Below are 144,179 nucleotides of genomic sequence, written 5' to 3'. Positions count from 1 at the left end.
CGAGAACTAGCTACACTGCTCATTCCAGAAAAATCCACAGCGGAGGAAACGGCAGTTAAAACAGTGGTAAATGCGGAAGATAGCAGGTCAGAAAACTTTGAGAGCGAGGCATCTCAGATAAGTCAACTTGAAAGTGAGCTTGATGAGACGCGGAATGAGGACGTTCTTGAGAGTAACCTCTTGCCGCCAGTGTCTAGTAATCTCACGAGACTTTTAAGTGGAACCCGAGAGGACTTAGCTATAGAGCAAGCCAATGATCCCAATATACAGGAGATAAGGGAGCGCCACCGCGCCACTAAGACAGCAAACAATATTTCTTTCGAGATGAGAAAGGGAGTGCTGTATCGCTTATTCAAGGATAAGCGCGGAGTAGAGCGGGACCAATTAGTCGTTCCCCAAAAGTACCGCGGAGACTTACTGCGACTTTCCCATGGCAGCTCGTGGTCATGTCACCTTGGAATAAAGAAAACAAAGCAGAGGCTGTTGCAAGAATACTATTGGCCTGGATGTTTTAAGGACACGGAAAATTTTGTACGGTCATGCGACACGTGCCAGCGGGTTGGAAAGGCGCAAGATAAGTGGAAAGCTCCGATGGTGTTAGTACCAATCATTACCGAGCCGTTTCACCGGTTAGTAATAGATATAGTTGGGCCACTTCCTGTGACCGAGTCAGGGTACCGTTATATCCTCACTATGTTATGCCCAGCCACAAAGTTTCCAGAGGCTGTTCCGCTGCGCGAGGTGACGTCCGAGAGTGTAGTGGATTCGCTGCTGTCAGTGTTTGCACGAGTTGGATTCCCTTCCGAGGTACAAAGTGATCAGGGTAGCGTTTTCACGAGTGTCCTCACCACCTCATTTCTCGAGCGATGCGGCATTAAGGTAGTGCATAGCTCGATCCATCATCCGCAGAGCAACAGCGTAGAAAGATGGCACTCTGTTCTCAAACGAGTCCTGAGGGGACTGTGCTATGAAAACAAGCGCGAATGGGATACCTGCCTGCCTGCAGCGCTTTTCGCTTTGCGGTCAGTGCCGCACGAATCCACTGGATTTAGCCCAGCCGAGTTGGTGTACGGAAGGTCACTGCGCTCACCTTTGCGAATGGTGCGCGAAGCCTGGGAGGGGCGCGGAGAAGACCCAACAGTAGTAGAATTCATTCTGAACCTCTTGAATCGCTTACATAACACTAAGGAACTCGTTGAGGCCAGCATGAAGTCAGCCCAGGCTCGTTCCAAGGTGTACTATGATAAGTCAGCCCGTCAAAGGACGTTTTGTATCGGGGACCAGGTGATGTTGCTGAGAAGTTCAAGGCAGAATAAGCTCGAAGTACAGTGGGAAGGACCGGCTGAAGTCGTTGCAAAGCTTTCTAACACTAACTACGCAGTGAAAATTCCCGGTAGGCGTAAAGAAGTGCGCATTTATCATTGCAATCTTATGAAGCCTTATGTGCAGAGGGAAGCCGTGGTAAATCTAACGTTAAACCTTCCCGAGGAGATGGGGGACAACTTGATTTGCCTCAGCGGAAAAGGAAGCAACGCTCAGGAGCTTCTCAAAAAGACGGAGCAGAGAGGAGAACTAAAGAAATCCCAGCTGTCCGATCTGGGCGAGATAATAACAGAGTTTGAGGCCTGCTTCGTGGACAGGCCAGGCAGAACTGATTTGACTGAGCACGATATTGAGCTGACTTCAGACGTGCCAGTGCGATCAAGGTGCTACCGATTTTCTCCAAGGCAAAGAGAAATTCTGGATAGGGAAGTAACTCGCATGCTGGAATTGGGAGTAATAAAACCCTCGGAAAGCGATTATGCTTCGCCTATGATCTTAGTAGAAGCTCCAGGTAAAGACCCTAGGCCTGTGGTAGACTACCGAAAGCTAAATTCTCTCACCAGGGATCAAGTGTATCCTATTCCGAATATTGAGGAGAGAGTAGAACAGGTCAGTAGAGCGGCATATGTGACTACGCTGGACCTTACTCGAGGATACTGGCAAGTACCGCTCACTGAACGCGCCAGCAGATACGCGGCTTTCGTCACTCCGACGGGCAGCTACCAGCCAACAATGATGAGTTTCGGGCTCAAAAATGCTCCATTTTGTTTTTCCCGACTCATGGATAGGGTTTTAAAGGGGTGTGAAACATTCGCGGTGCCTTATTTAGACGACATTGCGGTTTTTTCCGACTCATGGGCGGACCATATGGTACATCTAAGAGCTGTACTGAGCCTTTTGCGTCAAGCTGGACTAACCGTAAAGGCCGAGAAATGTTGCCTGGCAAGGGCGACCGTGGACTACTTGGGTCACAATGTAGGTCAAGGTTTCAGGAAACCCAGCGAGATTAAGATTTCTGCGGTAGCAGACTACCCGCGGCCGAGCACGAAGACGGAAATTCGAGCATTCCTGGGTCTGACTGGGTACTACAATCACTACATCCCTAACTATTCAGCTTTGGCTAGCCCTCTGACCGACGCTCTCCGCAAGACAGAACCGACAAATGTAGTCTGGGACGAACAAAAGGAAGCCTCCTTCGTAAACCTGAAGGCTGTGCTGATTAGCCGTCCGGTATTGCGAGCTCCAGACTATGGCCGAGAATTCACGGTCCAGTGTGATGCCAGTGATCGAGGGTTAGGTGCTGTTCTCTGCCAGAGAGATGACGACGGTAATGAGCACCCCGTGCTCTACTTGAGCAGAAAACTGAGTTCTAGAGAGAGGGCTTATTGCGCGTCAGAGAAGGAATGCGCTTGCATTGTATGGGCCATTCAAAAATTGCAGTGCTATCTTGGAGGGGCCAAATTCACCGTAGAGACGGACCATTGTCCCCTGGCTTGGCTGCAAACTGCGACATCGAAGAACAGTCGCCTTCTTAGGTGGAGCTTGATTTTACAGCAGTACAATTTTGAAATAAGATACAAAAAGGGGAAGTTAAATGGGAATGCGGACGCGCTTGGCCGCTCTTTCTAAGCGGTCCGAGATGTTCCTCACCATGTATCCAAATTGATAATCAGGTTTTTTTTTTTTTTTCGTGCGCTTGTATATGTGTGGCTATGTAAAGCAGCACGTTTGGTTTTCTAGGAATACGTGGGTCCTGAACGTCTTGAGAGTGGGCTTTTCTCGAACAACAATGGCAGTTTTCTTTTAACCTGGTCTCTTCAGACGGGAGCCGAGTGCTTGCTTCGACATGTGGTTGAGTTTCAGACAGCTCGATTTGGCCTACAACAATCAAGACAACGCGACAAGCAACAGCGAGCTTCAAGCGTTCACGTGCAGGCCATTAAGTCGTCTCTTCATGCAGCAGCTGGGACTGCTGCCCTCCGAGTCTCTTCTGGCGGGGGAGGAGGCTGTTACGACCAAGCATCCGCAATTGCGCGCTCTATTGTTCGCCTGTGGGCATGGATAAGTTTTGTGAATATGTGGTGATGGTCCAATGGCTCTAAGTGAGCCTGTTTCCAGGAATCCTGTTTTGTAAGCATGTTTTGCTTTGTGGACAACCTACAAATGCCAAATTGACCCTGTCAAGAGAACGTCTGGAAAAACACAAAGAAACGTCCCCCTGCGGGAAATAGCAGGAAGTGCTTTCTTTCTTTTGTTCACCCTTCCAGTCGAGAAGTGCTATCCTCCAGTGATGAATGCCTCCTACCCAAAGGAGACGACAGAGTGACATGTCCGCTGACGTGCAGGACAAGAAAGGAGCATGACTCATACGGCCATTAAGTGATTTCCCGGGAATGCAGGAAAGATTTGCAATTGTCGAAAAGGGACCATGTTGGGAGCCCTATGCGGCGCCACGTGCACTCGGGTTTCTGAGAAGTAAAACCCCTTGTCAGAACCAGCCTGTGGTTTCTTTGCTGAAGAATAGAAATGTACCTCCTCTCCTCGCCGTTCCCAAGCTTTTCCCGCCAACAAGTGATCACGCCCAACGAATGAATGCCGGACCAGTCAGTGCTTCAGACCATCAGTGCAGTGATGTGTTCGATTGGATGCCGATACCTGAGGGGCGTGCCCTGGATTTGGTTGGTCAACATCTTCAGAGAGGGGCTGGACATGGGGGGGTTTTTAAGGACGCTGCAGAGCACGAAATGTCGCTCTGAGCCCTGGGTAAACGGCTCATCCAGTCGCTTCTCGCTATGAACTCTTAACGCTTGCCATTTTGCTGATGTACCCTTCTTTTTCGTGTAAATATTGTAAATAAGTTTTCTCAAAGTGCCATTAAACCTGCTTGTATATATTTTACCAACCTCGAAGATTCAGTCCTTCTTCAACCCCGAGTCTCTGCACGCTACCAAGTGAAGGCCGGGTCGACATAGCCCCAGCGTCACGACACTATCCACAGTTTCTAACCGCGTAACCAATCTTGTCCTTCTGCAGGCGGCGTGCGGGTACCGCGCAAGGCAACGGCCGCTGCATGCATGCGCCTCGGGCAGTGCGAAGAACCTTCGAGGATTCCGACGGACCACGCCGTGAGCTAGAAGGACAAGTGCGACGACGCTGCTTCTGCTGCTAAAAGAGGAGAGAGGCACAACTCGGCGGCCGTTTGCCTTGGAGGCTGCGTGAATTGCTGCTCCCTTGGCCCTCTCTTCGCACCAGCTAGCCGCAAACAAAGCGGGACCCCCCGTTGCATCACGAGGCAGCCGGCGAACGCCGCTCGCGACCCTGACCATGTCGTAGTCCGATGCGCATGCCCCCCAGCGCCCCGGGAGCGGCCGGCCGGCCTCCAAGCGCAATATAACGCCCGCTGCTGCACCTCACACCGGCCGCGCCGCTCCCTGCGGTGAGAGCCTCCTCGGCCAACTTGTGGTGGCAAAATCCCACACACAAGATATATATACCACCGGTGGGCCATGCCCGATGGACACCGGGGGCAACGTTCTGGCCGGACGAATAGGGAGATCCCCGGAAATAAGCGCGCCAATGATTCACCTGCCAAGGATTGCAATCTCAAGCGCGCGAAGTTGCTCAATGACCGGAGGTTTAAATAAATTGGTTCATTTTAAAACCTTCGTATTTACGGGGGGAACATATGAAACTTTCCTGTTGCCCGGTGTGACCTCGATGACATTACAAGATTGTCCAAAGGCATCTGGAAGCACAACAGGAGGAGCATTGAAATACAGTGTTCATCCTGAAGAGGGAGAGGAATACAACTTCGATAGAATACGAAACATTATCTAAGGGCACAACAACTGTACTCATCGCCTGGTCATGGCCAATACCCCCTGTGGATGTGCGCCATTTTTTTATGAGGGAAACAACAGCAACAACAACATGAATAAGCTGACTGAGATTTGATTCTGAACACACGTCGCTTTTCTTGCATCGCACGCTCGTATCCTTAGTTGCTTTTGCGCCATAAAACTTAATATCCGTACAAAGATGCTCAGAATGCTCCCTTGAGCGTTAATGTCCAGCTTACAGTTTCCCTTACAGGTGAAGCCATATAAGTCCTACAGACAGCTCGATGAAAACGCGTCAATGGGAACCAGGAATAGAATCCACTAACTAGAGCACAAACGCGAAAAATGCCGCACATTCGTGGATCCACCGCGGCAAAACACCAAGGCTCACAGAGAGGCCTCGGCTCGCTTAACACGGGCGGAAGCCGCGATTCAAACCGATTCAGTGTCACATACAGTACCACACCCAAGGCCGAAGTCAATGTGAGCTCATTCACAGCCCACGGCGGGCGCCTTGGCGAAAAAAGTCCATTGTGTGGGGCAAGGACAGAGTGGAAGTAACGCTGTGACGAGATTTCTGCCCGTCTTGCTCAGTTCGCTTGCTCAGCTGACTGACACTGCTCTACCGGCTAGAACCGCTAGTCGCTTCGGGCGAATGAAGAAGTCAGCACTGCCGAAAGGCGGCGGCAGCAGCAGCAAAGCGATCTGTTAAGAAAACTAAAGTTCTTTATTACTATTATTAATCACGACTACCAACAGACTACTTTTTGTCCGCAAAGGCCGCGAGCGGTTATCCTCCAGACCCGTAAGCGTATTGCCAAACCATATCCCGTAGGCGCACTGGAGCAGACGACGCTTTCAGCGAGTTAAACGGCGATTGTTGCTGAAAGATCTCTCTGAACGCAACCTAAAGAATAACATACATTCACTGTGAACGGTGATTGTTGCTGAAAGATGTCTCTGAACGCAACCTAAAGGTAACATACACTCACTGAGGCAAGAAATGATTGTGGGGAAGGTAATTGCTTAGTGTAACTGTTGTCATACCGATTCTTACTAAAAGGTGTCTGTAAACGCAACCTAAAGGTAACATACACTCACTGAAGGCAGGATATAATTACAGTGAAGGCAATTGCAAAAACAAATATTCAGAAAAAAGTAGAACACGAGAGTCGAACGCATGTTTAAGTGGCATCCGTGAAGAGATGCGTGGTGAATTAATCCTTTGCGCCACCAAAAGGACGGTAGTAGTGGGCTTTAAATGTGTTCTTATTCGTTTAGACAATATATCCACTATTGGTCGCCTAGTGGCACTGCTCAGAGGAATCGCGCGCCAAAGCGTCGTCTGCTCGAGCGCTCCTACGGGATATGGTTTGCTAATGCGCGACCCGTAAGACGGGCACCGTGGAGAAAAGCGCGCACTCACCGAAGCCATCGTAACACGAATTTTGCGAGCGTCTCCCGCTCAGGAAAAATAAGAAAAAAAAAAAAAAAAAGCGCCGGGGATTGTGCGGGACGTACGCTTAAGTGGCCGTCAAGAAATAAGACCGGGGCTAGATTATAGGGCGGTTGCGCGATTCACTCACAGTATCTCCTCCATGCTACGAGCAGGCGGATTCTCTATCTCTCTGCCTGCTATCTAGAGTTGTAAAGACTCCTTCTCATGACGATGATGAAAGCTCTATCGCTGATAGTCACGCCAGCTATACAGGTCACTTTCTCTGGCGGCCCGTTTTGATAGCACCTTCTACTTTTTAATCAGTTATCTTCATGATTACATTAGTATTTCACATTAATGAACAGAAAAGAAAATCCCTAAGCTTTGTTTGGTGCAAGTGGCTGCTGACTCCGTTCGTATATACGCCCAAGGTAACAGAGAATTACATAATAAAAACGGCCAGATCAGCACGCATATTCTGCACACGAGCTGCAGAATAAGGCCACTCGGACGTAGGTGTACTAAATATGAAACTCTCTACAGATGCCTACATTTAAGTCATAGACGCGATGAACCGCAATAATACAGGCTGATAGAGGGCAGCACAGCCGCATTGCTGCCTCTTCTGCTACCGTCCTGTGTCGCTGTTCTTCAAACTTGCCATTAAATAACGGAAAATAGAGAACACAAGCCAGACATACGAACGTCATTGTTTTGTACTGAACTCTTCACTTACGCAGCTGCCGACCCAGCGCAGACGAAGTGTCACCGTTTGACCGCGGTTTTTCCTACGGCGCGTTCCGCTCAGCTGCGGCAGCGAATGAAATTACGCTGTAAATTACGCAGACGTGGTCCGCCCGTTCACGCGGAATCCCGTCAGCCCGCGACCGTGAACGAGTATTCCTCGTTTCCGCGCGGCGGTTTCCCCAAGGTACGCGGTATACCCGTCTTGTACCAGGTACTCCGACAAGGCTCTTCTGCGAAGACATGCGGTTCTTCCGGACACGCAATCTTGAACAGACAGGGCTCTCTCTTGGAGCCATCTCGGATCCATCGCTGGAACACAGCCACGCATATCAGATATGCGCGAAATTTCGTCTCGTCTCGCATGAGCCGTCATGATACGGGCTTTTCCCTCGACCTTGATCGCTTTTTGGGAGAAAGAACTGCTAGCTGCCACAAGTCGAGCGAGTGAGATCCCTTGCCTGAGATACCGGAGCACTCGGCCATCGTAATGCTCGTGCCTACCACAGTTGGAATACCTGATCTCTGCGGCATAACCACTGGTCTTGACAGATGTACCGGCACAATGCACTAGAAGCTGAGGAGCGTCTCCGTTTGGAAAATAAGATAGTTAGATCTATAATTCCCCTCACAAGATGTTTGCAGCACTGCGAAAGGCAGAGGCAACCCGGTCCAATCATGACCCCATGCTCTACAATAGGCAATTGTGCTCATACGTGTCTCTCGACCCCCAAATTTGAGGGGGCGACAGTAAGAGCACAATTCTCTATTAAGATAGGCAGGGGCGAGAGGCACTAGGAGCACAATTGCAAGGGCTCTTCTGCCTTTCGCAGTGCTGCAGATACCTTGTGAGACGAAATATAGAAAATCGGGACCTTGAGCTCGCGACTAACACTACGCAAAGATAAAAAAGAAGTCCGGTGAGCGTTCTGAGATCACGTTCTGAGATCAACAACCGCGTTCTTGGGCGGAGCCAGCGATTTGGGCATGGCCCGTCAGTTGGGCGGCGCGGATATTCGAAGAAAGAGCACATCCCATAGAGAGTGGAGGATACATACTATATGCGTCCCCGGTTGATGAAACCACCAGGTTTTAGTCACACAAGCGTCCTGTTGCTCGCAGGTTAACGATATGCTCGCTTCCTGTCCAGAACACGGCATCCCTTTTCCTTTTTACCCATTCACTCGTCTCAGCCTCCGCCTTCTGCTAGACGAGAGACAGACAGACAGACGCTAGACTAGACTCCCTAGCTAGACTCCCGTAGCTGGACTCCCTGGGAATTCCTCGGCTTCCTCGAATGGTATACAAACAGCCGCCCACAAACTGGTCCGCGTTTTCGAAGGTTCTTATGCTAGGAAACGATGCTGGCGGTCTCTCTAAAGAAACCGCGGGTTCAAACGAGGACTGCAATCTTGAGTACGGAGGTGCGTACAGGGACTTGATACAGGAGTGAGCTGGCTAATCTAAAACGCTCTGCGTATCAAAAAAGATGCGGAATTCCAGGGGCGGTGCTAGTTTTCGCAGAGAACAGCGGGCCGAACAGTTACTTTTTGCGAAAGTTTGCTTTATTTGTCTCTCATCAAACAGCTTCGGTGCTCTCTCACATACGTCCGACGCTGCAGCGTGGCACGGTGCAATTTGCTGCATACGCGTACACCAACACGCCAGCAATATGAAACGGGACACACTATACTTGCGTCTAACTCAGCTTGACCTTCATTTGAACGCATGGGATTCGCTAACAAAAAAAAAAAAAAGAAACCAAGGCATCCTCCGCGGGCAAACTGGTCATAAAAGGAATGTGCGTCTCACTCACGCTTGAAGAGTAGTCAATGAATTCGTCTTTCTTAACTGTTCCCTTTCGTACTGTTTATAAGCGCGCGTTATTATTATTATTATTATTATTATTATTATTATTATTATTATTATTATTATTATTATTATTATTATTATTATTATTATTATTACGGACATCACGTTAGCAACCTACACAGTTCAAGTTAAATTTTGTTAAAGCGTAACTTATGACAGCAGCTTGATATTGCGATAGAGTAAGTTGTCGATATATTCCAATTTACGCGACACTTCCAAGTCTATCCTCAACAAGGCTTTGCATATGCACAAACCATTTGAATGTATGCTTGAAACTATTACCAAACGCAGGCCATAGACAGCGTTCTATCACATGCGCGAGATATCCTACACTATACAACATATGCATTCGCACAAGAGCGTGCTAATGGTGAGAACCTTTACGCGCAACTCCGGCCGGAAGGGTAACAAGCCAGCCAACGGCACGGAAAGTAAGGTATCGAGAGTTTAAAAAATGTTGAAAGGTCATCGCATACATTGATGTTTTACTCGAGAAACTCTTTTTCGGAAAACATGAGAACAAAAAGTTTTCAAAAGAACAAAAATGGAGTTTCGGGGAATGTTAAGAACAAGAATTGTCTCACTTATTTCCATTTAACGTACCGCCACGAAATACGTATAATTTCCAAGCGCATATGAACGACCAGGGACGCAAGTAATCGTTGTGTCTGTCTTTACGTCCCTACATGGCATTAGAAACAACGCGTTTCGAGTCTGGAAAGGCAGGGCCCACCGCCTTTAAAAAAAAAAAAAAAAAAAAAAAAAAAAAAAAAAAAAAGGACAAGGAAAACAGATCGACAATGTCCGTGATACATAAGGTGAGGAAAGTCGCAACGGACCGCAGACAAGCAAGTAACAACAAGAAATGATGTATATGCGTGTGGGAAGGGAAGAGGGGCAAGGGAAGGAACAAACAGCGTAAAGCTTTTGCAGCACAGGAAATGCAGTGGGATTGCCTCCGATATCGAGTGGACGGATAGAACTACGGAAAAGCATCGGGAAATGTAGAGAGACTCCCGGTCCCGGCAAGAGAAGAGATCAGACGGGCCACAATTCATTTAACAGCCAACTCTGAAAGGAACTCAGTGACGGACAGCGTTTGTGTCTACTTTGCAAATAAAGCTGCGGCCGTTATACCGTCGGCACGTATACGTGCCAGCACATCACCGTTTTTCCCGACGGCATTCAGTTCGGTTTTCCTCAACCTCCGAGCTACAGGGACTAACAGGGAACGACTGGACGAGAAATTCGCCGGCTGTATCGGCGCCATTTCATAGAGTTCCTTACACTAACTAGAGGGAAAGCTGAGGACGCTGCACTTCAGTCACCATGGGCGCGCTAAGAATCATGGGCCGGTGTGCTACTTGCTGCGGGACAGTCGGTTTTTCTCAGGTACGTGGAGTGGCGTTACTGCGATGTTTCTTTTTCGTCATCATCATCATTTGAAGGTGCGTACATAGACCACGAAAGCCATAGTAGCGAAGGCGCAAAAGCAGACGTGGCCAATGCTTTTTATTTCCCGAGATGTCACTAAAAACTTCCTTAAGTGATTGCACAACCATAAATATTTTCATAACGTTTTTTTTTATTTCAAAGTTTGCCTATTAAAAGCGAAATATTGGTATTTGTGCTGCTCAAAACTAAGCCAATAGGAGAAAGAGCCATCGCTTATATTGGATAAATATCACACTGACATGCTGTTTCTCTCTCTTTTTGCAATTTATAGTCACAATATTCAATGTTAGGACATTATTTACGGTAGAACAACGTTTATCTTTGCATTAGTTTTGGCCAAAAGTTGTAGTTCTGCACTCGGTATCTCTCCGGCCCATGATACTTTGAGCGCCCATGGTGGCTGAACTGGTCGTCAGGAAACTCCATGTAAACTCCCATAGATAGCAGCACAGCTTTCCCTCTAGGTAAGAGTAAGAAACTCTATGGCGCCATTTAGTAGACCTTCGTTTGAAGTGTCATCTGAAGGGCTCTGTCGGAAGCTCTCTGGGTGGTGCAGTGGTTAGAGCGCTCGACTACTGTGCCCAAGTGATGCGGGATCGAATCCCGACCTCGGCGGCAGCTTTTCGATGGACGCGAAAATCAAGGCGCACGTGTGCTGTGCGATGTCAGTGCACGTTAAAGAACCCCAGGTGGTCGAAATTTCTGGAGTCCTCCACTACGGCGTCTCTCATAGCCTGAGTCGCTTTGGGACGCTAAACCCCACAAACCAGACCAACCAAGTGCAAGTGATGTGTATCGTTTCTTCGGCTGACACACTGAGTGCAGCTGCGAATTCGCCCTCGGAAAATAATTGGCGCTTACGTTTCTGCAAAGATAACGGGTCAGAACGCGAATAGCAGCGCAAATTACTCCTGTCAAAACACTTTAAAAACCTAAAAGAAATAACAAAGGCAAGCGTGCACCCGTAGCTCTCGCTACTTTGACAAGTTTTCAAAGTCAGCCGCGTCACCTTCAAAACACCTCAGAGTTGACGCACAGCTGCACGTGGTTCGATTTCGCAAGTCTCCTGTTACCTTTTTTTTTTTTTGTTCATATGGAAACAGGTAAGCGCAAATACAAGACAAACAACGGTGAAGCGACGATCAAATCTTCTGAGCTTTCACCTGATTCCGTAAAAATTGTGCAGCAACAATGTGGCACTGTTTGCTCCTTACCTATCGCTTGTACCCTCAAAGGAATAGAGAAATAGAATATTCTCATTCAAACACGATTTCAGCTTGAAAATGAATTTGCCCATTAAGTAATTCACTGTACAAGAACTGATTCCAATGGCCTTCTTCACTTACCGATCGCAAACTCAACCATCAAGGTCAGTATTCAACCTTGCGATATTGCGAAAACATTTCGTGGGCTAACTTTGCCCAATGACCACTGCAGTAATGCTGGAGCAGGCAAGACAGACACTGACTCAGGGATAGCATCAGCGGTCATGTAGGTATAGTGAAATAAAGAAAAAGCTCGCACAAATGTACCACGAAATACAGATGATTCTTCAAGGTCTACTCAATGGAAAGCGTCAGGCAAGAAGGCAGAACTTCTATGTTGACTCCATGTCTATGTAGAGGTATTCACAGCCCTAGATTGGGGAAGTAGCGATGCGAACCCAACAACCTCCGATTTGCTGACTTCACTGTCCCGTTAAGGAGACTTGCACTAAACGACTGCTGTTGTGAGCGAGTCAAAGTGCAATGGTTAACTTCAAAATCAAACAGCAGAAGAGGAGGAAAATTTCGAATGACCAGCAGCCCTTAGCAGCAGAGAAGCAGCCCTTATGCTACGAGGCAAGGCACTGGAATTACATTACCCCACCTATTTGAGCCAAAGGAAAAGGTAATGATAAAACTGGACGAAAGAGAAATTACAATACTAATGGTAACTTCGAGAACATTTGGAATACACATGTGATGAATAGCAGATAAATTGTATCAATGCATTCTGCCAGTAACAACCTATATGAGGGCGAAGGGGCCAACAAAAACGACTGAGTTTGGGTTTGTGGGGTTTAACGTTCCCAAGCGACTTAGGCTATGACAGACGCCGTAGTGGACAGCTCCTGAAATTTCGACCACCTAGGGTTCTTTACTATGCACTGACAAGGCACAGCAGATGGGCGCCTTGCTTTTCGCCTCCATTGAAAAGCAGCTGCCGCGGCCGGCATTCGATCCCACATCCTTGGGCATAGCAGTCAAGCGACCTAACCACTGCACCATCGCGGCGAGGCAGAATAGAAAAAAAAAAAAAAAAAAAAAAGGACTGATATGACTTAAGGACTTCAAGGCTATTTGATGAATATACCAAGTCAATGGGGGAAAAAAAATGAGGTGTAACTATACACAAGAATGTAACTTCATGATGGCCTAGATGAAATGAAGAAAAGAAGAAGCAGACCTGGCAGTACATAATACCTGTATATTTGAAGAGATGACCTGCCTCCTATTAGATGACAGTTACGAAAACATAGTTTGAGGTAGCAGACAAGAATTAAGGTGGAACAGGGAAATAGAACATTGGCAAGGCCAGGTGCACAGTGGCTACAGATTGCGCCAATTCGCAGGCAGGCTCCTTTGTAATTCAGTGGATTTGGGAGTGATGGTATTCTAGAGATAGCGTTAAACAGGCATATTCTAAACCATAAATCAGTAATAAATTTCTCCGCCAACCCTGGCGTGCGCGATAGAGCTGGTTCTCTAAGTGCAGCGCCCTAGGTACACATCACTAGCAGATATATGACCGAAAGGTCACAGACCACTACTACTGCAGGACACTACATACTGCTGGCACTCCATATCCGTGGATAGTGAAGATAGGATCAGACGGGGCTCCCTTCTGCCTGTTAAAACTGGTCTCTAGATTTTGCCAGAAAGAACTGAACCACCGTCAGCTATTATCACTGAGTTCATCATCATCAACGTCAGCTATTATCACTGCCACTATCAAGTGAGGCAGAGCCATCTCGTTTTGCAATGTTTTCCCTTGGACACCAAAGAAACGATTTGCTGCATATTTTACACAGCGTGAAATGTCAAAAGTCCATTCAACTGTTCACACAAAAAAGCACGTGGGCTGAACATTTTCATGCTTTTGGAGTTATGCAGTCTGGCGAGTCGAACTAGCTACCTTCTAATTATTTCCCTTAGATGTATGTACACATTTATTTGGAGAGGGATGAATGACCTTGATTCGGTACTGAATTCATTCCCCAGCCTGATTTCTTTCCAGTCTGAGGTTTCTCGTCACAGCTTCTGCCATTTATTCCTTTCTTAAGCATCGCAACCAAAAAAAAACTTCGGTCACGCTCTCTCCGTAAATTGCTACTATGAATGTTACTTTTTCCTGACTGTACTAACCACAAACAAGAAAAATGGTTTTCACAAATGTATCTCATTCATAAGGTTTTGGGGTAAAACAAAATGGCATACAAAAGGACTCGCTGGTATGCATACATGTTGTTTGCCGTTTTTTTTTTTCTTTTTTTTTTTTTTTGCAACTCGAAGCATAGAACCAGAGTCCTCCCAAAACGCATGCTAAAGTCTGAAACCCCAACCACAGGCCTCGGCCACCAATTAACATGACCCCTGTGATGCACTGATGTTTGGGCAAATGTGGATACACAATTCCTTGCATACATATATGGTCAAATGGATCATTAAACAAGTCTCTTGTCACAATAGGAACAGGAATACCTTCACATAAAGCCTACCTGTTAATTTCTGCCTTCTAGTTTTTTATTGTGGAAATGAAGTGTGTATTTCCTTATCTATTGATGCAATTTCTTTCCTAATTTGCAAAAAACTAAAACACTTTCACTGAGTTTGACTATATCCATCAAGACACTAGCTCAACTGAAAGTGTTTTACAATTCATAGTTATCAAAGTTCCACATAAGAGTCACCAATATTGATGCAACAGTTAACGTACAAAATATCTTTGTGCAAGAGGATGCAAGAGAGGACCTAGCTTTTTTGCCTTGACTTATGTCAGAGATATCACATGCAAAATGACTACAAAACATATTCTGTAAAGTAATATTGCTAATATGCATGTCCAGCAAGTTAACACAAATTCTTAAACATTTGTTTTATTTCTTTAATCTCAGAAATCACTGCTACCACTTCCAAAGTACAAGAATCCAAAATAGTTTCAACACTACTGATGTTCCTCAAAACCTGTGTTGTAGCTATTTCAGCACTACCCGCAACGTCAACCTGGTGCCCTTTTATGGTATAGCATTAGCAACTCCAAATTCCTCCGAAATCATTCTAATGGTGAATTGTCTTTCACAGTTAAGTACAAGTTACACACTAAAGTAACACACAATGGCATGAGTAGTGAATGTTGATGTTGAACTGAAGGTTAACTTAATCTCACACTTGGACCAAGAATTTAATTGCAGCAGCTCTGTAATGAATGCCTCTATCACAGGTGGTACCAAACACAACTCAAGCATGTCCAAACATTAGGCTTGGCGCCTCACTGCACTGGCTTCACGGCATGTACTTTCAAACAAGATCCCCTGAAGGCCCAATTTACTCCCTTTACTCTGGAGACATACCATTTATCACTGAGCTTAACAGCTTTGGATTTAGGCAATTAGAAGCATTGTCTGAGCAAGCTCAAGGTCTTGTAACTGGCCGCCAAAGCACCAATTTGAGCCTCATTTGGCTTCAGGTACTGCTCACAGAAACATGTCGCAGTGACTTGCTACAAGATTTCGTAACAAAGAAACAGGCATGACAAAAACTGCAAAGAAAGAAAAAATCATGTTCACTGTTCATAGAAAGTAGCAAAGAGGGAAGAGAAGCTCATTATGTGGCCCCTAACACCATCCCTCTCAACTTTCCTGATAACCTATCTCTTAATGGTGAAAGCCAACAGCTCCCTCCAAATGATATTTGCCACTTCAGCATAAAGATAAGAGCCTTTTACATAATATACTACAAGGCTTTGGTTCAAGGTATGGTAAGAAAAGTCACGTGTGAAGCTCTGTTCATGAGCTTGCTTGTCTTCAAATTCATATCCAGGCATTACAGTAGAGATTTGCATGCTAGAACTAAAATACAGAAGAAGCCGGAGTATTTATGCAGTCATTTAATTTACCGTTAGATACCACTCAAGAACATAACAGCGAATACACCTCAAAAGAAGGCCCCTGAACCATCCATTCCCCTGCGATTTCATGCCAAGAGACTAATCAAGACATCACGAGCTCTGGTAGATTCCCTAGAATGGAGGGTCTCCTTTGAGGGGCATTCACCACTATGGTCCTGAGTTGCGTGTGACTAACTATACTTGTTATGTGGACCATCAATGTGACTACCAGGCTGCAAATGGACACAACAGGTCAAGACAGATAATGACTGTTTCCTGAACCTAATGATCTTTTCTGTCCTACATTTTATTTTATTGCTTAAACAGTGGTGCTGAAACATCACTTGTTTTGTTTAGTAGGTGATCAGATGTATTTGAAAACACTTGCTCGTAAAGTATTTCAGACATTTTCCAAAAAAATGAGCACCACATTTTCATATGACACATTTTACAGCAGTTAGCAAAATAAAAATTAAAAACAAGCCACCTATTAACACTAAAAGTGATAGAACCGTCAGGGGCTCTGCAACTATATTTGAGTTTGAGGAATGGGGCGGGGGTCAAGACTAAATTTTTTTATTTAGGTAATTATAAAAACTTATTTTTGTTTGTACTTGGCTCATCCTGAACTGTTCAGAGGTGTATATGTTAATGAATATAAGACCTCAATTTAAAGACGAACACCTGAGTGAAGAGCGTTAGCAAATACTATAATCACACTCATGAACAGAGGTCAGTCAACATAACTCAGCTGGAATACAATTGGTTTAGGTAACCCAAAAGATGTGCTTTACAAATGAAGAAGGATAAACAATTGGGCAAGTTGGTATTTGTTCATATTGGAAAGGTACATCGCAAAAAGACAAAAGACGAAAAGAAGACTGTGCATGTCTATCCGTCTTTTTCTTTTCGTCTTGTCTTTTTGTGCTATACCTTTCCAATATGGTTTACAACTGGCTGCACGACCAACTAGCTCAGCCCCACTGTTCTTTGCATCAATAATGTCCTAGAATTCAAGCATACATAACAAAACTCAGTGCAAGCATATGGAGGCTGGAGACAGTGGGAAACGTCTCTTCCCCATGTTCTGGAGTCTCTGTCATCAAACTGCATAGTTTAAATGTATAAAATATGCTTAGACTGATCGGTCAATGGGTCTGACGCTCAGATATTATAAATATAACTGGAACCATTATGAATTATGGAGAATTTCTGTGACAATATTCACAAATCAAGAATGCTAAGAGTAAAAAGTGAACTCTAGTGGTAGGGCATTAATCTACCTTTGGATATGAATCACAGAAAATAACTCTGTCCATCTGGCAGAAAAGAAACTACTTGCCAGGAGATTCGTGTGAATGGGTTCAATAACCTAGCACAGCTGCTTCGAAGACACGAGGATTCGCACGCCGCAAATTCTCCGGGACCTCCAGCACAGCTTGAGTAGCTGCCACGTTACAAGCACGTCCAGACGCCTCGCGTGTCATGGTACTCCCCTGATGGGGCTGGGACAGGTAGGTCACCGCCGCTTGCGGCGGGGGCTAGCCTGCCACAGAATTTTGATGTTGTAGGCCGTCATTGCACCCGCCACCGTTTCTGTGGTGGACGACGGCTGCTGTTGCGGCGCGCGTCTTTCTCTCACTCTTCCTTTTCTTTCTTCTCTATTTTCTCTTCTGTCTGCACGAGGCAGCGGAGGTGGCTCAGCTACAGAGCCAGTAGCAGGCCAGTGCATTTTCTTTTCCTTCTTTCTACAGTCACAACAACAACAGACGCCTCGTTGGCACTTGCAAGAACGGTACGCTGACCAAAGTGTCAAACGACCGCAGAAAAGCAAAGTGCAATAAGGTACTAGTACTACTCCAGGCAGATTTTGACACTGCGTGTATTTCTGCCCGTGATAAGAACGCAGGAAAGGAAAAAGATATTTCTACCGTCTCGTATCCTAGGGTGAGCGGTTATCTCCAACTTGAGCACTTCACACTACACTGCCGCCAATCGCTCGAGCGGCGGTGGAGTGAAGCCGCGATGTGGTCAAATAAAATATCAAATGAATGGGGCGCTGGCAAAATGACCATGCTGTGTTTAACAACAGGACAGTTTATTAGGTTCCGCGGACGTTCGCTAGGACACTAGATAACCATGTCTCGTGTAAAACCTCGCAACGACCAGGGCTGCAAAAAAGCTTACGCAATTCTGTTATCTGTGCCACTTCGTACATCCATCCTCGTCAAAGTAACCGCTCTTTGAATTCCCGCGGAGAGCGCAGAGTGCGGACCACAGGTCGTAAGATGACCGTTCCGAGACGAGTCCGCGCGAGGGGGTATTGCGCAGTCCCGGAGGATCCAGACAGGCAGGAAACTAGAGCAGTCTCGAATTGCGAACGTCCTTGGGGAAAGCTCGGCACTATACACGGCAGGCCGACGACCGCACCACGGCGGTGTAGGATCGCGATTTGCCTACCCATGCGGCGGACGCCAACGTCCTACCAACGATAAAGCAGTCTACGAAGAAGGCAGTCACTTGAATCCGGCCCACGGAAGTCAATCACCCGCCGACACCGAGCGCGCGCGGTGGCTCGCCTTGAGCGCATGACGACAGCCGATCGTCAGGCCCCTAGATTATGTCACACGCGGTGCGCAAATGCACGGTCGAGACTCTCCATCCGTGCTAATAGACGGCGCGCAGACGCTCCACAACAGCTGGTCGGAACAGTCAGAGGTATGGTTATCCAGGAAGTGGCAGCCATCCGACACCAGAGCCTGGGACGTCAAAGCGCCGCTGGCGTCGGCGGCTAGCGCCGTCGTGTCCCGAAAAACCTCGCCACGGAATGCGAGCAACTAGCAGCCACGATTAGGCCTAGTTAGAAGCTCGAGAGCCTTACCGTCGCTCCTTGGGAGCACTTGCCGCTTTGGCAGCACCCATCCCGCTGGCTGGTCGTTTCAGCTGGGCTCGCCGATCGCCGAAGAAGAGGCACGCAGTCTCAGGACACTGCTGAGGATTGCATGCAGACTCCGGGATCTCCACGACTCGGCAAATGTTGGCGACTGACGAGGCACGCCGAGAAATCAAAATGGGTACACGGTGTCGGTCAACGCAACCGGCACCGAATTCACATGTAAAACAACGCGATCACCACTTGACCACGCAGGTATTCGCTGTTGGTTTCGCAGACGACACGACACACGGACATCCCTCGGGGAACACTCGGCCAGAAAATAATCCCTCCTTTTCCTCGAGGGCGCGCCACCTGTAAGAAGATTCCAGTCCAGACAGTGGCGGCGCATGGCGGCTGCCACAAGAAGCAGCGGGAACGTGAACAGGTTTTGAAATAGTATCGCGCGCGCGGCGAGCCGGTTCGTGGCCGATAAAAAAGGGGCGAAGAGTGTACGCCTGTTGCGAGAAAACAGTGCGTCAGCGAGACAGCCGTTTGCGTGGCGCTTGTTTCAACGGCACCGGCTCGCATGGCTTCAAGCTTTCGCACAGTCAATAAATTTATAGACGTTCGTGCGATTCCGATCTCGCCGGCAGCCTGAATTAAATGACCAACCAGTCGAGCGTTACCAAGCTGTGGAAAGCATTGCTAAGCCGCGTCATTCGGCGCCCTGCGGTATACAATGGAATTATCGTCACAACGCCAGCAAAGACCGACAACTCGACGCCTCCACCAGCATTACTAGAACAAACTTTTGGCCTCCACCGCCAGCATTTTGTTGCTTTCATTGTCAAAGCAATAAATATTGATCAGTCTTCTTTGTACATAAACTATATAAAAATGTGTATAACGCATAACATTAAGCCTGTGTAAATATTATGAAAAAAAAAATATTTGCAGGAACGGCAGAAATATACTTCACATAGGGAGTGATCGAAAGAACACCAATCAGATAGGGCGACAAACAGGCGTCGACAACGGTATTACATTTCTCAGCTGTTATTTATGCCGAAAAAAAAAATACTGGATGTAAAAACAAAACGGTCTGATGGCATAAACAGACAAGGAGGGGCAAGCATATTTAGGGACGACCAAATGTGTTGGAGATATTTTTTTTTTTTCGCTCGCCAATATATTCCAGTGATTATATTCCAACACTGAATATATCATTATTCACTTATATCCGTAATCAGTTCATTTATTTATTGTTACTGAGTAATTCTTAGTCTGGTCTATCTCTCCTATTCCTACAAGTGAAGAAGGGATTTTGCTCTCCTCCCCTTCCGCCTGTCACCTGCCATGGTTAACGATTGGCAATGAGTCGCACGCACGCACGCACGCACGCACGCACACGCACGCACGCACACACGCACACACACACACACACACACACACACACACACACACACACACACACACACACACACACACACACACACACACACACACACACACACACACACACACACACACACACACACACACACACACACACACACACACACACACACACACACACACACACACACACACACACACACACACACACACACACACACACACACTCGCCGGACTACAGCTCCAATGTATGTGAGCATGCCTCCTGGTCCCTTCCCGCCGGTTCTTTCGTCGCTTAAATATGAACCAACTCGCCCAGCAATTCAGGTTTCTGAACGAGTATAAGAAGTGCGCAGTAATTTACGAGTGGCGAGATGTAGGAATTGTATTAGAAGAGTGTGCATAGGCCAAGGATCGTACATCTGGGATATCGAAATAAGTCCCACGAGAATAATGACAGGCTCGAGCGCACCTAGCAGGCATTCTCCAGTTATGAGCACAACTGTTTAGTTGCATCATGCCAGTAGTCGCCGATGAAAGCGAAATGAAGACCGGCCAAAAACCTTGAAAATAAATTGAGGCCAACGCAGCGGGATATAGAAAGAAAAATGATAGGGACGTACCCTTGAGAGAAGAAAAGAGCAACTTGAATGGAAGAATTCCAGCTAATGGAATCTATAGAGGAAATAATCCACTTGGATGACACGTGTAACGCGGAAAGCGGGAAGGGGCAAACGCAGACATGGGTATGGGAGCGAAGATCTGAAATGTGGAGCAATGTTTAGTTTGGATGAAACCTTCATTTAGCCGATATATATAAATTCTCTGATCTGCTGGTCACCAGACCGTAATGGGAAAGGGAAACGGGGCATGGACTGGTGCCAATGGGGCGTCTGGTGTGGAGGTGTCCGGGCTCTCGCAGTGGTGGAGGATTACAGGACCAGGTATCAGAAGTGCTTCCGCAATTGTGTCGGATGTTTTGGCAGGATCCAGGCGTCATACGATTCAGGACGATCGGCTGTGATGAGGGTGCCAATAACGTGCTTCATTTTGTAGACAATGTTAAAACGGACACTCCCGATAAGGCGCGCGCAGTCGTATACCTAGAGTTCTACATGTTTGGCACGTAGATAGCCGACACCTTTGCCGCGGGGAATAAGAGGTTAACTTTGTGTACGCGTTCAGGTCACTGTTGATTAGGAGAGAATGGAAAAGGATCGGTTAAGATTTCAGATAAGCGTGAGACGAAGCAGTCGATGTCACGTCGAACTTGCATGGCCTTGTGACAGCCCTCCTTGCAGTGGTATGAGCCGCGGCATTCTTCAATGGAGAAATATATTTCAGCCGCAGCATTCAACGGAGTAAAGGAAGTAGATGAAGGTGTATGCAAAGGAGAACTGAACAATGGACTGCATGCGTGCCGTCAGTTGTGCCCGTTCATTTCCTGCGATGCCTGCATGATTCTGGAACCAGACGACTCAGTGTAACATTGTTGGCAAGCTGTTAGTGGGAGCGACCTGCGCATTGTTGTGAAGGGAGATGAGAAGATGTGTAGTCAAAGTATGTGGAAGCACAGATGAAGAAAACTTGCTGAAAACCCGTGCAGACGCGAATATGGCTAATCTAAGGGTGTCGAATAGATAAATCCAAAAAGGCGTAAGTAGAAGCACGGAGGATGACACTAAGCCCTGACTCCGCAGTTGAGAGATTAAATATGAGGAGCGTTGTGTTGCAGTGGTGGAGACGCCGCTCTTGGCATTAATCTGCACTTGGTCCTGACAGGGTTTCTTATTTTACTCTACCGAACCCAGGCCCGGGGTGGTCGAACTGAGCTGCCCAATTATTTCAATGGCATATGGGTGTCCAGTACTGTTACAGAACACTGGAAGACCAGCCGCCTGGTTGCTCTTTTGGAGCCTGGAAAGCTTCCTACGAGCTAGCAAGCTAGAAATATTTGCTAGCGAAACTTAAATGGTTTCTGGAAACGAATTATCTTTATCCGGACATGACGATTAGCTTTCCCCGGAGATTCATTCATTGACAGTGTCATCCACCTTCTGACAGTGGAACACGAAAAACGTCGCCGCCGAATAATATAGCTGCTGTCGTTTTGGATATAAAGGGGACCTACGACACGCCCTCCATAAAGCCATTCCTGATGTAATCGACGGTTTGCGTTTTGGTGGCCGGCTGTACCTGTCAATTGCAAGTTATCTCAGCGGCCACTCTACATGATCGTCATCAGGTCCCACGAGGTTCCACAGGAAGGAGTCCTCAGCCCAGCTTTATTTAACGTTGTACTAATTGGTCTGGTCAGTCAACTATCATCTAATATCCACATCAGTTGAGTATGCTAACGACATTTGCATGTGCTTCCGCTTCAACGCACCCGCAACTGTTTGGGAGATTGCAACGAGCTGTGTCATTGACATCAATTAACCTACGGCGTCAAAATTGCTCTGAGCGGCAGGAAAGTATACAGTGATCGCATCTACGGGCAAATAGGCCAGCCGCTATCCGATAACTCTACATAGAGCGGCGATGCTGTATGTCTCGAATCACAGATTTTCGGGAATTATTATCGACCGCCGACTGTCATGGTCGAACCATACAAACATGCTGAAGAAAAGGTGTGTCAATTTTTGTCATGTTCGTCGCTTTACAAAAGCAAGCATCAAATGGGGCCCAACTGAAAACCCCCTGCTACAACTTTATGACACTTTGTTTGTAGGCTATATCCGGTTCAACCTCCCGGTACTCTCTGGTATATATAAGCCTTTCCTGCTTGCTGACTTTAGAAAGCGTACAAACGCAGGCGCTCAGGACATGTCTTGGCTTACCCCAATGAACCTCTAACAAAGGCACGATTGAAGAGGCACGTGACCGCCCAATATCGATATAGTTGTCACACGAACCACTTCGTGTGTAGAAGTCTACAGTACCAATTAGTGGGCTGAAGCAACTTACTCTGGCGCACATATATGCGCAAAGTATCAGAACTACACTCACATCTATACTGACGGATATCAAATGCAGCCGTGGCGATACCCACTCAGAAGGCGCACTTTGGTTCCTTTTAGAACATGACATCAACCACAGCTGAGCTTGCGGCTCTTCTGGAATCAGTTTGCTACATTTGTGGAGAACCAACCGGGTTAAGTGGAGAAATATGGGAGAGGCCTTCGGCCTGCAGTGGGTATAATCAGGCTAATGATGATGATGATGATGATGATGATGATGATGATGATGATGATGATGATGATGATGATGAACTCAGAATTGGTGTGTATTTACGGGCTCAAAGCCTGCATTGCAAATATATTTCGGAGAGTTCCCTATACACCACCCTGCCTACCATGCATCTGGCACTAAGCATCACGAAACTCCTTACATCTGCCCATGTCCAAGGTCACAGAATAATATTTCTGTGGATCCCTGCACGCTGCGGACTCGATGGAAATGAGCAAGAAGATGCTGAAGCAAAGAACGACCTCAGCAGGGGCCTCCAAACAGTTGTGTCTTTTTCAAGCCCCGTGTTTTCTTTCGAACTGTATGAGGAATGCGACGGTGGCTTACTGTGGGCTCATCCAAACGCCTGAAGCATCCGTCTTGGAAGACTATAGATCGGACACAGTCATTTTCTGTTCGGCGTGGAATTCCGCGCCAGCATGCTTGATCCATAGACTGCGTTTAAAAGTTGTTTTCACGAGCAAATACTTGCATTTAATTGAACGGATGAACTCGCCGGATTGTTCTACTTGTGGCATTACGGAGCCTTTGCATGGAGCATATATTAATGGTGTACCCAGTGTATGCACGCGAAACGATTATGCTAGCCGCTTCCTTGAAGCGTTTGGACATCAGGCCAAGCTCGCTCAGAGGATTTACTTCTAGGTGCTTGGCTAGATAAATGGAAAGCTCTGCAAGCAATGCGAACTTTTTGCTGTTTCTTTAGCGACAAGGGACTGTGCTTGCGCTTGTAAGCCGAGTTACTGCATTTATTTCATACCTTTTCTCATGGCATTGCCACTCATCACGGCCCTCTCGTTGTCCTTTTCCCTTCTCTGGTGCAGAGTAATAGGCCAGATACTAAACTTTCCGGCCGACCTCTCTGCTTTTCCATTCAATAAACACATTTATCTAGCAAGCTGTAGCCAGCTGTACATGGCGAACGCTGGGCCTTCACAGAATGTAGAATACTGCGCAAGTGTGCACATATGACCGGTCCTGGATTGACTTTCATGTAGCTCTATACGGCAAAGGCGGTTTGGATTCAGCTTCTGTGGTAGGGTTTTGTGATCTGCCAGTGCAATAAGGATTCATACAGGCGGTGAGCTTGGTAAAGCTGGGAAAAGGCCAGCAGGTGTATTTTGGCCTTGTAAGTAAATCCCAGCTCGATCGAATAATTTGAACACGTAGGCATTGTTGTAGAGTTGTGTTGTGCTGGTGAACTTAGGGAGGCCAATTATAATTCGTATGCCATCTCCCTTCCCTCTTCAGGGTCGCTAATTGTTCATTCTGGCTGGCTGTAGGCATTAACACGAGAGATGAAGGTGAATGAACTACCAAGTGATTCGGTCGTTACTTCCTCAAGAGGTCGAAATGGCACTACAAGAAAAGACTCGTTTGCAAAGCTTTCTTTATAATATTGAGTAATGCATTCGCACTTCCGTCTTCACCTCTGTGAAATCGAAGTTAGTGAATTGACGGTTTGCGAGGCACGGGAAGGCCACGAATGTTTGAAATAGATTAAATATGAAATCAGCTCTGGGTTTCTGGCCAGTGCAGATGACCACAGTTTGAGTTTTTCAGGTGACGGTTAATTAAATGCCAATTTTAGGAGCGTTAACCCTTACTTATACATTTGCCGGTTTCGTCCGTTTCTCTGTCGCTTTCAGATTCAAGATGGCGGCGAAGTCAGTGATGAGAAAGAGAGAGGGAAAGTCTCCCTCTCCCTTCCTCCCCCTCCCTCCGCATCAGTACGTCTAAGGACTGGCTAATGAAGGTGGGGGTGCACAATACGTTGGTAGAAGTGGTAGACCACCAAGGCCGCCTCTACACTGCGTTTAATACCCGACTCCATTCCCACAGCTGTCAGTGTGTGTCAACATGGCGCACAGTCTCTCTCACGCGCCCTCTCCGTCCAAACCTCTTCTCCTTCGTCGTTCCGCTTGCATATTCTTGCCCAATCTGCAACACGCTCCGCGCCCTGAGATGAAACGTAGCTGGGAGCTGGAACCATGGAGGAAGGAAAGCTTAGGAGAGGCCCTGACGTCATTTTTTTGAAGCCAGCGCGGCCGCGCCGCGACCGGACGCTGCAACGTCTCTCCTCCTCCTTTACGCTTTCTCCGCGACGCTCACGTACCTAGGGCCCTTAGCAACGCTGTTGCTAGTGGCCCGAGTTTTCATAGCAACGCGTCGCTGTTGCTAATGGCCCGACTTGGCTAACCCTAAATTTTGACGTCACTTCCGCCACACTTTCTCCAATGCATTGGGAATGGCAAGGGCCTCTCCTAAGTTGTTTCCTTCCTCCATGGCTGGAACAGTGACCACCATTCACTTCACTTCAATGGCCACCGTTACGAACTCGTTACTGACAACTCGATCGTGACCATGGAGGAAGAAAACAACTTAGGAGAGGCCCTTGCCATTCCAAATGGATTGGAGAAAGTGTGGCGGAAGTGACGTCAAAATTTAGGGTTAGCCAAGTCGGGCCATTAGCAACGGCGACGCTGTTGCTATGAAAACTCGGGCCACTAGCAACAGCGTTGCTAAGGGCCCTAGGCACGTGAGCGTCGCGGAGAAAGAGAATGCGGAGGGTAAAGGAGGAGGAGAGACGTTGCAGCGTCCGGTCGCGGTGCGGCCGCGCCGGCTTCAAAAAAATGACGTCAGGGCCTCTCATATGTTCTTTCCTTCCTCCATGATCGTGACTCTCGTCAGTCAATGATGACATGCTCCACTAAGACCGGTTTCCAACTTCCGCACTAGGACACCAATACTGTAAACTAGCGACATGGCGGTACAAGTTCGAATCACACTGTATCCCACATAATGAGTGCAAATTCTTGCGAGTACTCTTATTCAATATATATGCCCTGCAATAGACTGCGCTGATTCGTCGGCGCTGATAGACCACATCAATCTCTTATCGCTGATCTGTTTGATCTGCAGTCTCAATGCCCACAACACTCATGCTTTCATCCAGGAGAATTTCACGGTTCGCATCAAAGAAGAGTTTCGCCAAACTCATGCAAGATTAGATGCTATGTATGTCAAAACCAACCTATTAGAACAGAAAGTCACGTTAATAGAGCAAAAAGTTGCGTGGCAGGACCACGTCAAAAGCCAAAACACGCGACGAATAACAAACGAGGCCCGGGACAGGCTCATACAAGAGCGCCGTTTCGTCACTGAAGGCTCCAATCCGAACAACGCCCAAAGCCATGGCTAAACAAACACCACTAGAAATCTGGCAACGGAACTGCAGGGGGTACCGCCAAAAACAGGGACTCCTAATGCAGTTTCTACTCACGCAAGACTCCACACCCGATATAATAGCTTTACAGGAAACTAACACGACACCGACACTCAGGGGATATACGTGCTACGATACCGGACGCACGGCAACCCTGGTGAGCAAAAAGTTGGTAACATAGCCCATGACCCGATTCCCAACACGAAAATTGAGCATTTAGTGACGGAAATTATTCCCAAAAAGAAGCACAAGGAAAAGAGTGTCTTTCTCGTAAACCTCTATAGCCCGCCTCGCCAGCGGGATGCGAATTTTAATAAACTCTTTCTAGGGGCCAGTAAACTTGCTAAAAGCAACACGCTGCTAATTGTAGGTGACTTTAACGCTCGCGGACAGCAGTGGGGCTACCCCACAAATAATCAGAAAGGTACAGAGGTCGAGGATGCGGCGGAAGCGATCCAATGTACCCTCTTAACAGACGAAACTCAACCCACGCGCCTTGGCAATTCTGTCTGCCAGGATACGTGTCCGGACTTATCTTTTGCCAGGGGGGCGAAACTTGCAACGTGGAAGAATCTGCTAGAGAATCTAGGCAGTGACCATTATATCTTGAAGATCACGATAACAGCCACCAACATCAAGCGCAAGCTCGGCACGGCCAAGATCACCAACTGGCCGGCCTTCCGCAAGGCATGCACGGACCTGGAAGGGGGGATTACTTCCATAGATGATTGGTGTCAACAACTCAAAAACATCCAGAAGCAGTACACTCTGGAAGTGGATCGCACCGAGCAAACACCAGAGGTGGACCCTCGGCTCCTCAGGCTATGGGAGGCACGCCGAGGGCTCACCAAGCGCTGGAAGAAGCAGCGCTTTAACAGGAAACTCAAGCTGAAGATTGCAGAAGTCACCAAGATAGCGGAGGAGTACGCAGCCCAACTGGCCAGGCAGAGCTGGCAGCAGTTCAGTAGCTCGCTGGACGGCACCCTCAGCACGGCCAAAACGTGGCGTATACTCAAGACCCTTCTCGACCCTATCCAAACCAGGGCCGAAAGCAGGAAAGCTATCCGCAGACTCATCCACACCTTCGAGGGTACGGAGAAGGAACTGTTAGATAAAGTAAAAGAGAAATGCTACGGCACGACCTTGCCTGCAGCATACCCGAAACCATACTTGGGTAGACCGAACACCCACCTGGACAGACCGATCACCAGGGAAGAAGTGTTCGCTGCCATAAAGGTATGCACGCGCAACACGGCGGCGGGTGCAGACAAGATCCATAATGCACTCATACGCAACCTCAGCGACGGGGCAGTCGACCAATTGACAACCTTCCTCAACGGGCACTGGGCCGCAGGAACGGTTCCTGAAGAGTGGAAGCATGCAGAGGTCGTAATGATCCCAAAACCGGGTAAGAAACTCCAGATCGAAAACCTCCGACCTATCTCACTCACCTCCTGCCTAGGCAAGCTCTACGAGCGTGTCGTTACTCGGAGGCTCCAAAATTACATGGAGGATGAAGACCTGTACCCCCACAGCATGTTCGGCTTCCGAGCTCACCTCTCCACGCAGGACGTCCTCATACAACTCAAAGAGGAAGTCCTCACCAATGTCCCGAGCGCTGGCGAGAACGCGGTCATGGCCCTTGATATTAAAGGGGCCTTTGACAACGTTAGCCACGCGGCTGTAATGGAAGAACTCGACAACCTCCACTATGGCGAGAAGATTCACAGCTACGTGAAGGCCTTTCTCTCCAACCGAACTGCAACGGTTGGGCTCGGAGACCTTCGCAGCGATAAATTCTCGACCCCCAACAAAGGCACACCTCAAGGGTCCGTCATTTCGCCACTACTTTTCAATGTGGCTATGATCGGACTCGCTAGACAACTTGAGAAGATCGAAGGCATACAGCACGCCATGTACGCTGACGACTTCACGGTTTGGGTTACCTCCGGATCGCTCGGCCAGAAAGAAGAACGGCTGCAAGCAGCGGCTACCTGCGTAGAAGAATATGTCCATGCACGAGGTCTCGCCTGCTCCACAGAAAAATCCGAACTCTTGCGAGTTCACAAAGGGAAACACAAAGAAGGGACCCTCAATGTCTCCCTCGAAGGACAGCTACTTCCCGAACGAGACAAGATACGAGTCTTAGGAATATGGCTTCAGAACAGTCAGCGATGCAGCCATACGCTCGGCCTTCTCAAGCAATCGACCACTCAGGTCGTCAGGATGATCACGCGTGTGTCGCAGAAGCGGAGCGGTATGCGAGAGGGGGATACCCTGCGCCTGGTTCAGAGCCTGGTACTCAGTCGCGTAGGCTACGCCCTCCCGTATTTCAACCTCAACAAAGGAGAAGTGGAAAGTGCAGATATCATCATCCGCAAAGCTTACAAGACAGCCCTGCACCTATCAATAACACCTCCTCTAACGCAAAACTGCTAGCTCTTGGCGTTCACAACACCTTCGAAGAGATCAAAGAAGCCCAACTGGTCACGCAGATAGCCAGGCTCCAGCAGACTCCTACGGGGCGCTCGCTTCTTAGGCGACTGGGGCTAGGTGCAACTGCGGAAATCGAGAATCGTACTGCGAGCATACCGGACGCAATTCGCCAGACGCTAAAGGTTAGCTCCCTTCCCCGGAACATGGACCCCAACTTGCATGTGGCCCGTAGAGCAGCCCGGGCGAAGTATGTACAACTAAATTTAGCTACAAGATCCACAACGGTATACACGGACGCGGCTCCGTATAAAGGAAGCTCACATAATAGCGCAGTGGTGGTAGCTATTGATTCCAACCTAAAGGAACTAGCTAGCGCCTCAGTCAGGGAATGCACGGTAACCGAAGGGGAGGAGCTGGCCGTTGCTCTTGCGGTGGTAGCCGGGTATCGAAGCAACACGTCCCTTACCATTCTTACAGATTCTAGAGAAGCGTGCCGTAACTACATGAACGGCCGCATAGGTCGCGCCGCCCTCAGGCTCCTCCATAGCACGACCCCATCAAAAGTCAAACACAACATCTACTGGGTGCCAGGACACACCGACATAGCGGGGAACGAACGCGCCGATCAGGTAGCTCGAGGGTACACGAGCCGAGCTTCCTCCCAATCGGACGATCTACCCGAGCGAGTCGGCCCTACGTACTCCGGCATTCTGAACTACTATAAGGGGGTACGGATCCGCTATCCGCCGCCTCATCGGGATCTAAAACAACAAGAGGCCGTGTACTGGCGAAGACTGCAGACAGGAACATTCCCTAACCTGCATACCCTGAGCAAAATTTACCCGTCACAATATCGAGACACCTGCCCATGGTGTGGTAGCAAACCTTCGCTATACCACATCACGTGGCAATGTAAAAATAACGACAGCTTTCGTAAAGACCCGAGTGCGGAACAGTGGGAGAGCTGGCTCTCCAGCGGCGATTTGGATTGCCAACTAGGTTTAATCCAGCACGCCCAGCGAGCAGCGAAGCTCAGCGGAGCCCTGGAATAGGGGCACCGACCCTGTGAGAAGACGGAAGATGGAACTCTTCCGCTACTAGCACAAGGCCCTCCTAGAGAAACTAACGTATTTCCTATCCTATCCTATCCTATCCTATCCTATCCTATCCTATCCTATCCTATCCTATCCTATCCTATCCTATCCTATCCTATCCTATCCTATCCAGTTCTCGCTGGACCTCTGACTTTAGGTTCACTTCGTAGTGCTCCGGCTCACTCTCCCTCTTCTTCTTGGTGGCTCCCGTGTAGTACTCGATGACGCCAAGGTGGAAAAGTTGGCGGTACAAGAGAAAAGACGCAGAACTTGGATGACATCTACTTGCTGGAGCTCTAGCTGCTCCCCGGCATGGTCTTGTTGTGGTTTCATCCCACTTCACCGTAAGCATAATCATCATTGATCCTGTTCATCTCAACACTGACGCATCTCACAAGTCTCACGCAACACAACAATCTAACCCAACACTCTGTGTTTCTTCCGTGTTCTTTTTATGCGCACTGGATTTTTTTTTTCTTTCTGAGCTCGTGAAACTGTCGCCACCACTTTTCTAGGCTGTTCGATGGTTTGTTGTCTTTCTTCCTCTCCCTTTCGCACTGCATAAGTGCTTGCGGCATTGCCCGACCCGTTCTCTAGTTTGTGCGAAAACCCTGGATAAAAGCTTTTCGTTTGCCTGCCACCTCGGCCTCTTTCGCAAGCTCTACAGAAGTCGGCGTGTCTATTAGAATTATTGTCGAGGCATCTTTTCTCCGCATATTATTTTCAAAAGTTCCACTTCTGAGTTCTTCGAGGAGGCTATCTGCTGTTGGCTTTCTTTGTCTTGCACAGTGTCGTTTAATGCACTTCCGTCTTTCTCTATTTGCTTCTGGATTTCTTTCGATGCTCGCTCCAAGGTTGGTTGTTGGTTGTACAACTTTTAATTCCATCGGAAACGGGGAGTCGTGCGCCCGCGGATTAGAGGCTGGCAGGTAGCCCTTGGCTTGTTGCGGCCTCTTCCGCCAGATGGACGGTGCGGTGCTGGATCGCAGGGTCCGCGCTTCGCAGCAGGGTATCCCAGGCGTCTCTACTTGTAATATTTTGCACTATCCCTGGAGATTGTGGGCACTCCCAAATTATGTGGTCGAGGGTCCCTCTCGCCCCACAGTGTTTGCAGAGATCATTGTCCCTAAAGTCTGGTAGCGCGTGAAACGCCCAGACCGGGTTCATGAACGTATTAGTTTGTAGCCGCCTCCACGCGACAGCTTCTCTATTATTAAGTCTAACATCTGGCGGGGGTACCAGTCTACGTCCCAACTTATAATGGTCGATGATTTCCCCGTAATTTTGCAGACGCTCGTCGTATGCCCAGTGTTCAGGGGGCTCGACGGCTACCCGGAAGTAGAGAGCTCGGGCTAGCTCGTGAGCCGCCTCGTTACCAGGGACGGCAGCGTGAGCGGGTGTCGAAATTAACTGAATTTTCCTATTTATTGTTCTTTGGTTGAGGATTTCGGCCGCCTCCGGCGATATCCTCCCCTTCCCAAAATTTTGAATGGCAGTTTTGCTGTCGCTAATTATGAACTTGGCTTCTGTTCCTACGCAAGCTAGCGCTATCGCAACTTCCTCCGCAGTCTCTATGTTGCGGCCTCTGATGGCTGCCGCGGATACCGGTGCCCCTCGGCCATCGACTACCGAAGCTACCGCCGCACCTGTTCTGCCACTTGCCGCATCAACATAGACTACTTCCTTTGCTCCCATGTTCTTGAACCGTCGCTCTAGGGCTTCAGCTCGTTTGGCCCTTCTTTCGACATTAAATTCAGGATGCATATTCCTAGGGAAGGGGGGGACTACCAAGGCATTCCTGATTTCACTATTAATTGTGACTTTTTTTTGAACTCCCCTGTCTGGGTTGAGGCCTACTTTTGCAAGGATTACCCTGCCCGTCTCGGTCGTGCTTAGTCTCTCTAATTGGGAGACTCGCACTGCCTCCGCCAATTCTGCCCACGTGTTATGCACCCCGAGTTCGAGCAGTCGTTCGCTCGAGGTACCCATGGGCAGTCCTAGCGCCTTCTTAACGCATCTTCGAATCAGGCAGTCTAACTTCTCTTTTTCGCCGGCCTTGATGTCCAGGTAGGGCGTGGCGTAACTGATTCTGCTTATTACGTATGCCTGGATTAGTTTTAGTAAATTTCTCTCCTTGAGGCCTCTTCCTTTAGTGGCGACCCTCCTCAAGAGCCCGAGGGTTTGCATCGCGTAACTTTCTAATTTTTTCAGGACCTCTCCGTTGTGACCGTGGGATTGAATGACCATCCCCAAAATCCTGATCTGATCTACTTTTGGCACCGGTTTGCCCTCCACCTGAATATGAAACTCCCCGCTATTCTTGCAGCGGAGGTACTTTGGGTTATAAACGAACAACTCAGATTTATGCGGGGAGCACGAAAGTCCCCTTTTAGCCGCGTAATCGACAATGATGTCGGTCGCTGCTTGTAGGCGTTCCTCCGTACTCGCATCGCTCCCATGGTTAATCCAGAGGTTAATATCGTCCCCATACATGCTAAAATTTAGCCCCTTGATTTGGTTAAGTTTACCCGGGAGGCCCTCGCTCCAAGGGTATAATATCAGGTACACGATCAAAATGTTGCGCTCTTTTAAAGTCTTCTTCCAATGGCGGTGCGAGAACAATCTCGCTTGTACACTGCACAGAAGCGTCTGCCCGCCGTTCAATGTGTGTAACTGCCTCGATGCTTTCTGTACTGTTGGAGAGCCCCGTCTGGGTAGGTTCGAGATTGTAATACGCTTCTTCATGAGGTGGACCCCCCGTATGGCAGCCGCTCCAAGGTCACTACTGACATCGCTCTGGGCCCACTTAGAACTGAGACCGAGCCCCATGTTGGCACATCGATAGCCAGGGAACAGTCGGGTATTAAAGATAGCTAGAGGCGTCCTGGTGTCTGCCCTCCTTCTATATGTTCTCTCTCTCTCTCTCTTTCTATATATATATATATATATATATATATATTGTGAGCCCTCCACGGACCTTCTTTCATTTGTACATACCGTCGTCATCATCTCGCAGCACCGGCTCCGGCGCGCGCTTGGGTTCACCATCAGATTAAACGCTGACACGGCGTACCTTGCCTTGACGCCTCGACCTGGCCTTCTTTCACAATATATATATATATATATATATATATATATATATATATATATATATATATATATATATATATATATATATATATATATATATATATATATATGTATATTGGCCAACCAAATCCCCCAATACGAAAGATAGCAAAGACCCGGACGACGGGACGAAACATACTGCTAGACTATAGGCATTCGGTATGAAAGCCAAGGGGACCACAATACTGATCACCCGATGGAATTCAGGAAGCGACTAAAAATCCCCCCGCTGCCACGGAACATGCATCCAGAGCATTACCAGGGAAAGGGAAGATAAATGCTGCAGAAGATATATCAAGGAAGGCAGGACGTGGTCTATGTCGACGCAGCCTAGTATGAGGACAGGCATATGTTATGGTTGCCGTGACAGATAACACACTGAAGAGGTGGCCATTGCCTTTGTGATAGCAGGGATGGCTACTACAATCATCATCATCATCATCATCAGCCTGACTTATACACTGCAGGGCGAAGGTCTCTCCCGTATTTCTCCAATTAACCCGGTTCTGTGCTGGCTGCATCCACTTGACCCCTGCGAACTTCTTAACCTCATCCGCCCACCTAACTTTCTGCCGCCCCCTGCTACGCTTTCCTTCCCTTGGAACTACAAGCATAAGTGATCCGAAAACAGCAATAGACAATCTCAAGAGAAGGATCTCTCCACAGGCAAAAAGGATATTGGGAAAATGTCAGGACGACAGAACAATCTGCTTATACGGACACCAGCCCACTCCCAGCTCCAGGGAAATGAGGGAGCTCATAAGCTCGCCCGCGGTCTCATCTTCCGGGTGGGCTCGGGTACTCTGAGCCGGGACAGGCTAGTAAGTTATGAAGAGATTGCTGAGCTCTATCGGCCAAACAGGGTAGAATAGACAAGCAAGCACCTGGAGGGCTTATAAACAAACGAGAACTTTTCTGAATCCGCAGTTAGTCAGTGACACCCGGAAGAGTTCTCAGATATAAGATGCAGACTATGTCGGCATAGGGCGGATTTGGTACATATGGTATGCACGTGTCCAGAAATCAAAAATATAAATAAAGAGACCAAAACAAGAACTTTGGGAGAGATCTATACTGTTCATCTCACACCTTGAAACTCGGCTATATGTCGAATTCGACTGACCGAACACGCCACCTGGATCCAAGAACTCCAGACCGCCGTCTAGGCGGATAGGCTGTATTTGTTGGATATTGAAGTTTTACCACCAGCACGCATAGAAACGGTGCTCGCTCTACACTCCCGCGCATAGGGCCTTTTGACTAAGACTAAGACTAAGCAGTAATGGGTTAAAAAAAGAAGAAAAACTCCACGAGACATGTTTAAGTGGCGTTAGGTATCACGTGACTGCGCACCCAGGACCTGCAAAAATACTAGTGCCTGGAATATACTACACTATATTCTAGGAACTAGAAAAATACCCTCTCGATAGCGAGAGTGCCAGGCACCTTCTATTTCCCGAAGCGGGAGTGACCGGCCAGCAGAAAGAAGCCCATTCCGACGATGGCCCATCCGAAGACCCGCAAGATATAAGTGAAAGCTTGTGCATTCCACATCGGCCGAATCATGCGCCAATGTGGCTACCCACGCGATTAAGTTTTCTTTTTCTTTTTTTTTTCTGCTGGCGTTACGAGCAACGGTATCTTTATCGATGTTATTAATGATGGGTGCACTGTAAACAGTAGAATGCGGGCTACGGTAAGATGGACTGCTTTTTTGCCGCCCAGCCGCGCCTCACCTTTTTGTTTCTTTCGGTCTGGTCATGAATCACTTGCGCTGATCTTTTTCCATAGAAGCTGTACACACCCTGCTGGAGAATGGCTTCCTGCTCCTCAGCAGATCCTGTGATCGATCAGAGGGTAACATATTACCCGCGTATACAAGAATGTTAACGTCACAGCTTTCAAGGCACCGTTATCCCCAAAATTCGGCATCGTTATTGTGAGCTAAAAAGGTGACATGGCCGCGAGCACCGATTAGTCGGTGGGTTGTGTGACGTCACGAGACCACATTAAATGGCCCACGAGCTAAGACTAATAAAGGAGCTTGAGCTAGGAGAGCAAGCGTGAGTTGATAATATCCGAGGTGAAAGCGACATGCATGGGGAAATAAAAGAGATCAGCTGATAACTACGCAGTATTGAGTCAGTGTAAAGCGTGGGTGCTGAGCGAAACACGACGTTGCGGGAGCGACAGGTCGTCAGGCGGAAAGAGGGCGAATTAAACTTGAGATAAGAAGGGCGTAGCTAGCTGACGCAACACAGGGCTATAATTAGACATCATTGAAATCATTGAAAGGGGTCTTAGAAAAGTTCACTACATTTAACGTGTCTCTTACACTGACGACGGCAACGGTGGTAAATTGGAGTATTTTTATACAATCAGCAGAGCTTGAGCCGTAGAATAATTATTTTTCTACAGGAAATCTGCGGCCTCAAGAGATATATTGTGTTGAATACTTATCATTGTCATTAACACGAGCGGAAGCCTGCCTCGAGAAAAAAAATATTTTTACAGGACGCAGTCAACGCACTTTAAAGTTACCCACGCTGGAAACCACCCAAAGTCCCACACACACGTGAATTTGCCAGCGTTTGTGCGTTGTGACAAAGCGTATTATGCGCCACTGGCTTGGTATGTTCCACTGTGTATATAGCGTACGGTAAAAATTAGTTGTGGTTTAACTCTAGTTAACCCCAGTTGAATTGCGATAGCAACGGCGGGAGCTTCATTTGCCTGCTACATTATCCCCCTATAACGCCCTATCAGTGTAAGGTGCTACATTATTGGGACATTTGAGCTATGACGCGAGAGCGTGAGCTACCAGCCCACATATAAATGAGAAGGTTTCAATGCTGCTGAACCGAATGTGGAGCGAAAGATTAGCTGCCGGTGATGGTGATGATGACTTCAGACAAAATGGCACATACCCACGGTGGGGGATTGGCCAGGGTGCATTGTAGGTTGTAAATATATATGATCAAGTATTGCAGTAATCAGATAAATGTGGGTGTTTAACTAGAATTCAGAAAAAAAAAATAAAAATGAAAAGATAAAGTAATGAAGTCATACCTAGCATAGGAATCTGCCTGTTGAAATTATGTAATCATGAATAGAATCGCACACTGGTTTCAAGGCATATCCCCTGACGCTTGCCTCGAAGGAGAGGAGAACAGGAATGGTTAGTGGAAGGCCTAATCTCGAAAGGGGAGTCGCTAAGTAAATTTTGCGGAGAGATGCGAACCTCCGGCAGAAGAGGAAAAAATAATCTATGGATTCAATTTCTTTGCAAGACTCACAGAGGTTAGTAGCGGATAGCCCCGAACGACATAAATACAGAATTAGTTTCGGTAATCTGCAGCGCAAGGGAGTCATAGACACTTCACATAGCCATGAACTACACATGCGGCCACGTCAAGGCCATCTGATGTGTTGGTAATCTGGTGCAGAAAGGAGAGGTTCGTGACTGAGGTGATGGAGACGAATGGGAATTTTGAAATCGTGCTAAAGTTAAGTGAACGGTATTAGGTATGCATGGAACAAGAGCTCCACCAAGAGCAGATTTTGCTAAAAAACCTGCCTTTTCATTAGCCGTAATACCGAGAGTTCTTCTTCTTCGTCTTCATCGCGGATGTTCAAGGTCACAACGTGGCCCTTCCCGGGACGACGCAACGGGCCGAAACCTGGCGCAGTATTGCTATCGCAATAAAACACATCTCCAGCCCTGAAATATGTTTGGCAGAGGCACCTGAAAAGAAAAAAAAAAGTCACAAAGATGTAAAGTTGCTACGTGGCGTCACTCAGCCATGTCAATCTGATGTTCTATCTGGCGCACTATATCTCGTAGCTTAAGAGTTAGCGACTAAGTTGGTGGAGGGCCAGCTCGTCTGGCAGCTGGTTCCAGGCGTGTCAAGTAGGAAGAAGGAAGGGGTTAAGAGTTATGCGGTGGTTTTGGGGGTGTATTTGTGGTATTTAAAATATACAATGGGAGAGATTGGCAAAATGTTCAGTCGGATGTACATGAAGGTGTGTCTAATGAACTATTCTGGTATTAGGAGACATTAGGCTAAATTTTGCATTAAAAAAAGGAAAAACGAAATATGAAATGGCGAGTTTGGGGTGAGGTGTTGGAATGGACTGCTTATTTTCGCAAAAGTTATTAGAACATGTGTTGATGCCTTTTTGGTATTCATTATAGCTTCCAGTCCGGAGGGCGGTTATGACCTGGGAATCAAAGGTAATCTGTGTAGATTTTCTCGGGCAAGCTGATCTGTCAACTGGTTATACCTACAATCTTACCCTGACCAGGATTTCATCTAATCCAGTAGGGGATAAAGAAGAGTTCGGTAAGTGCGCCCTAGATGAACTCTGCGCAGGGTTGAGATGGCAGGTAACCTTTTTAATTGCTCGGAATGCTGCTTGATAATTGGAGTGCAGGGTGTATACATACGGTTATAGAGGGTCAAATTCGCGGTAAGCATCCTGCTGACCAAGTGATATGGGAAGAATTTTTACAGTTGAAGTTGACGGGCAGGGCAATAATGAGCCCAATGTCTGTCAGATTGAGCTGATTGTATGTTGCTGCAGCCGTGGAGGTATGTGTAGTCTGGACAGGGGTTGGCGATGAGTGTAGATTGCGCCGTATACGTCATCCCTCATGTTTTGGCGGACAACATTGCGTGTGGATGTGTATTTGGGAGAGGATCGCTTTGCGATATGGGGCATGGTTATCGAAGGAACATGGTTTTATGGAATAGCCATATCTCTTGTTTTGAGCAAGACAACCGTGCTGTTCACCGATCCCAGTGTTGAAGAATTTCCTGCAAGCATGTGCTGCAAAAACAGAGTGTAAGGGTTTGGATAGGAAGGTGGAAGGCGTGGCTTCACACAAAGTGTTGAATGCAGCGTCGACTTGAGACTGTTTCCGTTGATTTGTTTGGATAGGCTATAAGAAAGTGTGTAGGGTGCCACCTGACAGATCAGTTGTCCGTCCTTGCCCTCTCGCAGTCTTTCCTGACGATTCGTCTGATCATGATTTTGTCATGTGCGGATGGTAGCGGGCGCTGTGTTGACCAGATTGCGGATGGTGGAGGATACGTTATTCTGGTCAAATTTTGCGTGCAGGCCTGAATCCTATATACCACCATGCATGAGTGGGTCAGTTGATAGTTTTTTTTCTCTCTTCATAATCTGTTCTGTGCACCGGTGGCGGTGCTAGTATCTAAGCGAACATTTGGTAGGCTTCCACCTTGTCTGTGCCGACTTGCATATGATTCTTCAGATCTCTCGGGACACATGACTAATTCTCTATAGAATGGTGCCATTCGAATAGGGTCGGTACTATGAAGTCACGTGGTGTACACTTCCAGCAATAATAATCGGGGGCGACGTTGTGTCCGGCAGGCGCGAAGTCGTGCTTTCCGTTTGGTGATGGGACAGTTGTCGGAATTTATCATTTGTAGAAGTACAGTATCTTCAAACGTTTTCCTTGCAGGTATATATGTGAAGGCCTTCACGCGCCTCATCGCCTTCACGGCCATTACAATTGAGCACGGGCTACGGCATGTCTGCGCTATTCCTGACTCAGAATCAGGAAGATATCGTGGACATGACAGCTATTGGTGTTCCAAATTATCTAGGTCGATAGTCGAAAATTTTGTATGGCTGCTGAATTACTTGGTTTTAGGAGGAAAACAAGTGTGGCCACTTAATTTCCATTCAGTGAGAATTAGGAAATTTTTGTTGTGATGTGTATATATACCCAACACACTCTGCCCTCAGCGCACTAATATGTTGTTCAGTGGGCGGAGGGCTTGTTCCAGTTCAGCCACGGTGCACTTGTCCGTTATCGTGTGCCCTGTGTGCGAGGGTCTCAGGGCTCTTCATGCCGTTCATGTAGCTTTTACCTGACTTCCTCGCAACACTCTCTAGTTTCGGAATAAATTTCGATTTAATTCAGTTCACATGGGCCTGGTGCTCCCAGGTACGACAAGTGCAGAGGAGTGGTTGTGTAAGTGTTGGTAAGGGTTTGTGCAAGTTGTGCGCATATAGAGTGATCAAAATATTAGAGAGAGTGGAGGCCTGTGGTTGTTTTGTAGGCCCAACAGTGCGCTGAAGTGGTATGCTTATACTGTAAGCACATCTGTTGATATATCGTTGCATATTTTGGCCCAACATGAGCAATAGCGTACGCATATCTGCCCCGTAAGTTCCGTCATTCGCTGTAGTAACATGTGAGCGTTGCGAAATTACCTCCCCAAGTTGTAACATAGGTGCATTGTCTGCTTGTGAGCAGTTCACTAAGCTAATGCCAGAATCAGAATATTTAGTAAGATATCAGCCCATGTTTTACTATTTCGTGGTCGGCGATCAGAGTCGAGCGGTGAAGGAGAGGAGTACAGCGTTGTGCGCGTTCACTGGTCGACTAGCTTTTCAATTGGAGTCCGCTATTTAGTATTCTTCAGCCACTGCATCAGTGACATGAGATTCGGTCGAATATTTGCCTTCTGCATTAGCTTTGTTGTGTTTGTTTGTTTACGCTCAATGCCGCCGGGCCAGAATTCGCCCCTTTCTTCGCAGGGTAATTAAGATACAACGATGATCACAGCCACGCGCAACTCATTGTCCCAGGTAGCTCCAGCAGTCTTAATTTGGTGTCGTAGTCCCGATGTTTCGTTGCCGGCTTTAAATTGAACGCTGTCCAGAGCAGCGTGTATTATGTAATTCGGTTACTAACGATGCACATTCAGTGATGTTATCGACGCCGCAGAGTTGATTAGTTCTTTTGCAGGTGCAAGTCAGTTGGTTAAGCTGAGTTTTGTGGCGCAAAAGCAACTAAGGCGGATGCGCCAAACACAAGGTTAAAAATGTAGGTATTGGTAAAATAGTTTGACAGTAATGCAACGCGCTAGTAAAACAGTAGTACGACTGTCGGAATGCGCGTCGGTTCTCACTGGCGAGTGTTACGCCGTATGTGTCGCTGTAGAGGAGATATATCCTAGAAGAAAATAAAAAAACAGCGTAATCTACACCGATTCCTTGAGCTTACTTACAGCCATAAACCACACACAGCTCGAAAACATAGCATAAAGTTTCGCTGGCTCCCTAGCCATGTTGGAATTGAGGGAAATGAGAAAGCGGATGTATGTGCTGCACAAGCCCGAGTTGATCAAATTAGACAAGTTAGCATGCCACATATGTATTGTTTAAAGCTAGTACACAATAAATTGAGAGGTAAATGGCAAGCTACATGGAACGAGCAAGCTTGAACAACAAATTATACTCTGTAAAGTCCTTTTTATCGGAATGGAGATCCTGTCGACATCAGGAACGTTTTAAAGAAGTAATTTTATGTCGCCTACGCGTCGGACACACTCACCTCACGCACAATTACTTACTGACAAAACAAGACAAACCCCTCTGCGAAAGGTGCGGTGATGAACTAACAGTAAACTACTTTTAGTTTCATGTACACAACTAGAAGAACTGGGAAAAAAACTATTTTCAAGTATTTTACAAAGAATGCATCCCATTACATCCCATGTTACTTTTAGGTGAACAAGCACTTCTTGATGCTACGCAAATCTTTATAAGAGTTCCTTTCAGTGCTACACAGTCCGTTTGTTGTCTTCGATATTGTCGTCATCACATGACAGTCAAAACCGGCTTTCGCCTTGCCGAAGTTCCGTCAGCGAAAAGGCTTGCCCCCTCGCTTGATGGTAATGAGCTCGCGAGGAGGGTCTCGTGATGAACCCGGGGGAACTTATTCAGCGAATGACGGTTTCAGGGCTGAGCGCACGTCGTGCATTGATGACTGAACTCTGAAGCTTTCTTCCAATGTCGAAATAAATTTTTTACATTGTGGGGACAGCGCCAGCCACATTCAAAGTTCCCGCGGCGACCGGCCCTGCGCCTTCCTTTATCTCCCTCGCGCGGGACCGGTTATCCCGGGAACGAGCGGGGAGAGGCACGGCCGGTCTCGAGGGAGAGCGCGCGCTCTCCCTCGAGACCGGCCGTGGGAGAGGGAAGCGGTAAAGCGGCGGCGCATCGGTAGCCGCGGGAACTTTGAATGTGGCTGGCGCGGTCCATACATCTGGTACCCACAACATCAAACACAAAATAAACTTGATCACATAATAAGGTCACTCAGTGGCGAGACGTAAGCGCCAGCCCCTCCCCCCCCCCCTAAACCACTACCATCATCATCATCATCATCATCATCAGCCGGGTTATACCCACTGCAGGGCGAATGCCTCTCCCATGTTCCTCCAATTAACCCGGTCCTGTGCTAGCTGCATCCAGTTCACCCCTGCGAACTTCTTAACCTCATCCGCCAACCTAACTTCCTTCCACCACCCCCTTCTATGCTTTCCTTCCCTTGGAATCCAATTTGTTACCCTAAGCGACCATCGGTTGCCCTCTCTACGCACTACATGAAATGTCCATACCTCTTTCTCCTTGATTTCCACTACTCTGCGCACTTGCTATTTCGTAACGTTACACCTACGATTTTTCGTTCCATACAGCCCTCTGCGTTGTTTCCAACCCTTTTCGTTAGTCTCCACGTTTCAGCCTCATAGGTGAGTACAGGTAAGATGCAACTGTTGTATACTTTCCTCTTGAGCGATACCGGTAAGGTGCTAGTCATAATCTGTGAATACTTGCCAAATGCGCTCCATCCCAATCTTATTATTCTTATTTCCTTTTCATGGTCTGGACCAGCGGTTACTACCTGCCCTAAGTAGGCATATTCGGCTACCACTTCCAATGCTTCGCTACCTATTGTGAACTGCTGTTCCTTCCCGAGGCTGTTGAACATTACCTTAGTCTTCTGCTATTCCTGTCTAGGTCATCAATTATTATTTGCAGTTCATCCCCTGAGTTACTTAGCAAGACAATGCCATCAGCGAGTCGCAGACTAACCCTTATCCCTAATTGCTTCCAATCCAAGTCTCTGAGTACTTCCTCTCAGCAAGCTGCGATTAGTACTGGGGAGATCGTGTCTCCTTGCTTAACACCTTTATTTATAGGAACTTTGTTACTTTCTTTATGCAGAACTATGGTTGCCGTGCAGCCACTATAGATATCTTCCAGTAATTTCAAATAGTACGGCTCGTCTACACCCCGATTTCGCAATGCTTGTATGACTGCCGAGGTTTCTACTGAGTCAAATGCTTTTTCGTAATCTATGAATGATATTAATTCAGAAAATATTTCTATCACCTAGTTGATGGTATGGATATGGACGATAGTAGAGTACCCTCTGCGAAAACCTGCCTGATCGTTTGCTTGATTGATTGTCCTGATTCTGTTAGCGATCATCTTAGTAAACACCTTATATGTAACAGATAGTAAGCTGATTTATCTGTAATTTCTTAGCATACCCTTTCACGAACTCTTCTCTAACTTACAGCCCCGGGCTACCACCATTACAGTTACTACCGGTCCCGCGCGACCGGCCCGCACAGCTGGCGTCTACCCAAAACTGCAAAATTTAACGGAAGAGTGTGATAGGCAAGTGGCTTGAAGGATTATGACGAGGGTAGAAGACTGTGCACGCAGCGCATGCTCCTATACGGCAAAAGTATCTTAAATTAAATGAAGGTATAAGAGCTATATGTAATGGTGAATTCCAATCGCAGGAATCTGAGCGATCCGCACAATCCTCGAGAGAGTGCCTGGATAAACGCAAAGCATGCGTCCCCATTCTGCGTTTGGAACACTCGTGCTCCGGCCGGATCAAGTAGGTTCATCATCCCCTCGTGTTAGTACTCCCCTGATGGGGCTGGGGCAGGTAGGTCACCGCCGCTACTGGCGGGGGCTAGCCTGCCACCGAATTTTTATGTGTTGTAGGCCGTCATTGCACCCGCCACCGCTTCGGTGGTGGACGACGGCTGTTGTTGCGGCGCGCGTCTTTCTTTCCCTCTTCCTTTTCTTTCTTCTCTATTCTCTCTTCTGTATGCACGAGGCAGCGGAGGTGGCTCAGCTACAGAGCCAGTAGCAGGCCCGTGCATTTTCTTTTTCTTCTTCCTACAGCCACAACAACTCATCATCCCTTGCACTTTCCCGCGCTTCATGGGTTATTCATGCGCGTATCGCCTGTTTTGAAACTTGTAATGACCTTACGTTACTCCCGCTGCTCTTTGAGATGGTGCTGGAGTCAACAGTTTACGCGATACTTTCAGTCATGTTCGCACAGCTGAGTGCGGGCGCACGCGTTAAGATTTTCGCCCCTTTTTCGAATAAAACAAAGTCGTGGTTAGCCAGTTTTCTTGCGTTGTCTATCAGTAAGTCTCCGAGCTGAGGTCTTTAAAAAAATAATAGGTACTACTGCTGCTCTTCAACAATCTGTCCCAAGAGCGAGTGCTAGTTTTAGCACTCGCCGTTACGGCCCCGGGCCGGGAGGCGACACGCTGCCGGAAATTGAGAGCGCCGCTGAAGTGATACATCATGTAAATTTCCGGCCGATTCCGCCGATTTTGGCCTTTGGAATCCACAGCATTACGGAGTACATTAATTGCCTTGCTGCCTATTGTGTATATATATATATATATATATATATATATATAGTGATACAAGCTATAGTCGACGACGAAGCGGAGACAACCAGTGGATAGCTGGCGTAGACGATGAAGTGGTTGCTGGTTTCTGGACTGAAGTGCAGCTTCAGCTTTCTCGCGGCGGTCGGCGTATCAATAGCTTGTATCAATATATATATATATATATATAGACCGCAGTGACATTTCAAGAGCAGTTCGAGGTGGGGCGCTTCTTACGCTACTCCGACTTATCCTCTTTTGAACTGGTTTATGGAGTTTAACGTCCCATACCAACTATAAGGCTATTGGACAAGTTGAACTATTACTTCAAAGACCTGTTCTTTTTCTTCCTCATCCGCCAACTACGGCCCCAGGTCTTCCATTACCAATAAAGGTTCATTCATTCATTCATTCATTCATTCATTCATTCATTCATTCATTCATTCATTCATTCATAAGGTTAGCGACAGCATTTCCGAAATACTAAAAATTTCCTCGCACGATATGTAGATTTATTAGCATTTAGACCTCTCCGCCTTAGATGGCGTGAAAGTATAATGACCCTGGCTTCTGGCGATAGTTTTGTATTAACGTAAAATCCAAAGACGAAATACTTTCTTCTTGCGTCTCGCAAGACAGAAACAAACCCAGTCGGAAAAAAGTACAGAAAAGTTTCTGATGTTACGACAGAATTTCTGTGCGGTTTTTGACGGGAAACCTGTTGTGACAACAGAACATTCTGTAGTAACATCAGACATTTCTGTAGTTACAACAGGAAAGTGCTACAGAACTACAGACAATAGAAATATACTACAGAAAATCAACAGAACTACAGAAAAGTACTACAGAACTACAGAAATATCTGATGGTTACAACAGAACTACAGGATATTTCGTCGTATTTTTGACACAGTTCTGTAGTTTTTTTCGAGTGGGAATTGAAAGCGGAATGCGCGGATAAGCTGGAGTAACCATTTTTTTTATTTAGAAACCTAATGTGTTCAACAAAATGTTCGTAACAAACATGAATAATCCGGGTATAGAGGACTGATGAAATGAAGGCGACGCTTGCGGCTACTAGTGTTGACAAGATGTCGTCGTCCGTAACGGTGAAAATACTTGTCGGCATGCAACGGGACTGTCCGCACTATTGTTGCCGGGTGCACCTATCGGAGGAAGAATATCAACGCCTCCCTAAGGTGAGTGCATTTAGAGACAAAACGTGCTTGGCCAGCAAAATCCTCAACCCAGATATGGATAACGCGTTTACAAAAGCGGCATATATTACGGCGGAGAAGAGCAAAGCATCAGAGTCTAAGCGAATGGCGCCCATATCGCGAGTGGTTGAGGCCAATACATAAACGTTGCTCCACCGCTCCACCCCTTGGCTAATCGTGTTCGTAGCCATGATGTTACTCCTCGCATACTACAGCCGCCATGGAGGTATGACAACAGCCACGGACGGTCTCGATGGAGAGCGCCGGCCGTGCAACAGCGTACAGCTAGCGTCCTCAAGCTGTAGGTACAGTAGACGAAACAATACGAAACTATCGCAAGTAAGCTTTTATGAGCCTTTATATCCCTTACAATTTATAACTGTGAGAAAACAAAATGTGAAAACAAAATGTGAAAACATTTTTTTATGAACTCTAGTGTTTCATAGATATTTTAGTCTTCCGTGCGCGTAGAGCAAAAATAATTAATAGCAGGTGGTGGTGGTGGTAATAACTTTATTAAAACAGAGGAGTTTGGGGCATGCATGCCCCTGGGCCCCCGCACGGCCCCACTACACTCAAAAGTTCATGTTTCTATGGTTCATGACGTCGGCAGCCCAGTCTGTGGCGATCTTCTGCCGAACCGGGTCCTCAGAGTGCAGCAGGGTCTCCCAGTAGTATCATGGCGCTACACAAGTGTAGCACAACCTTCTTGCCAACGTTTATAGATAAACGTTGCTCCTCGTCGAAATTTACCCCCCTGGATCAGGCGAAAGGCAAGACGGCAAGACCCGGCGCGGTGGCGCAGCTGTGGCGAGCCACATGGTATGACGTCAGGCCACACCTCCGGCCTCCGGTTTAGAGGTCACTGTCACGGCGCAACGCTCACCACCTTCAAAGCTGCGGCTCGGAGTAAGAGATGCCGCCCTTAAAAATATTTCGCTTAATTTGGACAGCGCGCTGCGCGCAGGCTCATGAGTGCTTGCCGATTTCACTATACCGCGCAAGGTCGTTCTCCAGTCCATCTAATGTAAAATAGGAAAGGTTTTATTTGAATTTCTATGCACAGTAGCGAAACAGTTTTCTGGGGCACAACTCGATCGGCCCACAGCCGAGCATCTACGCCTTAATGCAAACACGAAAACTCGTATAGATACTGGCGCTACAGTGGCTACTAAGCCTCTGGCGTGTGTCGTGGCCGGCCACAGATTGGTCGTCGGATTGTGTGCAACTCGAGTAGCGATGAGATGGAGAAAATCGAGCCTCCTGGGACCTTTGGATCCCAAGTCAGACATGCTATCTCTAGGCTATATATATATATATATATATATATATATATATATATATATATATATATATATATATATGCAAAGAATGCCCTATCGCAGACAGAAGCGAATTGTCACCACGTACGTGCAGCAAACTGCACAGCTCGGATCGAGAGACTCGTATGCACCAAATCGCCGAATATATCCTCGGGACGATGGCGAGAAGGCTGGTAGCGGAGTTCTACTGCACGCTTCAAACGTCTGTAGCAGCGCTATTATACTGTGCTATATTACTCCATGCACTAAGCAATTAAAAAACAATATAGGCAAATAATATAATACTTGAACAGTGAACCGGAAGTGGGAGCTGTTTTGGAAGCTGTCCAACATTCCACATGAAATTGTACGCCTTTTTCGCATTTTTTGTTTTGTTTTGTAGCGCTGCTCTTAGGTGCCCGTTCCCGACTTGAGTGGCGTCACCGTAACTGGTGGGCAGCTATGGTGGCCACCCTACCACAGTTTGCACTGGCCAACCTGAGGTGCAAGACTGCTTGGCCTCCTGCAACCCACCATGACCATCGGGAACGCAGACATCTCAGATAGTGTGAATGGCAGAGGTGGGATTCTGAGGGATCCTTTAATGCTATCGTATCCTCCCTTATAGGCGAACTAAAGTGTACCAGGGATAGGGTGCCTTGATCGAGTGGCTGTCCTATTGCAAATGGCAAAGGCCAAACTGGGGAATAAGATTTTGCTCGGCGTCGGACCACCTTTCATTTTCCTACAGAACACTGACGTGTCGGACTGCTTGGTGAACGGCAGCACAGGTACTGAGGGTACAATGTTTAAAGGGCCCATGAAAAGCAAATTACGAAAACTAGAAAGCGCGCGGGCAGCAGGTATCCCATCAATCATCACCGCAATTAAAAAATTTTAGAGTTCCTATACTCGCGGTGACCGTCCGTCCGTTACATCCAAAGGCTGTGCCAGCTGGGACCCTCCCCCGCGCCGGCGCACTCTCTCCTCGCTCCTCGGCGACAGGCGACGGCGCCGAAGCGCATAGCAACAGTGATGTCACTTGCACCGGCGCTCCTTCGTCAGACGTGTAGTTGCAGTCGAGTGAGTGAGTCGGATGACTCCCAAGCGGCCGTTATTCCGCACCAAGCGGTTCGGATAAGCACAGGAAGGCGGATTCCCCCAACACCAAATGGCGGAATATCAATGAACGAATGCGTCACCGGCGGCTCCAGTCTTCTCCTGAGACTAAGCCGAGAGATGCGGGACGAAAGCGTTTGCGACGGCGCAATGCTTCGCCTGGGTCGAAAGCATGTGCAACAGAGGCCTCCTAGTACATCAGCGCAATAAACATTCATAAAGAATAAAAGCGCAGACAAGGATTAAGAGACAACACGCGTTCGATTCAGCTGCACTCTGTACCAGTTCCGTAAAGTTCTGCGGCGGTGCTGCATGCGTGCAGCGCAGTTCCAGCATTTCAGGTGCGGCATCGGCACCAGCTACTTACAAACGAATGGTAGAGTGCAGGCCGGGCCGTCTGCTAGCAATGGCGTCGCCAACAAGCTGCGGCCGGCTGTGTGCAACATCGCGTCAGCCGACGCCAACGTTCCGGTTAATTTGATGAATTTTCAAATAGCACGTACATGACAACGAAGTTTTGACATTATCCAGCCGCAATGCTTTCGGCCTGTGCTTTGTAATAAACGGCACTTGCCAACGAGAACACGATCGAGTTCGCCAATTAAGTTATCGGCTACGCGTACTCAAGAAGCAGACACACGCATGCGGTGTGATGCAATTATGACCATGTGCGCTTCGATCGCCGGATGCCGCAAAAGGTGCATATATATGTATTTGCACAAGACTTTCTTAATGTGATGTGCTACTTGAAAATTTTCATGTTTGGGATGATTAGCGCCGTTGATCTGAGCGGCATATACACAGGCGATAGGATTCATTCATTCATGAATATGCGATGCATATATGTACAAAAGCCGACCGTATGGGGTCGGCTATCTGTGAATTATATTGCCACTCACATTAACCGGCGCCAACATGCCGAATAACGATCAATTTTCAAACAGCATATCGCAATAAAGCGTTGACACAAACCAGCCTCGATCGACGTATGTGTATGCACACCATGGGGCAGCTGACACGAAGCGCAAACAAACTTCGATCACGATTGAAGACAGCATGAACCATAACGCATGCACGTGCTTACCTAGCAGACATGGTTTGAAGTTCGCGTCGTCGTTTCTTTGGCAAACACAGGCATCGTTCTCGTTGACAAGTGGAATAACTAGGATCGCTCCACTGTTTATCACAACACGCAAGCCATCGTCGCGCAAGCTGTCGTCTGCTTTCATGCGGCGGCTGCAGCTGCACCATTTCGGCACTGATCGCTGAGCAGGTGCACAGTTTTGCTGAACTTTTCGTGAACTCGACCTGACGCCTGCACCTTTTCAAACGAACGGCGTGGTGCAAAGGGCGCCATGTTGCATCGCTGAAACGAATGGCAAAGTGCAGCACCACGTGAACCAGTTCACGTAGTGCCGGTGAAACGAACGGACCTTATAGTTTCCTCAAGGAGCAAAATTACAGTACTGACGGTGTCAGCACATAGTGGTGGTTCTTTGCAGCGAATATGACGTCAATAGGCGCACGTTTAACGATTGACTAAATAGCAAATGCACTGTATTTCCTTTGTTACATTGTTGTATCTTATATTAAGTCAATGAATCCAATATGTTTTATTTACACAAAGGCACTGCAAAGCAAGTGACTCAAAAAGCGCCAACAGATGCGCTGGTTACTACTTTGCATCGAAGACTCTCACGGCCTATTGCTTTTTGCCATTTTTGACTACGTTGTTGTGAAGTGTTCATGCAGGCTATTTCGACTGGTGCCGCATGTGTTGTCATTGGGTGAGTGATATGGGAAAGCAAAAGACCGGGAAAATTGAGTTGAGGGCAATTTTTGGTTCGCTTGTATTTTGAAAATTTCATTCCTCAATTCCGGCTCGTGTAATATTCTTTTTGATTCGGTATCTGCGTGACTCTACTAATTCATCTAAAGCATAGAGAACAAATATTTCAGGGCCCCTTTAAGGGGTCATCTCTAAATTATAGACTACCAGTACTGGTGTGGCATTCGCAGAAACCGCAACAAAGCAAAGTGGCCATCTACCTGTGTAAGGACCTGTTTAGCACTTCAACGAAGCTGAGGGACTGTGTGCTACAATTATGGACAATGGCATGCTGGTAGTATCTGTCTATTTTTCACCTACTACACTCACCAAAGATATATACTTCCTGCAGCACACAAATTGCACACAGATTCAAATCACTGTTAGAAATAGAGAACTTCATACCACTTATGCAGAAAAAAAAAAAATCCTGTTTCTCTCCTTTGTAACTCCTCCCACTGCTGTGATGATTTCGTGAAACATTTTTACAGACCTCTTCTTTCAGAACCAGCCATTGGTGCAGCAAGTAGAAGATATCTCCTTCCATTTCTCCAACCACTGCCTTTATCACATTCATGAACTGGGAAAGGAATGTAACTTGCACAACAAATATGCGTGAAAAATAAAGCTTGCTCCATAAGTGCACATGCCCACATGACTACAAGGTGCTGCACAATTAGACGCGCGCTGTAGAATGCTTCTCCCAGCTAAACCGCGGAATCCTTGCAGTTCAGATTTCGCACAGAAATCGCATTTTGTCGCTAGTATTTTTTAATACTAAATTTGTTTGGGGTACTTGCCTGATTCGATCAGAAGAAGTAAAATATTCCCATCGCCTGCGGCGGCGGCGACGCCAGACGAACCGCTGCCCCAGCGATGGGACTGGTGGCGCCACCTCATGCTGCTTACAACAACTCAAACCTTCTGCCAGAAACGTTCGCCCACTCTTTTCTTGCTACAAAGTTGTTGTAAGCAGCATGAGGTGGCGCCACCAGTCCCATCGCTGGGGCAGCGGTTCGTCTGGCGTCGCCGCCGCCGATGGGAATATTTTACTTCTTCTGATCGAATCAGGCAAGTACCCCAAACAAATTTAGTATTAAAAAATACTAGCGACAAAATGCGATTTCTGTGCGAAATCTGAACTGCAAGGATTCCGCGGTTTAGCTGGGAGAAGCATTCTACAGCGCGCGTCTAATTGTGCAACACCCTTTATCTAAAATTGTTATCCCCAATATAACACAAAATCAAAACACATAAAGAGCTGAACTCAAATTTCCTATTACTGTATCATAATCGTCGGGGATTATTTGTTTAACAAGCTAAAAAACAGCGGACTTTTAACAATTTGAACTCAAATGAAATAGAGTCACGCAGTTTTCACATTAAGGACAATATTATTTGAATGTCCTTGATTACGCCTGACGTTGCTGGAACCAAAGCACCAGTCAGGATAAAGTTGAAGTTTAATTAGGTAGTTAACAAGACTCTACCATATCATTTTAACAAGCCCCGCTAATGCCACCAGGTGGCTAAAACAGTGGCAACGTTGTAAAGACTAGTTGAATACCAACCTTCAATGAACGCAAAGCCTGAATTAACCATTTATCCTAGCAGCCAATATGTGCAACATTTTGATTTAAGCACCTAAGATCTGAAAGCTTATGCCTAGTCTTGGTTGACTGTTTTTGTGTATCAAGACTGAATAAATGATAGGCCAAAAGAAAATACTATAGTCTTGTGCCATGGAGCTCCCCGTATTCTCATTAGTAACCATCGAAAGACATTTCTTTCTCAAGTCCATGCTTGAGGAAGTACTGTGCCATAAGACGCCCTCCAGTTATCACCCTCAGACAAATGGACTCAAAGAGTATTTTCACCGCATGTTGTCTGACATGATACCTAGGTTTTCTGCTCCTGACCATCGGAACTAGGACAAAATTTTACTTCTCGTCACCAACGCCTACAATACCGCCCTTCAGCACACTGCTGATTATAGCCCTTTTTTCTTTAGTTTATGGCCGTCAACCATCCACAGTATTCGATACCAGTTTCTTTTCTGCTCCCACCTATCCGTCTGCATCTCTGGGCAAACAGTTTTCTACTCATATGGCCCACTGTCGCCAACTTGCTCGATTGAACACTGAAGTCGCCCAACAAGAACGCAAAGCCCAATATGACCATTACCACAGTACTCCCTCCTTCCCCGGTGATGAAGTTCTTCTGTGAACACCAGTCTGCACTCCTGGTCTGTGTGCAAAATTCCTTCATCACTACATTGGCCCTTACACCGTACTCCAACAAACGTCTCTGGTGAACTATCGCATTGTTCCGTCACACACCATTGCCGATCGGCGTCGATGCTCCAAAGACGTCGTCCACGTCTCGCGTATGAAGCCCTATGCCCGCCGTTCCTTTTTCTGTAATCAGCGACCAGGGTGGCCGGGGGGAATTGTCGGGGGCATTTATGTGAGCGCAGAGCGTGAACTTTCACCTCTTTCATCTGTATAGACCCACCATCATCATCACTCGCCTCTGTTCGAAGCATCACCCATTGTGTGCCAGGTTATCCTGGAAGAACAGACATTTGTTGAAGCGGTGTCTTACAATATTTTTCAATATAGTCAAGGAACGTCTTTCTGATCCTAGGCGGCTTGCCAGACATAACAATTTTAACAAAAGATATTTCGGGCCCCCAACTTACTATGCAGATCATTTTTCAGTGCTATGAAATGTGCAGAAACAAATCACCTGAGAGGCCAAATAATGCTCTCCGCAACAATCGCCCATTAAAAGAATGCAGATTAGCTTCTGTATGTAGCACCTAGATGTTTATTTTTGCGCAAAACTGCCCTTACTGATACATAAATGACAGCTGCTAGTGTAACCACCACAAAAACTAAGACACATAACAGCACTGACAGTAGCAAAATGACAATAACATTTGCATAGCTGCACTCAGTAACATTTTTGCAACATTTGACACACAATGTGTATACACCAAGGCTCAACTGACAACAAACAAAAACAGCCAGCAATAGTAAAGTTGTTTAACAAGAAAATATGCACTATGGCACATACATTTCTACAGGTAGTCAAGCAAAAGCTTTTTTTTTTTCTCTTGATCTGTATTCCTCCTACTCTGGCATAGCTTAACTTCACACAAACTATAACAATTTTTCAGCAAGTTCCTTGAGTTCTTTAAAATTTATTACAACACACTAAGAAACCATATTATTAAGTCTAATTTTATGATTTAAAAGCATAAGAAAACATTAATTTTCGAAATTTTTAATTTTAGTAATTAATCTGACCACTGCAGTTGCACAGCAAGTTCACAAATTCATATATGCAGCCATTGCCCTGTTTGTGCTTGTATGGCTCAACAAAGAAATGAATACCGCTCCATATATGAAGTCATACGAACATTAAAGTGAAACTTTTTTTGGCATGAAGAAAAAGTTAACATGGAAGATGTTAAGATGAGAGATGGGGATGCAGTATTTTGACATAATGCACCAAGGAATCTAAGACTAAAGGTAAAATAGAAATTGTCATTCTGCAGAACACTGGCTCCACATTTAAATTTATTAACAGAAAAAAATTTCCCTATCATCTTTGATGTGTGGGTAGTAGCCTTCTCTTCTTTCGTTTCATACCACTCGTGCTCGAGCACAGGAAGTGCTCGAGCAAGCAAAGAATTACAACTATGATGGTGACCTAAAAAAGTGGCTTCTCAACAGCCAAAACAACCCCGAACTGTTCTGCAGATGCAACAGACATGTAGTAACCTTTTTCCTGGTACAAGCTGATGTGCTAAGTAAGCACATGATTTTATGCCTTTGAGCGTAATTTTGAAGTCCTTAACAAACCTCCCCTTGACGTCCATGGTAATTATATTGGAAGAACAAGATTGAATTAGCCAAGCTCTCAGACTAGGCTGCAATAAGCAACTAATAAAAAAACACACTTCACAGATGCCTTGCGTAACATTTGGCACTTTACGGTCCACGCTGTATTTGCCCAGCGAGCACATGACGCTTGTTGCACCTAGGTTCAGTCCAAGTTGGAGCCACGAGGTTACGGTTAACACTTGGTGAAGGCAATCTCGATCCCTCATGTGGTCCGTCGGCTCCTCTCTCGGGTGTCACCGCATCTAGACATGCATAAAACTGGCAGCCCTCAACAGTCAAGCTTATAAGGTGAGCCTATAAAATGTTTCTAGTGTTTAAAGCGCAAGCAGTAACATCTAATAGCCATGTCCATACCAGAACAAACTAGCAGCAGAAATAACATTAATTGAGAAAAGCCTGCTTACCTATATGCATACAGCTACGGAAAATGTATGGAAAACGTCTCTGACGAAGCCTTCGTGGTAGCAAGCTTCCCGACACGAAGATCAGCTGATGACCCACATCGATGGCCAACGCCAGAGGGCCCAGGGCCACGAAGCCCACATTTATGAAAAGTGTGTGCAGCATTAAAGAAAAAAAAAATAAATAAATAACAGATATGGTCAGAGATGCCCATCAACTCAACAGCAGAAGGAGAATGATGCAGGTAACCATACTGCCTTAAAAATACCATGGGCTGATGCACCAAGCCTGCAACCTACCACTGCCTAATTGATAGTTTAGAGCAGTATAACAGTGTATTCCCCTCACATGACCAACTGGTATGTTAGCTCATGTTCCCTTCAGCATGGCAACCTTGCTGTCCTTGAAAATATGTCGCACACATACAGCTTTTAAAAGAAGACATGATGGGCATCATTGTTAGTATTAGGAGAAAATTTTTGGAAGAAGTGTCAAATAAATGATTAAAAAGACAAAGATTTAAAAGAGCCATTTAGTGCACAATGTGACTGAAATGAGAACAGTTCTTTCAGCTATTCTAGTAATTGATAAAAAAAAATTGTGCATTATTGCTTAGTCCTTACTCTAGTTTGCCAAGCACGGTAGCAGGTTGCCCGAAAAGTTAATTTCTTGTCACATCACCCTAGGAGAGGAAGTGAACCAGCAAAAATTTTGTCGTCTCAGCATTATTTTCTATATTCAATCAAGACCTCTCATTGCTAAACCCTGTCCACCCAGCGCTGGCTCTTTAATGATGGAAACAAAATTTCCATGAGTGCACACCACCAGCCTTTTGAGAAAACGCATTAGCTATGCAGCGTTCATATCCATAAAAATGCATGAGATGCTCAGAACTGAACTGCTGGGTGGCCCTGGAAGACGCACGAGGGAGGATTCAGACCGAATAGAACTGGGTGGCGGCCGAGGACTGCAGTTCGATCTGGCCCATCTTGAACTGGATTCGTTGTAGCCACTTCAGGAAGTTGCTGCTCACAAAGGTGGCCTCTTCCCGTGTCTGCACCGGTGGGAGCCAGTCGAGGCACGCCTGCAGTCGCACCTTCAACTGGCTGGGCAACTGCAGCAGCGAGGCACACGGGAACCATTGCCATCTCCAAATGGCAGCTCGGATAATAAGGTCATGTTATATTTCGATAAAACTCATGAATGACCCTGGAAAAGTCCTCTCTCAAAGCAGTCACTTCAACCAATAATGCTGACCTATTACCATGACATCATGGTCAACTGCTTTGCAATCGCCATAACCTCCGGTAGATGCACACCAGACAGATGCAAAGCGACTGACCTTAATACCACGTCAGTAGGATGTTGCCGTTGGCTAAAGGGCCTCCCATTAAGGGGGACTTGCTCCTTCATTTTTGACTTTAGTTCTGTCCAACTGTAACTTTGGCCTTTTCTGAGGCACTAACATGAGCAAAATCTTGTTATTCACCTCTGTCTGCATTAGCAAACTTTGGAAAATGAACTCTGAATCTAAACTTTAACATAAAGCTGATCCATTTTGTTAGGTTTTGGTCTTGGTTTACGAGGTTTAACCTCACAAAGCGACCCAGGCTATGAGAGAAATCATAGAGGACGGCTCTAGAAACCTCGACTACCCAGGGTTCTTAAAGTGCACTGACATCGCATAGCACATGGGTGTCTAGTTCTTCGTCTCTATCGCAAAGCGGCCGCCATGTCCGGGATTCGATCCCACATCCTTGGGCACAGTAGTCGACAGCCCTAACCACTGCACCACCGCGCTGGGGTACAGATAATTCTGTATGCCTTGTTTATAAACTGTGCCCTTCAATACAATGCGCCAAATTGATCAGTAGGGATATGAAGGCATATGATGACATTTCAAGTGCTTGGAGAGTTTTGGACACTAATAAAACAAAATTATGTGGTTAAACATGCCATCTATATAAGATTGTGCATAGTAATGAGAACAGTAAGTAATAAACAAGGATAGGCATATTAGTACTGCCAAAAGAAGGTTTCATTTTTTTCGGGTGCATTTATGGCACATTACTGAGCAAAAGTGGTAAGCAAAACATAGACAACACTACTTTTGAGATCGTTTACCTGCATTGCTCCTACAAACAATCAGAGCACCCATGGTTACATTTTAAATTACCTCACAAATGCCCAAGGGCACAAAAAGTATGTGCGTGCCAAGATATGGACGTCATTGCATGCAAAAAGTGCTAGACTATAACTTTTCAATTCATATGCAGCTTCTAACAGAGTTGCCAATGTCTACAGGCTCACAGAATTCCATACCTGTCCTTGATAGCTGTACAGCACAGGTGTCCACATCGGAAGGAGCTGCAAAAGCAAGGTGCAAAAATGCAATTCGTATCTGTAAAAACAAGAATGTAGTTCATGATTATATTAATTGTTTTTAGGCTTTGTTTTACTGTGTTGCTTCATTTCCTTCATGCTCTGCCGTCAGTCTAAATTTTAAGCATACCTCCCATTCCCCCATTTAGTAATGCCTTCAAACTTTTAAGAGAAAAAATAAATGACACGAAATGAACTAAATTATGCTTGCCGCATGCATAAAACTGCACTCACCCTTGCGAGGACTGTAGAGTTGCATTCCAACAGTGCCTCCATCAAGCTCAAAAAATGCAGGCTCACCATTTCTGCCAGCTATGAAGAAAAAAGGTAAAAAAAAAAAAAAATAAAATAAATAAATAAAAAAGTCAGAAAAATGTTTTATACGTTAACCACAAACACTGCAAATATGGCAAACATCCAAATAATGTACATTTCACCAGAGTACTGCAATACATGCAAGTTGCAAGCACTGAGAAATTAGCATGCAGCCCAAAGTTAGTTAGGATGGTTTTCATTATAGGCCTATTAATGAAGAACATTGTCAGCTGCTCATTAACTTGCCATACTTTGAACATCTATGCACTCCTTGATGGTGCCCAGTGAGCCAAGGGTCATCCATTCATTTTGAATCATACCTGAGTCCTACTCATAAAAATATGTGGTAGTGTTATGTGATAATGTGTGTTATGTAATTATAACATAAATCTGTGTAGCACTACCTACTGCAAACTTTGGAACTTCTTAGAGAGAAAGTAGCTAAAAGCAAGTGCTAGGCGTGCTTCCAAATAAATAGCTTTTTGCTATCAAGAATGTCTTCCGTCTTTGCCACTTTCTGGCAATGGTAATGTTTGTTTATCAACAGACATATTTATAGCTGAGAAATTGGAATTTAAAACTGAACATTTTTTTTTTCTCTGTCAACTGATTCACAGTCGCAAAAGAAAGAGCTTCATCATCACCGTCTTTAGGGATTTGTGCACAAAAATGCTGTTTTGCTGTCACTACTCTCTGCCTGCAAAAACCTGCAGAAACGACTGGTGATTATGACATCTGTATCGTATTTTCTTTTAATCTTTTTTAGCTCATGAATATATAACATTTTCAGCAAAACTAAATAGCATATATATGAAATTAGAACGCAGTAATCTATCAATGCAGACCTACTTCGGTTTATTACCAGCGCCTCTTTCGGATGAAGTGATTGCTCGGTGTCTCCTCGTCACTGCTTCAGCTTTATGGTGCAATGCAGCTCTTTTGCAAAATTTTAAACAAGCAACTTTTTTTTCTTCTCGCTCATATAGTGCATACGTCGGAAATACAGACTACAACTCTGGCTCAGACTATGGTTTACCAGAAAATATATATTGCAACAGCCGCAGAGACGTTGAAGTGCCACACCTGTGTGAGAGGAACCTGTGATTGTCGTTCTCTTTGCATATGCACAGCGGATGAATGTCTACATGGCGGCTGCAACATATATTTTGTTACACTTTTAAACATTTTATAATTACAGCAGAAAATAAAGACAATTTCGAAATAAAAACGCAGCATTTTAACTTTACTTCTTGCAGTACCAAATGCAGGTAAGTTGCTGTGCGGCAGAAAGCTCAGGATGAGAAAACGCGCAACCAGGAGAGCGCCGGCTAGTGCAAGACAACAAACATGGCGTGCACACCTGAGAGTGGCCTTCCTGCAAGCATCCGGGAGAGGGCGCAAACAAGCGTAGAGGGAAAGAGAGAGAGAGAGGAGCCCAACAAGACACAGTCACCACCAAAGCGAAATGTACAAAAGCGAGTGGGAAGAAGAAGCTGGCAAAAGCGTGCTCAAGCTTGAGAAGCTGTGCTCAAAAACATGTTCTCCCGAAATCATGTCATGCAGGCACAGAGCTCTCTGTTCAAGCGCTTGGGAGCCAAGCCCCCCTTAGCCGTGACACTGATGCGCAGCAGACTACCTTAATCACCAATAGCAGAAAAGACATTTAAAAAGCCAGCTCAGGTAAAAATATGCCCCCTCTTCCCAACCGCTGACAAGGAATATAAGATTTTTGTGTGCACTGTTTAGACAAATATTAAAACCTGAAGCACAAGTTTTGCAAGAACAAACTCCTATGAGAGAAAAGAATGGTTTGGTTTGGTTTATGGGGTTTAACATCCCAAAGCGACTCAGGCAATGAGAGGCGCCGTAGTGGGGGGCTCCAGAAATTTACCACCTAAGGTTCTTTAACCTGCACTGGCATCACACAGGCGTCTTGTTTTTCGTCTGTATCAAAAAGCGGCCGCCGTGGCCACAATTCAATCCCGAATTTTTCGGCTCAGGAGTTGAGCACCCTAACCAATGCACCACCATGGCGGGACAGTGAAAGAGAGGCATAAATAGTTATCAAGCATTTTGGAATGCGACAAGTATATACTATAGCACTGCAATGTCCTTTCATGCCTACTCATGCCGATTCAGTCCTGCTTTCCAGCCTCCTTTTACAGCGCCCCTCCTTCTAGGGCCGCAGAACTTACCTGTATCATGCTTAAATAACTATATGATAAGTAATCAACTAACTTACTCCAGAATCACATTCATTGGCTGACTTTTCACTCGTGCTGAAACTTACTGCTATCTATTTCCTACCGTCACATGTCTCAGTGAGCAGCTGTAGCAAGCACACCGCCTAAATTCCACAAGTACGACGACTACTACTACTACTACAATCCCATTGCTTTTGTAAAAGAGGACGAGCTATGACGAAATATAGACAGGTCTAACTGCGGTGGCTCAGGGGTTATAGTGCACGACTATTGGTCCCGAAGACACAGATTCAACCCTCGCCCTGGCAGCTGTGTTTTGATGCAGGTGAAATGCAAGGCGGCTATGTACTATGCAATGTTACCGACCGCGTGTTGAAGAACCCAAGCCGTTCAAAATTATCCGCAGCCCTCCACTATGGCGACCCTCAAGGTCTGAGTTGGTTTGGTATGTTAAATCCTATAAACTGAACCAAAATGCAAATTAGCACCCTGTGTATATATATGAGAAGCTCTGAGACTTTGACGCTGCCTGATCATCACTAATTGTTGCATATGGAAATGTGAGACTCTCTCTACAGCCTTTGCAGTGATACGGAAAATAAAAAATAAACCAGTGACTAATAATTTACAAACACTGCAGCAGCCATTGTGCCTTTTAAGCTCAATCGCTTATAGGAATAAGTTTTGTACTAAGTGGCAATAATAATAATCATCAATCAATCAATCAATCAATCAATATTTATTTAATGTGCGCAGGAACAACCATGTGGTCTTTGTGCTGCAGCACACACAAAAAAAAGAAAATGAAATAATAATAATAATAATAATAATAATAATAATAATAATAATAATAATAATAATAATAATAATAATAATAATAATAATAATTATTATTATTATTATTATTATTATGCAAAAGTGTGGCACTGTGGAAACTGAAAATAACGGATTCAGTACAAAATGAAAAATAAGATAGTATCTACCTGACTTTACACTTTTTTCCTAGGGCAAAAAGTGATAGTGCGAATTGTGCTGCCTACTGTCATCTATCATCATCATAATTATCATCAGCCAGACTATACCACCGCAGGGCGAAGGCCTCTCCCGTATTACTCCAATTAACCTGGTACTGTACCAGCTGCATCCACTTGACCCCTGCAAACTTCCTAACATTATCCTCCCACCTAATTTTTTGCTGCCCCGTGCTACGCTTTCCTTCTCTTGGAATCTAATTTTGTTACCTTTAGTGACCATTGGTTAGCCTCGCTTCAAAAAGGATAATTCACCTGTAAAGCTACACACCCAACTCTGTCTAAATCTAATTTTGTTACCTTTAGTGACCATTGGTTAGCCTCGCTTCAAAAAGGATAATTCACCTGTAAAGCTACACACCCAACTCTGTCTAAATAAGCACTGAAGACACTTGGCTGCCTTCCACTTTTGTCACAATGTAGCACTGTGACCAGTCAATGTTAAGTGCAGTGTATGCCCCAGGACTGTTTCACAATGAATCCTCTCTCCTCTGTAGCTGAGAGTGCATGTACACTGGATAAATTTGCCGTCAGGAGTAAATTTTTCACTCATAAATTCCAAGCAAGCTGCTCCCACAAGCATAACAACTGACCTTGCACTCAATTAACTGTACAAACATGTATTGTCACCTGTGGAGGAAGAGAATAAAAGAAAACAAAAACGAATTAAAGATGCTGCGAAGGGAGCAGCTGAGTTCATTAGTGAGCAGGAAAGGCACCCAGCGGTGCATTGTGTCCAGTTTACACAGAGCAGGAGAACACTTGCCACTTTGGAATGGCACACAAGTTGGAGAATGCCCGGTGTAATCTTGATCCAGAAGTCCGTCAGCGTCAGGGTACACAGCTGGCTCTGTTCGCTGCCCGGAGGGTTCAGTGACACCATGTGTTCACAATACATGGTCCATAGCTGCAATAAAAGTTCAACACTCAGTAGGAAATTTGCCCTGCAACATTTTGGATAAGCTGAAGAAGTGCTCCATTTACAAATTGCCACCATGTGCATACCATGTCTTCCGGTGTATAAGGCGCTGTTTTTTTCACGAAAATTTCGGTAGTGCATTTTTCGTGCATTCTTTTTTTTTTCCATTTGCGTAATTTTCATAGCCGAACTTTATCATGAAACAGTAGCAGTAGTGACTTCTACAATTACAATACTTATGGTCGTCTCACAGGCAGAATGGCAAAATATGGCGACGTCCGCGCTACTCACCCTTCCCAAACTGCCAAGACAAACCAGGGCAAGCAGACTCACTTTTCCAGTTGTTATTTACAACACTGTTTGGTGGCTATTGCATGTATGTTTTTTACTTCCTACGTGTGCTTTGCTGCTTGTGTCAAAGTACCCTAGTGCAGGGATGATCAGCACACTGATTATGAGCGCAAAGAGGACATAGGCATCCTCTTTGCACTCATAAGTCCTTTTTTCACCTAATCTTGGGCAAAAGCATCCCAAGATGAAGCCTCGTTCAAGGCTTTGAGTAATAATGAAGTGTTTTTGCTCTCACTGTGAGAGTTTTTTTTGCGCATGAGTGTTGCCTCTTTTTTTACTATCATTCACACGTAACGATTTTTCTTTCAGGCAACTAGCACGCGATGGTCAAGAAAGCATGAATAGTCATGTCTTGTTGCTCTAACTTGAGTATATTGAGGTGCGCCTTACATACCAAATTTTTGGTTGAAAGCCTCTAAATATGAGAGGTGCATGTTATACACTGGAAAGTATGGTATTCTTTTCAGACTAAATATTACTTCCTTAACTAGATGCTCACACTTAAGATTAATCAAATGACTAACACAGAAGACCTAGCCTCTAGTGTCAAACTGAACAACTCTCCCTCAATCAGAACTTGCCCACCAGGGATGATCTTATGATGGTGCAGTTTAGATGACAAATTTTACAAACAGAACAGGAATTACAAGCAGCTTCGTTAAAGATATCTTGCTCGAGAAGAAATGCAGTAAATGTGCATGAAACAATATACGTTGCTCAAGCATTTTGACCCAATGCCCTTTATAATTAATTTATAATTAATTGTATCAGGGCTACCTCTGGTAGAGAGAACTGCACAAAAAAAGCAAACTTGACCTCTGCACCAGTTTGTACATTAAAAGGCTCTAGGTGCTGATATAATTTTGCAGCCTTAACTTTTTTTAACTTTTTAAAAAGTGTTCACCGCATTTGAAGAAATAATTAAAACCACAATTATTGAAAATACTGAATGCAATGCATTAATAAAACATTCCGTGAAATATGAAATACACTTGCCTGACAGAGAATGAATGCATGAAACAGCGATGACATGTGGAGGACAGAAGCCTGAAAGACAAACACAAATTACAGATTACTTTGGCATGCAAATTACAGAAGTCTGTGTTTCCTTAAGAAAAAAGCTAGTTGTGCCATGTGATAAAATGATGACAGGCCTTACTGATGAAAAGCTTCCTCAGGTCATGTTCCTAGATTGAAGACTTCTTCCTCCCTCCTAAACCTCATCTTTAAAGTCTGTTTTTCACTTCACATCACCAGTTCGTGAGCTTAAAATATGAAACCTGTGCTCTTGCGACAGTGCAGGTTCAGCTTAGTTAGTCAGAACCAGTACTTGGATAGCATGAATGAAGAATGACAAAAGGAATCGCTTAGTCCTTGCCCCATTTCTACGCCGTTTTTTCCTGTGTAAAAAATTCTGTGGGTTTAGCTCTTTCGTTACCATGCCACTATGATTCGATCAATGGTGATCGAAAAACTCTAAGTTCAAATTTCGAGCACCCAATGCCATAACGGACTTGCCGCGCCATCTAGTTTGAACTTCAGGCACTATATTTTTGTTTTCAATCCGTTTTGTATTTCTTTTTCATGTGGTGGCCTTTTTTCAAACGCCTTTGAAGTTCAGGTTTTGGCGTGGACCGCTTTGAACATAGCATCAACCTTGGGAATAGCGCTCGCTCACAAAGAAACTGTTTCAGGCGAATTTGTTGGCTCTGGAGCAGAGTTGTTGATGCTGTTAGCAGCAGTGGCCCAGAAGATGACAGCCCAGAATATTGGTGGCTACGCACGCGTATGTTTCAGTTTCCGCTTATCATTTGTTCGTTCTTCCTTGGAGCTCGTTAATTTGACGAAAATATGTCATGACTGTCATCCGTAGTGCCTCGGCAACAAATGAAGAGATGCCGTTCAGCCATTGCAAAGAAGGATTTTGTTTGGGCCAAATATAGCTCCGAGCATCAACCTTACAAGATTTGCCAAAACAACGGACTTCTTCAAACTGTTTTTCTCCGCGGTAGTTCTAAATGCCCCATGCCTGCACACCAACAAGCATGCATTTACAGTGACCGAAAAAAAATATTTCAATTGCTAATTTTTCGAATATGCTCGATTAGTCAGACTTTTTCGAGGCTATGCGATGCTATGCGAGGCTATGCTTCTTTGAGCTAAGGTATATGACCACCTGAAATTTCAGATTCACGGTGACTGATTCCTCAATTTTTGGGACTACTATTCGCCCCGCCGCTGTTCGAGGATGCTTTACTGCAGGGATTGTGAGGACTATGCGATGAAGCATCCACAAAATGCTGTGGTTCAGCAAACTCGCAGTGGCAGGCTCGCTTTCGCGTCTGTGTATCGTCGAAACTCGCGCATTCGTCCACCTTGTGTCAGCGGCAGTAATGCCATTGAATGCTTTGTGAATATGCTTTTAGTAAACTAGAAGCTCTGCGTATTTTATTTGACTTCACCACGTTTTGTTTCTAATTTTTATATCAAGGGTTCATCACAAATGTTGATGGCTATACTCTTTGTTTCTGTAATTTTTTCTGGCATTCCCAAAAGCAATCGCAGTTGAAATGAAGAATAGTTTTATATTATTGTTATTAAACTTTACTTAAGTAAATAAAAATTGTGCTTCTCATTTCTTTTTCATGAGCAAGATTTATTTCAAATTGAGGGCTGAAATTAGCCTGTTTCGGTTAGTATAAGGAAAACATTTGTACCTCCAAACACATCTGCGTTATAATTTTAAGATTTTGCTGACAAGTTTCAAGGAAGGTTTTTTAAAACATTTTGTATGCTCTAGAAATTGTTTTACTAATTTCTTCAAGAGTTATTATCTTGTAAATTCAGATTTTTTATTCCCATCCAACTGATTTTTTCGCCCCCGAAGATTTTTTTGTTGGAAACCTATGAAAAACAGCCTTTTTTCCCTGGTAACGAAAGAGTTAAGCATAGCCTGAACCTAGCAATAGAGCAAAAACTGTGGGTGCTGCAGTGATAGCCTCTTTAACACTGCCTTTTCAATATGCTGTTTTTTTTTCATAATTTTTACTTGTATTATGTTTTGGGGAAAGAAAGGCACCTTATACTTTTGGGTGGACACCACGAAATGGTGGCCACCTACACCTAAGTGACCTAACCAGGTCAAGACCATATTTCTATATTTTTTCTTGTAAACTGTACATTTATTTATAAAGAAAGGCACAGTATGTGTCAGACTTGAGGGAAGGGAGGAAAGTGGAAAGAGGTCCTGTAGTGGAGGGCTACAGAGTAATTTCAGCCATCTGGTGGGCCTTTAACACAGGGCTGTCTCCCTATTTATGTTAGGTTTTGGGGAAAGGAATGCACAGCATATTTTTGGGTGAACACCACGAAATCGTGGACACCCACACTTAATTAGGCCAAGGTCACTTGAAGGTCGAATTTAGTGGGACTTCCGTTTCAATTGTAAATTGGTTTATAAGAAGGGAAAGGTGCATTATCTGTCAAGGTCACTTGAAGATCAAGTTATCAGACATGCGGAGCTGCAAAACTTTCGCTTTAAAAACTGTTAGAACACAGCCCAATGGTGGCCCTTGCCTTGGACTGCTCGGCAAAGCCAGCCAGGATGACTTGAATGTGGTCAGCTATGTGGCCATTGGCTTCCAGGGGGATGGGTTGGCACACCAGGTTTGCAGTGTTGCCTAGCAGGGCACTGTGCATTAGGGCCCCGACCAGGAGCCACGACAGCAGCCGGATGTGGGCCACGCAGTCTATGAACTCCTTGGGCCTGTACAGCATGCCACTTGCTTCAACTGCACACCCGAGAGCTTTGAATAGCTCCAGCAGCCACTAAGGCTATCCGATATCATCAGTCATCATCATCATAACACCTTGGTTACATCTACTACAGAAAACCTTCTCCTCCATGGAACCTTCAGCTGACCACAATTGAACCTACCCCTGTGAATCTTTACTTCTTCCCCCAGCTCTCTGATAGCCTTATTCATCTTGCCCATTTTTACACAACTGTGCTCCTTTTACAAGGTAAAGTAACAATGTTAGCTGTATTTTATTGTTTTCACATCATCCTTGCATAACATGGCTTGCTCTCCCTGAAGCAAGTACTACATGTAACACACCCATCAGCTATGCCAGTGAAAAGTAAACCTACAGTGGCCTCTGAAAACCCTTCAGACAAAAAAACAAACAAACAGAAAACTTGTGATGCTTGAATCGACAATTGCATTGCCAAGAACAATGGCCTAGCAGACAGCAGCCCTAAGGTGAACTAACCAGCAGCTCCGAGTGACATTTACTGCATGCGAAGGCAGTGTCCTTGGCCTAGTAACCTAACGTTTACAGGCCTTGCACTGTCTGCCTCCAAGACACTGTTTGAACATTGTTGACTTCTTAACTGAACCTCTATCATGACAAAATGAATCGCAACACTGAGCTTTTAGCAAATGAAATTACATTCGCGCAATGCCATGTCCCCCATTTCTTCTGTTCCTGCTTTCTTAGAGAAGCTCTATGTGGTCTTACTTGGCAGGCAACATACCCTTGCTGTAGTGAAGAGGGTGGGTGGTACAGCCATGGCAGGTACTTCCCGATGGCACGGTTGTCCCTGCCATTTCCCCGGGTGATTTCCAGGGCCAGGTACTGGGCCATGCCCGCTTTCACCTGGCCTCCCAGGGTTTCCTCGTTGAGACGACTTGCCGTACCATGAAAGTTGCTCTGTGCAAAGGTCAAAGAAGGCCACAGAAAATCACAAGGCAACCTCGCTTTCTTTGCCAACATGGAAAGAGAATTGCAATGAATGACCGTCATGTAGTGGTGCAAACAATATCATTGTGCCAACAAATGCCAATTCGGGCTAGAACCTTGAGCCCTAACTATAAAGTTTACTTTGTCTATTATATACCAAGCTTGATGTTAGAACACGTCCGGCTCATTGACAGACATCACTTTGTCTCTGGCCTTTTTATGACTGATATCGTTTTAGAAACTGAGCTAGGGGAGTGTAAATAATGTAAAAAAGAGCTTAAAGATCAGTTATAGAGCACACATAAATGCGAATGAAAGCATAACTTAAGGATTTCTGCGTGTAACTTCAATGCCAAAGACAGTAATGAGAAGAAGAAGAACGAGTAGTACCAAACTCCGTACCTTTCATGATTGTCTTCACAGCACACAAAGCAATTTTCCGACTACTACAGTGAATTAAATTCCGAGCCGGCGCAGTTAGTTCCAAAGACAGGCATTTCAATATTATAGTGTGAACTAGGACAGTGAAAGCATGCTACTGCTTTGAAGGCAACCAAATCAGCCCACAGTGTAATGCACTGTCTAAGTAAATCTGATTGTGAAGGCACAGCTAAGTCACGAAGCTATGTCACAGTTTGAGGCATTTAGACATCCTAGCACTAGCGTCACAGGCAGAATTTATAGAAAACTCTGGTAGGGTCATGCAATCATGCCTTTTCTTTCTTCTTCTGTCCAGTAAAACTATTGCAATGATTCTGCCTGTGCTATGAAACAAATGATGGATGGGAGACTAAAGCTAATGTATGTCGGTCAGACAAAGCAAAAGAAATGAGCACATAAAGAGAACATGCCCAGGTGCTCCAAACCTGTGCTGCTCGTGGTCAGAAAGCACACAGGGCCATTCACAAATTAGTGGCAGCTGCAGTAGCACCCACAGTAAACAATCTGGCAACAACTAACAACTAGCAACAATCTAGACACACCTAGCAATTAAAAGCAACAAAACCCATAATGTAACAGTTAACAAAACATAAGCACTATCTGAAATAACAAATTGTAAGCAATTTTAATTTTTCGATTGGTTCTTTCATTAATATGCATGTCCAGTAACATGCTACAATATACACAAGCTGAGTGAGCATGAAGCTCAGTGCTGGAACCAAACTGGAAGTAGTTTTGCATACTTCACCTTGATCCGTATAAGTGCGTGAACATCAGCCACAAACTCCAGCACCTCGTTGAGATTTTGTCGCATACATTCACTTGCTCCCGTGTTGTACTGAAAGTGAAAAGCATTGAAGAGAGATTTGTGCATTGCTTTACTCAAAAATGCGCTTTAATTTACTAAACTTACAGTGTTCTGTAGGTCTTGAGGGATCAGAATGTCTTCAACAATCACATTCGGAGACAAGATCCCTCCAGTATCTTGAAGGACAAACTGAAGACCAGAAGCAGATTTTCAACAACAGTTAGAAAACTTCTTAACTGCAAAGTGTGAAAGAATGTGAAGGAATTACAAACTTTACCTGTACAAGAACAAGCAAATTTTCATCTGGAATGGCAGACTTGAATTTGAGCGCTTGCACAAGCTCAAATATGACTGTCCGCGTAAAGACTAGCTTATCTCTTTCCTGAAAAACGGAGAGAGACATAAGTGAAAATATTCGAGACAACCACAACAATACATTATAGATCTATTCAGCTTATTAGAAGCTCGCAACTGCTTTAATAGGTTCTGTAACAGCCCAAGAGCATTAACAACCCTCTGAGTGCCATATTGTATAATGAAAGACCTGCTTCTTAAATGCTGGGTTTTAATAATCAAGCTGCCACGAGCCACCACAGCAAACAAAACATTGTCACATTCTCTTATATGAAAGTACGAAAAAAACAACAATGTTTTATTAAGAAATGCTCCAAAGATGATTGGGCCAGCTAAAATTTTCTTTTATGAATCATAGTGAAATCGAACATTGCAAGGAGTGCGCAGACGATGCAACACAAGTATATTCTGGTGTGGCAAGGGTGCTTGTACAACGGTCTGCCTGAGTATACTTGGGCATGGCATTGAAAGAGTCAACAAATCATCAATTATAATGAAATTAACTGAAATGAAAATTAGCAAATAAAGATATGATTTCTTTTTTCAGAAATTATATTCACTACTACAGTCACCCCCTTCATGGATCACTGCCTTGTCGTGGCGGAGGGGCTTGCGAAACTCGATGAAGTCGTGAGCTCTGCTGTGTAGGGCCACCCACGATAGACAGGTCACGGCAGAGAGTTCTGACAAAATGTGATTCACTGGAGAAGGTAATGGCAACCCACTCCAGTAATTCCTGCCAAGAAAACCCAATGGCCAGTCACAATACCATTATCGATATGGCGCCGGAAGATGAGCCCCCCAGGTTGGAAGGCGTCCCACATGTTACTGGGGATGAACAAAGGGCGATTCCTAGTAGCTCCAGGACGAATGAAGCGGCTGGGCTAAAGCCAAAAGGACGCTCAGTTGTGGATGTGTCGGGAAGCGACCGGAAAGTCCGATGTTGCAAGGAGATATATCACATAGCAACATGGAATGTAAGGTCTATGACGCAAGGTAAACTGGATATCGTCAAGCGAGAAATGGACAGATTGAACATTGATATCTTGGGTATCAGCGAGCTCAAGTGGACCGGAATGGGAGAATTTAACTCCGGCGACCATTATGTCTTTTATTGTGGGCACGAATCCAAGAGAAGGAATGGGGTCGCTCTCATAGTAAACAGAAGAATGGGCAAAGCAGTGCTAGGGTACAACCCCAAAAACGACCGAATGATTTCACTTCGGATCCAAGGTCACCCTTTCAACATAACAGTTATCCAAGTCTATGCACCGACCACTGCTGCTGAAGAAGCTGACGTTGAGAGATTTTATGCGGACCTACAATGCCTTTTAGACCGCACCCCATCATCAGACGTCGTTTTTCTCATAGGAGACTGGAATGCTAAGGTCGGGAGTGAAGAAATATCCGGAATTACAGGCAAGTTCGGTCTTGGTGAGCCAAATGAAGCTGGGCAGAGGCTAGTAGAGTTCTGTCAAGAAAACAACCTGACCATAGCGAATACTCATTTTCAACAGCACAAGAGGCGCCTGTACACATGGATTTCACCGGACGGTCTGTACAGGAATCAGATCGATTATATTATTTGCCGACAGAGATGGAGAAGCGCTATACAAGCAGTAAAAACAAGGCCTGGGGCCGATTGTGGCACCGATCATCAGCTTCTTGTTGCCAAAATTAAGCTTCGATTGAGGAAAACGCAGAAAACTAGAAGGCCTTTCAGGTATGATCTGGATCAGATTCCATTAGAATATGCTGTGGAAGTGAGGAATCGATTTCAAGAATTAGATCTAGAAGACAAAGAGCCCGAAGAGATGTGGACTGATGTTCGTGATATAATACAAGAAGTTGCTACTAAGGTAGTTCCAAAGCAAAAGAAATGCAAAAAAGCAAACTGGTTATCTGATGAGGCTTTGCAAATAGCTGAGGAAAGGAGGATGGCAAAAGGTATGGGGGAAAGAGAAAGATACAAGGTTCTCAATGCGGATTTTCAGAAAATAGCAAGGAGGGATAAGAATGCCTTCCTGAACATACAGTGTCAAGCAGTTGAGGACAACAGCCAATTAAGGAACACAAGAGCTCTGTATAAGACAATCAAAGATATCAAAGGAAGCTTCTGTGCTAAGCTGGGCGTGATAAAGGACAAACAAGGCAAGGACCTCACTGAAGCCTCAGAGATAAAGAAGAGGTGGCAGGAATACACAGAAGAACTGTACAAGAAGGACCCGGATGTGCAAACCCAACATAGGACGGTTGTGATTACTGATCTCGAGCCGGGCATCCTGAAGAGTGAAGTTGAATGGGCCTTAGCCAGCCTTGCTAAGAACAAAGCTAGCGGAATTGATGGTATTCCAGCTGAGTTGCTTCAAAACCTCAACCATGACGCTGTTAACACACTGCATACATTATGTCAAAAGATTTGGACAACCCTGCAGTGGCCACAGGATTGGAGGAGGTCAGTTTACATCCCCATTCCAAAGAAAGGCAGTGCCAAAGATTGTTCCAACTACCGCACGATCGCGCTTATTTCGCATGCTAGCAAGGTGATGTTAAAAATCCTGCAAGGTAGGCTGCAGCAGTATGTGGATCGGGAGCTTCCGGACGTGCAAGCTGGGTTTCGCAGGGGCAGAGGAACTAGAGACCAAATTGCCAACCTTCGCTGGATCATGGAAAAAGCAAGAGAGTTCCAGAAACCCATTTACTTCTGCTTTATTGATTATGCAAAAGCGTTTGACTGCGTAGATCACAGCAGATTGTGGCAAGCTCTCCAAGAGATGGGAGTTCCAATTCACCTCATCTGTCTCCTCAGGAAGCTTTATGAAGGGCAAGAGGCCACAGTCAGAACTGGGCATGGTCTTACTGATTGGTTTCCGATTGAGAAAGGGGTGAGGCAAGGCTGCATACTGTCGCCCTGCCTATTTAACCTATATGCAGAGTGCATCATGAGGAAGGCTGGTCTGGACGAGTCATCAGCTGGAGTGAAGATTGCTGGAAAACGTATCAACAACCTTAGATATGCGGATGATACCACTTTAATGGCAGAAAGTGAAGTGGAACTCAAGAGACTTCTGATGCGCGTACAAGAAGAGAGTGAGAAGTTTGGGCTTAAACTGAACATTAAAAAGACGAAGATCATGGCGTCTTGCCCTATCAAGTCCTGGAGCATCAATGGACAAGAAGTGGAAGCTGTGACAGATTTTCTGTTCTTGGGAGCCAAGATTACCTCGGAAGGAGACTGCAGCCATGAAATTAGGAGACGCCTGCTTCTGGGAAAGAGAGCAATGGTTAGCCTTGACCGCCTAGTAAAGAGCAGAGACATTAGTCTGCCAACCAAGATCCGTATAACCCGTGCTATGGTCTTTCCAGTTGTGATGTATGGATGCGAGAGTTGGACTGTGAAAAAGGCTGACCGCCGAAGAATTGACGCGTTTGAATTGTGGTGCTGGCGAAGACTCTTAAGAGTTCCTTGGACTGCCAGAAGATCAAATCAGTCGATATTGTCGACCATAAACCCTGACTGCTCATTGGAGGGTCAAATTCTAAAGTTAAAGCTCAGCTACTTTGGTCATCTGATGAGAAGAGAGGAGTCGCTGGAGAAAGATTTGATGTTGGGAAAGGTTGAGGGTCGCCGGAGAAGGGGTAGGCAGCGAACGCGATGGTTAGATGGCATTCTCGAGGCATTGCAGATGAAGCTATGTGATGTTAAGAAGATAGTGAGAGACCGGAAAGCGTGGCGTGACATGGTCCATAGGGTCACGAAGAGTCGGACACGACTGAATGCCTGAACTGAACTGAACTACAGTCACCCCCCCTGCATTTAAGTTTCAGCCTGTCTGTAACAGCGGCTATTTTGACACGCACAAGGACAGATAATTGACAGTTACAACTGAAAAAAAAAGCTGCACTGCGCTTGAAGAGTAAAATGTGTTTAAATTACGGGTCAAACACCCCGTCCTCCACAATCCACAACTGCTGACCATTACGCTAGTGTTGTCACCCTTAAGAGATCCACGAGTCACTTTCACCAGATGATAAATGCGTGGCAGAAAGGGAGGCCAGAACAGGGAGCGAACAGACTCACCCTGGACATGTTGCGGTTGCAGAGGTGGCACAGCTCCAACAGCTGTTGGTACTGGATGAGGGAATGCTGGATGGCATAGCTTAGGATCTTTGAGAACGGGTCCAGTATGGACTGAAGCAGAAGAAGGGAGATTGTCTCTCAGGGCACAGTGAGCAAGCGGTGCAGTGAGAATACCTTGCAGGTATTGACGGTGGGCACACGCAGCACGCAGAGCAGCAGCCGCAGCAGGGGCTCCAGGGGTGTGCCCAGAGGGGTGGGGGGCGCACTGCCGCTCACCGATGCAGATGGGGGCACGGCTGGCGGGAGGGACAGCAGCAGCTTTCTAAGCAGAGCGTCCAGCTGTGGCAAGAAAGCGGTCCACAGGAGCGCATTGCCCTCGGGAGCCAGGCACTCCAGGTAGGTGGCCACGTTGCCCACCACCTGCAACACACGCCCAGGCAGCGATATGAGCTACGTGCAAAGAATGCCTGCCACAGCCAAACATTTACTACTAAACAGCTCTTAAAAGCCTGCTGGTTTCAAAGAGGAATAATACCGGCGCAAAGAAGATACGAACATGACACGAACCTTTCGATTTTCTGTGATCTTCTTTACCACTTTTAGACTGTGGCAAACAGGAAATGCCTAAAGTTTCATCAGTGTTGTCTGTGCTTAGCAATGCTTTGACTTCTCTAATCTGGACACATGAACATCCATTTGCAAATATTTAATGATTAAATTTTAGATTTAGAAGTCCACTTTTTTACAAGTTTGGCTTGCTGGGGGTGCCAACTGAGAGTGTGCAAATGTATCTTGTCGTAAGGTTGATCCCATGCCAAAGTTATCAAGAGATCAATAGTTCAGTCCTGTCTAACCAATGCATTTATTAAGTCATGTAAACATCTGTTGCAAAACAGTTTCTTTTACCAGATCCGTCACACTGGACAGGTGAAACATCTATTACAAAACAGTTTCTTTTACCAGATCCGTCACATTGGAGAGGTGGGTTATCCCCTCCATGTCATGGGTTATCCCCACCATGGCATATTATCTGTCACAGAAAAAATGTTCAGAAAGCTTAGAGTCAAAAATCTCACAGCAACTTCAAACAAGCACCCCTAGATTATGCTGTGATTCCACACGTTCATGCGAAGGTAAACTCAGAACGTTCACAGCTGATCTGCAGAAAGAAATACGGATAGAAGCATATCAACTGTGATAAAAGTATCAAAGTTTACTCCATTCCACTCAATTGTGGTTTCAACATAGGATAAATGAAATGTGAATGATAGGTTGTAAAAGCATCAATATTGAAATGTGTAAATGATAGGTTGTAAAAGCATCAATATAAGTCAGACAGTCAGCTATTAGGTCGCATCAATGTCTACTGCAAAAAAACATGGATGCTAATCAGATTTCTAGAAAACCTGCGTAAAGGCAAGAATGGAAAACCAAATAACCAGAGAAATCTTTGCTGTGTACTGTCAGTGCGTGTTAAAAGAACCCCAAGTGGTTGAAACTTCTGGAGCCAAGGATTAAACTGAATGGCCTTTCTGCTGATCCAGGTGTGCCAGAGTTAGAAAGGAGAAACAGGCACAGCAAAAAGCTACATACCCCCTTAAACCATTAACTTGAGTCATTTATTAACCAATCTGCCTTAAGAAGGAAAAAAAAAAGAGCTCAGCCATTTAAACCAAGGTATATCAGTTCAAAGACCTCCGGCTGCTGATGATGCCTCTGATAAGTGGTCACTCACTTCAAGCCAACAATAACAGTTCAAGTTAATGGGCCCTCTAGCCCTGACGAACTCATCCTTAATGCACTGCATTCCATATTATCTGCGGAGATGTCACAAACCTGCAACAGCTGCTCTCCAGCCACGTGCTTGCGTTCAGTGAGTTCCTGAAACAGAGAGACAAAACGGTCTGTATATGATATCTCATATTATGTAGAGAAGCTCAGCCTTGGTACTAGATGCCATTGGCATGCTGTTGTAATAAATGCTTTCTTTTCATTTAGAAACTGCTGCTGATTTCTGATAACTACTACTGCTACTACTCTAGTGATTCCTGAGAGCAGCAAAGTCAGTCAGGGGAATAACAAAAAAATTTGGAGAACACTGAAGCTCTACCTTTACGAGTATAATGCGACAGCGTTAAAGGCTCTTGCCTGTAGCTTTCCTTGTGTAATCTTGTTTGCATGAAATATTTGGGTGAGCTATACCTATGAGCTAATAATGAAAGCAATAACTACTTATTATTATTTATTTTTTACTTTAGTAAATTTAGGCTCTGGCATATACGAGTCAAGAATTCTGCACTCGTGCCATTGCTTCTGCTTCAACAATTTTTGAAAACGAACCTCATTTCATTTTAACTCTAGCCATATGAGCTAATAATGAAAGCAATAACTACTTATTATTATTTATTTTTTACTTTAGTAAATTTAGGCTCTGGCATATACGAGTCAAGAATTCTGCACTCGTGCCATTGCTTCTGCTTCAACAATTTTTGAAAACGAACCTCATTTCATTTTAACTCTAGCCAATTTAGCCTTTCTACAATAAGTATGAAGTAAGTAACATACTGCACTAACACATGGCTATGTAAAGAAAAAGGCAGAGGTTAACCAGAATGCAGGTAACATTTAGAGGCACTTGTAGGACCAAAGCTTCCAAGGTGTGGGAGTGGTAACCAGACAGTATAGTCATGTTATTGGCCAATCAGGCTACAGACAAGACTTGAAAGTAAAAGCAGGTCACCTGTCTATTCTCATGTGTGGCAGCAAGTAAAACCCGATGATTTCTGGCATACATTGCATCAAAGTGCTCAGACTACCTCTGGCATATACCCTTAAACTTTTGTCTTTGAATGTACATTCGTTAAGCAGTGATAACTCACCTCGAAAAGTATCATCAAAGGCTGCATCTGGTTGAGCTCGTTGAAATCTGCCAGGGCAGTAGCCATTACCTTGAAGAAATCGGCGTCTGTGCAAGAAAATACGACCGAGAGAAATTTTTTATTTATCAACAGACCACATATATCAAGAATACTTAATGTAGCATTCAAATATAAGCTATAAGCACAGAGAGGAGCAATGAGTTAGTCGGGTTTGGATTTAACTAAAACTAAACAAGAATGAAGACGTGAGAAAACCACATCGCAAACGCAACGCTGCACAGGTGCAAAGTATTTCTCGCATCTGCATCCTTGTACTGCTGCTCTTTGCAATACAGAAATAATGAAGGCCTCAAGCCAATCTAGGCTGATGCATTGCGTTGTGTTAACATAACCACCAGCTAACGTAAACACCAACTAAACTTGCCGTAACCCCACAGTTTTCTCCGGAACGGAAAGTGCTGCAGTAACTCACATGCAGAGGTGGCAGAAAATAGTAGCTATTAGGTAAAAGAAAAAACTCCAACAAAATAGAAACCAAAACATGTCATTTCAAGCACACAAAGATATGTTGCAAAAATGACGACTGTCAAAACATTAGTGATAATGGCACAATAATCTAACACAAGCTAAGACGTTAATAAGAGCATCATAAGCATTGGTAATAAGCTGTGTATGTGTAAATACAACAGAAATATACTCCTCCTTTCCGTAACTTGCCCCCATTTTGGTAGTGGCGCTGTCATTCAGCCTTGATGTCCAAGTCTGTTTAGCCTATCAAACATGTTTAATTAAGCCCAAGGTGGCAATATTTTGCAATCAACATGAGACAATTAAAACACTGAGTTTTATCACATCTCAAATATTCTGGAGGAGCTACTGCCAGAAAAATTCAAGAATCAACCAAATAATGTGTCCAGATCTCATATTTTGCTGCTTTGAGAAGATAACCTCGTGTATGCCCATTGGCAAGGTGTATAGAAAACGTTAAGGAGTTTTCAATGCAGAAAATAATGTTTTAGACATTTAGATGAGTCCATGGTATTAAACAGTTAATGCTTACAATCCTTGAAAATGATCACGTAACATGGAAATGTTCCATTAGCAATTAACGAGCATTGTTTCAATGCCACGTTTAAGAATGCTTGATATAGAAATTCGATGTCGCTAAATTCTAAGCTCTTGATGGAATTGATTACCCGTGCTATTAGGCGTTTAATTTTACTGATCCACTGGTGCCATCTAGTCCATCCAGTCATTCAATGTCTCTGAAAACATGGCGCAAAAAAAAAACTGCAAACACACTGGTTAAGAGACAAGCAGCACACTCACCAAAGTTACCCAAGAATATCTGCTGAAAGATGCCATTGGTGGAGAGTTGGTGCAAGGTGCACCTAATGAACTGGCGTGCGACGCTCTTGCAACCGCCCGGCAGGTGAACGTTGCTGTGTGATAGGCAGGTGAACAGGGGTGCTGACTATACGCACATATGCACATGCAAGCTGCCTGCAGAGGCAAAAGCTAACTGAGCGCACCACCCGTGGTGCAACCGTCCCACTGCACTGTGCCACAGTTGCCAAAAATATGAAAAAAAGAAAAGAAAGCTGCAGCAGCTCTGAAGGTAGGCGACTGTGGGCAAGAACCAGAGCTAACCTAATGCATTGTGATGAACAAGCTTTAAACTACTACAAAATGAAGTGTTGATGTCGTGGCCAACACCGTCACAAAAATATGCAAAGATTTTAAACTGACACAAGAATAAGACTATACAAGTAAGAACAGGTTGGCCCCTATGAAAGGATGACGAGGTTAAAACAGCACCTACTGAAGCCCACCCCCCGTCCAGAGAAACATGCAAGGTGCATTTATGTGTGCTAAATAGGGACAAAATAACCATAATAAAGTAGCTTTTCTTTTTTTATCTAGCCAGCACAGTAGGCAAAAACAGTGCCCAAGAACAGCATCAAAAGAGTGTGGCAAGATTAAGCTGAAAACACTAGAGAAAGAGCATACTGCTCTTGACGCAAGAATCTCAAGACAGCAACCATTTCCATGGCTGAAAGACAAAAAGAAATTGACACAAGACCAAAAATGGTACCTCACTTGTTTACTCCTAACACGCAAAAAAATTGTTAGTTTTTTTTCGTCTTTGCTCTAGTAGCATTCCAGAAGTGAGACATTATCATGAATATATATAAGAACAGCAGCATTAAAAAATATCGGCCCAAAGCATCTGATGAAAAAAAAAAAAAATGTTTTGCTTATTCAAAAGGTGCACAAAAGCTCATCAAAATCAGATCGAATTTTCTCTTGTGTGTGAGTGTGACGAATCACATCATCATGCAAGCTATAGCAATCCAAGAGATGATGAATGGAAGAAGCGTTGTTTAAAGCAACAAGCAAAAGCAATTGCTGAGTGGTGGCATTGCTAAGCCATGTGAAAAGTAAGTGAGCCGAAAGATCGTGCAGATAGTCCCCTCAGCCATCTTTACTCACCTTTCATGTTGCCACGGGTAGTAGACTTGTGAAGCAACTCTGGAGGAAGAGAATAAAAAACACGCATACTGTCTGAGAAGTTACTACTGATGAAATCGAGAACCTGTTGTCATGTGGCTACGTGTTAGTGGCCCCGTATTTATTTGAATATATTGCATTTATTTTCATATTTTACCTATTAATAGAAAAGGAGCATCATTCCTCCCATAATGAATCAATATAAACGAATAGTTTGACAATTCTTTTTCCTGCTCTAAATTGACAAAAGTCTAAAATCATGATTTATTTTGTCTCTTCGAGACCTTTAGAAAAAAAAAATATTCTGCCGCCTTTTTTTAAAAGCCCTGTAATGTTGGAGATCACTAGAAGAGGCCTTAGTAATGTAGCACATTTATATGAGTTAACTACGACTGAAGCTAAACAAATGGCAGATTATGTAACTGCTGATTTTACGCAACTATTTTTTTCCTACTTGCGACTGAGAGTGTACGTCACTATCATTGGTTTGGAGCAAGATAAAAAATTTTAATGGCTCGTAAGCAAGTTGTTCTAAACATGCAAAGCACAAGAAACAGTTTTATGGCAAATTTTAGCCACCATGCATTTACATCCTCACATTAAATAAAAAAAAGTTGCTTCAAATCCCTAGTTCTTGAATGACAATGGCACAAGAATCAGACAAACAATAAAAGTATAAAACGCATAGCGACAGCACTAGCTTGCAACTAACTTCATTAGAAATAATGACTCCCCCGGCCCACCGACTTTCACATAAAATTGTCTAGAAAAATATATTTTACCCTTCTGAGCCTGCAAAATATAAGAGAATTGCTGAAACCTTCCCTATAACCTAATTGCAGGCTCATACAAAGGCATAAAAAGATGACACACACTGTTTAGTACATTTCAGCTAATTTTTGTGAGAAACATTATTTCAGCAGTTTGAAATTGTTTCTTGACTTGTCTGCACGTGCATACATGCATGTATACATGCACACACGCACATATGCACGCACACACATGCACACGCACAGACACACACGCATGGTTCATATGCTATTTGCACCGCTTTCTTTTAAGATGCAACTATATGGAGTCGGTGTAACGTTAAGAGATAGGAAGCGTGCAGAGTGGGTCAGAGAAATAACTAGAGTTGATGACATTGTAGTAAAAATCAAGAAGAAGAAATGGGCATGGGCAGAGCATTTAGTGTGTAGAGAGGACAACTGATGGTTACAAAGGGTAACAAACTGAATTCCAAGGGAAGGAAAGCGTAGCAGGGGGCGGCAGAAAGTTAGGTGGGGGGATGAGGTTAAGAAGTTCGCAGGGGTCAAGTGGATGCAACTAGCATAGGACCGGGTTAATCTGAGTAATATGGAAGAGGCTTTCGCCCTGCAGTGGTATAGTTCAGCTGATGATGATGATGATGATGCTGACTAGCCCAGTATGTGTGCTATTTGTGGAATCTGCAACAGGCAACCCATGGTCAGGAACGCGAATAAAAGGGAGGGGAGTACACACTTGGCAACTAGTCGCAGAATCTCTGGCAGTAAAGGTGCGGCCAGTGCGGGCTGCCGGTGCACAAAAGTGGCCAGCAACACAATGCACAGGCCCAGCTCTTCATCACTGTAGTGCTCCAGGGCAAGGGCACACTCGGGGCAGCGTTCGGGGACGGCCTCTTCGACTGCCGCCCGACCCCCGCTGGCCCCGCCACTGCTGCCCGGGCGTCGCTTGCTCGGTGTCGGGCCGCCACTGCTTGGCTCGGACTTCCGCGCCCGCCTGCATTCCCCCGTGTGTGCATGGCTCTGACTGGGGGGCAATGATCTCGTGGATGTGCGTCGTACTTGCACCCAGTCAGTGTGCAAGTATGGCGCTTGCTTTCTCGAACTGCACACTAATTCTAAATCACTAGGTAAATTAAAGGTAACATTATGCTCAGTCATTAAAGCAGCTAGCACCTTTCAGCTTTTCGCAAAATCTTAAAGGTCACAAAATATGAGCACATCAAGGACCTGCCATAGTGGCATAATAGGGCGCGACCTATCTGATCAGATTCGCAGACGAAACTGACAAGTTTGTGCAATGAAGCCAGTGCTAGTAGCATTGCAGCCAGCCTTTTCTATAGCTGGTGCTTATCTTGAAAACACCAACCAAATATTATTAGCTTATATTTGAAATTAAAAAAAAACAAAGTACTAGCCAATAAATCGGTGCAATAGGTTCATTTTGGGAAGAAACCTGCCTGATTTATGTGTTGAATATTTGCCGAAGTTATAACATATACTGAGCTGTGCTTTACTGAAACATTGTGGCTAGCAAGGAAAATGTTTGATGCCATAAAGCATTTGCATACCAATAGGCATTTTCCTTCTTCGTAATACCTAAAATAAATTTCGTAGTGATCACCAGGCTGAATGCTTTGGGGGTTTTGCTCTCCTTAATTTGAGGAAATAGTTTGAACAGGCTGTGTGCTAAATATATGGGCGAGGAATACTTTTTCTTTGCATTAAAAGCCAACGAACATCTATGGAAAACAGAAAGAGTATTAGACTAAAGGAATAATGAAGAAATGCAGGCACAGTTTGTAAAAGAAAGCGTACAGCCAACCAGCATGCGTAACACTCACATGCCTGCTGCATGCTTTTGGAGAGTGTATTTAACACAGCTCCCAGTCTACGTAGGCCTCTGTCAGAAAACTGACCGCCGGTGTAATAATCGATAAGCACTTAGACATTATTCCAGTCATGGCACCCGCCTATGTGCAAAGGTACTCGCTATTTCGTTCTCTATGCACACTCATTCCTCCAAATGCGATAGGGTTGTAATAAGGTACCAACATGAGCCATATGTTACTGTGTTCCCTCTTTAAGTGCGCAGCAATTCATGTGTTCCAAATTTCAGCCCTTGAACACCGTTGCATGCACAACTAACTAGCATTCAACTATCAGCCTTCCCTTGTAATCCCAAAAGTATGCAAACAGAATCAACCTCAGATAATTTTCTGTTCTAAAAACGTCAGCACCCCAGGAAGTACTCTAGCAGCTTGTCATTAAGTCATGAAGAGCGTATCACTTCATGCCTTCTCATGGCTTTGTGATCACTACCGATGATTTTGAATGTGAAACTCTGATCGTCGATGACTTTAATGTGGACAAGAAACCTCCGATTAGAAAAGAAAATGACAATTACAAAAATTGCAAAGTTACAATGGCAGCACAAACCAGGAGTCTATCTCAGATTGGTCCAGTGAATAAAAATAAATAAATAAGTCTGCATACCTAGCGGCCCCTCCTCGAGTGTCAAGGGTACGTTGAATCTCGACTGTACTCAGTCCTGACTTGCGTTGCTTGCGGGGACGGTAGTGAAGCCTTGTGCGGGCTTCGTCACTTGCTCCTGTGTGCATGGGTAGACAAATAGCCTCACTTTCGAACCACATTTTGCGCAAATTCAGTGCTCGTAAGAGCAGCATACACTTCAGGGTAACCGAGGCAAGCAGCACTGCAAAAAATGCGGCAGTAGTGCTCATGCAAAACTCAAAGCATGCTCTCTAGTGTACCCACCATACTCAGGATTTACACTGTGCAAGACAAGGTAGAAAGTGAGGAATAGACATACACACAGTACTTTACCAACTGTTGCAGCGCTAAACATAAACCGTAATATGCTTCTCTCGGTTAAATCGCTCAATTATTCGCTCTGAAATTCAGCAAACAGATAGCATACAACTGTCTATCATTTTTAATACTAGTCTACAGGATGCATACTTGCCTAAATGGCTGAGAATTAATTCAAAATCAGCACTATCTGCAGCATTGGTGACCCAAAAGACGGTTTCCTACGGGTTGCCAATGATGAAGATGACATCAATTTGAAATTAATTCTGATCTAATCAGGCAAAGACATCATCCAAATTGGCATTAAAAACGATATACAGTTGTATGCTATCTGTGTGCCGAATTTCAGCGAGAATAAGCAAGCGATTCAACTGATAGAAGCATATCACGGTTTGCGTTTAGCGTTGCAGCACTTAATATATATGTTTCATACTCTCCATCTACTCTTGTGCACATCCTACTCCCCACCTTTCTGGGTCTTCACTAAAGCCCCTTTGATTGTTTTCTGAACTGCTGGTGCTGCACAATTGGTCACATGCACAATACAGAACACAGAGAAAAGGACGTCGACACTGGTAAAAGACACACTACCAACTAGAATACTATAATTAAATCAACAGTTGGTAGTTGTGCTTCACCAGTGTGGACGTCCTTTTTTTAAGATGAAAGACTTGTTTGGCTCATCAGTGGTGTGCGCAGAAAGTGACTGTCTAAGGAATATGTGACCAACAAGCCAGGACCTCTAAGAAAAAAAATGTCATCTTCCATCGGGAATCAGGCTCCTACCCCTCCGATCACCAGCCCGACGCGCTAACCAACTACGTCATGCCGGGCACGTGGGTATCTTAATTCTCCTTGTCTAGCATTCCTGCCATCTCTATGTCAAATGATGATGCAGTTAGTGATAATGATGGCATAGCGACAAGGATGTTATAATAGAACTGCTGGAGTGGAGGTCACCTATACCAGCGTACGTGCATAGGTGAAGCATGGTCAAGCCGTATTCTTAAATAAGCCACTGTCGTGCATTTACAGTATGAGGCTTTAAACTAAAGCTGGGATGACCTTAAAGCCCAACCAGAAAAGTCTTGAAAAGATAAATGAATATCATAATTACAACGCAAAGCAGGCGAGGAAGGAAAAAGAGACAAACGCGCACTCAGCGCTGTACTTATTTCAAAGTCTATTTTGCCCATTTATTTTAACCTCAGCCAACAAGCCTTCTTCAATGCTTTCACAAAAATGCAGTTTATTTCAGCCTTTCACAAATTAAGCTCTGTCAGCGAGCGTCCCTTTCAGTTTTGGCAATAATGAATATCCGAGTCAAGCTTTAGCAACACAAGTGTTATCATTGAATAGCTTACGTCGAGTATACCATAAGTGCTATATAATTGGACAGCTTTCGTCAGGAATACATCTTTAATAACTAAGTGCCGCAATTACTTGCAGTTAATTTGTTAATGTGATTAAAAATGAACTTTTCGCTACAACATTGTCATATATTATTGAAGAGGTTATGTCAAGTATAATTGCACTGGACTAAATGCAGATTTTAACTAATTAGTTATTGTTAAATATTTATTGATTAAAGATAGAACTTGATTGTATGCTATAGCAGCATCACATCCTTGAAAAGATCCCGACGATAATAATCCAAAAACAAACACTAGACAACGCAAAACCATGCAATACCGACTGCTATCGATTGTCTAACTAGGTTCAACCATGGTTAAACCGCTGCCTATTTTTCATTCAGCATTTGGCGCATCCTAATTTCCTTGTCCAGTTCCACTACATATTCTTGCACAAGTTGAAGGTATGGCTGTCTAGCAGGGGTAGCCCACATTTTTTTTTCAAATGCAATTAAAATTTGCGAGCTAGTGTTTCAATGTAATCACTTATGCAGATTATGAACGCATGAAGCATGACCAAAATGGATACAGATGTTTAGTGTGCACTGGAAAGTAAGATGGCAGCTGAGCTAAACAATTGTAGAGTTACAAAAAATTCATAATTATTCTTCTATATCCGTTAGTTTACATGGGCTAATATGTTTACACCTGAGCTGCAGATAGCATTTCTCATCTTCACTTGAGCATAGGTAATAGCAAATGTTGGCGCACTGCATGTCCACAGGATTCTAACACAAAACACTTAAAACCTTCCTGCCTGTGGTTCATTTTTCATTTAAGATGAGCCTCCGCACAGTATTGCTAAAGCTGAGCAATTAGAGCAAAGAATGCGCAGCTCAACAAAAAGAAAAGAGAGACATTTTGTGCACCTCAGTCCGGTTGTACCAACTTTGGCATAAATTACTATAAGGACTGCAATCCCCAGGGTAGTTAGCAATGTTTGCAGGTGCTGTAAAAGCACAAGACGCAAGTTGTCTCCATCTTTTGGTTCCCAGTGTTCTCTTCAAATGGTTTGCTTCCATAAGCTTCACACTCCTCCATTTTTTGAAAACCTGTCAATGAAACCGCACATGGGCGCTGTCCGAGTACAAGATGACAGCAACAGCTAACGTTACAACAGCACCACGCATTCTCTATGTTAGTTTTAGTGTTGGAATATAATCCCTCAACCTTTCTTCTATGTGCACATTTATTTGCAGTGCACAGCGTCACCACTGTCACAGATCAGCATCAAGCAAACGAACCGACCGCGCCAAGTGAAACCGGCGCATTTTCTGCTTATGGCAAAGTGGCGGCGTGCAGCTTTAGCTCACAGGCGCCTCCTCCACTCCAGCAGTTCTATTATAACCTCCTTGCATAGTGATGACAATGATGGTGCATTTAGTTGATAATAATGATAGTAGTGCTAGTGATGTGATGATGATAGTAGGGATGAAAATGACGATGCAGTTAGTAAAAATTGTTCTGTAAAGTGGCTTTTGCCATTGACGCTTTTAAAGACTTAAGCGCAGTCTTGCAATTTTTCTGTGTTCTGCTGTTGTGCATGTGATCAACTGCATTACCAACTAGCCCGCACGCAGGTTTTACTGACTATTGAGAGTATGTGCCCAACCTTTTTCTGGGTGTGGTGCGGTGTCCTCATCGTCCTTGACCTCGAGGCTGTTAGAGCCGTGGGTGAGGAAGGCAGTCTCCACCCTTCCGGCAGCGCTCAGCACCTTGTCCAGGATGACGTCCTTCACAAGCATGTCGATGAGGCCTCCGCTGATCGAGTGCTCCTGAGGACGCACCCGCTCCTTCGAGGCAGCATCTGCGGCCGCTTCAGTGCTGCCCTTGCTGCCTTTGCTGCCCTCTTCCAACGGAGTGGCAACAACGCTTGCTGTTTGTGCTAGCGGTGGCCGCTGCGGTGAATTCCCGGAGGGGTGGGCTTTCTCGGCCACTGGAGAGTCCTTCCGAGCTGTCTGCGGCTAGGAGGTGAGATGTGTCCTCAGGCAGTGTTGCAAAGCTATAGTAACGAGTTGTCCATTAAGCCAAAATTGATAAATTTTTCAATAGTTTTCTTCCAGTCACACATAAATTTTAATTTCCTTAAAGCTGCTTGTGGTTATGCGATCATAAAACAAACTCTATGACTCAGGTGTTAACATAACCAATCCTGAAGGATTTCATTCTGCCATCACTCACCTTTTAGAGAGTATTTTTATTTACTATCTTCAACACTTATCTGTTCTGTTGCCCCTGTTGCCCTCTCTGTAGTGAACAATACTCTTTATCTTTCTAGTAGTCATTTTTCTAACCAGATTTTCGTATTTGCGAGCTAGAACCGGATGACACTCTGTGACACTTGTGTGCCATTTCATGTGTTTTGCACAATAACACAATTATGTAATGATCTTTGGCTGATTAAGAGTAAAGTGCAAATCTTTGATGTTTTATACTAAGGAGTATTTAAAATTCTGAGTGGCTAGTAGGTAATAAATAAGTAGTAACCTCAAAGAGAGTTGTCTCAGAATGCTAGGATGATACAGTTAAACCTCAATGTAATAAACTTCAATGGAAAGAAATCCTCGATGTAACGAAGTATTTCGTTCTTTAGAACTTCAAGTCGATAGAACAACATATATTTTTAGGGTTTGTTTCTGGGTAAAATTTCATTTTACCTGATTTTTACATCCCCAACATGTTCAATTTTTTCCCCGCTTTCTGGAAAAACTGTGCCAGTGAAACTACTTGTCCAATTTGCGCACGGGCGACAGGCAGCTGACAGATGGAGAGAGATGCACGCGAGGCTAGAAAAACCCTCGAAAGCGGAAAACTTCAGACACCAAGCTTCGATCACCTCATAATTATTATGCTATAGCAGAGTGTCAACGAACTTTCCAGGATGACTGGTGAAAGCAATCAGGCAAAAGGTGTTCTTTCGATGTTACCAAAAAGCATTGCCACATTAGTTGAAGCTCGTTGTGAAGAGTTTTGCGTGAAAATCTCCACAAAATGGTACTGCACTCTGATACGGAATGTCTCAGACAAAAAGGAAAGCCAGTTGACATTATGGGAAATTGGAAGTCGTACCAAGTTCATTCGAGAAGCGGCTGCTGATTCAGTAATTTGATGACTACCGACCCCTCTTTATTTCAGTGACTGATAATGCAGACTCGCTTTGCGAGGAATTTAACCAGTACTTGCTGGAAGTAAGTCCCACTAATATAGGTGTTGAAGTCATTGACTATTGACAAGATGCAACTGTGCGCTACTCAGGGCTAGCAAATGCCCCGATGACATTGTTGTGCCTAGCTAATGGTAGCTCTGATGTTGAGAGAAAGTTCTCTCAGCTGAGATACCCCCAAAGACTGGACAGGTTTTGTATGGAATTCTAAATGCTGCACATGAAGATAACTATGTGTGTTAACAAGGAAGCATGAAAAGTCAATGACCAACTTGTGTGAATACAGTGTTTCATGTCCCAGAACTGGTTAAGGCTCTTTACTGCCAGTAATTATTAATTACCAAGGAAACGTGGAATTTCATATTTTTTTGAGGACTCAGCCTTTTTCTCACTTACCAGCCTGAAACATAGCCCTAATCATTACAATCGATTTTAAAACAAATTCAAATAAATTATTGCAGTTTGTAAATTTAATGCCTGCAAAAAAAACCTGATTTCAAAATATTTCTACAAACAAAAAAGATTTCTTCCCTATTTTAAAGTTGAAAAATAGTGACTGATTTTTACTCCCTGAATTTGAAGAAAATATAAATCCCGAAAATGAACAACCCTATATATTTCCAGCTTCAATGTAACGAAGCAAATTTATTGCATATTTAATGTAGCGAAATTTCTTTGCTTATTCAAGATGAACCCGCAGCAAAATTGCGCCGTTAGCACGACAGGTTTCACGTGGTGCGTAAGCGAAGCGCGCACTAAAGCATGATGGTCCATGCAAAGCGCAGCAGATGCAGCTGTCGCTACACATCATCGTGCCCAAAACGGGCAATGAATGTAGCATGCCCCCTCTGCTCAAAGGGAGCCGCTCTGCGATTAACGTGCCTTTCTAATTCCATAGAGCTCGGTTAAAGGACTGGAAAGTCGGCATACCCGTTCACATGCAACCTCGCTTCCCACTCAGACGCTGTGAGCTTGCGAACCTGAACAAAGACGCGCCAACTCGCGCTTGCAACGAAAAAAATATGTGCAGCGCGGACCCGGTTTCACTTCAACAGGTGTCATAGAAGGTCGTCTTCTTGGTGCCACCGACGTGAAGAAAGCGAAGCAGAAAAGCCGGCGTGGTACGCCACTGCCGGATTTCATTTCCTGGCTCCGGGGATCCAATACAGCTGCAGCAGTGGCCGAACATGCCAACGTGATCGGGCCAGAAGGGAGAGGGACGACGATGGTGAAACCAAAACAACACGGACATGTTGTACTCATTCCTCGCATAACCCCTACTCTTACCACAATGAAAGGTTTTCCCCGTGAATGGTCCATGAAATGCATGCCAAGTAACAAATTTCGATGTTGCAAAATTTCAATTTCATGAAGTGAACAGTGGATTTTACCGATTTTGTTATATCGAGGTTTAACTAGATGCAAAATAAGAGCTCGTGATGTTCCAGACCTTTGCACACATGTGAAACCTGTTAACAGAACCACTGCTGACATACTGTTTGACCGAAGCAGAGGTGCGGTGCTAGAGGAGATAGTCTAGCTTAAAAAAGCAGTCCCTGTTGGCAGCCCCTGCCAACTTGGCCCCATTATGTGGTATCGTGACCTATCGACCTATCAAAAAACACTATTGAGCATAATTTCATGTTTGTTAGCACAAAAATGCGAAAGCAACAGTCTTTCACAACACCTCTTTTGGAAGGCCACTTACCTCCACAGCTTGGACGTCAGGAAAAGTGAAAATGTGCTCGGAGGTGGCAAGCTGTACTCGTGCCAGGAGGTCTGGATCGCTGCGCTTTGCAACGAGGTTGGTGTCAGTGCTCTGGGATCGCGTCTTGAGTCGGCGAGCAGGCGATCCGGGGCTGCTGCGCGTGTCCAGCGGTTGCCTTGAAGGCATTGGCCCCACGGGCAGCAGCCTCTCTAGTGATGGGATCTCAATGGGTCCAAGAGATGGAGGTCCAAGGAGCGACCCGCTGAAGTGGGCTCCTGGCCGTGTCTGCATGCCCCCGCCTCGGCTGGCCTCCAGGAGGAAGACGTCGGCTTGTCTTGGCTCGTGTCGAAAGCGGAAATCGGCTCCGGGACCCAGGCTGCCCATTGAGAGCTGCTTGGGCATGAACGGCTTGGGACCCTTGGGCTGTGGGCCAATGGGCAGCAGGCGCTCAGGAATTGGCCTCACCTGCGCGTGTTGACAATGAGTGGTTAGCATTCCATCGCCATTTAATGCCTTAATAACCATGCAGACAGCTGTAACAGAGGCAGAGCATTTTATTTACTTTAATTTATTTATTGGGTATTTGCATTGCCTTATGGATTTACAGAGAAAGAGGGGGGATACACAAAAATAGGGGCACAAGGGGACATCTGCAACTCGGCCGGGCCATGTCACCTGCCACCTACCAACTGCCAGAGGCTTGCTTGCGATTTTTCGCTCACAACACCGACAATGTCAGGTTTTCTGGAAAACAGTGTCTTCAATGTGACAGCCTTAAAAATAACACTGCAAAGATATGGAGAGCCTCAAAGACATCATGCTTGTTCATTACCATCCCAGAGTGCGTCACAACATAGACGTTCCTGCATTCTATGTTCCCCACTGTGATTATTACATCGAGCCACTTGACGTTTGTTCTGTACACATATGAATTGCTTACTGTAAAGCCATAGAATGTAGTAAAAGAGATTTTTTTGCAGCACGAGATAATGTGTATTTTGCTACAGAGGCGACATTGTTGCTTTGAATGCCAAAATAATTTAGAAAGCACCCCCCCCCCCCCAAAAAAAAAAAAAACATTTGAAGAAAATGACAAGGATTGATGTGCATAAAATGCGATAGCATTCTGCTCATCCTTTGTTCTCACATTCTTCAGCCTAGAGCATGTACTGTGCCACTAGGATCACTACCGCTACGCTTCACAAAGTCACTAAAACCCAATCATTATCATTACCTGTCACTAAAATGTTATTACCAATTTATCAAAGCCAGTGTTCTATTATTGGCTGTGTTTTGCTATTGCCAGTGTTTTATTATTGCAGGTGCCCCAATACAGTTGTTTTGTCTACAACTGGAGTTTTATTCTTGCCGGCGTTTCTGTGTCGTCCAGAGGTTTCACACACCAACACCAGATGGTTTTCACCTTCATGCCACTTTTAAATGCTATCGCATTAAAAAAACAATATGGCTAGGCCATGGTCATCCCCATCAATGTGAAATAGGGCACCACAGGTGAACTTGAATAACACATCGCGGGCTAGTTGATTCATCTCAAGGCAGAACAGTGCAAGCTACACAGGGACAAGAAAGGAAGACAAGACTCTCACAGCGCTATCTCGTCTTCCTTTCTTGTCCCTGTGTAGCTTGCGCTGTTCTGCTTTGACACCACCGATACATTTAGCAATAAAACACTTGTGTCAAACGTGGCATACTTAACTTGCTTTCAGTGATTCAGATTCTTTGTGCTTCTGTGCCAGTCTAACTTAAGCGTAACAGCATTCAGTCTGCTGCAGACCAAGAGTGAACCAAACTTACAGAAGAAGAAATCAGAATTCAACTGCTGAGCAGCTGTGCACTTACCATGAGTGGCTCCAGCACAATGGGACCATGTTGCCGTTGCACGGTGCAGGCTGGCGGCAGTGGCCGTGGCACTGTCACCTGACTGCTCTCCGACCTGGTCCTGTGAACGGTTTCCCTCGGCACGGCACTGCGCAGCTTGGCGGTCAGCATGTCAAGGGAGCGTTGGCCAGTCGCCGGTTCCTTGACATACACGCCCGGTGGCTTCGGCTGCGGCGCTGGCTCTGAAGAAGCCTTTTTGGGGCTCGCTGTTGTCTGCTGTAGCTTTAAGTCTTCCGTGACCTTATTATCAGCGGCTACCTCTTTCAGCACTTTCTTTGGAGACTTCACAGTGGCAGAGGGGGTGACCTCTGCCAGGATGGTGTCCTTGGGAGGGCTAGGTTTTGGTGACCCTGCCTTGACTCTCAGGGAGCCAAGGTCGACAGCCCCCATGCGGTGGATGCGAGGCTTGGGGGATTTGCTGGGGCTCATAGAGGGGGAGCCTATTTGATCTCCATCATCAATGTCGGTGGTGGACTTTGAGGTAAGTAGGGCACGTTCTTTGGGAACCGTCGTCATTGGCTTTGCATCTAGAGACACTACGTTCTTGCGAGCAGATGCAAACGCAGCTGCCGCATCCGAGGTGGCTCTCGCTTCGAAGACCTTCTTCACAGCCGCAACTTTGCCCTTAATGTCACTCGGATGCACGTCGGGGAGGCGAATCTCCGGCCTCGGTTGGGGAGATCCACACTTGCCAACACCCGTAGCTGTGGCAGTTTTCTGTTCTTGCGGGACACCGGAAGAGTTCTGCCATTTGGAAGGGCTCTGCGATGCCTCTCTGCACCTGTCGTCGACAGCCTTTGGCTCTGCATCTGTTTCCTTTTGTTCGGGAACTGCTGGTTGTGCGGGTCTCACGGCGGGTTTCTCCATGGGCTCTGCCACCGACTTCTCAAAGTGGACCAATGGACTGTCCTGTCCATCCACAGCCAATGGCAGAGAGGAAGTGGGTTGTGCATCAACAGGAGTGCTGCCTACGAGCACTGGTTCTTCCGCCAGCTGCCATGATGGATCAACGACTCTGATCGATTCCTGTCCAGGTAGGACATCTTTGACCACTCTAACTCTTGCTTGCTCGGTCAGCTCGGCCATTGGCACAGAGGGAGCCAAGGCCTCGAGCTCCCCTCCAAACTCTGCCATGTCGGAACTCTCCGACTTGGGACTCTCAGGGATGGCCTCGAGCTCTGGCTCTGCTTCGTCCTCATCTCCAGAGCAGCTGAAGTCTGCCATTTTGAGGGCCTTCCATTGCGCTCGATCTGTGGTTTCCTTGCCAGAGCGCAGTATCTCACGTGTAGCTTCGCTTGTGTCATGTGTGTCTCGCATTAAGGGCTTGTGGTAGCTGGCCTTAGTCTCTGCTGTGGTGCCAGCCCCAAATGCAAACCGGATTTCATCTCCAGCAAGGCCAAGGTCAAGGGGAGTGCTCCCATCATGCTCTTGGATGTTCTCAAGGTCAACAGAAGCTGTGCTCAGGTCTGTATGAACAATAACAAAAAAATTAAGTATTAGTGAATGGTTTTCCAGGAAACACAAGTTCTGTGAGCAAATTTTCGACTACCTTACATTTGATTTTGATAGATTACACTAACATACTTTTCTTTCTTGTGCATGGACATATTAAAAGCAGTGCAATATGTGCACTGAGCAACACTCCTACAAAAGCTGAGACCTGAGGTCATTCGCGAAGAAAATTGAAGAAAAAGAACGTGTTTGGAGGATGCAAAGAAAGAACTGCATGAACGAGAAATTGACGAATAGAATACAATAAGACACAAATGTGCGCAGTTCTTTCTTTGCATCTATTATTAACCAACCAGCTAGACTAGTTCTACTTTAGAGAGAAATACCTCTGTTCATTTGAAATGTAGGCTTTTGTTTAATGCTGCACCTCTGTCATAATGCAGTAGTGCTGTTATACTGTAATTTTTAGGTCGCATGGACTTGCACTCCTAGCCATCACACACAGTCAGTGCTGATAACAGACACAGGCGGCAGCTGCAAACATGCGCCAGCCGCTTAGCATGCACAGTTAGCACCTTGTGGAAATGGATCATGTGGGCCGTGCTCACTCACACCTTTGCAACTAGTTTTCTGCTTTGCTAAGGAACTGATGAGCGCAAACAGTACACAAACCACGGAGGAGACACAATGGCAGTTTCTGTGTATGGCAGTTTTCTGTGTAGCATTAAATTTACAAATCTCGTGAAAAAGGTGGATTAGTAGTTCGGTGTTTCGGCTGGGAGGCTAAAACATTAAAATGCGAGAAGGCCACCGGTTGCAAGCCCACAAACAGCACGGTTCAGATACACAATCTGTGCTTCGTTTACGTAATTCCCGCAACGCATCAAAAGAAATGCACCCTTAGTGAGTCATGTGCTCACCTCGAGAGCGTGATGGAACTGGACTCAAGAAAGGCTCCGGAATGCTCTTGCATTGGTGGTTCTGGGCGTCGAGCGTATTGAGCAATATGCGCACAAGCATTTGCACCTGTCTTGATAGCGGTGGCACCCCATAGTCAAACTGAAAAGCAAGGGATATACAATGACCGGACAGTCGACACTGTGTGCCCACAAAGTACTGCTTTGGAGCCTCTATCACATTTCAGGCACTGAATCTGCCTTTATCACAAAATGTGGCGCCCTCTGGAAGTGGTCGAAAATTCGTCTGCTACTGGTTGAAAACGTCTTTGGGAGATGCAGCCGCCAGCGAAATGACAGTGTGTGTTCTTGACAGCTACCGCCATCTATCGTATACGCCTGTCCCGAATATTAACTACACATGGCCTCCGAGATCAGCTACAGCTGCGCCGATAGCAGAGGCCAAGAACAGCGCATGCGCAGCTGGGGTTGGTGGTTTGTTTTCAACCAGAGGAGAGGCGTGCCTGCGCAGAGCAGCCTTGTGAAAAAGGCAGACACACCTTGAAACGCATTGAGAGACACAAAATGTTTTTTCTTGGATCACAAGTAGATTTCAAGGCAACGAATAACTAGAGCACTGACTATGATTTAGTCTGTATGGGCAGTCACGACACTTTGGTGTTATCTAAAGTTTGTCTCCTAAGCCTAACAATTAAGAGAAGGTGTGCCATGCTTGCATGTGTAGTAAGTCAGGACAGTTGTGCTGTATTATCAATGCCTTCAAGCAGCCTCTGGATGCAATGTCAGTAGGTGAGGAAATACATATTGCTTTTCTTTGGCTTAAGCAAGGCCGCAGTTCATCTTCCTCCTCAAGCTTAGTCTTCGGACGTGCATCCTCTTCGTGCTCATAATCACTGCATTCACGTCGCTGTGCTCGGGCATTCTGACGAACATGCCAAAGCACACACAGGAAGTGGGATACAGACACCCAGTAGCCACCGAACTTGGAAAAGTGAGTTGGCTTGCTCCGGCTTGTCTGGGCAGAGTGGAAAGGGCCAGGAGCGTGTATGCCATCATTTTTTGGCATTTTATATTACTGATGCTAGGTGCCTATGGTATGATCATAAGTATTTTAATCGCAGAAGTCGCTATTGTCAACATTTCACTTTCATAGCTGAACAGCTATGAGTGTTACGCAAAAGAAAAAAAGCATGTAAGATGCACCATGGTATATGATGTACTAGCAAAATTTTTCTGTAAAAGTCAAGTCTTGTCTTGTACACCAGAAGGTACAGTAGGTATCTGGACAAAAGGTTGTTTATGTGCAACATGACTGTGTCAAGGCACCTGATGTTGAGCAGCACATTAGGTAGTGCCATTCGTAATGAAAAGTTACAGAAGTTTTAAACTGTAAAATTGTTACTAACACACCACACAGCCATATTACTTTATTGCATGCATAAACAAACACAAAGCCTGATATGTGTGTTATAGCTGCTATTACTGAAGCTGTAAGTGCAGACTTGGAACCATGGCAATCAAAACATGGGAAATCGTCAAGGGTTCAAAGAAAGTTTGTCTGGTCAGGCATGGTAGTATGGTCCTTCGCCTTGTGCGCCCCACTGTGATCAAGGAACCTGTATGGGTTTCGTAACATCTTTTTACATATTGACTTGGCCAGTGACCGTAATTCTTATTACCAAAAGATGGGAAAAGAAAGAAGGTCCTCCCATACTGGGTGTTGGCAGACTGCACCTTGTACAGAATGACGAGGACGGCCATGAGCCACGAGTGGCGGGCTGGTGGATCCAGTAGCCAGAGTGAGTAGCGGGGTGACACGTGCTCGTGGGAGTAACGCTGGGGTGACGGGCAGTAGATGAGCACAGGCATGCAGGTGCTGAGCAGCACATTGCCAATCTTGAAGTTGTAGTCCAGCACCTATGCAGCAGCAGCAAAAAAGGGCGCTCATTATTGTGGGCCCACCCAGAAGTCGTGCACCAGCTGCTGCACAACCTGTACAGAGCATTAAGAAAGCCGCTGACGATGACGCTGTTTGACCTCTAATGACACATCAGTTTCTTAGACCAACTTACGTCGTGTTGAGTAGTGGATATATAAACTGTATCTTTCCTTTGTTAAACTGGGCTCTCTTGATGGCATTATAAGGAGGATAAAACTCCTGTGATTTCTAAACGCTTCAAGAAAATGGCAAGGGTGATGCTGTTAATAAAGCAGTCTTTATAAAAGAGAAGCATGGAATGCATGGGAATGTTTTGTGAATAAAAAAAACAAACAAAGCTCTAGTCAAAGCTTACTGCCTGACGTGCTCTTCACTTTTGCACTAAAAGACTACCGCAGCTTTTCTTGCTTTTTTTCTTCTATAACAGCCAGCTTCTAGATCATGTGCAGAGAGCAGCTTAGTCCCTACAACTTGAAATCAGGAAGAAAAGCTTACTGCCCAACTGTTAACACAGATAAACAGAAACATCATAGTGTAACATATAGTAAGATGACCAGAATGATAATTAGAAACAAAAATCTGCAATAGCACCATAACATGTATGCAAACAGAAATCTGCAATAGCACCATAACGTGTACGCTTTGTATATATTTTTTAATACACTTTGAAACTTCAAAAGAAAATTGTGATATTTTTGTATGACAGGCACGAATATAAATCCTAGAAGAGCCCGCCGTGGTGGAGCCGTGATTAGGGTGCTCGGCTACTGCGCCCAAGGATGCAGGATCGAATCCCGGCCGTGGTGGCCGCTTTGCGATGGAGGCAAAAAGCCAGGCGCCCGTGTGCTGTGTGATGTCAGTGCAAGTTAAAGAACCCCAGGTGGTCAAAATTTCCGGAGTCCTCCACTACGGCGTCTCTCATAGCCTGAGTCGCTTTGGGACGTTAAACCCCATAAACCAAACCAAGTGATAAAAAAATAGCCTTTCTTTGTTGGCACAAAAACAATATAAAGCTATGAGATTTCACTGCGAGACAGAAGGGGTCATAGATAGCGTTAAGAGAGGTTCACGAAGCTGACTTTCACCTTTTCCTTAGCCACAAAATGTGAGAAGTGAATGGCGCTGGCATATACATCGAGAAAGTACATACACACTACAAGCTACATTCCTTGGTGAGCGAAATTACATTGCTTTGAAGCTAAGACAAACTGACAACTGTGTATGCAGCACATCATGCAGATATACCAGGTACATTTCACTGATGAAAGCAAGGACTTGACCTTTCTGTCATCTACTTCAGCTTTTCCCACTTTCACTACATAAACTACTCAAAAAACATTTTCCTTTTTTTAGTAACTAGATTGCGTAGTATATATATATTAATGCTGATTTAAACCCTGACCATTGCAACAAATGTACAATGATTATAAATTTGAACTAAATGTGCCTACACCTACATAAATGTAACCACTAAGATGCTATATTAGTGCTTGCTATTTAGCTATTAAAGCTGAAATAACAGCAGAATTCTTCCTTTAAACCTTACCGTTTTCACATTACTTAACAGTGACATGTTCCCTTGAGCTTAAGTCAACTGTAAAAAGAAAACTAAAACTAGAGCCAATACAAGTAGAAAGATCGCTTTATAGCTAGTGCTTGTACAAAAATAGTTGATTAACATCTGAACAAGGTTTTATATGAGAAAATTGTTAAACAGCTACTTGCACAGGACTTGTAACTTACTTTTGGCATTGATGCAAGGAAAGCATTGAAAACTGGAGATGCCCTAGAAAAGACAGACCGATAGACACCAATAAATGAAACACATAGGATACTGGCACTATATACTGTGCAAAAATGGCATGAATATATATGTCTGAAACCTAACCACAAAAACATGACGTTTTCATCACTAGCTGTCATAACTTGTCGTTTTCATGTCCTCATCATAGTGTTAAATGAGGCATACATTGCATATTAGAGTCCCATTCGTGCCTCCAACTCCGTACCCTTCATACGTATACAAACGAATACAAACTAACAAATTGTTATTTTTTTGTTGAATGAGCATTTAACTTAGATCATGAAACAGCAAGATATAGACTAGTAATATAGTAGACCCCTTAACTCCTCCTTTTGCTATTGAGACCTTTTATTGCGTTAGTAATTTTTTGTCCTTTGCCTTTTATGGTGCCACTTTTTTTCCATTGAAAATGAATAATTTTTCACCCTAAAATGGCCAATTTGTAAGTTTTGCAGTGCTAAATGGCAGCAGCCAAATTTTTTTGCATGGATGCAAAACATTTTGTACGAGGTCCCTCAACCGGCAGAAAAGTAGCATCGAAATTTCGCGACCTGTTGAGCAAACAATCGAAGGCCTTTAAAATCAATTTTTGTTTCAAAGATACACATCACTCTTGAAATAGAACAAAAAAAATTCCCTTATTACTAGTGGCAAAATTTGCATGCCTAAAAATGGCATACGATGTGCAACCCGATTCACTGTTTAACAAGATATTTACTGTGTTTGCTATATAGAATAAAAAAAACATCATCGCATTTGAGGCACGAAAAATGAAAAAACGAAGAAGTCAATGCCAGTTAAAGCATACTTTATAAGTTGCAAGTCTGTTCTCTGTCCATAAATGTGTACAAAGTGTACTGTATTAATAACGAAAAATTTCTCTCAACTTAAAAAAAAAAAACACATGAACATACCTCAACTTATTTGGCGACACAAGGAAGCCCTTCTCAGCTTGGCTGTATCCCAGGAGAATGTTGAGGTGTCGGAGGACTATCAGCTGAAAGGTTAAAAAATTAAGGTCCCTTAGTAGCAACCTTTAATAAAAGTAACTTCATAAAAATGAAAACAAAAATAAGTACATTCTGAGTGTCGTAAAATGCCAAAAAATATGGCAGCGTCATACATTGCAACTTCTAGCTGACTAGCACGCAATGAACAACTGTTACCACTACACTAAATGAGGTTTAGTGGCAGGCATTTATAATTTAATACTATTTATAATTTACCGAACCACATTATATATACAAACATTATACATTATATTACAAACCACCAAATATGTTAAAGAACCTAGGTGGCTAAAGTTAATCCAGAGCCCTTTAATCCTCTAGCCATTCTTTAAGCCTCCTCTTAATCCCCCACATCCTGCCATAGTTTGGGCGTACAACCTGAGAGAGGAAATCATAGCACCTTTATTTTTCCCACAGCCAATTATTACTGAACATCTTTGAATTGATAGATTACTTAAATAAAGAGTATTTAATAAATATGTTTTCTGAAATAAACAGTTCAAACGGTACACTTGTCTTGTGAACATTTATCCATTTCTTGCATTACACTGCATTTGATAAATCATGTAATCTAGACACTAAACAGGCCACCAGCAAGTTCTTCCAGAGCAAATCAAGCAAAACTGGAAAGCAGAAAGTATGCATACCTGGTTTCGAGCCATCGCTTTCTCCTCAGTCGGGTGCGACTGGTCAGGTCTAGAGAGAAACTTCAGGTTGTGAACGCAAGAAAAAAAAGCAGCAGCAGAAGAGCAACAAAACAGAGCAAACAGAAAAGGAGCCAACCAAAGAATATAAAAGGGGGATAGAATCAGAAAAGAAAAGAAAGTATTTCAAACAAGGCATTTTTTTTTTTTTTTTTAGGTTTTCAAGCATCAAATAAAGTCAAATTGCCATGGAGGAGGTGTAGATAGGAAAGGAAAAAAAATTGAGTCCACAGTCAGTAACGAACTTGGACTGCCAGAAAATGCAAGTGAATGCCCCACACACGAGAGCAAGTTCCTTCATCTGCCAATATGGCTACGAGCTCAAAAATGAAACTAAGCAGGTGTAAAAGAAACTGTGTAAAATGAATGAAAACACATTACAGGCACAAAGTAAATCTTTGGTCGCTGCAAGTACTGCCCACTGCCCCAAACTGGTATCAATGCCAAACCCTCCCATTTAAAACCTTGGTTCTGGTCGCTGCCACTTCTTATATATCAACTGTCAATGAGCCATTTCATTACTTCATAGCACAAATTCCAGGCAAGTATTCATAACCAATATTTCTTCAGCACTTGCATATAGCAACTGCACGCCTCCGCATGCTTTGTACAATGATAAAACTCCCCAGCAGTGGTCAGCAAGAGATCACCAAAACTAGAATAGTGTTGAGATTGAAGAACTGAATGAGCTTTTCACATGCGACCTCGGCATAAGTGTGCAACAAGAAACACAATAAAACCCCCACACATATGTGTACTACACGCGTAACAATACCGCGCTGACCTCCATGAGTAGGAAGATGAGCAAGTGGAGCGTGTCCTTGTCGTGGTCTTCCATATCCATCACTCGGTGCACGACGTGCAGAAAATGGCCTTCTTCTTGCGCCATATCTTTCAGGTTACCATCTGGGAGGGCAGATAAAAACAGTAATGCTAGCTGTGAATGGTTTGGGGCCACTGACACACTATGAATACTGTTACCCTCTTCACAATGTATACTAGCTTGTCCAGTGATCTGTACACATTATTCGTACAACATTGTCTTACAAAAGTGATGATGATGGCAGTGCAATCAACTCTCGATAATTCAAACGCAGTGGGAAGCAAAGATTTGCTCAATTGATGTGGAGTTTGAATTAGGGGCAGCTTCATTTTTCTTTTTTACTACACCTGACATGGGCAGGGACAAAAGCTGCATTTCGACTAAGTCAGAAATCTGAATTAAGTGGGTCCAAATTAAGGAGACTGCGATGCATGCTGGCTACAGGGCAATATTTTCAACTTTTAATGCACACTTAATTGTACAAAACACAGCAAGAAAGCATGCACAGCTACTTGTTGTAGCAAGGAAGTGCTTTGTAGAGAAGTCATTACAAAGGACGCCTAGAAGAAACAGCAAGGGGCAGGATTGCCTCAGATGCCCAACGTTTAATTCAAGACACGCTAACCATTTTCTCTGCAGCTGCAACTATGGGCCACACCTTTTATGTTTAAAGTTTATACCTTTTTGCTTAAAAGGTGTAACGCCACACTTTACAACCACAAAAAAGCAAGTAAAAAGCGTTTTCAAGGCACTTTGACCTGATTCATGCAGCTGATGTCCGGCTTTGAAACTATTTCAATCATTATGGCTGGTTGCCTGCGCTGTGCACTTTTCCTAAATAGCTTATGCCACGAGAAAGTGGCTGATCTCCTGCTGCCTAAGATGCTACTCATAAAACGTCTAAGCTTTCTTTCCAAGAAGCATAACCACCGCATTGCTGTTAATATGCACTAGCATAACCATAACCTTTTAACTTCACATGCTCTCTTCCTGATTGAACTGAGCTGCACCCATACAAAGACAAGTGCTTCAAATGCAGTTATTCACACTTTTACCAGCAACAACAAAAAAATATATAAATAAACTGTTACTTTACTACTTGGCTACTGTTACAGAACCATACTTTATTCGTTACCATATCTATTCCTTCCAAAAGTAATTTCTTGAACCTGAAAATGAGGATCTTCACAGAAAACACATGCTTGGACAAAATGCGGGAAGGTATATACGAAGAAAAAAAAATAGACAGAAGAACGATGGAACAGCCAGCACAACAACTAGGTGGTCAAGGGTATAACCCACCAAACAACACAATAGCAGCAAGTGTCACACAAAACACATGGCATGTTTTGTGGGTGTTGCTCACCTGGAAAGAAGCTGTTGGGGAAGTGCTGCATAGAAGGGTATCCACTGAAAGTTCCAGCAGCGCTCATTCGAGAGCTCTTCCTCTTGAGCACAGGAGCGGAGGACTGACGCCCATATATCTTCTCTTTGTCCACAACTGAAAAGAAACAAAGGACCAAATGCAACAATCTGAAGCTAGCCAACACAGGTAAGCTGAAGTTGTTAGTGTAGCAGCTACTTTTGTTCACCCGACTAGCCACAAAAACCACTGTAGCATGCCCAGGCAAGAAACACTAACCAGCAACTTTACTCAGAGAAGAAATCAGTGCCAGTGTCTTGCTTTGTCTCGAAGCAATTTTTGCATTTTGCGCATAGCCCAACCTGCTGCATTGCATTCAAGCATTATCATCTGTCTGTGCAACAGAACCAAGCTGATTCCAGGGGCGCTTATATTGCAATGCGCGTTAGAGTATGCAAGAAACAAAAGATGCAGAAATTCGAAGAACAAGGATTGAACAGCCACATGACTGTAACTGCATTTTCATTATTTTCTTTGCTTGCTACTCTTCCTGTCCTTTCACAAATGATGAAATGGAAATAGTGCACATAAAATAAATCAAGCATTTCGCATTATGGTATTTTTGATGACCGGTAGCTTGATAATGGCCATCTTACTAAGTTTCTATTTCAGAAACAATGATTTTTGTAGCAACTCCCAACACAATCACTTCTGCTATGAATGTCGTGTCACATATTTAAGACTCTTTTGTCATACTTTCGGCAAAAACTCTTTTTCAGGGCAAAAAAATTTTGCCATACTTGGACTTTAAACCCTCGCCAATGTTTCATGGTGGCCATCTTTATCAGTTGCAGTTGCAGCCCAGCGCTATGCACCAATAAAGACTAGTATGAGTGGCCAACCTCAGCCTGGCAAGCGGTGCAACAAGTGCTAACGGCAACAAAGACGCACCCATCTTGTCCTGGCGCGAAATCATGCCTCCAGGGGCAGACATAGCGCGCTTATATGGCCATTTCGTTCCAAGGCTGGCTGTGAGAGTGCGGCCAGCCCGCGTCAACGACAGAGCCTCGTGGGCTCGGTTCAGTTTGCGCTGGAACACCTCGCTGTTCTTGTTGCTGTTCTTCAGGTCTGCGTCACACACACGAGAGAGGAAAAACAAAGTGCATTGTCTTAACCTAGGAAGAGACAGGTGCCGTACAAAATTGCAAATACTGCTACTAGATGTAAAAAAAAATCCAGATTTACCTGCCCACTGCTTTCTGTTATTGGCTTTCTCACTGAGACCTCCAACAAAAGTTATATGCAATGTTATATGCCTGCCAGTTGCACCTTTGCATAAAAGCAGCAGCTTTACGCAAGAATACAACTAGCCACTTGCTATGAGTCCCAGAGTTGCTTTGTATTTTGTGTGATATGGTAAAAATAAATACAACAACAACAACCCTTGAGAGGGTGGTCATCTCAATTCAGAAGGTAGATTATGGCAGAATTTTTAAATTGGGTTCAGAATTTATTACAGTAGAACCCCTTTACAGTAAAGTCACTAGAACTAGTAACAATCTTTACTATATCAGGGTCCTTAACATATCAGTCGTTGGTGATGACATGGCTCCGAAGATGCAGTCTGATGATTAAATGGCTATTTACTAAACACGTTTTGTCGCTTTAGAAAAATACCCCCCCCCCCCCCAAAAAAAAAAAAAAAAATACTGCAAAATACCTTCCATCCCTCTGTTATCATTTCTTTGTGCAATCTTTTTTTTAGTTACATTTTTTTTGTTTACATTCCATGGAAGTACCTCTTCAGCATGAATGCAACATGGCTATGAATACAGCCGAGTTTGATTTCATGTAAAAACCAAAGCCTTGCATTAACATGGCATCATATCCCACGGTTTATACTATTATTTTATATGATAGATTAAATGCGCACGACAATCAAGCGCGGCAAAGCAGTACATATTGTGCTTCCCCTTGTTACCGCTGCCTCATGTTTCGTGCCGCACGGTGCAGTGATTATTCGGCTGTTCTTTCTTTCCCTATTTCCCAGTGCACTTCTGCTCTCTTTTACTTTCTGAACGAGCCGCGCCGCCTCGTTTCTATGTTCGTAACCAGTTTAGGTTTTTTTTTCCTACGTGCCGCACGCTTTCCCCTACGACTCCAAGGACTATGTAAACTTGGCTTCTCCTCACAGTTCATACACTTAGTGGCAAAGCCATTTTTAAAAAAAATTCGCCTTGCACATGCAGTGATGTCATTTCGTGAGAAGTACAATGCCGCGACCAGATGAACTTTACTATAACCAATCTTTATCAAAAATGTACTTACTATAAAGGGAAAAAAATGTACAGTCGCCTATGGAAGACCAACTAGACTTCCGTTTAACTTTACTATATCAGTTTTTACTATATATGAGTTTACTATAGCGAAGTTCTCACTTAAAACATTTGAATAAAACTACATCTGAAATTTTTCTAGCCAGTAGTAACATGTGACAATTTAAGAAGGGCACCTGTTATGATGTTTCGAACATTCTAAATTGTTATCTTCATCCAACATGCAAAACCATTATGCTTGGTGCACGCTTCGTAGAAACTGTAATTAAGAAATAGTGCATAATCAAGAAATGGTTGAAAAATGATGACATAATCCACGATGCCAAAAAGTGCTAAGCAGAGGTGGTGCCTCAATCCAGTGGCCGCACTTTAAGAAATTTCCTGTTGTTTAATTACACGTCCTTATGACTGCAAAACATTCATTTTTTTTGCATGCAGTATAAATACTACTAAGATCATAAAAATATAGTTCATATTCATTTTTAATTAAAAAAAACACTCTCTCCATTAAATCTTACCACTACTCTTCATATGGTATACAGAGGGAATACTGTGAACAGAAAACCACCCAGGCCACTGGCGTACCTCGAGTGTAACTGATCTCGCCACTCCTCTCGAGGCTGATCTGAGCCTCCATGAAGAGGGCGTCAAAACGGTTCAGGAAAAAGTCCCATGTGAGGAAGCGCCGCTCGCTCAGATGGCTGTACAGCTGGAACACTGTCTGCAATATCATGGGTCGATCCAGTATCACCGTGTCAAACTGCGCCTCCAGGCACCACACCAGCAGCTGTGCAAGAGAGGGCACAGAACCAAAAACAATGTCACCTCTGGGTCAGGCTACTGATACAGTGTCACAATAAGAGGCAAGTACAGGCTGTTAGCCACGCTAACTTTTCCTCTACTCACAGCACATGATGATGAGTAATAGGTTGTAACATGACAGCGTTAAATGCCCTACTCTACAGAAAATCTGGTCCTATCAGCATTGCAGGAACTGCAAGTCAAGTCAATCCCGCTGCCTCTAAGCCACGTTCAAACGGCTTGGTTAAGAGAGGATTTGTATCTATCATGCGTGACCTTTCCCATAATGTGGTAACTTACAACTAAATGCTAATGAGTACGCGTGAGAACTTAAAGGCATAAATTTAGTGATTAGCGACTAAGCAAGTAGAAGAATGCATGGACGCAAACAAGGATTCGCAAAAAGGGACCACAGATGGGAGTCATTAATGCTGTCGCATCATGCCCTTAAGCTTAAGTAATTCCTACACTCCGAAAAGTTGCAAACTTTAATCCTTTGGCTGTCAAATACTCCGAAAAAATTACCCCCAGTGTCAAATCTTTTTAAACGCTATGTGTTTAGCGCAGTACTTGTACGGCAAAAACGCCGCGGGACAGAATGCGGCCGCAGTACCCGTACGGCAAAAACAGTCCAAGGGTTAAAGACTGACTAGGGTGGATATCCCATTGGGGCCCTCATCTAGAGCATAGGTTCCTTATGCTAGAGCTGCATCTATCCTATATGTGTACGCACACCTCACCTTGAGAGATGCTGTCTTGATGCTGTCCAGGGACAGCAAAGCTCTCTCCGCCACTGACGCCTGGATGTCGTCCAGGCAGTGGACCAGGTAGGAGAACGCATTGGCCAGCGATGACTGCAGCAGTGGGCTGTTCTTCACCGTATTGGGTTCCACAAAATGCGCTATCATGGTCACTTTCTCCACTGCATCATCAGGAGAGAATAAATGAAAAGGAGAAGCATGAAATGTCACACTTCTCTTCAAGTTTTCACTACTGTTTAAGGAATACCATGGGAGCCTGATTATGAAAGAAGAATGGGGCCAAAGACAAGGCAATTCATCTGTACAGTCATCCCTGTGCCACTGCTTTCATTTTTTGGCAACTGGTCTAATTAATAAGTCCTTAAATATTAGCAACTCACCAACCCACTCGCCCAGTTATTATTACAGTGAAACTATGCTAATTAAACCGCCTTAATCTGAACTTATGGCTAATAAAGACTCCCCTTATTTCACACTCCACTAAATTACAAGAAATTTGTGGTCCCTGTCAAGGTTGACATTACTGAGAGTGAATCATACTATACATCGTCATGTATATATTTTTTTTATACACACAATAAAAAATAGTGGCAGAGAATTTATGACACACATGCAGTAGGGTGAACGACATAAGCTACCAAATAGAATAACTTCTGTTGTGTTCTTGACTGTTTGCACTAACCAGCAGCGAAGCGGTCCCTCCAGTTCTCGCTGTGAAAGTCAGCCTCAACCGCCTTCCAGAACATGTCCATGCCACTTGGAAGCGTCACACAGTGCAGCAGAAGCGGCACACACAGGCGAGCGATCTGAGAGAATTCTGCCTGCAGTAGCTTCCACAGGCTGCACAGAAAAAGGACAAATGTAGAATAAAATGATTCTGGACAGATGCAACATAGTAAATGGCTCCACTCAGTCACTGCCTGTAAGGTATTACAGAACACACTACTAATTCATTGATGCTGGCCACTAGGCTTGGCATTAGCTCATAACAAAAACCGCAGAAAAGGGCTCATGTGCAAGGAAAGGATACGTCCAAATACTGAAATAAGATTACCACCATATTATAACGTGTCTGGTCCTAAAATGCCACGCCATGAACTTGCATGGCTACCGTACATGCAAATGGGAGCTCTAGCAATAGATGCCGTAAAAATAAAAATGGTATCTGCCTACCTAAAAGCATAGTTAGTCAAGTTTTATGTTTCTTAATGAAAGGAAAAGAAAAGAGAATATAGAGAACTCGGCAAAGAAGGTGAATGAAAGGCTTTTAACACTGGCTTACTAGCAGCTCTTTAGGAAATGCTCAGTATTTTCATAGGGTCTGGTTAAGTTTACGCAGCTTAACGTGTCAAAGTGACTAGGGCTATGATGGACAGCGTAGCAAGACTTTTTTAAATGTCCACTGACATCTCACAGCACATGGGCACCTTGCTTTCTGCCTCCATCTAAAAGTGGCTAATACATTCGGGATCGAACCCGTGTCCATAGGATCAGCAGTTCAGAGCTCTAACCACTGAGCCACAGCAGGGAGGCCATTACTTTGAGTGAGTTGACAATTTGATGCATTGCAGCAAGAAAATTGTGAAAAATAGAAAAATCATATGTCAATGTCAATCACTGCCTGCAGTAGCAGCGTTGAATCAGCAGAGGAATATTGAGACAAAAATTATGTAAGCCCAGCTGAAACAATTACAACATGATGCAATGATGCTGTACACACAATAATGCGTAGGCCTGCTGCTCACCTCCGACGATTTATATTACACAGCGCAGTGTTCGACACAAAAATTTGTGCAGGATATGAAGAATAAGCAAATATGAAAGCTACTGCGGGCACAAGTCGTATTAGCTGTAACATTCAAATTCCAAAGGTGAAAAGAGAAGCCGAGACAAGCTTTCTGCCAATGGTTTAGCGGCACAAAACGCAAAACAGGAGTTAAGAAGTAAACGAAAACAATTTTTTCACGAAAAGTCTAAGTCACCTGCATGCCTATCGAAAAGAAGGCTACCAGGTAAAGGACAGAAGAAGGTACCAACACAAGGCAGCATATGAAAGAGCAATAGAGAGACCAACTTCGCAACCAGGAGATTCTCTTGGCACCAGATGAGGAAGCCCCGGTGGTCATGGGCTGCTCGGTTGAGCACTTCCGCATGTAGGCTCAGCAGTTTGAGGCACGTCAGCAGGTGGTACAAAACATCGGCATCCTCATGCACTGCCATCTCCTGCAAACAGATAGGTAAGTTGTGCTGCTCGCTCAGCCCCGCCTCAAGAACCAAGAACAAAATGCGCTTAGAGTGGTTAGATGGCAGACAATGATAACAATCTAGCTCAGAGAGTACTAGACTGAGTAAATGTATCGTCAGATGACCATATGTTCCCTAAAGGACAGTTTCACAACTAGGAGAGCAGTTTCAACAATGACTGAGCATGTCAGGCTGGAGCTTTAAAAAAACAATGTTGCCAGGCTGATTAGTTCGCCCGTAACAGTTCTGTGCTTTACTTTCATTCGTACCTGAAAGAGTTTCAGCACTTACACTGTTATGATTGCTAATAACACTCAGTGAGAGCTTCTCCAAATAGTACCTCGAGAACCTTTGCTTTTGAGCAAAGCTCATACATTTGTACCTTCAGCAACACATAGACGACTCGAAGCTGAGGCGGCAATTCATCGATAGTGAAGCGAAATTTCCCTTGGCTGGTGTGCCAAAATGATGAGTCCTCAGCTGGCTCAGGGGCTATCACAGCACGATCGTTCTCATCGACCAGGGTTGCCGATGCAACAGTGCATTTTGCCTCCGCTGCAGAATTGAAACAAAAAAAGAAAAGTTTGTGTCAGTTATGGACGCACTGGAGACAAAACCACAAACTAAAAACTAAAACTTTAGACCCAAATTTGCATTTCCATGTGTTAGTCATGAAACGCAACAGTACGCAATTGTAACGAAAGCATTTCCCCAAATGTGCAGCAGAATGCGAACATAGGAAGGTCATTGAGGATTAACTAGAGCATCCAAATGCCAAACACCTTGGTTTCAAGCTGGACCACACTGCCATTCACTCCAAAATGGCAATCATGAAGTCTTTTTCAGCGTGGACATTACAAGTTTGAGTCGAGTGGTGGGAGTGGTGGGATTGTAAAGTTCAATTTTCTCAACAATACTAAATGCGTCTATTTCTCCTGGTCAAACCTCACCATACCTAGAATGAGCCCTTTAATTAATTTTTACCAAGAACAACAATTAGGATGGAGTTGCCTATAGGGTGCTTTAAGGAACACTAGGACTGTAGGTGTGCGGTCAGAAAGACTGCCATGAAAAAAGCTATAGAGAAGTTATAGCTGTATTTATTTAATGTTTGATTAATTATTGGTTCAAAAAGCATGAACTTATTAAGTGTAGGCAAATAAGCAACGTAAAAGGAGACCCTTCTGATCACCAAACATATTTGGCTTACAGCTGGCCCACGTTCCCATGCATTCCAACTTGGCTCGAGGTTATTGCAATAGCTCAAAAAAATGCTGCAAACATTTTGAGCATGCATAATTTATTCATGTGTATGCTCAAAAAAAAAAAAAACACAGCAAGAATAATAGTAAGCACTTGCATAAAGGGACAACTAAGCAAACCTTAGGGGAATGAAATTTAGTAGTAAACCAAACTACACAGTTTAATCAAGCATAATTGTTACAAAGGTGAAACAACATGCTTTCCGGCTACACAAAGAAGCCACTTTGCTAATTTGATCTGAAAGTCCAGAAGCGCGAATATAAGCAACTGGATGCCATTGTAACGAAAAATTCGGCCCTTACGAACATCATCTTCAGTGAGTGTGACGGCCCGTGCAAAGGCGGTGACCACTTGCTCTGTGGGCATGATGGCAACTGTGTCCAGGTGACCAGCACACTCTTCATAGGTGGCCGTCATCAAAGTCTGCACTTCAGTAGGTTGGGAAACTGGTTCTGCTTCCACCACCGAATCGGGGCTCTCCTGCGTGTGGAAACAGCACCGGCTGCTTCAGACCAAGAAATGCATGACATAGATCCTTTTTTTGCATCAAACTTGTACAAGCAGTGAGTAAAGTGTACTCCTAATGTACATACACCTAATGCATTAGAATGATTCGCTTGGCAAGTTACTCTCGATGATAGTGAACAACACATGCAAGCACTTCCGTACACACACTCAACATTATTCGCAATATACAAACAAGACCTATGTACCACAAAAAATACAGAACGTTCATCGCCGTCAGTGTAAAACATTTTCACGGATCTAATTCCTCAGAAATCCCAGATGCCTGCAATGACATGCCGCATACACAGTTGCCAATCACTTTTTCTTTATTTTAAAATTTCAGATGTCTAGGACATTTTGGAAGTGTCACAGAACTGTTCATAATACCACACTGTCTTGCTTCTTCAAAACATTTTCTTCCCATTCTCAAACTCGAAAAATGTCAGCAACTGTATGCATGCCTCACAAACAGTGCAGCAAGTCAGATTATCATGCAGCATTTAAACTTACCAGAGAAGCAAAACTGCAATTAAAAGTCTACGAAAAGGCCTCCATGTGCTGTGCGATGTCGGTGCACGTTAAAGATTCCCCTGTTAAAGATCCCCAGATGATCGAAATTACTCCGCAGCCCTCCACTATGGCTCCTCTTTTTCTCTTTCCACTTTCACTCCCACTTTCCTCTCTTCCTTTGCACAGTTCAGATGTCCACAGAACAAGTGTGACAGATACTGCGTATTTCCTTTCCTGTGAACCAATTATTATTATATTATTATTAAAAGTCAAAGTGCAGCAGAACACGTACGTGGCGTTTCATGTGGGCTCACAGTAAAATTGTAAGCACTGCCGCTTTTTTTCCTCACAACCACCAGCTGAGGCACTGTGCTTGCACACACAGCAGCAGAGAACAGATGAAGGCTGACCTGGCTTTCAGGGACAGTTGGTATCGCAGGCTCCTTGAAGGCTGCCATAGGGGCTAGGGTCGGCTGGGTCCTGTGCGGAGGAGTGGCTGAAGAGGACTTATGCGGGTCATCCTTGATAAGTGGCTTGGGCGAGATGGGAGGGTGGCTGTTGGCCACGTTTGACGGATCTGTGGGGATCTGATACAAAAGTACTATCAGTATAACTGTCCACAGTACTATATTCTTGATGCTTAGACAACAGTGGCAGCACAAGCAAGTAATACTAACAATGCCAGTGCAGCCAAGTGAGCAACAAAAAGTGCATAACAAATACTAGATAGTAGTAATGAGCACAACAGCCTGATTAATACAGTAAAACCTCATTTTGTTTGACATAGCTGAAATTCATGACCTAAAATATCATCAAAACCGCATGCAAGAGCAGTGCAGTTTAGTCAATGAAGAAATGGCGACTCGGGCGATACTTATTGATGAAATGGGGAAACCTTTTCCGAAACTTAAGCTCTGTTTAAAAGGTGCTCATGACAATTCCAGAGAGAGTAAAAAAACTCGAGCAACGGTTAAGTTTGCTGAGAGATGGTGTGTCAGAGTAAAAGCTATTGCTGTTTTCTCCACCTCCGTGAGAGCTAATACGAGTGAAGGATAGTTGCTGCAAGACTGCAACCATCCGTGTTGCTACTCCCAGCACCATGTTGAGTGCGAGAGGCGTAACACATGTTGGCCACCTAGCTTTCAACCCTCCACACCAGTCTACCTTCTATTGTGCTACTGATGAATGCGATATAAAAACACTACAGTGCGAGATAAAAGCGTGAACAATGGCATGAATGCTTTTCACGTCACCATTAGTCACGTGCCGCATAGCAACGCCTGCCACCTGTTTCTGAGGAGTTGCCATTTGGCACTAAGCAGTTCGATATATCCATTCTAGGGCAGACCACGCTTCATACATAAAGTGAAAATTAAATGTGTTTATCAAAAATACTATTTAGAAGAGTTTGATATACCCAATAATTCGTAACATCCACACTTCTTATTTCGAGGGCAATATAATGGCTCTTGGTATGTTTGGTTGGCCGAAAGCTCTCACATTAAGTTTGATTGTATTTTATAGCACAACGGAAAAAAAAGAAAGGAATGAGGGAACCCTGGTATAAGTACTATCGATGGCACTCGATAAGCACATACACGCAATGAGGACACAAATATACACTGTTTGATGATGAACTAATACAACAAAATTTTGGCTCACACCTCAGGAATTCAGTCGCATTTAATGCTGGCCCCCTAACTTAGTAGGATTGGTGGGCAGCACTGCTTACGTCAGCCATGGCGACTTCCATGACGGGGCAGAAGAACTCTATGAGAGCCAGCACCAGCTGGTACCAGATGGCAGTCATCTCACAGAAGAGGCACGCCACTGGCACTGGTCCGGTTCCACCACCAGCGCAGCCAGTCTGGCAACACTGGTGCTGCTCGCGCGGAAGTCTCAGCATGGCGTGCAGGAGAGACAGGATTTCACGGGCCTCATTCGTGGCCAAGCCCCGGTGAGCAGTAATCTCTTGAAGCTCAAGCTGCACAACAACGATGAGGTACACTGAAGCAAAACTTCAGCAGAGACACTTAGAACTGGCTACATGTATGAGAACGAAAGTTCGTTCACAAAATGCACCACCACGCGACCAGTAGCACAATGCACTCTGCACCCTTTCTGCTTCTCTGATGGTGGCCTCCCAGCTCCTCCCACTCTAATGGCACACTCCCCATTTCTCCCTCCATAGTTGCTATGGTAACCAGTGAAGCACGACGAGGTTTTACTGCTGCCTCAGACGCTTCCTGTCCACACCACTCATGAACCAAGAGACACTTTCAACTTAGAAACAATTCCTTTAAACTGCATCCCCTAAAAATTATGTAAAAATCTTTTAGCTTTGGAAGGTGTCCAAAACTTGCAAGGGGTGCTGAGGAACCCCATGTGTACAAGGCTCCAACCCTTCCTGTTTGATATGCCAGCAAAATAAAGCATGTGGATGCAGAGCCACTAAAAAAGTGCCCAAATTCAATTAACAGCAGCTGGCTATATGTGTTAGGGTTGATCTATCGAGTACAATGCCCCAAAGCTACTATTAGGGACAACATCATAGTTAGGGGCTCTGTGCACTGATTCTTTTTTAGTGCGTACTGTACGCATGGACACTGCTTTTCACCTCCATCGAAGAGCTGCCACCATGGCCAGGACTGAACCCATGAGCGTCCCTATTACCGAGCTATTGTGATGCAGCGCCATACAGGGCATCCTGGTCAAATGTAACTAAGATTTTATTAAAGAAGGTGTGTTGCAGCCTAGTTAAACGAACTGAAAGCTGTTGAGATTTGCATGGCCTAGTCTCTAGTATCTTTTCATTTTCCAAACTTCATTAACTAATAAAGACAAACTGATTCATTATTGGCTTGGGGAAAATATTGTCAATGCAAAAGTTGTAGATCATATTGAAAAACAAAGCGGAATGCTCGCATCAAGGTTATATTGACACAAAATACCCTCTTTATTGCCGTTCAACAAAAACTCATGCAATAAAAGAAAGCTTCCCTTTAGCACCTCAGATTAGATAACAATATCCGCTTTTCTCATAAGCGCTCTCCCCGACGAAGCTTTGTGTGCACGCTGGGTGAGTGGTGTGATCGAGCAGCTAGTTATGTGATGGGTTTTTTTGAAGGACAATAAATAAACCCGCGTAAATCTTAGCTTGATGGATACAATGCAGATAGCCATTTTTCGAGACGGTCTACAAATTATGCATCACCACTTTGTGCCTCAAGTCAATGACTAAAAAGTTGGCTAATTAGTCTTCATTATTTGATTTACTTTTGTGAATGAAAAAATACTGCAGACTAGGCCAGGCGGCTCTCAACAGCTCTCAATTGGTTTCACTAAGTTAGGACACTTCGTGTTTCTCAAAAGGTTGGTTACATTCAGCTGGGACATTCAGCTGGGACAGCTGAATGTAACCAATGGCAATCAAAAGAAAGAAACCCAGTGGTTCCACAGAGCCCGGTTTGAAAATGCTTAATCTGCATTAGTGGTGAATATAATGCGCCTGCAAGTTCCAGCAGTTATTTCTGCAAGTGTGTTACTTTATTTTGTGACACTCTCCAGCATATGTTCCAGCTGTTACGTGCTGATTAAAAGCCCTTATAAAAAACAAGCATCATGACCCTGGCTAAGACTGGCAATAAAGAGTTGGCTTTTGCATAATGCATATGTATGTATTGTCTAATGTAAGCCCCCTCCCTACTGACAAGCAAACTAAACAATACCAGTAAAAGCTACCAGGGGAAATCGTAGTTTAATATCATGATTGACTTGTGACCACCAGTACAGGATTGCCACTAAAGAACAGACCCACAGTGAGGTCGAAACCGCTCTCAAATTAAGATCAACACATAATTAAGAGGTCATAAAAGAAGCTTTTCGTTGCAACCTGAATTTATGTTTTAAACTCCTCCCTGCCCTTACGGCGCGGTTCAGGTGCCCAAAGAAACAAGCGTGACAGATACTGCACCTTTCCCTTTCTGTGAACCAATTAATAATTAGTAAAAAAAAAGAAAAAAAGCAGCCAAGCAAAGAATTCTGATGAAATCAGGTTCCCCTTGTTCTCCATCCATGCTTCAGGGATGCTTGCCTGCTTGATAAGTATGTCGACCATGAAAATGTGGCAGCTGAGGGAAACCTCGGCATCGGACTTCTCCTCGCGGGGAGGTGCATCTTCAGGCAGGAAGCTGGGCAGCTGGTCGCAGTCCAGGCCAAGGCTACCAAGCATGGTACCTGCAGGAAAACCACCACAGCAGCGTTGAAGCATCGACACATGCAGACTACTAGTATTAAGTGAATGCAAGAATATTGAATTTGACTGAATTTCAAATGAACCAGGAGCTTGAAATGCCAATGAGAAAGTGAGCAGGACTGCTCTCTTACCCATTACCTCGAGCTTTCTTAAAATTTCATTGTACTCTCTTAGATCAAAATGACTAGGATATCAGCATTTGATGTCGCAATTCCAATTACAATGTCATTCAGCAAAGCTAGCTATATTACCTTCCGTCTTATTCACTCAGATTTTCCTGTGCCTTCCTTTTCTATTGTCACTTTGGTTCCATATTTAAAACACAGACTCCACTCCTACAATTTAGTATGTGCAAAAGCCATGCCTCAGTCACAAACCATGCACACTTCATACCTTTCTTAGGGTTGAAAGATAGGCACGAGATTCTGAAATTAAAAGCAGCTAATTGCTCTACTAACGGCTGTCTCTTTACATCATTCCATTTACGTCCTTCATGCAAAAATGATGCGAACAACAAATGCTGGTCTCGTGCCATCGATTAACTGCATTCTGTACCAGTGGTGTCCTGCCTCAGTGGGTGGAAGCGGGGCGTGAGGCCAGTGACATGGCCAGGCCCTTCCTTGGTAGCAGTGGCATCACTCGGTGTGGTCGGCGGTGCCCCCATGTGCACCCCGGATGTAAACATGGAGAAGAGCAGGTTCAGGGGCACCGGAACCTCCAGCATGGTCAAGATCTGTTAACACACATCCAAGGAGATAAGCATCAGCTATAACAAGCAAGCATAAATAGTGGAAACTTGAATAGCATTAGTTGGCATTTGACGGCAGAAGGAACGCTCCACAATACCTCTTCCTCGAGAAACCTGCACTATAATTATCACTGAAGGATAAAACCATTAAACAGAATAAAATATGTCAAACTGTGGCTTTCAGCAAGCATTAAATATTTACACAATGTTCCAGCTGAAATTCAAATAACAATAACATAAACACACGACCAGAGGGGGGGGGGGGCATCTATCTTGGCAATTTCTTACCCCTGCAAATTTATTTGCTGCATTGTGAACCTTTTACAGATGCAAAGAACAGCAGTTGGTAACCATGGGCAATGCCCTTATTACTTTGCTGATCAATCGTAACAGCAAATGAAATTGGCTTTAATGCTTGACTATAATTGACTATCTAAATTAAGCAAACTAGAAGCATCGAAATTCCTGACATGGTTTCGTCTGACAGCCCATTAGGGGCAGAGTTTGCTCAGCAAAAGAGTAAACCTAGTGAGAACTTGAGGTCCCAGATGGGAACACACTGAAACACATCCCTTTTTCCTTCTCTCTGCTCAGGTGAAACAAGCCGTATAGTGAAAGTCATTCTGCCACGCTGCACTGCCTCCTTACTTTATCAAACTGGAACCACCTGGACTGAGAATAACTGGGACCAGCAAAAGGGCAGAAAGCCAACAAAGCTTTTAATGCCACCTGCTCAAGGATACTCGCACAAAGCTATCTATATTAGCTCCATGGGATAATGTAGGTCAAAGCAGACAAGAAATGTATTGGTTAACCTACAATGCCCTGCATAGCTCTGAAGAGAGTATCAAATCCTAACATGCTTACACAAACTGAAATTCCCAACACACTTCCCAAAGCAAGGTTGGTGTGAGGGCTACTGGACAGGCAGATGACAGGCTATGAGTTAATTCACACAGAAATGCAAGCAGAAGACAGAAAGCCTCCTGCATGAAAGTTGACGGCTCCCTCCGCATGGTGTGGCCTACCTGTAGCCAGTACAGCGCCTGCTCCTGTACTTGCACAGTGGTATTCTCAAAACGGGCAGTCAGGAATCCATACATCTGCTTGATGTTAAACCCCAACGGGCTCAGGTCTGGATCCAGGACTTTGCTGAAAACAAAATAAGGGCACTCAGATATGGTGAGAGACAGACATGCATAATATCAGACTTATGCGTGCTCCTTAGCTGCACACGCTTACTTTCGAAGAACTAGGAACGCACCTGAGGAGGATCTTGAGCTCAGAGAGTTCGTCTTCCGGGATCTCAAACCTGAAGGCTTCCATCCAATGTGGCATGATGTACTCCCACACCTACAAGGAGATTACTGGCGGCTTTTACATATGGCTCTTTAGCACAAACATGACATATCTACCTTTGCACTTAGGTGGACGCTAATTGATACTAAATACTTGGTCATTTCAAATCTACTCCCACTTGGAGAACTAACCTATACACACAATCAATTTAGAGGTCACTGAAGAAATTGCATTGGGTGAATAAGAAAGCATTAGCGCTGCCGTGAAGCGTTTGTAATTTTTACTTTCTTACTTTTATATATTTATTTTTATTTTATATCACTCTTTAAATTCTTTATTTTTAGATATTTTATTCACTTTCATTTTATTATCATTATTTTACCATCATCACTACTTATCCTTTCTATTTTTACGTAGCCTATTAATGCTTTCACATTAATGATTAAGCATTATGCCTAGATATCTGACCTCAGAAAAATATGTAAATAGATAATCTTTGTGTTGCAACTAGCAAGGCAATACATTCAACACTCACATCTCTATTGATAATGTCGTATGGTACGAGGCAAAGGAGTGTCTTGAACCCCTCCTTTATCTGGTCAGTCTGGCATGGCCAGTTATCCCTAGGCATAGAGAAGATAACATTAGCAGAAACACCATTGAAATAAAGCATGCTTAGGCCATTATGCAACTTAAAAAATTAAAGGCAAAATGCCTATCCACAAGTACAAGAAGCTAAGCAGGCTACTATTTGCCTAATGTGACTTCACCAAGTGAATGCTTAAAACAGAAGTTGATGCTTATGTACCCATCTTGAAATATTGCAAATGGATGTTCAATGCCAAGTGATCCAGTGTTTTCTTGACCATCACAAATTTCTTGATGGTTGGAATTTAAATAAAATGTTTTTTGACATTTCAACCGGCCTTCACAGGCACCATTAAAGGTACTATTCACTAAATAAAAATACTTGTACAAAAAAATGCTCACGAAGTAAATATGTTCTCACGCCAAAATACTCTTTAAAAATAAAAAATAAATTTTTTTTTTTTTTCAATGAAATCTATGATACATTCGAAATTTATGATATTTGGCATGAATGACCAAAATCCTTACTTTCTATATGTTACTTGCCTACTACTTTTCTTTTCAGTTTCTTTTTCGCACGGAGAAAGCATAAAAAAGATGATGGCGCAAAAGTGTCGCGCCAAGCACGGGAAGTCTTACCAATGCCCTCCGACTTGAGCATATTCTGCGGGGTGAGGCAGGAGACAGGACACAAAAACGTCAAAGTGGGTCCGTGCAATGTCCATCAGCCAGCCATGGATGTACTGCAAACACGCGTCCAGGAGGTAACGTTTTTCGCACTCATTGAATGGAGCTCACTACAAAACTACTGCCCGACTGCTTCACGAGCTAGTCTGCATAACCTTACGAAGGGCTGGTAATGGTCCAAAATGCTTACCTCCGTTTTAAGCCTCTCTAGTGAATTTCCTGTTTGATCTGCAACAAAAGTAAAAATAGTTTAAAGTCTGCACCCAGGAACAGGCTTACAGTGTGTACCATCTGGCAGGCAGGCCGTGTAGTGGAACCACTGAAAAAGCATTCCCAGGAGGCGGCCCAGGGTCTCCTGAAAATCAAGACCACAGGTACATGTGCCTTTAATTCACATTGCATTAACCAAACAGAACTTGTTTTTGTTTTTTTCTATTAGGATGTGGTATATGTACGAGCGTTGCACAGATGGTGGAAAAGTTTTGAAAAAGAATATCTCTTGAAAGGGTGCACCTGTATTCTAACAAATTTCAAGAAAAATGCTACCAGGAACTCAGAAATACAACAGCAAAGAAACAACGAAAAATGAAGTATAGTTTATACTTAAGTGGACAGTCTCATTCTCGAAAGATAAAAGGTATTTTCATGTGTATAAAACAGCTACTGAATGCAGTAGTAGTGCCTAGAACTTTCTAGCATAGGCTGATTATGCCATATTTCATGAAACAACCCCAAATATTATGCAATAAGCAAAAATGAAAGCACAGTTGTATTTTGTATTATATATTCAGAATTCAATAATACCAAGGGTTGCAGTAAGCTGACCCCCCCTCACTACATCACCGGTAATTTTACCTCTCAAACAACTCAAGGCTCCCCTGAACCAGAATAAGCTGAAATTTAAGAAATAGTAACCGAGGCAAAGAAAGCGTTTCCCGCAATGAGAATAATTCTGGACCTCAAGAGTTACCCGACTTCTACTGCAGCAGAACATACAGTGCAGCTATTGTTATCCACAGGATGCAGGCCGGGAAAATACATCAAAGAATGCTACCCAGCTGTGCTAGTGAAAAGGAAAAAAACTATCCTGTGTACACAAAACCATGTGTAATCTATTTAACACCCGATAAGCTCCTGTACAAGAGAAATTACCTTTGATCCCATAAAATGGCAGCTTCCATTTACAGAAATTATGTGGTTATGATTATATCCACCTTGCATTTAAAGTGAGATGAGACTTCTTTATGCGAAAAAAAAAATATATATTTTTTGCAACCTTCTGATAGAGACTTTCTCTAGTTTTGAGAGAACATATTACATGTGGGTATTGGAGACTTCAAAGATTGTTATTTTAATTGTTTTTTGTGGTTATGCCAGACAGGAATTTTCAAGTTCTCAGAGGCTTTATCTAGATTTTTCTCAAACTATATCTTTACAGATTCATCTCCCTCTTTCTCATAAACTATGAAGTGTAAGCAAACAAAATTTTCCACATATTTCAATCACTACTTTATAGATTAATTCAATTCGTATTTTTATAAAAAAATCTTCATAGGTGGCAATTTTATGGCACTGAGAAGGAATTCTGGTTGTGTAGACTAACAGGTTTTATTTTCATAGAAAATTGTAGGACACTGCACCCCGTGGATTTCAAGAAAAATGTGCATAAGAAAGAAAAATAAGAAACAAATATAAACAATAACAGTCAAAATTTCAATCTAATTTAGAGCTCTAACGCAAGCTGCATAAATTTAGAAGATTTGTAGCAAATTTCATGGCCACAGCTTTTATTACGACTGTTCTATAGCTAATTTTCAAAATTATATTCAAAGCCACATTCCACCCTAAGCCAACTTGAACACAACATCAAACCAATTACTGCCCAAATTCGCATTGTGGATGCACTTTCTTTTAAAAATAATTGGTGCCAATCTGGGAGGCGTGCTAATTACGCAGAAGAAAACTTACACTATGGCAAATTGAAATTTTATAAATTTTAATGCCCAGAATAAGAGATACATTCATTATTGAAATATTTCTTCTTCACATGCTTGAGTGAGGTATGCTTGAATAATATTAATTGTATTTTCCTACGCCTCATCATTCTTTGTTACTTACTCCTAGTCGGTATGCTCTGTTACGGTTGTTCGCCATTGAGGGGATAAGGCGTCAGTCAAGGTGTGTTCAAATGCCTTCTTGCCTTAAAACAAAAGCTTTTTGCCTTACCTCCTCCTTTACGTCTGATGGAAATCACCAATAAAAAAAAATTTATTCGTTATAGAAGAAAATACAGTAAGATTGCCAGCAACAGACCATGTAAAATATTTCCCGCTCTCACGTAGCACTGCCTCTCAAAAATGAAAGCATGCAGCCCTATGTGTTAGCGCATAACCGAGAAAAACATTAAAAAGTAAAAAAGGACAAATTACGGGGGGAGTGTTGTCTTCGGGAGTGCAGAGGCCAACCAGGAGCCAAACTCCGTAGCGGCTCAGCAGTTGACGCTCTTCCTGCGCCATGCACTCTAGCGATTCTTCGGGGCCCTCAGAGAGGGCACCAGCTGAGCGGGTGTGGCGGTCTGTCGTCGATTCCTTTCCTGGCACTCCCCCTTTGTCCGATGTGGGCTGGGCCTCCTTCAGAAGGCTGTGCGTAGGAAGAAACAACACCTGACCGGAACGCCCTTTACAATCATCGTCATCATCCAGCAAATCCCATGCCGACAAAAATAACACTCTAATGGCCTCCAATCAGCCCTGTCCGGTCTCAACCATGGTCGTTCATTTCTTGGAAATTAATTCCTAGCAGAATCACCCATTTTTCATTATTTGCTACTCCTGGCTACACTTTCTTTTCCTAGATATGAAAGCTGTCACTCTGATAGACCGCTAAGAGCTCCATGCCTGCCCTGAAAGCACTTCTAAATTTCGACTAGAATGCAGTCAGCTCACTCAAATTCTGTACATCATAAGGCTTTCGGTATATTCTGTTAACAACAAGTGCATAATTTTCCTTCACCACCACTTGCCAGGCCAGATTTATGGGGAGGAGAAGAGAACCACCATTAAATGAAAAATTTTACACAGGAATACCACCCAGACTAATAAAAAAAAAAAAACAGAAATGCATAATTGAAATGGGACCCCAACCCCAAATCTGCCCCTTCTAATAGTGTCCCATAAAGCTACTGCTGCTGCTTACTTCGCTGTATTCAACTTTGTTTCAGTTATTTAGGTCAGCTTAATAATTCACCATGGCGCATAAGCTGTTGCACCATTGATGAAAAAGTAATGTTATTCTTGTGTACTCTTGGTCTGGCACGATAAGGAATAGTAAAAGACACAAATGTGTAATGCCTATGACATCCGAAAAAACAAGCAGTACTTCACACGTCTGACTAAAAATGCGTCTCCTTGTTGCTTTTTGAAATTTTCAGTACTGCTTTTATATTTAAACCTTTGAATTTGAATTTAGTACCAACACTGCTGTAGAAAGTGAAATATTTGTGTGCATAGTCAATTTACGGATGCCTTGTAATACGCTTTGGAGGGCTAGTTAGTGCATGGTTTCAAAAACAGACATCAGAGAAGGAAGAGAGATAACACACGTGTAGTCTCTCTTCCTTTAGTGATGTCTGTTCTGCACATCGTTTTTTTTTAAATTATGTATGCCTTATCACATTGTGTCTTCTGTGATCTCCACAGCTGCCCATTTACCGCAAAATTTAACATCCTCCAAATGCCATGCCTTTTGTGCTGCCATGAACATTTTCAAAGCAAAGCCACTGCCACACTCCATATATATGTACGCACCTGACAATGGCTTCAACAAAGTAGAGCTGTGTCTCGCGATCCATGCTCCAAGGGCTTGGGATGGGACGCAGAGCCACGTGTTGGCTGGCACGCTCATTGTTGCCTGCATGCTTGCCCTGGAAGCATTGGCCGCAGTAGCGGATGGGCCGGTTGCCGTTGAAGCTGGCACACTCCATAGAGAAGCAGGTGACGCTGGCAGACTTCTCCCGGGCATTGCAGTTCTGCACACCAGCAGGGAATAGGAGGTGGTCCAATGCCCAAGATGGAGTAGAATTTGCAACAATGGAGCAATTCATCCTTACTGTGCGCGCTCAAGCACACTATATACAGCTACAAAGAAAAGCTATAGTGCTTTCTTAGTAACTTCGCAATTGAATAAAAAATAATTCGTCCTGGTATGGCGGTTTGAGCCAGGAACCACCGCCTCACCAGGGCGGTCACTCTACCAACTGAGCTAACAGGATGGCTAGCATATGGTAGGGCAAGAGCAAACTGATCAACTCTGTATAGCTTTACAACCTTCTTTCACTGTACAGCTTTACTTTGTAGCTCTATGGCTGCGCTTGGGTGGGAGCTAGTAACTACTCCCTCGTAGATTGGTTTGGTTTATGGTGTTTAAGTTCCCAAAGCAACTCAGGCTTTGTACATTGTACAGTATATGAGCTCCTCGTGTTTCACCTCCAATTAAAAATGTGGTTGCTATGGCAGGTCCTTTATTATGGCATTTGTGTTAGTGGAAACGTTCGACTTTGAAACATTTAACAGCAGTATTGCCATGTGTTGCTTGAGATTTCACCTTATACGAACACCACTTAGCTGCAGCTAATCTACGCTTGAAATCACAATGAAGTCAAAACCACTAGCAGCTCAATTTTTTTGCATAAAATCATAAACTAAATATCGATTTTAAGAACTAGAACAGAGAGCTCCCAGACATTTTCCTACATCCAGGGGTTGAAGATGGATAGCTCTAAAGGTTGGCAGCTTCTAAGGCCATTTTCACAAGAGAATGTGCCAATTATTACCATGCATGAACGATTGCCCTTGACCCGCTGCCACCAGACATCAGGCATCAAAGTGAACCGACTACACCAGCAAAAAGCCTTATGCAGAGCTTTACAAATACTTACACATGAAAAAAAAAAGAAAAAAAAAAGTCAGAGACTGTCAAAAGATGCCCATAACTAGAAGCAAGAACATACTGCCACATGCCTAGCATCATGAGGCCTTTGCACTTAGCTACAACAATGACGAAGCAGACGTGGACATATGTGAGGGGCATTCAGGTTAGACCTAGCATGGGGATTAAAAGGACCTCATTCTTGCATTGGGTTGTGACACTGATAGAGGTGCAGGCAATGCTGCATTGTCCCACAGGCAGCCTGACATGACCACCTCTCAGTACCAATCCTGCTTATCGTGCAAGCCAGACGCTCCTACAGTTTGCGCTTCGAGATCTTTCCTGTTGACCCGTTCTTGGTGAAACGCCCTTGGCAACAACCCTACCACTCATAGCAAGAACACAGCCTGCCGCGAGTGTCCCTTCCTTTGCTCCCTGCCATGTCACCCCTCTGACCACTATACTATATACACTGTGATCACAAAACTGTCCTTTCCTCACCAAAGCTATCAAGCTTGGGGACATCATACCAGTTATTCGAAATTATAATATGCTTGTTTGACTAATCAACCAATCCATCAAAGCAGCCACTCTAAAGCTTATCTGAGTGGTGATAATGACTTTGGCCAAAGAGCCCCATGGCGCGAGAAGTGATATTTTTCTTTGCACAAGATGAGATCAAAGACCCATTCTCCAAGCATTTCACCTTTAGAAAACGCGAGGGGAAAGCTTGCACTCACTGTGTCACAGGTGGGTACCTTCTTGCGACACTAAGGATAGAAACTCACGCCTGAGACGGATGATCATACTACTAAGCCACTGCTCTGGTAACTCATCTGGGTGACACAACCACGGTGAGTTTGTGGAGTGCTCTCTCTTCCCAGCTCACGTTGCCTCTGTGACCAAGGACCACTTAGCTGGATTTATTACTGGTCGCCAAGTGGATGCGGCTTTTGATGACTACATATGATGGCAACTGAAATGGCACTGATGAGCCCAAGGAAAGTCCCCTACAGAGCTATGGCTGCTTCATGCAGTGTGTAGCCAACCTTGTTTTCACAGTGCAGTGAGATTTCCTGCATGGGCAGCAGCACATCCATCAGATGGTTCGGGCCGTGCTCCCGGCGGATCTGGTCAGCGCACCCTTGGCACACAAACAGAGGTGGCGGCCGCTCGCCCGATGCAATGGCAATGGAGTGGTCAAGGCACATCTGTCCATCAAACAAGAGGATGGGGAAGCATTCATTAATTAATTAGCCTGGCAATATGTATAGCCGGTGGCACATGAATGCAGATATCATCAACTACTGTATGCATTGTTTCAGATAGTTCAGCAATTTAAGAGTTGCACCAATATTTCTTTGCAACACCCAACAGTTAACATACAAGGGTGCGCCAATTCAAGACAATTTTTACTTACAAAAAAGCAATAACACTGTAAAAGGTGACTATCATTTATGACTGCACTGCTTCGTAATTTCTCCTTCAGCTCAACTCACAATAAGCATCTTTAGTATGGAGAAAATAAAGAAACCTCTCACCTTGTAGGCTTCCTTGTTTTCCAAGCTGACACAACTCTCTCGTTGACACATAAGTGGCTTCCAGCCTGAAGAAAAGCATTCAGGACATCCTGAAGAAATTTGTGGAAGCTTCTTGTCTATATCTACACTGCTACCAGGCCTACTATGCTGCATCTATAGCACAGTGACAATGCATGTACATGACAAGTATGCTTGTAACGAAAAAGTCAAAGTAGATCAGATCTGGAGAGCTTAGCAAAATAGTACCTTAATTAATACTGAACATTTATCAATTCATATAATTTAAAAATAGCAGTTTTACAAATGAGATCATGACATATCATAGTTGCAAGGTAAGCACAGCTTGCTTTAGTACCAATATATAAAAGCAGTCAACAAGGCCTGAATTGAATTAAGGGGAAAGGCAAATTATAAAATGTAGATGCTGTCACTGAGTAAGTGGCTCAACTTGGAGAAAACACGGAGAGTTAATATGTGGCACCCCGTGGTGTCTATATTGTCTCACACTGCTCCTTATATCCACGCCATGACTTCGCTACTACGCCATATCCACATCGCTTCCCAATAGTTCTTGCAGCGTACATCAGACCCTCAACACATCTCTAAAAACTCATTTGCGCCATTGATCTGTAACACAGCAACTTGTGTAAGGTATGGCGCAGAAACCTATGTGTACATTCACTGGTACATAATGCGTTGGCTCATACACTGTTCACACCACCTCTTCCCACCCTGCAGCCTCTGCAAATGAAAATCTCCCCTTCACCTGAGCGAACCTCCTCGTCACCCTCGCGCTTGACTCCGTCCATCATGCAATTTTGATCCTATCGCTGCATATATCATTAATCTCAACAAAAGCTCACCCTTTCCCCCTTCTAACTGTTTATGAGATGAGCGCCTACAACACCATCCTATGACCGCTAACCTGTGCCATGCACAGCATTCCTGACATAGATCGTGCCAACTAGTACCTGAGGGTATCTGTGAGCGATATATGTGTTTATTGAGAATGCTTTCACTACCAAACTGTCTGCTTTGTTTTCGTAGGTGTCTGCATTCTAATGCACATATACTCTAATCATAAGCACACAATGTTACACACCACACATACTATACAGGAATGCAAACCTAGTGTTGTCCTCTCAATAATTTACTCTGTGCCTGTCAGCAAAAGGACTTTGGTTCATTTTCCTTCCCCTCATCTGATATAACTAAACTAATTCCCTTTGTCCCACTCTTGACACGGGACTTCATGATGCCACACCATGCAATGTTCAGAGAAATGAAGATCACAGGAGTAGTGCATTGAGGGCGAACATAAGAGGACACAACTTGGCAAAGAAGGTTTGCATCAAAGTTCTGCAATGAGTGAAGCAGCTGTAACCTTAATTTTCTTGGGATTTACTAGAATGCTGTTTTCCAGCACACAGAGTCCCGAACTGTAAACTAAGAAATAACTTAGCTCCTTAAAATTTAACCCTTTCAGGCAATGTTCGCTATTTCTCTTCAAAGAATATTTGTTTCTTTGCCTAAACAGTTTATGTAGGTCTCAAGAAAGCCACTTATTTAAGTTTTCAATGCAAAGCATCTAACAGTTACAACTTTTTGTAGGCATGTGCAAAAAGTGCTAGAAGTGTAAAAATTATTCAAAACTAATATCAAAGCACCAGGATATGTCACATGAATACTGCGGAATTGGGTAATCACACTCTTTTTTAATATCCGCTCTAAACTAGAAGCACATATAAAAAGAGATATTACGGGTTACAAACCTGTATGCATAAAAATTGCAACACTTCATGCTACCAAGTTCGGTGTTTAGAGTCATACCAGTTCCATATCAGTTAGTGTGACATATACAGTATAAAACACCAACCAACCCCTGCTCTTGATTGGTAATTAGTGCATAGAGAAACATTATTTCCCTAGAAAACATAGAAAAGTGCCTCAGTTAATGTGTGAACAGTGTTAAAATCATCCAAAACCAAAAGATTACCACAACTTGCAGCACACTACCAGAAAAAAACCATGAATTAGCAATCTATATTATGCCTGAAAGGGCTAATGAGGGCACTTCTCAAATGTGAAAGTATTAGACCTTCACTGGCCTACACTGCAACTACATCTTACAATTGCCCAGTCTTAGATGGCATCATTAGCATTTGCCTTTATTTAAAAACCCACCGCTTGTAAACTGTAGGCCTCCTCCTAAATAACCCTCTAACCAAACCCAGCTATGTTTTTTGTCTGCATAAGAGACAAGCAATACATGAAACTGAAAGATGCTAGGCTGCTGCAGACACTGGAGAGCTTTGACACAGGTATACAGGAGAGAGACGTCTTACCAATGGGGCAAGATCCTGACAGAGAGTTAAACAGGGGCAGAGGCCAGGGAAGAGACAACAGGATGACCACAGGGCACAAAAAAGAGAGAGACACACAATTCAATGGCAGACACACACACACACACATACACACACACAGGTCCTCCTGCTTCCTTTCCAGCTTAAAAAAAAAAAAAAAGTATATGGGGCACAGCATTCTCACAACTCAGGTATGAAAAATCACACTGCTTATATATAAAAATGCTTTAATAGCAGAAATGCAGACTGGGTTGCACCCTCACCACTCACTGATGGACTTTCTGCAAAATATTTGCCAGACCAAGTGAAAATATATTGGATGCCAGTTTTTTTCAGCCCCTTTTTTCTGTCCACATTAATTATTTCCTCGTTATGATAATGGTTGATAATACTGCTCACTGAAATTATTTCTTCCTTGATAAAAATCAGTTTTAGTTACAATTGCACACTACACAATTACAAACTTTTTTGGGTATATTTTTTTTTCAGCTGACAGTACTATACATTTATGTCATTACAGTCAGATACATATGCACTGAAGTCTGCCCTTTACTTTGTATCATACTGATACAGTATTTGTGAAAAATGAGCTCATTGCACATATGACTGGAACTGACACTGTTCTATGTCATGGAGTATGCTTTGTACTGCTATTATTCTAGAACATCATAACATGAAGAAATGTCTATGTTGAATTCCAGAGCAGAACAAAAAATAAACAAGTGACTTAGCACCATTTTCAATCCACCTACAGTGTGCTCTGTACTTGCCGCAAAGACTGCATCTGGCCAGCCGTAGAAGCTTACTGTATTTGATAGTAGAACTTACTAATGACCAGAGCATTTAAGCATTCAGGGTGATCAACATTTGGTTTACTGTACAATCAGCATTATTATCTTGGAATTATGTAAAAATAAAAAAATGAAGTGCTTTTGCCATGGAGCAACTACCTTAAATAAACAACAAGCATTTACAATTAACATTGGAAATTTTATTGTGACAAAACAGGAAAGTAGACTGATCCGTATAATAAAATGCTGTATTTGCAGAAGTCTTAGTGAAAATATAACTAGCAGTTCAAGAAAGCATGTTTATTTGTCTAAGGGCACACTGACCTCTGCGCTCTTTGTATGCATGTCAGTTCAAGTGGTACTATTAGTTAACAAAGTTATCTCTGGTAAGCCTCACTTCTTTCCGATTACACCTGGACAAGCGAAGGACAAAACCTACGAGAGGCACCATGCGTACAGCTTTGCCTAAGCAAAGCTGAGATTTGTTAAGTGGTCAAGCCATTTCAGTACGAGTACTAGAGAGCATATTCTATAGCTACTGAGTTGCAGTAACCAATGCAGACTAAGGTCCAGGCCACTGGAGCTTGCATGTCACAGATATTTTCACTGCTTCAGAGATCTTTCTCTCATGCTTTCTTTAGGGGGTAATCCTGGTTAATAATTAGAAAAGTTCACCATCCGCTCTGGAGCATTACACTACTAAGCAATCCCATGCTAAGGATCCAATACAACTAAGTGGAGAACTAACTAAGAGCCTACAGAGAACTAAATTAAAACTACAACTCTTGCTTTCTATAAGCAATACCTCGCAAAAACACAAAAGCTGCCATACAAGTCACGCAAAGCCAGTTCGGTCACATCAAAACAACCAAGGTTATTAAAGGCATGCGAAGAATTTCATAGTAGGTGGCAAAGGCATATATACACACACACCTTCCATTAACATTTGTTCTATTGATAAAGCAGCATGCTCACAGGAAGGCAGAGAAACCAGCTGAGCTGCATGAACGCCAAAGCAGCATATGCAATGCAGATGAAGTATGTTTTTACAATACAGTTGACCAGATAATGGTGATCAGAGCTTGTCACAGGTAGCAATGTGATGGCTGCACTAACTAAGAAATAAACTACCTACTCGGTTAGCTTATACTGTGAAAAACAAACAAGAGAAGTGGAATGAGACACGCATTTCGTGGGGAGTCGCCAAATAGAAATAGTCTGCTTCCAACGAAACTATATTTACCAAAATTTTTACAGATTACAGTGCAATTAGTGAATCATGACATTACAAAACCGTGCAGTAAGCACTGCTGCGAATTGTCAACCTCGTTCACACTACAAAAATTGAGCTGGCATTATGTTGACATATGGTACCGTATGAACTGCTGCACTGGTATGAAACTTGCTGTGAGCATTATTCAAAATTTGATAGAAATCGTTCAGCTACTTCTACCCCTAAGTTATACTGCTAAATTTTGTAGTTGGTGGTAGATGTATGCTATTTTTATTTCCTGTACGATGCTCGTACGCTACTGCTTCACCTCCACACAATATTTGAAAATAATTTTATAGAACATTACACAGATAGTAATACCATGACTTTCACTAGATATTCAGACTTAGCATTAAGAATGTCTGCCCGGTTAATAAGCTCAATCTGCTCTTTGTTACCATTCTCTGTTTGCCTTAATCGCTTGAAGTTTTCTGCAGGTGCACAATTATGCCAAACAAAAAGCCACTCACCTAGTCCATTTACAGAGCATCATTACATCCCTCCCGATATGACAAGAAGCGCTTTTTATCCTGTGATCTTTGCTATGAAACAATGCTCTGCTGGAAAACGCGTAATGACTGCACCACATACGTCTTGAAAAGTCCAGAATAATCCCTCTCACAAGTTAAATGTGTGAACTTACTCTACTAATGGGCTTGTTTCTGCCTGATTTCTGCTCTCCCGAGAGCATCGCATGCTACGTCCAAGCAAAGAAGATGACTTGAAAGGATTGGATTACATGCCAACACTAATGCATGAAAAAGAGCCACAGTCAGCGGATGCAATTTTCAGACACCACCCGAAGTAGAAGCCAATCAATGCCGCTATACATCCATACATGCTTTGACATGCCAGGCTGCATTGCACAGGGTTTGATAGGCTGGCCGAGAACAGCCATGCAGAGGCTCAATGTGGCCAACCTGAGTGCCTGATTGAGAACCCCTTCTTGTCCCTGAGCATGGGGTTAAGTGTGGGCCAGTAGTGGAAGAGCATCTCCACCGCTGGGTGCCGTGCCTTGGCCGTGCCATGGGCGATCACGCACAGCAGGTCCTGCGGAGGAGAGACTCTCACCGCTACACAACAGTAGATAAGTACAGAGCTTGAAGCTGAGGCAGGACCAGCCTTGCGTTACAATACCAGGTGTTCCTACTGCAACAAGTGTTGCAACGCTAAATGCGAACAGTAAAAAGCTTCTATCGATTAAACCTCTCACTTATTCACGCTGAAATTTGGTACACAGATAAAATATAGCTGTCTATCATCTTCAATACCAGTTTGGTTGATTTACTTGCCTGATACAATCAGTTTTAATCCGAGATCCGCATCAGCTGCAGCACCAGCGACCTAAAAGAAGCCACTTTCGCGTAGGTGATACTGGTGGCGCCATCTGATGAATATTCGCCAAACATGGAGAAGAGGGGATTGGGCATTCAGACTTATGAAGACTGGACAGCCCCCAATACCGACGCCAAGCACAAGCTTAGTGCCCTGCTAGACTTCATGTCGGAGTCTGACGCCCTCAACCTCACCTAAACCACCCCCTTCCCCTCTAGGCCTCAGATCATCCTTATGAATAAAAATTTATTTCATGTCGGAGTCTGACGCCCTCAACCTCACCTAAACCACCCCCTTCCCCTCTAGGCCTCAGATCATCCTTATGAATAAAAATTTATGAATGAATGAATGAATGAATGAATGAATGAATGAATGAATGAATGAATGGCTCATTTGAAAATGCTTTCTCGATTGCTTTAACAATAATGAGCACAGAAAACGCTGTTTGCATGAAATGCACCAAAGTTTGACGAATATGATCGTTGCCTGCTGGTATAAACCCCCCCTCTCTCCTTCTGTTTCACATTCGATAGATATTCATCAGATGGCACCCCAAGCATTGCCTATGTGAAAACGGCTTCTTTTGGGTTGCCAATGCTGCAGCTCGCACAGATTTCAATTTAATTCTGATCGAATCAAACAAGTACATCATCCAAACTGATATTGAAAATGATAGATGATTGTATGCTATCTGTGTGCTAAATTTCAGCACAAATAAGCAAGTGGTTTAACAGATGCAACCATTTTACGGTTTGCATTTAGCATTGCAACTGTCTGTATTCTCAGCAGCACTCTTGATAAACATAAAGTGAGAGCTGTCACCATTCATGGCACGCATCTGCGATCTAGGGGTGCCATCCCGCCACTTGTATGGGCACAGTCTGCAGTCTAAGTCAGTGTCAGGAAGATACCTATCTGAGAAGATATTTGGAAGCATCCCTCCACAATACTATTCAACTTTGCCTAGTGGGAAAACAAACAGAGCATGAGAAACATTAGTTATGGTTGAATTTTGCATACGCTCAGGACAGCACATATTTTTTCACTTCAAGGACGCACTAAAGCACATTTCAAATATGGCTACACATGAATAATCTATATGGGCCGTTATTAGCCCTTCTGGCTATAATCCTAAACTTTTGTCTGTATTAAAATGCCGCAGCAAAGAAGACCTTTGCATCATGTAACAAAGAAACTAGCAAGAGTAACCTATAATAAACAAAAACTACAAAGTAATTTACTGTAACCATTTTGAACCAACATTGACAGAAAAGAATGTCGATAAAAAAAATATAGGGGGCGAACCTTTGAAATTACGACATGCAAGGCTTTGGATAAAGGTATAATTTCAAAGTGTACAACATCTGCACAAAATCCTAGTCGAAAAATTACTGTTCACAAAACAAAACTGCTGCTTCAGCATGTTCCCAGCAATGAGCAAGTATTTCAAATAGCTAATGAGCCACTGGTTCCTTAAGGGCAGCTGAAGCGGTTTTCGAATTCAACTGAATTAAAGGAGTCAAATCTATGAAGGATAATGGTTTGTGCTAGCAATTAAACTGATGCTGTATCATTGAATAAAACTGTTTCGGTGCACAGGCTCCTCCGCAGTACACGGTGCGGAGTAGGCTCACCAAGGATGGCATAATCTGCGGAGGTGATGCATTTCCAACATATGAACGCTCAAACTGCGGAAGAAAACCAGCGCCGATGAAGGTGAGGGCAGCGAGGTAATGTTTGGCATCATTGGGCGACTGATAAAAGGAATCAGGCGAAAGCAGTTGAAATTTGAAACGTCATCCTCAAGTTTCTCCACATTTCAGCGCTGCTGTGAGGAGAAGCCTGAAGATCGTCGCGACTTTAATAGTTGATTGCACGACATCTTTAAATGGGAGCATAAAATCACTTTGTGAGCTTCATCTACAAGTTTCATATGTTGTAATGTGTGCATCTCATGAAATTCTCTAAAAAGTGTTTCAGCTTCCCTTTAGGGTAAGTCCCATTTGGTTCTGTACCAAATCACATGGCTAGCTTGTTTCTGTCACTAACCCCGGAACCCACAGCACTTGCAGACGAGGGCACAGGAAGAAGAATGCGCACATGTTTGCACTGATCAGTGCAGTGATGTGTGTGTCCTCTTCTGGAAGCGCTGTCGGTTCCGTGGTGAAATTAGGCTAGTTCAACAAAGAACACGGAGGCTAGTTTTGAGCTCCCTACTGTAAGCCTCACAGTTCACGGCACCAACAAAAATAAGCTTTTGGCTGTAGCAGTTTCGACTCGCGAATTAGGATTTCTTACCCTAGGCAGCCAGATACATCTTCCTTCTACTTAAAATACTTGCAACAAATGCTATTTAAAAACAGCATTTATGGTGACATAAAAATAATCCCATGCCCTTCTATGGAAAGATCGCTAAAAATGCCTCTCTCCCCTTTTTCCCTCTACTAGCAGAAGCCTCTGAACACTCTTTACAGGTTAGGCAGATTCAAAGGTCTGTAATAAAAAATGTGTAAGTAGTATGTTCGCTATGCAGGCAGGCACTGAAAACAATGCAACCTTACCTTGACAATGTCTCGTTTCAGACTCATCAGACACTCCAGCAGCTGGGTTTGGTACGCTGTCGAAAACAAGATTAAAAAACAAAAACAAAAAAAAAGGCAATGAAACTTATAAATGATGGTCTCTAACATGGAAAGCAGCCACACATTTCCACACGACTGGATAGAACATTCTCAGTGAAAATATCAACTGAGCTTGAAGTTGAAACGAAACCTTCCTGGGGAGGTCTTTCAAATTGTAGACTAGATTTACAGCTCCCGAGAATTGCTTTCTCTCAGTGTTGGCACAAGATTTTTTGGCAAAACCTTGGCTCACACAAACGAGACTGGTACCTGCACGATACAACTAGAACATGAGCTTGGCACGAGTTTAAGACGAGTGCTAGTGCGTTGTAAAGCGCATTATTTATTTCTGGCATTGCTCTAGCAAAAACAAGTTCAGCCCAAGTTTTAGTTTTTCAGATGCCTTACCCTAATATTAAAATAAAGAATTTTTGTTTTGTTCTTTGCAAAACTTATTTCCTTGCTTGTAGCACTCTCATCTTTGCAGTTATTTAAGCTACAAGCACTGTTACCCCTTCAGAAGACAACAGTCAAAAAGCTTGCAAGATCGTTCAAATAGCAAAATACAGCCCACTCTCCACAACACAAGCTCGAAGGAGACAAACTTCATTATAATTATGAGGCAATCATATTAAGGAGAACAGTCTGATGGTTTTCAGCTAAAAGTTTTGAGTAGTTTGAATAGACAAGATGCACAATTTAAGATGAGTTTAAAGAGCAAGGGTCCTTTCTTTTATGAAGAACACCTTGCGGCAGGACTAGATATTTAATGCAGTTTACATCCATGTATCATGGTAACCCAAATATTAGCCTGAGCTGTCCCTTCAATTTCAATAATGCAGTGTTTGTCGATTCTCTGGAGTCTAGTAGAAAGGCATAAAAAATTAAAAGTGTTTATCAAGTACTTGAGCAGTCAATTATCTTTAGTGCCATGCATACATTTCCAAACATGAAATCATGGGAGTAACCACTGCGCACATGAAGACTGAAAGCAGGCAAGTCGTACCAGGCCAAGACTGTCTTTAATCGTTTGTACCTAATTTTATTTCTTTATTGTCAGAAAAAGGCCACTTTTCAGTTTTCTTTCTCTCATCATGAGCCTCACAAAATAAATGAGCGTACTCACCCACATTCTCAGTGTACTGGAATACCATCATGATTACCGCAGAGGTGGACATGTTGGCGTAGTTAAGGGCATCTGCATCCACAGGATTAGCTGAAGAAGAACGGAACAGTCCTCAACAGACAACCCTTATCCCAGTCAGACAAGAACGCTCGCAACGCTTCATTAATTACTTGCTTCAAAGCTGCCTGTCTTGCTAATTTTTTCAGCAGAAAAAGAAATTTAAGTAAAATTTTATACAACTCATGTAACTAGCAAAGAGCCGTGGTAATTGTAAAAAAGCAGAAGGAAGCCTCTGTCCTGCAATATAAATTGCTCCACCGAAAAAACAATATCAATACTTTCATGAACTAAAGATATAGAGGTATGTAAAGTATAAGCATTACGGACAGTGTCACAGCAATGGGCCACCTCCCTGTGCTGAAAACATCATTCTGGCTCAGACTAGCCACAGCAGCACACAGTCAAATGTTGCAGTGTGCCCAGTTTCTAATGCTAGCAAAGAAAACTATGGCATGCCTATTCCAACTTCGTGCCCATTATTTGGTTTCTATTGGTTTATAGGGTTTAATGTCTCGAAGCAACTCAGGCTATAAGAGGTGCCATAGTGGAGGGCTCTGGAAATTTACAACCATCTGGGGTTCTTTAATGTGCACTGACATCGTACAGCACACGGGCACCTTGCTATCCGCCCCTATCCGAAAATGGCTGCCGCAGCCGGGATTCGATAACCCATCCTTAAGAACAGCAGTCGAGCACCGTAACCACTTAACCACTGCACATTATTTGGAATTTATTCAAAAGTTGAGAAAGCGTTTGATTCGTTTCCAATATATTTCAACGTGCACTATTTTATATGATCAGCAAATACAATGGGAGATTCGTTCAGCAAATCCAATAGGGAGATATTTGATTCGCTATCTGAAAATTTCAAATGTTTGCACACCTCTATTTGGCAACAATGGACCATTGTCCATGCACTTATCAATCAATGATCAGTCACTCTATTCACCAATCATCGCAACAAATGGAATCAGCTGTTTTGTGTTCAACTCATCAAACAAGCCAGATGAACCAATTTTTTCTGCTAGTTCGATTCTTTTTTCAGGTAACACGAAAGGCTCTAACAGTTAACTACTTCTTATCATGGAAGAACCCAGTGTGCCAGACAGACAATTCCGGCTTGATATATATCCAATTATAGAAACATGAACTATTTGCTTGATAGTTTTGGCAATGCCACACTTACACATTCATTTCCTACATAACCAGTGTTTGCCCCCCCCCCCCCCCCCCCCCCGTCTAGTTGTCTAATATATTAATTTCAGACAATAATATGCGATAAACAACCCCAGTTACCAATCTTGGCTTCATGGAATAGCTTTCATGGACAATTCAACAAACTTAAATTTTATAATTAGCAAAGAAACAAGAAAGTCTACCTTTCTCGCTCCAAGTGAAACATTGAAGGTAGCCTGCACAGCAGAGGTGACTTACTGATGGTGTAAGGTAAGAGATGATTGCAGAGCATGTCGACAATGTCCTTGTGCAGCGATGCCGGAAACAAGGCCATGGAAGAGGCCACAATGTAAGGTAGCGTGTCCATATACTCGTGCTCCAGGAATGGAACCAGGCACGCCAGAGTGTTCAGGATTGTATAACCAAGAGCTGATAGGTTGGGAACAAAGGCAAATAAAGTAATTTGTTGTTGAGCCAGGGACAAGGTTTCAGTGTTCAACCAGCCATGCATTTGGCAATGATTAAGAATGCATCTTTACATCCCCCCTATACAGTGCTTAAAATCTGGCTCCATCGGAGGGTGGTCTCCACTGATTCCAGCACAGGCGGAAAGGGAAATAAAGAGGAAAAGAGAGAAAGCGGCTAGTGGCCTGCTTCGCACATTGTTTTATGCAAATGGGAGAAATTATTTTCCTCTAGCGTGGGCTATAGAAAATATGTTAATGGCTCATATTAAAACTCACTGCCGAATTGCTGAAACATCAGAAAATGCTCTAACAACCAATGACAGGATTAAAATATGACAGCCTTCTTCATATTCATGCAGTCCATGTACCTTCGAGCGTGGGGGGGTCTCAGACCCCTCTTAAATATTGGCGGGAGGAGAGGGGGGGATCTCAGACCCCCCCGAGACCCCCCTGACTTCAAGCCCTGCCCCTATACCGTTCTAGGTATGCAAAGCTGCAGCACATTTTTGTGCTCGGGGGTTATTCCTCATAGCTTGATGAAAAGGCACAATATGATTGCCCATAGTCTTATTCCCGCGCATATCCTGCGCTCATACCTCACACCACATGCAATACATAAAAAATTACAGGTACAGCATTGCAAATCAAATACCACATAACTGACTGCCTTGTCTGTCCTGTCAAGCAGATAACATACTGCATGCTTCTTGGACTTGTGCAGCTGTGATTTCTGCACTCATATCATTGGCCAAGAGGCATGAAAAAAGCAACACCATGCACTGTGCCCTCTCCTGTATATGGGCAGCTAGGTTTGGGTATCTGTTGTGAGATGGTGGGTACTGTTTCTTTTCCCGATCTCATGCCTTCATAGGTCACTCCAAGCTTTTTCCATATTCATGTTTGAACCATTAATTTCTCAGCATCCTCCTTACCTAGGGCTCCTTATGACTAGAACAGCCTTTCTATCCAGCTCATTACCATCACCTGCTCAACTGTCACTGATTTGTCCATGGCACAGCCGCATATAATCCTTACCTATACACTAAAAAAAAAGAAAAAAAAAGTTCATGAAGCCAGCGTATGTTTTCTACTGCCCTCCTCAATCTCACCTGCTTAATGTCATGGCAAGGTGACACTCTCTCAGCTAAACCGCTTTCAATCATGTTTGACCTGTTAGCTAGAGCTAACAGCAGCCCCTACCTCATATTCCACCAGCATGCGAAACACCCCAGTGTGTCAGCATGTCAGGGAACTATGGTACGGAAAACGGCAGGTGTAACCCAGTGCATCTCATTTACTTGCTGTGCAAGTTATGCAGTGGCAGTAGAGACTCACCATGAGCTCCAGATTGAATAACAGGCACAGCATCAACCAACTGCACTATGGCATGGTAGAGCGCCTTGTAGTCTAGGCTTGGAAACAATGTCGTTCGAGCGTGGTCCTTTTCGTGACAGCGGATCATGTCTAATGGAATGCTCGGCACATCTTTGAGGACACTGGAAAATAAGCATTGTTACATGAGGAGGAAGCACCTGCAAACGCAGGTTGCCTTAGCAATTTTTCAACCTTCGAAAACATTTTGTTCCAAATTTAATTCAAAACAAAAATAAAGTACATGCGAGGACGTGCATTTAACTTGTAATTCACTCTGCTTCAATTTACCTAACAGCTTGAGTAAATCAGCCCCAAATTTACAAGCGAGTGTTCTGGAAATTCCCAGAGTAGATGTAGACATTAGGGGTAAAATTCTGTCGGCAAGTGAAGCCCATTTGTTAGCTCACAAACATGCACCGGTAGTTAATGTAAGTTGCAGAACAGCGGTAGGAATTGCACGTAATAAAAAACAACTTCTACAACAGAATATGAGTTGAATATAAGCTCACTTGGCCACATATCCTAGCACACATAACTTCAGTAAGCATCTGATAAAATTTGATACACAATTCATGCGAGGCAGCGCTCAGTGTACCCACCTGAGCAGTGTCTGGGAAAAATACTTCAGAGTGTTAGCAACATCCACCCCTGACGGCAGAGGGGGGAGCCCATGCAAAATTCGTGTGTGATAGTCGTGCAGATTACGAATCTTGGCGGTGACTGCAAGAATATTTTCATAATTAAAACACAGCAATACAAAGTCAAAATAACAAGTCGGGACATAAAAGTAGAAACACCCATAAAAGTGTTTGGAACAAGGGAGCCACGAAAGAGCTGTAAGCATGCAAGACCATGATACTGTGAGGGCATTATGACATTTCAACTTCATCACAGTGCAGTACCAATGTTCCAGCAAAGTATGAAAATAATCTTGTTCTCAGCAGTGCTGCACTATCAGTGACAATAGTTTGGCAGCTTGATGAATTAATATTACGTTCTGCACTACCTAAGTGAATTAGTTAAACTAAACATTATTTTCCTTCGAATGGCACACCAATTCGGCATCAGTTTCAAGCAGTCTCAGGTATAGAGTGTGAATAACCTTTTGTAGTCAGTTCTCATCAAACACAATCTCCGTTATCACATTTATAACATGCTTCTTGCGGGGAGAAACTGACTCGAAAAAATACAGCGAGAATACAGAAGCGAGATGGTACGGATCTAGCAGAAGCCCACTTTCTAGTTCTTCTAAGTTCATGAAGTAGTACATCACCCTAAATTTCTTTAGAGATTCTTTAGAATCTCTTTAGAATTCCCTCTTTGGAATCTCTCTAAAAATTGCCTCAAAAATTCTTTAGAAAATTAGAGATAGAATACATATGTATGTCTAATTGCTACTATGCCTAATGTGGTACCACACTGCAGATAAAAGAATTCCAACTGACAATACAAACTACAATACTTCCATCAATGTGACAATGCAAACTAGAGGACTGCCATCAATGTGAATAAGGGCCATCTATTACATTGTGCACACTGACGTCACAGCAGCTGTCATGATGATGAACTGGGGAATGGTAAGAAGGTGTGTGTTTTTAAGATCCGCTGATCAAAGTAGCTGCTCCTGTGAATCAGGCGCAAGCTAGAGCTGCACCCTTGCGTATGTGCGATGTCAGACTCAAAGAAATGTCGTCAAATTAGGATTTCGTTTTTTTTTTTCTCTCAGTCATACACTCATGACCACAAACATAGACTGCACAAAAAAATGGGTGGTGTGAAACAGCAGGAAAACTTCAGCTATCATAATGCTCAGGATTTTCACCTGATGGGAAAGAAATGAAAAACAAAGGCATGCATGAGTTCTGGCGGAGTAAACAGAGTACATATGCCTCATATCCAACTTCGTATCAATATAAACAAACTCTAGGACAAAGGCGAGCAGCACTGATGATGTGAAGTAGGTCTAAAAGTGCTGTAATACTTACAAGCAGCTGCTCTCGTTCCCATGATGAGCTACACTAATCTCGACTTCTATCAACCAGGTTGACCAGAGGAAAAAAAGAAATGCAATAAAATTTAATGCAAAAAATATATAGGCACATACTATATATGAGATCACATAGTGCACTACGAAATGAGAACAACAGAAGTTGTAAACAGTGAAACAAATGTATCAGCATGAGTCAGTTTATTTAGAGATACCTAGTCGACCTATTAAACGTTCGAGTGATATTGTTCCTGTAAGTTCAGACATATTATGAATATCCACAACTATGCGCGTGACGTTGACTATACTTCATCTCACAAGATGTTTGCAGCACTGCGAGAGGCAAAGGCACCCCGGTCCAATCAGGATCAGGCGCACTACAATAGGCACTTGTGCTCCTACGCGTCTCCCCCCTCCCAAATTGGCGGGATTGACAGTAGGAGCACAATTCTCTATTATAGAGCGCAGGGGCGAGAGGCACTTAGGAGCACAATTGCAAGGGCTCCTCTGCCTTTCACAGTGCAGCAGATACCTTGTGAGACGAAGTATATATGTGTAGTGCAATGCAAAATGCTCAGCCTTAAAACATCATAGTAACATATCTCAGGCATCCCTTCATGCCCCTGCAAAGCCTTCCAGGTATAGCTTATTTTTGTATGTACTGTATACTATGAAATGAACTCTATATGCCTCAAGATGAACTATATCAATGCACTGCAAATGTTATTACATCAGATAGTGGGAATTAACTGCCTGGAAGACATATATACCAACAAATCAATGATTAATCTGAATTGGTGTTTAAATATAGAATTGCGCATAACACATCATCCATGCCATTTCACAACACTGATGCCAGCGTAAGAGCACTTGAATGCAATGTAACACACCCACATTTATCTTTTCACTCATCTAATACCAACATATTGCCGACATCGCTTATATACCCCATAAAAGGTCTCCTCATGTAGGCTAGTGGTAGATTGTTGCGAGCAAAGCTGCCTAAATGAATGTTGGGATTTTTTGTTCATTCTGTTTACTGTGGAACCAAGCAAGTTATTCTGCAGTGCTGTTTAGCTGAAAACAGCAGTAAGCGCCAGAACACTAATATATTAATTTACAAAGCAGCTGTCGATTTGTCTGCACCTGGTCTGCACACCTCTGATTGGCTACCTCCATTATCTACATCCATGCAACAAACATTCGACTGATAATGATGAAAAATATGCCTGTTGTGGGCCCTAGTGAAATCTCAGCTTTTTCCAGCAACCATCAGGAATTAATAAATTTTGATTGTATTTCTACTTCAAACAATTGGTTTTGTTCCAAACATGTTCTGCAAGTGTGTGTAAAAAAAATAAGGCATAGGTTAGTGGGGTCAAACCAATTCAGTTTAAAAATCATTCCCCAAAGTTATCACAAGTGTCCTGAAAATATGACTGAAGAAAAATGAATAGGTGTGAGTGATCTCACTTTAAACAGTTGGCTTTATGCACACATGAGGTTGCCGTAGCGTCACTGATAGGAGATGCACGACTTGATGTTTGTGAGCAGCTCGTGATTACTTCTATATGTATCACATAGTGCATGCAGACCGCATGCATTTTGCATGACAAATTTTGATGACCACACACATCTTCACAGAACGCTGCGTGATACAGCACCAGAGATCAGTTTAAAAGAATGAGGCACTGGACAAATCTATTGGAATTTTTACAAGTGGTATAACTGAAAAACAAAGTAAATGCACACTTCACAACAAAGCTAACAATTAGTCTAATATCTTTGTACAGGACAATATATACAATATTTATCTGAATCTAGGCAGACGGTTTTTTTAAAAAGACAAGACATGGAACTCTTAGGTCTACTTAGATTTCAAAATTTTGTTGTATAATAAACATGACAACAGGGCGGTGTGCAAGGTCCATGTCATCCAAACATTCCCTCCTTATCCTGGATTCTTACTCTGGGCACCTGACCAACGGAGTAAAAGCTATTAGAGCCAAAGTCAGCACCAACATCACAGTAATACCTGTTGGCATGACAGGCCTGCTACAACCTCATGATGTTTTCCTAAACAAGCCTTGGAAACATCGGCTGCACAAGTTCTACGTCGACTGGCTGAGTGAAATATGCAACAGGCCACACAAAGCGTGCATCACCAGAAGTTGTAGCTGTATACCTGGACCACCGCAGCAAGGCTTGATTGTATATTTGTTTCAAAAGTGTAGCATCTCCAATGCACTTGATGGCAAACAAGATTATGACAGTGACAAGGATCGAAGTCAGTAATGACAATGACGAGTGAGCGGGAGAGGTTCGTGCAAATAAATCTCGTTTGGCTCCTGCCGTTAGTGTTCTAAAATGTTTTCTTGGCTGGTTTACACTGAAGGAAGCTTTTTTTTTTTTTCTTTTGGTATGGGGCCTTCAACTAAATACTGGGTGTCACTTTAATATCATGGTCAACCTAGATTTGAGTAAATACAGCAGTGCACCCATCATATCTCCAAGCAACCATCCTAAAAAAGGCTACTTGAAAATAATCTAATACACATATTTTAGACATCTACATGCACTTTCATCCAAATTTTGTTCATTAAAAAAAAAAAAAAAAAAAAAAAAAGAAGAATGGATCATGTTGGTATGACATGATACATGGCATACCGACATTGCTGCAGGTATATATACCAACGGACCATTGTCAATAACTTGATGCAGTGACAAAGGTAATTTGGTATCTACCACGTACGTGACGTCGATAGCTCCAGCCGTCTGGCGCTAGCTGTTTTTAGTGGTTTCCAGAATCACTGTTGATATCTCAAAACGGAACTCACAACTTAATTGGGAAAGTTCTCTCTCTGCTCTTTATGCCACCCGCTCAGCAAATTTCCCTAACATATAGCATGTAAGGTTTACTTTTTTTTTTTTTAATTGCGCTCTTTACCGCTCGACACAGCAATTTAGAGAGGGCTATAAACTAAAATGACAATAGTATCGTAATTCTACATCAGCTTTTCTCTAGATCTAACGCACATGACTTGATGATCTTAAAAATAATTAATGGCGCAGTTGGAACAGCTGGCACTTAACGAACAGCCATCACATACAGCACATTTGTCATTTCTTTTCTCTTCAGTTCAAAATGTTGGCTGATAAATGACTAGAAAAGTTTTTAGATGATTCCCAACACGTCGGCGAATGTTCGCGTCTTGTTGGAGGCATACATCACTGAGTTCGCCATGCTTTCTAGTGCAGACATGTAGGCTAGCGCAGGAGATGGCAAGACATTAATCGCCACACGCAGCAGCCTACACCGCAGAAACGTTCGTGATCAGAAAGTACGTGCTTTCACTTTCCAGCGCTCGGCAATCGGGGAAGAGCACGCAGAGCACTGATGCTACCGCGCGCTCCGGAAGAAAGCGCAGGGATGCGAGCCGGCGCAGCTGCTCACCGTTTTCGTTTGGAGGCGAGAAAGAACGTAAGGTTGGTCGCGCGCGGGGTCCTTCCGTACGTTTCAGCGGATAGGCAGCGACCCCATTGGCGGCATAGCGGCGGCTGAGCCTTCTTGCCTCCCGAGGATCGGAGCTGTCGGATCGTTTCGGGTCCCAGTCGACGCGGTAATCACGCTCGCGCGGGCCACCGGCGCGGCGTTTAGGAATCCGCCCAGGCCCAGGGCAGTGGCGCATTGACGGAGGAGAGGAAGCTTCCGGGCTTCCGGCCTGCGTCCAGCCAGCGCTTATGCGCGTCCCGCCATCTAGGTTTCAAACCCAGCACTCCCGTTTTATTTGCGCGCCGCGAACATTTGAAATCAATATTATGACCAATTGAACTAAAGCTGCGATCAGACGAAAAAGTTACGTTGTACGCCTTCGTGACTCCCTTGGCTTTCGGATGCCTCTGGCGTCGCTCCGCTTCTACTTGTGCAGCACGCGTTTTGGCATCTCATGATAATAAATCACTAGGTAGAGCCACGCGAAGCCAGCGAGAGTGCGGCCAGTGTAGCTTATGCTACAAAAAGCCATTGAGAAAGTGGCGAATAGGGAAAAAAAAAATGTCCCCAAGGCAAAAATCATCATGCGGGGCCTAGGTTCTCTGGGCGCCTGACAGGCTCACAGGCACTTAGAAGGCACTGTGAAAAAGCACGGCGAAAGAGCGCCCCGTCCCAACATACAATCTACAGACTCGGCACGTGGTATTCTTCGGGAAAGGTCCACAAGAGAAGGCGTCACTGTAACACCCCCGCAGACCTTATGTTGACAAATGTTATCCATTACTATACAGGAGGTACGGCCATCCTTATCTGGTCGTTAACAGTGGCCATGTGCACAAAGTCCCGTTCCAAGCATCTGACCAACCGAGACAGGGGTCAGCGCGCCCTTTCTCCCGCAAACAAAGCGAACATGAGACAATGTCTCTATTTCCGAAGTATCATTTTTTGTTGTTGTGAACGCCTCCGCATCTGCTCGATGTTTGGTCACTTCAAACCCGATAAGCGCTCTACACATAGCACACATATTATTGCAACTCGCCACAGGGATGTGCAGTCTGCGTGCAAATAACTCCTATGTGTACAAAAAAAAAAAGCGAAAAAAAAAAACTTGGCAACAGAAATAAAAAAGTCAATGAAAACCATCAAAGATATTAGAAATAATCAGTAAGTTAGTGGCTAAAAACGATTCACCCTTGATAAGCCGGGAACCAGGCAAGACGCATGATTGACGTCGCGGTAGGTTGACATAAGTTTGGGGATATTTTATCCTACTTGGCGAATGGGGACTTTCTTGCCGGAGGCGTTATCTCCAGGGCCATTTTTTTCAGGCGCGTTTGCTCTGGGGAATTTTATTCTGGGGACGCTTTTACCAGAACCCGGTGCGAGATACTGCTTACACGTACGTTCTTTTATTTCACAAGCGTTGTCGCAAAACGCTCCCTTTACCCGGCACCTTCATGTTAATTACGGCGCCCAACTGTGCAGTGTTTTCCCGCGGATATCTAGCATATTTCACACAGTGCCCTATTGAAAATAAACCGTATGATAAATGTATGAGAAATGTGTGACAGCTGATTGATGTGCATGATCTGAACGACATACTGGGCAGAGTCCTGATAAGTCCGCAACTTCTAGTCCACTTAAACCTTATTGACCCTTTTGTATGGATGCAGACCGTGCTAATCGCTTACACCTCTGCCATTATCCACCAGATGGCTGCACCATTCCGTCGCATTGACCGTATAGAATGGAAGGAAGGAACAGCTCAAACGGACTGGTAGGAAGGCGAGACAGCTCAAACGGACGGGACGTGTAGGAAGGCGAGACAGCTCATGTGTCTGTCTCGCCTTCTTAGGAACAGCTCAAACGGACGGGTAGGAAGGCGAGACAGCTCAAACGGACGGGACGTGTAAGAAGGCGAGACAGACACATGAGCTGTCTCGCCTTCCTACACGTCCCATCCGTTTGAGCTGTTCCTTCCTTCCATTCAACATGAACCAACCAGCCCGACAAAGCCCTCTTCTTGACCGTATAGCGCGCGGCAGTTTGAACTGACGACAGCATGCACCGAACACGTTTGTCGACGCCGTGTTCTCAGAAAGTTTCTTGAATGGTCAATGCAGCAGTTTTAGCAGAGAATCGGGAAGTGTGGACGTGAGGTTGATGGTTTCCTTGGATACGCCGCAGAGCTTGCTTCATGTGACATAGCCTGAACAATTTGTTCGGAGGAGTTTCGGACAAACGGTTGGGCATGAAGGGAGGTAGCAATGCAAATTTTGTAAGACCAATAAAACACAGCAGTACGTGCCAATGCATCCGGCAACATGTAGGGAGGCATGCCAGTGCTGGTGGAATGCGGAGGGAACGAGGGTTAAAGTGATTTGACGTCACAACGGGGGTGAAGGAAAGCGCGCAGGTCTTAACAATTCTAGATGGCGCTGGCTAGCTAGGCAAACTGTGGTGTAATAGGCAACCTGCAGTGGCCAGGCGGCGCTAGTGGATCGCAGCGTTCAGCACCGCCAACGGCGGCGCCGAGTAATCTGAGTAGGCCGGCGCGGTCGGGTTGCGTTCGCGTTGTACGGCTAGAAGCATCTCGGCTCTCATTTTCTGCGGTTTTAAGGCAATCGAATGTCTTCAGAGCTACTTCCGAAAACCAATACTGACGAAAGGACACCGCCTGTTCGTGAATGCTCATGTTTAAAACGTGAACGGTGTCGACCTCACTGCGAAGTGCGCGCCGCTCGCGACGGAACACCCGCGCGCACAGCTTTGAATTTCGCGGGAGTAGACGGAATTTTTTTTTAACGAAATTTATTCTTTCAGGGCATTAGTCGGATATGTGATGATGAATTAAGAAATAATTAAATGAATGAAAAATGTTGTAAACGTAGCTTTTCATTTACCTATTGCGTTCACACCTCATACCCAAACATTCAAAGTGCAGAGAGAACCTGAGAAGAGATTGATCGCCGTTTCTTCTTTTTTTGTTCTTGCTGTTTGATTACAGCAGCATAATAATTTCCTCGCGGTTTTGCTTTAAAGTTTAATACCATGACGAACACAATTGTTCGTGGTGCACCTTTCGACAGTGCCGCGGAGGTTACAGGAGGCATGGTGCGGTACCCGCTACGGATGTCGTGGCGATTGCAAGCACTGTGCGGTTGTAGCGTGCGTCATCAACAAAAACTGTGCGTGCCGGGGGTGGGGAGTAGGGGGCCTCCTACACCATTGGAAAAATAAAGCCCTTAACAACAACAATAACTGGCATGCATTTTGTATCTCCGTCCCTCAAGCTTGGGGAAAGCCGGCGGGAAATGCTGGCACTCAACGGCAAAGCTTTCGTAAAGGAGGTCGTTAGGAGTTAGAATTTTTTACTGTTGCTACTAATGATGAAATAGTCTATCGTCTTGGACAAGAGACTCTTGAGTAGCTTGAGCAGTCGGTGAAAGAAATATTTGGCGCGGAACAATAGAACGAAGTTCCATTCTCAGCGTACACAGTATCACGGCCGGGCCTCTACACTCCGCCACTGCGACTTTTTCAGCACCTTAAGAACTAATTTACAGATATAAATATGCTTATTGAAATCTGTAATTGGAAGTTTTGAAGATATTTTGGCTTTGTGGTTCCGAATAGACACCGCATTAGAAATCCGGTTCACAGATCCACGAACATTTTTTTTTTTTTATTATTATTTCGCCTCCGTTGAAATGCGGCTGGAATACGATGCTGTGGTTGCACGGCTTTGTTGCTTTTCTGAACGTATGCCACTCGATCTTGCACAGCATATACCAGTACACTCCAAATTTTACAGCGCGTACGAGTAGTGTGCCCCAACCAGCGTTCGACTCCCCGAGTCAGAAGTTTATACCGTTTCCTCCGCTCACGGGCAATCGTCTTATTTTAGCTTCTTGGCGTCTGTACGCCAATGGCCCCATAACAAAACGAATTTCAGTTACATTACTCTCTCGCAGCCAATATCTCCTTCTCTCATCATTCTCCCCAGGTCCTCCCAGCAAGCGGTACGCTTAGGTCTCCTTCGTGATCGTGGCAGTCTTTCTCGCCGCCCTTGCGCCTATTTTTATTCTTGTTCACATCCGTAGTAGTCGAAGCATCGCACGAGACCACTGAAATCACTAAATGAGTAAATCACACTCACTGGGATAACAAAACGCGAACGCAGACCTCCTTCATGTTTGTAAACAAACAAGGCGATCGAGGTGGCGCTGCTCTCGTCAGCGATTCCACGGTAGGCAAAAAGCACGACCGCGGCCGGTGTACAGTGGCTAGCCGGGGCACTGTGGACGAGCTTGTCAAGGCAGTGTTATTGTGATTTGCAGGCGCCTTCTAGGCAGACGAAGTGACCATGTGCTAGTATTTCGTGAGCCTCAGCGATGAGAACAGAAGCGATACACTGAAAAACTCTACGTACACGGCATGCAGCGTACGGACCCGCACGCCGTACCGATGGGGATTGGGTTCAAGGCGCACAAGAGAAGCGTTGCTGCCAGCCGAGGAAAATGAGCGACGTTGGCATCTATTTTCTGTTTTCTCCCAGAAAATTATGCATGGAACGCATCGAGAATTACAAAGCTTCGGATGCTTACAACTACTTTGAGTCGAGTAAGCTGACGGCGATTTTTCTCGCTCATAAATAGCGCTCGTACCGCGTACGAATAGTCCGCTCGAAGCATTATAACATAATCGGAGGATTCTTCCCACTGTGGTTCCGTGGGTTCCGGTAAAAACGTCCCAGAAACAAATGGCCCCGGATAAAACCTCTCCAAACAGATGCAATGAAACCTACTGCAAAGTCGAGCTTTCCCCTTGCCTGGTGCTTGGCTTATCAGCGATGAATTACGCTCATTGTAATCAACTTTCACTGTTTTTATCTTACATTGTGTTTATTGTTTTAGCGAACATTATGTATATTTTGAACCCCGCCGTTTTATTTTTTTTTTTTTACGTTCTGTAGTTCTGTTTACTAAAAACGTAGACTGAGTTTCCTTGTGTCTAGCCGTCATAATGTATGCTACAGTGCTTTTTTCTACCCGTCCGCTTGAAATTTGCAAAACATGGCACTGATGCCGTGTGTTCGCAAAGAAAAAAAAAAAACGTTATGGCGCCGAAATTTGTGCTGTCGAGGGCAAACACGTCTCTCGAATGTGTAATATTAGCCGGGTGATTTAGACCTATATTAAAGAGCGATATTTCCCAGTTTGGAAACTGGGAACTATGCACTGTATAATACTCGCTGGATGTTATAGTGGTGGGGTTGTGTTTTTTTTTTCGTTTTTTTTTTT

The 144,179-nt window shown here is 44.2% G+C and overlaps 2 protein-coding genes across 3 annotated transcripts in view; both read right to left on the bottom strand.

The window, feature by feature from the left end:
• The window catches only part of LOC146175873 (hypoxia-inducible factor 1-alpha-like), a 234,861-nt gene extending 215,821 nt beyond the window's left edge, over window positions 1–19,040 (bottom strand). For both annotated transcript variants that reach the window (XM_084582232.1, XM_084582233.1), the window contains exon 1: window positions 18,701–19,040. In XM_084582232.1, coding sequence (XP_084438358.1) covers window positions 18,701–18,741 — 41 coding nt within the window. In that variant the 5' untranslated portion in view covers window positions 18,742–19,040. The remainder of the gene's footprint in view (window positions 1–18,700) is intronic.
• A 33,000-nt stretch (window positions 19,041–52,040) lies between these two features.
• On the bottom strand, window positions 52,041–139,089 carry unc79 (UNC-79 domain-containing protein). The gene is made up of 58 exons (XM_084582231.1): window positions 138,838–139,089; window positions 135,382–135,427; window positions 133,996–134,116; window positions 133,358–133,518; window positions 131,814–131,984; window positions 130,320–130,409; window positions 129,134–129,189; window positions 126,158–126,287; window positions 120,811–120,875; window positions 120,319–120,480; window positions 118,150–118,370; window positions 116,773–116,983; window positions 114,632–114,698; window positions 114,534–114,571; window positions 114,296–114,399; window positions 113,604–113,691; window positions 113,034–113,122; window positions 112,798–112,921; window positions 111,577–111,754; window positions 110,860–111,002; window positions 108,499–108,750; window positions 107,177–107,353; window positions 106,052–106,229; window positions 104,869–105,041; window positions 104,317–104,465; window positions 102,925–103,082; window positions 102,222–102,403; window positions 101,266–101,467; window positions 99,296–99,472; window positions 98,348–98,482; window positions 96,943–97,064; window positions 96,102–96,161; window positions 95,359–95,441; window positions 94,384–94,426; window positions 92,436–92,618; window positions 90,705–90,843; window positions 88,294–89,798; window positions 86,434–86,898; window positions 83,175–83,526; window positions 79,815–79,929; window positions 78,058–78,315; window positions 76,537–76,575; window positions 75,373–75,485; window positions 74,044–74,129; window positions 73,001–73,045; window positions 71,339–71,584; window positions 71,165–71,275; window positions 67,007–67,111; window positions 66,835–66,918; window positions 66,670–66,759; window positions 65,275–65,450; window positions 64,314–64,503; window positions 61,734–61,784; window positions 60,230–60,374; window positions 57,593–57,603; window positions 56,152–56,229; window positions 55,858–55,902; window positions 52,041–54,649 (listed from the first exon to the last, which is right to left on the bottom strand). Exons 2-58 carry the CDS (start codon window positions 135,401–135,403, stop codon window positions 54,470–54,472), a joined length of 9,144 nt encoding a protein of 3,047 aa, XP_084438357.1. The 5' UTR covers window positions 135,404–135,427; window positions 138,838–139,089; the 3' UTR covers window positions 52,041–54,469.
• Window positions 139,090–144,179: the final 5,090 nt, after the last annotated feature.

Source organism: Amblyomma maculatum, chromosome 10, assembly GCF_055883805.1.
Source record: "Amblyomma maculatum isolate TAMU_Amacu chromosome 10, ASM5588380v1, whole genome shotgun sequence".
In the NCBI taxonomy this organism is placed as follows: domain Eukaryota; kingdom Metazoa; phylum Arthropoda; class Arachnida; order Ixodida; family Ixodidae; genus Amblyomma; species Amblyomma maculatum.
The sequence above is the reverse complement of the archived record's forward strand: the minus strand, read 5'-3'. Positions and strand labels throughout refer to the sequence as shown.

Excerpts from the sequence above, each read along its gene's own strand:
- unc79 (XM_084582231.1), bottom strand. The coding sequence starts at position 135,403 with ATGGGAACGAGAGCAGCTGCTT. Across the intron at positions 134,117-135,381 it reads GGGAACGAGAGCAGCTGCTT|TCACCGCCAAGATTCGTAAT; the intron begins GTAAGTATTACA and ends ATATTCTTGCAG. Across the intron at positions 126,288-129,133 it reads TGAAACGAGACATTGTCAAG|GACCTGCTGTGCGTGATCGC; the intron begins GTAAGGTTGCAT and ends TCTCCTCCGCAG.